Below are 144,179 nucleotides of genomic sequence, written 5' to 3' on the forward strand. Positions count from 1 at the left end.
CTAGCAGAGCAAGCCTCAGCTGGTATTATTGACAAGCATCACTGGTCACATTTGATTTGTAAGTATTCTTATAACAAGGTATATTTAATTACCATTTTTGATGTCTTGCTCAACAAATATTTTCTTATGCCTTCTTCGTCTAAGACGAAACGTTATGAAGTTGTTAGCGGTATTGAACTTCGGGCCTCAATCATTTGCTATACTTGTATGATATGTGCTTTGTGTTCCTTATTTTTTTGTGTGTGATCATTTACCGTCTCCCTCTGAAATGTAGAATGTACCCTGAAGGCAAAATAAATTGATAAATAAATAAATTAAAAGATAGAAGAACTCGTGTGAGAGCGAAAAAAAGAAGTTAAAAAAAGAGGAAACATGCTTGACGGAAAGGAGAAAAAATGAATAAAATGGAAGGGTAGAACCAGTATATATGAAAAGCCGGGCCAGTTGGTTCGTGTTTAGATGCGACAAATACCAGTCAATACTCTGGACAAGGATGAAGAAGGCGGAAGCCTTAATGTGCTTTCTTTGTCCTTGTCTTGACTTATCACTGCTTGTTCTCGCATCTAAATATATAAATGTAGAAAATGAAAGCAAAAGAAGAGAGAGAGAGATAAAGTGGTAAATAAAAATGAACGAAGAAAAAAAAAGAACATGCTTGACCCCTCTGCCATAGGAATCAGTATGATAGGAAAGTGAAACGGCTCCTTAGAGAAGTGGTCTAATGTTTAATGTACATTGGCGTAAGAGAGTTTATCAACATGTCGGTGCTTGACATCTAAAGCACTGTTAAATGTAAATGCATCGACGTTCACGCTTAGTGGTACATTTCGAATCAGACGCCGAACCACCATGGTTTTCACATTTTTATTTTTAAAAAAGAGGAAATAAAACACAGTGTCAGCAGTTTTATTTAAGAGTTTTTACTTTTGAGTGTTTGGAACCCACGTGGAATTATTTTTAAAGCCAACTGCATGAAGAGAGTGAATATTTGTTGAGTTGCTGATTACATGGACAAACATAAATGGGGAATCGGCAGGCTCATTACATGTGCCACTTACCTGACAGGGAACAAAAAAGTAGCACACATGCCGGAGGTGGTGTCTAATCACAATGATGTATGGTCAGAAAAAAAAACTAGGAGAAAGGAAACGGACAAGTCGAAAAAGCAAGAAGTCTTTGTACAAGCAATAAATAAGGTACCATATAAAGTAAATATTTGTCCCAGTCTCTGTTCAGGGTGCAGTTTCGAGTTTCACGATTTCTCGTGCAAGCACATGACGAGAAGCTCATATTATGTTACGTTGTCAGGGCACTGTAGAAATGGAACCAAGCCTCCAATTGCATAGTCACTCGCACTTTGCGGCACTTTATCTAGATTCTGAAGACTGTGCCTTTCAATTGACGCAAAAAAAATGAACATTTTGCTGTCAGAACCACTTTATCATCCCAGCAGGTTTAAAAACAAGTGCTGTGGAAGTGAAGCAAGCCTAAGCAGTTGCAAAAGGCAAACGATTTCCTGCTCAGTGAACTGGGAGGACCGACGTATTAAAATAAGTTAGAAATGACGACAAGAAGAGTGATGTGTCTCTGTATTATGTGCAGTCTCTTTACATACCACCTGTTAGCAAGTTGTACGATAAGCCAATGTTAGCATGCATTGGAATAGGAAAGTGTACTCTCTTTTCCTATAGCACAGAAATTTCGGTATGTTTTAAACAACGTATAACATATATGTCTCAACAGCCTAGCACTTTGTTAGTCACACGTTTTACTATAATTGTGTTAATAATGTTAGCATAATCCGCATGAATCACACATTACCTGTCAACTTGAGGTGTACTGATGTTTTTTTTTGTTCTTTTGCATTGAGCCAGAACTTGAGGTGTTGCAAAAGGCCCAGGTAATTTCTCAGCAAGGTGTTGCAAACATATTGAAACAAACTGCAAAGAGATTGATACAACCCTACAGCTAGTCTAGCATTCTCTATCACCTGCATTCGGCACACTATCGCAATTCCTTTGCCTTACGTGAGCATGCATTGTCTGTAAAAAGGAATGCCGAGGAGGGTGCATTTTTGAACACTACGCACAACTTAGCTGCAGGTGGTTATTCTCTTTATTCACTGCACATTAGTAAATTAGACGACGTGTAATAAATGCAAGCTAAGACCGCTAACAATTCTGAATTCCAGTTTGGATGTATTCACTGCTGTCTCTCCCACACTAACTATAGTGATTTGTAGCATGACGCTCACGTTGGACACTCGATCGTGAAGATTCGCACATGCCTTCACCGAAATACGCAGCAGTTTTTCAGTGATGCCTTGATAAACGCGTGCGTAGTTCTTTATATTTTATAGCTTTTGAAAAACACTCAAAGCTGTAGGTATGAATTGAATTTTATTTGTTGTTTTTCTTGCATTAATTTCACTAAAGTCTATGTGCACTAAAGGCAATGTGCTCTCGCGGGGTAGCGTAGTAACTGAAGCTGCGCCTGCCCTACGATCGTTTGCGAACTTGACTACACGAACGGCCCCTAAAACAAGCATTTCACGGCTCTGTTCGGAACTGCGAAAAATAACTTGAGACCAGCATCCCAACGTGTTCTTCATCTTCATTGGACACGACTGTCCACTTCTTGGTGTATCTTGCAGTCGTTGAAAATGGACCAACACTGCCGACGGCAGTGAAGTGCAGCGTCGATAAAGGCATGTTTACAGCGTTTTTTGGCACGCTAGAAGTTCCTTCGCTTGCCTCCACATGATAGGAAGGCGTGGCGGGTCGACCGAATTGCGCCTGCTTTGCAGTGAAGCACGCACCACTTTTGTTATTTGCGCACGCAAATTTAGAAGCCAGTGCGGTTCTCGAGAAGCAAAGCGACTGCGCCTTTTCTGCAAGAGATCGTACAATTAATAAACCTCGTGCCATACGCAATACGGTTTACAGTTGCTTTTGCCCCACAGCATTACTGTTGTGATTTTTGAAATATCTCCTTTATATGTTGAAATAAAATTTGAATTTGAATTTCAATTTGAAAGCGCGAGTAGCCACGTATTTTCATGAAAACTTCGGGCCTCGCACGAACGAATCAGGTTTATTGCGTCACGGAGGGTCCAGTATATTCACTGTGCAGAAACATACAAAGTGGTTTGTGTTCAACTGAGGCTAGCACCACCGAAGAAGGAAGAGTAGCGAGTATCTGCATACTGACCATCCTCAAGAGGACGCACCTGAATTCGGCTAGGCGGCGCGAAAGTCTCTGAGCATTGCGAATACGCTACTCATTGCAGAACCATCATTAGTCTGTATATGAGCTATGCGAACGCTCTGAGTAAGTTTGATACCAGGCAGTATCTTGAAGCGCTGAGAAAATTGAACTTCTATTGCTATAAAGCTTCGAAAGGGACAGACACACAGAAACGACGCGTGGAAGGAGCTAATCGTGGATTTCACGGTCATGATGCGTTTTACACTTTGCCAAGAGTAAGTGCTAGATATAAAAGACGTGTTTTGTAAGCCTGCAAAGTATGTGGCCTTGGCGTACGGGATAGCGTGCTCAGCAGCTGCTGTCAGTGACCGAGAGGTCGTGAGTTCGACTCCCGTTGACGGCACTTTGGTCTACTGATCCGTGTTATTTTTTAAACGTAATTGTCGTGATGGAAGTGAGTCACTAAAATCTTGGTGGACCCCAGAACAAAACACTTTCGTGTTAACAGAGCAACAGCGTAACTCAGGACTTTTTTTTGGAAATACAGGAACTAATTTGTTCCTTCAGCAACTGTCCTGAAGGAACAAACTACAAGAACTGTCCCATCTTCTCTGTCTACAATAAGGTGCACGGTGAATGAAACCAAACTTTGTCTTGAGCAACAGTGCAAGGTGTAGATAACAGTAGGAAAAAAAGATAAGAGGAAACAAGCACTGGAGAGTGAAAAATTGACTAATAGGGACACAGAAAGAGAACAGGAATTATGCTGGCGTTAGAAGCAGGCAGTGGAGGGTGGAAGGGGGTGGGGGGCGGTAGGGAGCCATTATCAAAGTGGAGCTGGCCACACATGGAGCAGCAAAATATATTCGCACCCACTTTACCGGTAGATTCCTAACAACGGGGTGCGTATGCACAGGAAGAGTAGTCGTAAAACTAGGGCAGTGTTGTAGCAGGGGGAAATGGGGCGGGGGGGAGAGAGGAAGAGACATTTATGTAAGAAAAAAAAGACTTCCTAGCAAGAAAGCACCAGGGGGGGGGGGGGGGGGAGAGCAGAGCTGCTTTTGTAGGAGAGTGGAAAAAAAGCAACCACAGCAGCGTGTCACAGTGTGTCCCTAAATATGTGTGGCTGTCGAGGCGGTCAAGCTGTCCGGAGAGATTGCGATCATTCCATTGGCAAAAAACATGAAAGACAGGTCGGCAGGTTAAAAAAAACACTATGTAAGATGAGTCTTTTTGTCTTTGTCATCAGTCCTTTTGTCAAAAGAAGGGCATAAATGAGAGACGTGCTGGTCGGCATTTTCCAGGAGCTTGGTGACGTGCAAGCGAAGAGGGTCGTCACTCGTCCCGTCTGGAGGCCTGTGTCTTCACCCATCGTGTGGTCATATGCTGATCTATTGGTTGTCTCGTCGTTGCCGAGAAAAAAAACCTCGTGCAGACTCCTTCGCCTGCAAAAACAGGGTTGCTTGGCTTTTTTTTTTTCATTTCCCATCTTGAGCAGCCATTTTCTGCATAGAAGTAAAGTCAGTCAATCGACGAGTGCTGCACTATGGTGCATTTGGTAAAAGCACAAAGAGAGGGGCAGCCTGTTTGTGTGTGTTGAATGCTTAAACCTGAAAACCACACAACACGAGCGCTGACTGGACTTGAACGCACGTGCCAGCTAATTAGCTTTCTGCGCAGACAAACGCTTGTGCTCTCTGCCTAGTTGACATTGAAAGTTTGCTGTAAGTGTTGACTGATTACCTGCGTAGCGATACCGTCCCACAGCCCTCAGTATGCCTAGTTCCTGTAGTCTCATGGATTGACAGCATAGCCTGGGCAGGGGTCAAACTACTCTCAAACTTTCTACATCTTCCATGTGTGTTTTTTACATATAATCATCCTTGCATACATAGTTTCTCACTGGGCCTCTGAAAGAGTAGCCTGCTTGTACTAACGTTTTGAAGAAATGAAGACAAAGCAATTACAATATGTGACTTTTTAAGCACGTCACTGGCACCAAACGTCACCTTAAAGGACATGTTGAATAAATAGCGATTGATCACAACGTGACAAATATTTTGTTACCTTTGTCGAGTGTCGATAACAGAGCTGCTGGCCGTTTGTTCGGATGCTCAGAATTTAGACATGGCAGTTTATTCAGACACTTTCACGGCACTGCCAATAGTTCAAGTGAAAAAATAAAGCTCACAACTAATTCTGACATCTCTCATTGCAACGTTCGATTTATTGGACTCTGGCTTCTCTTCTGTTCCCTGGGTTGTTCCCTGGTCTTTTCGTTGCCTAGGCATTTTGGCTGTTCATTGGCGCTCTCAGTTATAATTGTGGAGCATTTCTAAGTCGTACGAGGCCGCGGATCCCGCGTTGGCTGCGCTGTTTACACCCCCACTGTGCATGCTTGCGTCTCACGTCACGTTCCACATGCCCGCGTCTCGTGCCAACTGCCGTTCCTCTCCACCTCTCTGGCTTTGCAAGGCCGACGCAGGCAGCGTCTGCTTGCAACAAACCGACTGTTCGCACTGCAGAACTATTCACTGGCCACCCCGTAGGCACCGGAGCGCGCGTTCGCAATTAATCAAGGGCGTTTTGGCTTTCGCTTGTCTTGACGCTTTGGTTGACTCAAGTAGATGCAATGGAAGCAACACTACCTTCAACCATATATCTTCTTATAATTAACAAGAGGGGACTCTGGCGCGGCGATCGTTCAGCAACCATGGGAATGATGGGTCGTATTCAGATTTGCCTAGTCTTCGTACTTGCAGGCGACGAATCGTACTTGCGGCTTCGTTTATCGCTGTGTTTCGGTTTTGTTTACAAGGAAAGAACGAACCCTTGTAAACTTAGTGACTTGATTAAAAATGATCAGCCTAAAAGAATAAGGTGGTGAAGCGCAACCTCTCAACATTTGCCGATTTTTGTTTTGTGAGAAAATGGTTCCAAGCCACACCAACACACACGGAGCCAGAAGAAGGCCAGAAGTACGAAGATTACACAAATCTGTGTACTGCCCATCATTCCCATGCTCGCTGAAGCGCTGTGCAGCGCAGCTTCCACAAACACTAGCACCAGAGTTCCCTCTGGAGTATATTAGGAAGTTTTACGCCTTCAACCCGTAGTGGGGCACAACACAGCATCAGCGTCTCACCACTCCTTGAAGGCTTCTCCTTCATTCAATAATTAGGAATAATAAAGACGAATTAACAATTAAACATTCCCAAACCATACCCAACTACGCAACATTCCCGCGATACCCTCGCTACAGTGCAACGCATTTGTTCGAGTTCTCCTCGTGGGCAGATGCGGGCGTTTTTTTTTTTTTTTTCATTGACCGATCTGCGTAAGTGGCTCCAACGCTGCCAGTTCCGTATTTAACGTCAAGACATTGGTGATGGCAAAAAAAAAAATGTTGCAAGGTGGGCAGTGGCTGACCTGAATCAAAAGTTCCTCAGGAGTTGTCATCGAGTTGGACGTTGATGAGGTCATTTATAGACCCGTTTCAGTATTGTGGACATCACCAAAAGTTTTTCAAGGCGTTATTCACGACAAGCTGCTATTCTTTTTCAATACTTATGGTGTCATCACAACAAGTCAATATGGTTTATAGCAAAATAAGTCTACTGAACAAGCGTCAACAATGAATAAAGATAAAAAAAACTTAAATATAGAAAATGAGAAGTTTACGCTTGGTTTATTTTTGTACCTAAAAAAGTTTTGATTCAGTACATGATCACCCTTAAGCTTTTACAAAACTATTTGCATAACTGGCACCAAGTAGTGCAGAAGAAGACAGCTACATAAGGTCAGCTTCAGTAGACCCAAGGAATTCCGCAGGGTACTATTCCGTATCCTTTGCGCTTTTCGCTTTATGTTAATGATGCATGTATACTCGCCTAACCACAGCTTATTATGAATGCAGACGACACAACCGTGTTTTTTACATCACACCAATTAGAAATACTGAAAAAAGATTACATGAGTGTATGACGTCAATCTTAAGCTGGCTTAAGCAAAACAAGGTACAGTTAAATGCCAAAAACACGACATATGATATATTTCCCCCAACAAATAAACATGTTAAATATGACATAAAGATAAGCTTGTACGGTAATACCATGAAACGAAGAAAGCTAAAAATTCCTTCGGGCATGGTTCATTGAAGTTTTAACGTGGAACGTCCGCGTTTAGTTAGGCAACTTGCGGGAATGGTATGATGCATGTGCAGAATTGGTTTCCTTATTCCTCAATGGCTAAAGAAAAATTGGTACAATGTCCTATTCTATGCGAGGCTTTGTTACGGCCTACTAGTATGGGGTAAGACAACAGCGAAAAATTATTACAACCTATTATGCTACAAAAGAAAATACTGTGCTGTTACTAAAATTACCACGCTAGAGTATGCAACATTTGCGCACTTTAAAGCTCTTTCATAAACATGAAATAATAAAGTCAAACGGTATATAGTACTTTAAAATGCGAGACATTATTATCAACAACATCATCATCATCAGCCTGACTGCGTTCACTGCAGGACTAATGCCTCTCCCATGTCCTGAGAGTCAACTCGGTCCTGTGCTTGCTGCTGCCACTTAATAGCCGCAAACCTCCTAATCTCATCTGTGCACCTAACTTTCTGTTTCCCCCTAGCCCGCTTGCCTTCTCTGGAAATTCAGTCAGTTACCCTCAATGACCAGCGGTTATCCTATCTACGCGCTACATGCTCGGCCCATGTATTTCTTCTTCTTGATTTCACCTTTGATATCCTTAATATCAGTATCTTCCCTGATCCACTGTATCCCTCATTTATGTTAGGTTATTATATGTAGTCCGTTTTTATTACTGTATTCTGTTTTTAGCACGCATGTGGTACAAGACATGTTGGAGTTTCGTTGCTTGTTGTATCTGCAAAAAAATGACAGCACATCCACGGTGTGAATGATGGAAAGTGGAGCGAAGCTGGGTCCGCACGCCGCTGCCGTGCCGCTTCGGCCTCCCGTTCTCGTTCGCCGGGATCTTGTTGGCGCTTCCAGGCAGCTTCACGGCACACTTCTGCCTCACGCGCTGGCACATCGGGGTTCCGTCTTCGAGCGTAAGCCGCAGCCGCCGCCTTTCGCGCACACCATTCTGCAGCCGTGGCTGTCCGCCGGCGTTCTGAACTCTCGGACGCGCGAAAACGGCTTTTATTTTACTACACCGCGCTCCCTAGCGTGCGGCGTTGCCGACGAACATGCGATCACAAACGTCTTCGTATGAAGTCATTCCCATTTTCTCGCGCGCTCGCACATCGGGGTTCCGTCTTCGAGCGCGAGCGTTGCACGTATCATACTTTTTTATCGACAAACCGTGAATCATCCGCTGGCCGCGTCCGTCCATCGTCTGTCTACGTGTTGGATGCTTGTACGTACGGCCGGACGGATGCGCGAACAGACGCATATATGAACGCAGGAATGAACGCATGCACGGATGGACGCATGGATGGACGCACTAGAGGACGGACGGATTCACGAATGGACAGACGCACGGACGGACGCATGTACGTACGCAGGAACGCACGAGAGGACGGACATACGCATGGACGGACGGATGGACCTATGAACGAACGCAGGGACGGACGCACGAATGGGCGAACGCACAGATGATTGCATGGACGGACGGACGCATGGACGAACGTAGGGATGCATCAGAGGACGGACCGACTCATGGTCGGATGCATGAATGGATGGACGCACGGATGAATGAATGGACGAATAGACGGATGGATGAACGCATGAACGAACGCAGGGACGGACGGATGGATAGACAGACGCGTGGATGGACGCACGAGAGGACGGACGGATGAATGAATGCACGGACGGATGAACGGATGGACACACGGATGGACAAAAGCAAGAACGAACGGACGGCCGGAAGCACGGGCGGAATGACGGACGCTTCGCCCCACTTATCTTTCACTCTATGAATATGCTGCGATTTTCCTTATTTATCATACAAGTAATGTCCTCTGGTAACGTACCGTTTGCATTTTTTAACGTACATCCATTTCGTTATATGTACGAGTACCGTCCTCTAAAGCTGGTTTAAAAACTAACGAGAGATGGCTACATACGATTACGACGGGACGTACAGCCCTAAAGAATGTATATCTTACAGACTAGGGGTGCAGAGACTTTATTTAGGCGTACGAAACGCGTTTTGCTTCTGTATCCCTTCCTTGCATTTTATGAAATAAAATAAAATTACTACTACTCCTACCATTACTGCTACTACTACAACAACTACTACTACTGCATAAATGAAAAAGAGTACAACAAAAAGTTTTCTGCCATTTGAAAAAATTTGTCATGTGCTCTATCCACCGCAGTTCACACTACAGCTATCAATTGCTCTACGAATTAAAAACCCAGCTGTTTCCATCTTAAAACGTTACATTACTTAAGGTATGCAACATACTGGGATCACACTGGGTCAACTAACTTATGCGAAAAAGAAAGTAAGCCTGGGGCTGCCAGTTCGAATTAACCAGTGTGGATACCGATGCACGTGATTAATCTGGGGCGTTCCCCTATAAACGCGCTATAGATAAATGTCACGGAATCGGGCTCACCAATAGCCGCTCTTGGCATACGAACATTAAATACGTCCCTAACAATGTCAACAAACCTCTCCGATAGATACGCAGAAATGTTGCCAAAGCTCCATGTAAGTACTACTCTAAAAAACAACATTTACACTCCAGATCCAATAATCTGTGTGCCTCTGGAACGAAGGTATAAAGACGATAATAACTATTAATGAATTAGTTTCTAATTGTTCAGCGTGTTTCAATAATTCAAACTATTCTCCCACCACTAGCATTTCAAGAATAAAAGTTGACATCGGACTAACAGCTTTTAAACTTCGATGAAAAATTTCTCATCTATTTCTTTTAAGAAAGACATATACCAAACTAATTCACTTAAACAGGAACTCATCTGAACACCTTCACACACACGATCGCGTCTTGATCATTAGTATAAAGCTTTCATTTCTTTTTGCCACACTAATGTTTTTATATTACCCACGTCTCTCTGTAACGCTTTTACGCACCCCGAGGGTCAAATAACTAAATATATAGACACAGAGCTGCGCTGAGATCAGTGCATCAAGTTAGCATGAACCGAGTTCAAACGAAGAAGCATTTACTGTATTAATATGGCTAAAGTATTATGCAACAGTCGCGGAAGAGAACAGCGATTTGTGATAGGTTGCGAAGCACTCTATGGTGTAAAGGAGTACAACTTAGGACAGGTAGTAACTGCAATGCCAAAGCGCGATAGGGAAAATAACTAGAAGTACAAGGATGAGGTAGAGCACACTAAGCCATCCCTCTCAACTCCTGAATGGTAGTTCACCCAAAATCATGAATCGGGTACTTACCTTAAAAGCAGAAACTTGAAGTGTTACAAAGTGAGTTACACTTAAATTGAGTTTGATGCTATAAGCAATGAAAATGATCGATATAACCTTACAAGACACAAAGAGACTGGAACCACCAGTGAACAGGACAACACCGTGCACCATTCTTAGAGCAACGCCCCGAAATGCTGTACGCTAGCTTTTCTTTTGTAACCAACAAATCAGTTTTCTTGTGGCCATCACCACGTGCAGACACTCTCTGCAGCTCTTTTTTTTTCAAGAAGTTATGCGATTGCTTTCGCTCGTTCCGAAACTTCAGTGTAGCAGGTCTTGCTAGCACAGCAGAATTATATTTAGCGAATGATGCAAAAACAGCTTACTCACCTGGAATGCTATTGGTCGGCTGGCTTGAGAATCTGCAACAGAGGCAGCACAAGCAGCTGTGAGATTTGCCACGCTTCATCGCGGTACACCCCCCTCACGTTACCTTCTCCCCAGCATGCCTACACTTCTTGCCTGCAAATCTTGGGCGCTGAGAATTCACGCTCCAGGAGCACAATACGATTATGAGGGATGCTGTAGGGCTCCGGAAATTTTACCACTACTGGTGCTTTAACGTGCGAACGGGAATCTGGCATTTTGTCTCCATAAAATGCATCTGCTACAGCCGGGACTCGAACTCGCAACCTTGCCCCGCTACGTTGGTCTAGTGGCTGAGGCACTCGGCTACTGACCCGCAGGTTGCTGGATTGAATCTCAACTACGCGGCTGCATTTTCGACAGAGGCGAAAACGTTCTAGGCCCATGTGCTCAGATTTGGGTGCACGTTAAAGAACACCACGTGGTAGAAATTTCCGGAACCCTCCACTACGGCGCCTCTCATATTCATGTGGTGGTCGTGGGACGTTATACCCAACATATGGATGAATCTATCAATCAATACATTAATCAATCAATCCTGCAACGTTCGGCTCAGCATCACCACGCTGTCAGATTCTTGACATAGGGATCCTGCCCCATGAGCACTATGTTTTCACGCATACACCCATGAGAAGTCAAAATGGCGTAAACCAGGTTCCTTCATCTTGGCGATTATATAAGCCATAATGACATGGGCTCCGAGCTCGCGCACCGGCGGCTTTCCTTGCCCGCCCGGCTGCCGCGAGGGCGCGCTGAGAGGACGCGCTGACTGAGGGCGCGCAAAGGAGACCGCAGCAGAAAGCAGAGCGCACGGCATATACAGGCGTGCACATTCATTCATTTATAGATTGTTTTGTTTTCGTTCCTCATCCATTCAGTGTTCGTTTTAACGCCCGAAGTATCCACCAAATACTGTAAAACTCACAGTGGAAATGGTGGCCATAAATGAATCAAAGGCGATGGTAACCTGTCCACAGTAGTCGTAGCCCCGATGATTTTCAGTTTATAGGAAGGGGAGTTCAGTTTATAGGCAGGGGAGTTCAGTTTATAGGAAGGGGAATATAGGAAGGGTAATATAGGAAGGGGAGTTCTAAAAAACACCCAAATGTTTTTCACAGCAAGAATAAGTGCCAAAGTGCAAATGAATACGCGTAGCTCTTTAACGTCTCGAGGGCAAACTCCATTTATTTGAAGGCGCGTTAGCGAGCGCATCATTAGCGTTGCTTTTTCATTTTCCCTACCTACATTCGACTTGACATTCATTCAAGGAGTGCATATCGGAGAGGAGGGTAGCAATCTGCTCCATACATTTACTTAATAGGACGGGGGGTGCTGCGACGAACTTCCACCCGCTTGATGGGGAACACTTCATACGCCTATGCACCCACTCAACAACTCGAAGTCGTCGACAGCCAGGCTGTTAGTGAGCAACAAACACGCAACGGCGAACGGGACAATCCCTAAAGAACCGAGCAAGCAATTCAGCGTATCTTCCCAAAAATGCATTTGGAATTCTATCTGCACTAACAGATTTTTGTTTTTTAATGTTTAAAGGTAGTGACAGTATACCTTCATAGCTTATTCGTACTTCTAGCATATCTGACACGTGTGAAATGATGTAACTGGAGCATCAATTTTCCATATAAAAACATTTTAAAAGACAGATTGGGAGAACTCAGTATGGTAGGAGGCAATTTTGGAACAGTCCGTTATGGTTGAGTTGTGATAATGATGATGATAATGATGATATGTGGGGTTTAACGTCCCAATATGATTATGAGAGATGCCGTAGTGGAGGGCTCCGGAAAATTCGACCACCTGGGGCTCTTTAACGTGCACCCAAATCTGAGTACACAGGCCTACAACATTTCCGCCTCCATCGGCAATGCAGCCGCACCAGCTGGGATTCGATTCCGCGACCTGCGGGTCAGCAGCCGAGTACCTTGGCCACTAGACGACCGCGGCGGGGCGTTTCGTTGTCAAAAACAATGTTGTATTGAGTTGGAGCGGCTTGTGACAAGTGACGCCAAAACTTTCGTGGGGAAGACAGCAAAAAGTCTGTAAGAGTGTTTATAATATTTCTTTTTACTTGCCCCCACTTTATTCGCAGTTATGTAGATAGGGCAGTTATATTTTCACAATTTTTCGCTTTCCTTTGCCTTCCTACTTTTTGCTTCATATGAATAATTTCTCGAATTATACTAGAATTACGCTTATTTTCTTTTTCTTCATAGTGGTAACACTGAGTTTACACAGTGGAAGATAATAGTTTTGAGTCTTGCGCAGTTTATGGAAAAACTCCTACTGTGATGCGTGAGGTCGTCTAATCAAACACTTTATTTTCTTTTATGTGTATGCCTCTAACCACCAACCACCAACATATTATAATAACGCTAACAACACGTACTCGTCCTTAGATTTTAGCATTGCATTTCCATCGCTTCCCGTGCTACAAGAAAAGTCGTCGTTATTCCATATGAACGTGACAATTTTCCTATAATTCTCAGCAGCTCAGTTGCAAATGAATGGCCTCTGCAGGTTCCCAAGTGGCTCACCCAAAAAGCCGATTGGGAATAGTTTCAAACAGTTACTCTCTTTACCTAGACTGCTATGAGCGCGTTAAGCATAGAGGCCGCTGTAGACTACTTCTCTGTAAAGTCCCTGAAAAAAAGCTAAGGTAGTCCCTTTTGTGTCAATGTGCAGGTTTATCTCCCCTCGCGTGCATAGCAGATAGTAAACGACGCAAGTTAAGGGGCTGTATGGCTCCTGGCCGCAAAGATGGGCGTGTGCTCATCTTTTTAATAAGGCTTATTTGGGCGCTGCGGTTCTAAGCGATGCGTTAAAAGAGTGACTGAGAAAGAAGAAATATTAAAAGTAACGTTGAATACGACCATCCGACGTGTATATAAGGAAGTGACATGTAGTGGCAAAAAACATCACCAAAATCATGCAATATTCAACGTGATGTCCCACCGTTTGCGTGCAGACGCGCTCAGCGGTGATTCTCTCGATAGCAGTGCGACTGCTACCCCGGTAAACTCTGCGGTGCTAAGAATATGCAGCATGACGCACTAGCTTTTGTAAACATATCGCAAACGCCATATTGTTTGTCCACTTTCGCGAGCTCACGCTCCACGAACAGGCGCCACTGGCGTTCCCTTTCACCATAGCCTAGGCACGGCCGCTCGATAAACACCCGGCGCAACAGTGTCCGAGCTGCCCAAGCATCTGGCACATCCAGTGTGCACGCGTGCTTTCGTATTCGTAGTTTCCTTGTGGACACTCTAGAGGCGCTGCTGCGGTCGCTAGGAGAGCTCCGGAATGACAGCTACAGATAAGTGTTTTTGCATGTTTCCAGCTTGCCTCTGTATGTAGCGTTATGAGAACGTAAGGCGCTAGCGTAAAGCTTGATTAGGTCTAGTACGGTGTACGGTTTTTTTTTTTTTTAGTATTCTGTACTGTGTCTTTTTTTTCTCCAGCCACCACGTGGCTGAGGCCTGCGCGTAGACCGACCACGTGCATGCGCAGGTGCTGTGAAGTGTAGCGTATTTATTTATTATTGTGGTTCTTTTTGGCTTAGACCAGTGTATTTTAGTACAGTTTTCTAACACGTGGGCATCGGTAAACTGAGCTAGCCATGGTCAAAAAGACCGTAAAGTGTTCAGAGTGCGGGATAGGGTTGAAGGTGGAAATTAGTGCGGAAGAGAAAGCAGAAGATGACGTCAAGTGTAGACAGTGCGAGATCGAGGAGAAAATGAAAAATATGATGGCGGTCCAGAGTGGGCTCATGGAGAAAATCGCAGAGCTGGAGAATGCATTGGCGAAGGAGCGAGAGAAAACGTCAGCCATGGAGGAAAGGCTCCGGGCAGCCGAGAAGGGCCTATCGAAGGTCGTGAAGGGGAACGAAGACGCAGGTGACGGCGGAAGCATTATGGCGACGACCCACCGTGCGGGAGAGATGAGGGAAACAGGCATGACAAAGGCAGATACATTGGCCACAGGGCCCAGCTACCGGGAAGTAGTTTTGAGGGAGGGAGGGAGCAAACCAGCAGCCGTGACTCACGCTAGTCACCTAGTCAGCAGCCAGGTGCAGGTTTCAGAAGGAATGTCTGAACAGGTCATCATCGCCGGTGACTCAAATTTAGTCCGATGCGCAGCGGCAATCAAAGAAAGGGTGAAAGGCGACAAGAGAGTTGCGATAGGGACGTTCCCAGGACAAACGCTGGGGACAGTAATGAGTCAAGCGGGTGAACAACTCGCAGCTAAAGCTAACAATCGCAACCTCGTTGTAATTGCGGGAGGGTTAAATGACGTCCTAAAAAAAGAATCGTCAGGACTAGCGACGACCTTGGCGAAAGGGGTGGATGACATGCGCACCGTGTCCCCCCAGGTGCAAATTGTAGTATGCACAGTACCGGAAGTACCAGTACGCAACATCAACCTGCAAAGAGCGGTAGTCGACGCAAACAAAGAGATATGGCGAATTAGTCGAGAGAAGGGTTTCGAGGTAGTGGATTTAAACAGGGAAGTGCACAGGTGGGGTGGATTCCAAAGAGACAAGATTCATTTCGATAAGAGGCTTGGACACGAGGTGGGCTGGCGACTGGCAGGACGCGCAGTAGCTTTTTTGGGGGGCTCACGGGCCCTTCGGAGTCCGGGGTAGCTCGTAACAGGGAAAACAAACAGGAGGACGCTTTGACAGGTAGAATTGCGAAAAACCAGAAAAAAGGTAAAAGAAAAAGGAAAAAGGCGCGTGTTGCAATTAGTTACATAAACATGCAGGGTGGCAGAAAGAAGGCAAAATGGTTAGAGATTGAGGAGCAGTTAAACAAAGAACAGATAGGCGTGTATGCGGTTACAGAAACACACCTTAGAGACTTGGAAGAGCCACCACATATTAAAAATTATGTTTGGGAAGGGTGTAACAGGACCATATCGGAAAGGAAAGGTGGGGGTGTAGGAATGCTAATTCACCGCGGAGCCAAATGGGTTAGAGTGAAACAGACGTGTTCAGAGCACCTCTGGGTTCTGGGCACAGTAGGTGGAAAGGAAACGTGGCTAGGGGTAGCCTACTTGTGGACGGGGAATAACTGCAGAGAAAAGAATCAGGAGATAGTGGATTGCATGAGTGCGGATATTAAGGAATTTGGTAATGGGGCCGAAATCATCCTTCTAGGGGACATGAATGCCCACATACATGACCTTGACGGATATTCAGACACCAATGGGAAGTTATTACTAGATCTTTGCGAGCAACATAGTCTGGAGATAGTTAACACAGGGCCTAAATGTGACGGCCAGATCACATGGGAAGTCGGAAACAAGCAATCAAGTATTGATTATTGTCTCATGACTGAAGGAATTTACCACAAACTGACAGAAATGAGGATAGACGAGGAAGGCATTAACAGCTTGGGTAGTGATCATAAACGAATAACATTACAAATGGGATACGAAACTAAAAATACGAGCATGGAATCAAAGTCTGGCAGCTCGTATTTAAATGACAAACAAATAATAAATATAGCCGCAAGAGTCGAGAAAGAAGTAGGCGAAATACCAGGCAAGGACTGGGAGTATAGGGAGCTGTTACATCTAATGACGAAGGAGATAGGGAAAGAGAAGAAAACCGTTTGCTGGAAAGGAAAAAGGAAGCCAAAAAGTTGGTGGAACAAGGAAATCCGGGAGGCGATCGAGAAGCGACGCGAAGCATCACGGGAGCATAGAAAGGCAAAAAAGGAGAAGCGGCCGCAGGACGAAGTCAAAAAAATATGGGAAATATATTTGGAGAAAAAATCCCTTGTACAGAAATTGGTAGAGGCAAAAATTAAAGGTGAAAGTGAACGCTGGATGACAGAGATACACGAAAAAAAGGAGGCCGCGCCTAGGATTTTTTGGAGCCACATAAAGGCGCTAGGTAGGAAGTCTGTCACAACGCAACAACATATTCTAGATGAAGGAGGAAATAAATTGGAAGGGTACGAAGCGCTAGGTTACATCCAAAAGGTAACAGCCGATTCGTTTCAAAAGAGCGTCCAGGGGATCTCCCCAGTGAGTAAAAGTGTGGCGGAGAAAGCAACAGAGGAAGAGCTAGTACTAGATAATTTCAACTGGAAAAAGGCCGAAGGAAAAATTCCAAAGCGCACTGCCGCGGGTTTAGATGGGATTCCCGTTAGCCTCATTAACGAACTAGGACATAACACTAAAGAAGCATTGTTAAAAGCAGTAGAAAAAAGCTTAAAGGACGGACAAATACCGGACAGTTGGCGACAAAGTAGAATGAACTTAATCTATAAAGGCAAGGGAGAAAAGGACAAGATTCGCTCGTATAGACCACTAACCATTACATCGGTACTATACAGGTTGGCGATGCAAGCAGTAAAAATGAAAATAGAAACATGGGCCGAACATAACGATATTTTGGGAGAACTTCAGAACGGATTTCGAGTCGACAGGCGGTTAGACGATAACCTGTTTGTTCTCACTCAGTGTATAGAAATATCTAAAATAGAGAATAGGCCCTTGTACGTGGCTTTTCTAGACATCACTGGGGCATACGACAACGTTAATCAGGAAATTTTGTGGGATATATTGAAAGGAATGGGCATGGGCGACGACTGTATACAGCTTTTGAGGGAGATATACCGAGAAAATACAGTTTGCATAGAGTGGGAAGGAATGCGTAGCAAAGAGAACGTTGAGGTTAGCAGGGGTCTGAGACAGGGATGTCCTTTGTCCCCACTGTTATTCATGCTGTACATGGTGAGTATGGAAAAAGCGCTAGAAGGTAGCAACATTGGTTTTAATCTGTCACACAAACAGGGCGGCATGATGATTGAGCAGAAGCTTCCAGGTTTATTTTATGCGGACGATATCGTCTTATTTGCGGACAGTCGAGATGATATACAGCAGCTGGCGAATATATGCGGAAGGGAAGGTGAAGCTCTTGGACTAGGATTCAGTGTAACGAAGTGTGGTTTGATGGTATTCAATGATCCCTGTGATCAGACGGTGTCCATACAAGGCCAAGAAATACCGAGGGTAAGTGAATACAAGTACCTTGGAGTATGGGTAAATGAGAGTGATAGATACATGGAGGTACAGGAAAAAGCCTCGGCAGCAAAAGGAAAGAGGAATGCGGCAATAATGAAGCACAGAGCGTTGTGGGGATACAATAGGTATGAGGTGCTTCAAGGTCTGTGGAAGGGTGTAATGGTTCCAGGGCTTACTTTTGGGAACTCAGTGGTGTGCATGAGGGCAGAGGTGCAATCGGGAATGGATGTAAATCAAAGGACTGTGGGACGCCTCGCGTTGGGTGCTCACGGGAAGACGACAAACGAGGCTGTAAAGGGCGATATGGGGTGGGCAGGTTTTGAGGCGAGGGAAGCGCAGAGCAAAATAAGGTTCGAAGAAAGGCTAAGAAATATGAAGGAGAGTAGATGGGCAGAGAAGGTGTTCCGTTATTTGTATAGGAAGAGCGTGGACACACAGTGGAGAAAAAGAACTAGAAGACTCACTAGTAAATATACGGCTGGTATTGTGAGCCATATGTCAACAAAGAGCGTTAAGGGAAAAGTCAGGGAGGCGGAGAGGATTTACTGGATGGCAGCTATGGAGAAAAAACCGGCTTTGAGTAACTACCGAAAGGGCAAAAATGAAATAAGGAGGGAGGCATTTTACGATAATTCAAGGGGAAGCGCTTTACTGTTTGAAGCGAGATCGGGTTGCCTTAGAACGCGTAGTTATAAAGCAAGATTCAGTAAAGAAGAAGAACAATGCACATGCTGCGGGAAAGATAAGGAAACGGCGGAACATGTTCTGATTGAATGTGGAGATATCCAACCAGGTGTACGTTTGGGCACGAACCTACAGGAAGCCTTGGGTTTTAGGGACAACAATGGAAAGCTGAACACACCCGCGATTGAAATAAGTAAGAGACGGTTAGAGTATTGGTGGCAGAAAATTAGAGAGAAAGGACAAAAATAAATATTGGAAAAATAAAATATGGACAGTGTGCCGTAAATGGCAGAGAACTTAAGCTGAAAATTTACCTTTTTTCCATTAAGATAGAATTTATCGAAGTAGAGGCATTAGGCCAACATAAAAAAAAAGGAAAAAAGGTTTTTTTTTTTTTTTTTGTCGAGCCTGGTGGCATACTTGTCACCACCCCGTTATAAAGGGGACGCTCATAGCATCCATCCATCCATCGGAGAGGAGGTAGAGGCGGAGGGGTGCAGTTAGCACTACTTTAGTTGTTTTTTTTTTTCACGGACTTTACTTCTCTGCTTCTCTGCAACCAAATTTATTTCACAAATAAGTGGACTGTCAGGCCAACGACGTGGTCCATGGCGGAATAATGGGTTCCGTGACGCGCGAAAAAAAAATCAGGAATGGAAGTTTCTTTGAGACTCGCCGACGTCACAGGATCTTATAAAATTTAAGAACATGAGGCAAGAGCAAGTTGCGAACAATAAACGTTTCGCATGATGATGTGGCGTAACACACACCAAACGAATGCCAATATTAGTCAACTAGGTCAATTTTAAGGCACTCTATATATCTGGGACTATGTTTTTCTGCGTGACTGTGTGGATCTCTTACACCCCATAGCTTTAGTGGTGATGAACCAAAAAATTTTGGGCCTTGTGTCAGCACGCACGCAAGAGGCCAAAATTGGCTTGGGCTCTGTGCATGCCCCCAGGCGCATCACAAGCTTCTTGGGTTTCGAAGCTACTTGTGGCCCCAATTCTCAAACCCTTTAGATGAAACAAGTATAGGGACCTGAGGGAAAGTGGTCTTAATGCAACACCACATGATGGGTAAGGCTGCTTCACTTGGGCATGCGTCCTAGAGCTTTCTCACGGAAATGTGATTGACGTGTTTCCCTCCCCAGTATTAAAAATCTGTCAGCAAATGCGTTCCTTCGTCTTCCTTTTTTGAGGCTCGGCGCAATGCCTCCGCTGAGTCACAGCGCTCGTGATGTCATGGCATTGAAGCAACGCGTCCCCATAAATGGCCCGTATAGCGCCACGAACAAAGACACACTGTCTCAAAACACCGTATCTCTTAAAAAGCCAGGGTGATCGCCAACAATGTGAACACGAGTAAAGCCACTGAATAAACATGAGGAATGCGAGACACCGCCCCACCGATCTGTACAAAACTCAATAAAAATCACAGCTTACCCACGGAGTGAATGATGATGAGTGGGGCGAAGCGTCCGTCCATCCGTCCGTCAGTTCATTCATCTGTGCGACTGAATGGATGAACGGGAGCGTGAACAGACCGATGGAAGGACGTATGGATGGACTCAGACAGGTGGACGAATGGAAGCACGGACGGATGGACGCAAAGATTGACGGAGCACGGACGAAAAAAATGCATGGACGGATGGACGAACGGACAGAAGTACGAACGGACAGAAGAATGAATGAATGCATGCACGGACAGTTGGACGGACGAACGCTCTGCCTCACTCATCATCATTCACTCCGTGATTATGCTGTGAAAGTTAGTTACACGCTCTAGTTATATTATTCCCAAGAACATACACACCCCACGCCATCTGTTGAGCATGTCATAAACTAGAGTAGGCTACATACTACATACGGAGGAGGGAACGACGCTCGGCCTGAGCAGCTTCGTGTCTAAAAATTACTTCATGCGATTGACGCCGTAAGGCACCGCATGAATGGTTCTCCCCCATGGCCGCAAAGCACTCGAGAAAGCTAGGCAATGGGCGAGAGCCAAACAGCACTAGAGGAGGTGGTGGTGAACGGCGGGGGGGTGCATCTGGCTGGTACTGATAAAATCGAGGAGACGCGGACCAAACGTTGCCTCGGAATGCAAGAAGGCATCACTACAAGATGTAATAAACGCCATCATTTTTCATGATGATAATGCCGATTGAAACTTTATTTTGGTCCAGATAGGACGCAGGGAAAGCCCCGTGCCACCCGGTTAATCCCACGTAGGGACCGTCAAGCCGAGCCTGGCGACCCGTTCACGGGCACTCTGGACGGCCAAGGTTTTATTGTTAAGTTCGGGGCTGCGTAAGATCACTCCCGACCTGTACTCGCTAAAGGTGGAGCTGATGGCCTCACATTCCAATGGTTGAATGTCACTAACAGTGCAGTCCACACTAGAATACCGTTCAGGGTACATGACATGAAGTACCGCAGGGTTAGGATACGCAGTGGCTTGCAATAGTGTAGGTGTAACTACCTGAGCCCTGCATAAGGCAGGGTGTGGGAGGAGGAATACCCGTGTTGACAGATAGAAGTGTTTAGTTATTTGATTGAACGTGAATAAGGGTTTCCCGCGAGGCAGAAAGACTGCGGACGCTGCGCGGTCAGTAAGTCCTCACGTGGCCTCATGCGCACCCTTTTGGGTTGGAGGTAGCGCCCTCAATCCACCCCATGTGAGCGGAAAACCAAGTCAGAAAATGGGGCGTGATACTCTTTATGCTCAAAAGACTCCGAAGAGTCTGAGGGGCTACCATCCCAGTTTCGTAGGCCTTCATAGCCACCTTAGAGTCGCTGTATATTGACTAACTACGACTATCTAGCATAGCCAGCGCGATTGCAACCTGTTCGGCTAGCACGGGCTTCTATGTGCGTACCGTGGTGGAGTGAGTGAGCCTGGAATTTGAGTCGGCGATGGAAACAGCAAATGGCTCTTGTAGGACATTCTTTATTGTGAGGAAAAAAAATCCTCGGCCCGCACTACAAAGATATAGCAGGTAACATATGGCACAGCATCCATGAAGCTTGCATGAGTGGGTTTACAACGGACGTGCTCACGCAGAGCTCTACCCCTGGCCTATGTCGACCGCCGTTGTGCGCATGGTGCATATTGCGGAGAATGGGTGCGCTGTGCACTTGACACCTGATGTCTAGAGGAACTGCACGGACTCGGGTATGGTCAACGAAATTGAGGCCCAAATTGTCGAGTATCTTGCGGCTCTGTTCGGTTTTCGAAAACCTGTGCAGCTGTGAGCGCTCTTGCGCCTATATTATCTTTTCGAGTGACACTGCGCCACTAAACTTGACGCCAACATAGGCCGCAAAATTATTCTGTCTTATTGGCAACAGCAAAGACCGGTCAATCTGTGATCTTGACACTTACAAATTTGCGGCGATGCCTTGACGGGTAAATATGAGAAAAGAGCTACGTCTAGGTGACTTACTGTCGACAACCTTATAAAACGCATCCGCTGGCATCTGCTCGACTGAGTGTGGTGTAAACTGCGCCCAATGATTGCCGCGATCACATGATCTCGGTCGCAAGTTAGCCGCTACCGCGTCATTCTAGACCACTTTAAAGGACGTTACTTTGCTGAAACGAAAGCAGCACGTTGTTTAGCAGGTGGGAACCAAGAAACCCAAACACGCCGCGCCTCGTCGAGCTGGATTGCGAGAACATCTCGGAAACGTATACGGTGTGATGTGCTTGAAAGAAAGTTCTCTTCGCCGCGTTTAAAGGAAAGGTTACTCGCCGCACCCGTGCACGGTCTGGAGGGAATTATACACCGAGAACGTGTGATCACGCTGAGTGCGAGTTACAGCGCGTTGTGTGGTCTCACAATGGCGCCAACATTGCAAATCACCACATATATTAAAAAAAGTCGAATTATTCTCGCTCCGCAAGAGGTACTTTCTGAATCAGTCTAACGTTTGTCGGTTTCATTGTTCCGGCTTTGGGCCACTTCTTCCACAGCAACCATGACTCATGTTGAGTGCGATTGTATAAACGATCAAGTGGCCCGGCAGTGATGGCGTCAGCCGAGTAGGCGACGCGCAGCAGTAACCGTAGCGATTACGCGATCACGGCATTACGTGATAGTACCGCCCTTCATGGCACTATGTCAGCTTATTGAAGGTGTTTCAATTCACTCGTGAGCACAAAGCAGGCATCGCTTCATGCCTCGAAAAGCTTTACTTGTAAAAGCTCGGCCACTATGAGGCATTTTAAGTGGGAGGTCATACGCAATGGACTGCTAATATAATGACGACGTTTCGTGACACTTTTGAGTTCAGTCATGAATGCGTTCAACTGTGTGTTGTTTCTTATAAAAAAAAAACATGGAAATCTCAATAAATAGTGTTTGCTTCTTTTCTGCATCGAATGCACTGAATGGGGGTGGTCTGATTTATGATTTTGGGATGTGCATTTGCAGCAACTGTATACAGCCCCTCAGTGCTGTGTTCTTCGTATACTGAAAGTTGATTGCCTTAAGGTTGAAAATGCACTATGCACCACAGGCATGAAGTTCGTAAAGCAATGTCTCTTGTTTGCGAAACGTTAAGTAAAATTCACTCAAGCGAACCTATTCATCGTTAAGTTCATCATCAAGGCTTCACCATAGCTCTCATGGGGTAGCAGCAGGCTTTTTCATTACCGGCACACACTTGAGACTACTTCCGTTGATAATGAGAGTGTGATATAGAGCACCCTTGTCGACAGTACTCTGCCAGTTCATGTAGTGCTTGGCTGCACAGGTCTGAAGACATAATGTGCGATATGTTCGGTCGCAGCATCCAATGACTGCACACTTGACAAATTTGATCACACAGTTGTTCAATGTGTAAAACGTTTAAACATGAATATGACGACTCTGCATGCGATGTTTTTGCACGTGCAATAAGTACAGTAACCGAATAATCTACGCTTCCTTCAGTTCATGGGGACCTCAGCCATGCCACGGTGTTACTTAGTTGGCAGAGAGGTGAACTGCTCAGCCTCACCTGGAACGAGCACATGAGGTTTTCGTCAACGCTCATAATGCCAGCGGCGTTGTCGAACACGCCACAGTAGTTGGGTGCCGAAAAAATTGTCACCAGTTGGCGCTTGGCGAAGAACTCGTAGCCATCTTCCACAACCTGAGCACGAGGAAAAAGGCGAATTCACTTTACCCATTGAATGCTTGCAAATGCGAAGCATTTCTCAGCAAACTTGGGTGACTTTGACTCTATCTATCTATCTATCTATCTATCTATCTATCTATCTATCTATCTATCTATCTATCTATCTATCTATCTATCTATCTATCTATCTATCTATCTATCTATCTATCTATCTATCTATCTGTCTGTCTGTCTGTCTGTCTGTCTGTCTGTCTGTCTGTCTGTCTGTCTGTCTGTCTGTCTGTCTGTCTGTCTGTCTATCTATCTATCTATCTATCTATCTATCTATCTATCTATCTATCTATCTATCTATCTATCTATCTATCTATCTATCTATCTATCTATCTATCTATCTATCTATCTATCTATCTATCTATCTCTCTATCTATCTATCTATCTATCTATCTATCTATCTATCTATCTATCTATCTATCTATCTATCTGTCTGTCTGTCTGTCTGTCTGTCTGTCTGTCTGTCTGTCTGTCTGTCTGTCTGTCTGTCTGTATGTCTGTCTGTCTGTCTGTCTGTCTGTCTGTCTGTCTGTCTGTCTGTCTGTCTGTCTGTCCCAAAACTGGTATAGCAAACATGACTGTATGACGAGCATAAGTGACTTGTCATAACATGAAAATCTTGACAGGTGTGTCCTAAATCTCATGATGTCATGATCTGGCTGCTCTTGCTGTGGTTTTGTTCACATGACATGTTGAAAAGCTGGTATGGTATGGCATGACTGCATGGCAAAGACAAGTGACAGGCCCTAACGTTGAAATAATGACAAGCATGTGGCGTAAGTCTTGACTACACGCCAAGCTCAGGGTGCACTCACGGCTGTTTCGCTAGCTTCACAAATACTAAATTTGGTATTACGTGACGTGAATGAAATTACGAACACAAAGGCCTGGCACAAAAAATAATTCTGAAATGGCAGTAATCTACGGCATAATTTATGTCCACCTCGTAATGTTGTGCTGATTTTCAAGGGACATATCGACGCTCCTCATTCGTGTTTCGCATATCAACGATTCCCACTGTACGTTGGATCTGCCAATTTTTTAGTTGTTCGTTATTGCCATGCGTCACGAAATAAATGCTTAGAAAAGTTTTATCCTTGTAACGCTCTAACAAAACAAAACACACGTGTGCTCTATCAAAATAGTTTTTTAAGACAAGGCAGAAGACAGCAACACAAAAGAGAGAAGGTTGTAGTAGAGCGCCTTGTTCTGTGCTGCTTTATCTCGAGTTGGAGTCTTCCCTGCCTTCAAACATGAAACATAACTGACATGCCGAATGTCACATTCTAATGTAATCAAGCCTTTATACAGCAGACTGCTGTCCTTCATAGACATAGGTGAAGTTGTGTGTAGGAATGGGGCCGATAGACTCAAAGTAAATGGCTACGCGGTAAACGCGAAGCTTGGTTTTTGTTCAGGCCATATTTCACAATAAAAACTAAAAAAAAAACACGGCAAAAGTCCGGCATTACAATGTTTTCCTTCAGCCTAAGAGAAACAGATTCACTGATGCCTATTTGAATTTCAAGTGGCCGCTTTGTGTACGTTCTGGGAGTGGCACACTAGCAATTGTATGGTTTTGGTGATACTCTAATGACGGTAAAGTGCGTCACTGCTTCATACTTCATTAAGGTGTCGGAATAGAAATATGCTGCTACTATAACAAAAAAGAACGATACAATTGTATAAAAATGAAAGGAAAAAACTCACCTGGTGTGCCCTGGCGATGAGATCGAGGTCGAACTTCTTCAGACACTTTGAGACAATATCAGCGCCGAAAGCGTAAGAGACTCCACGGTCGCTCTCTCCCCAACCCTGGATGTCCCTGCTGGGGTCGGACCAGAGCAGGTCGCACAGCAGGCCATCATCGGGCACCTCTGTCGGGCGAGTTATTCGCTTCACCTGGTCAAATGACTGCAGGTCGGGACTTAACCCTGCAAATACATCAACATCATATATTTATGGAGATAGCAATTATATAGACCCACTCGGTTGGTTTTTGCCGCCGAGACGCAAAAAATGAAACTAATCCAGAAAAAAAGGCTACGGTTCGTGGAAACGAACGGCTGGCCTTTCGTTTCGCTTCTCAGCGCACAGCGCTAGCCACTGTGCTATGAAAAAAATCACAGTTTCGCCGCAAGGGCGAAGCAATGTATGCGATAGCAATAAGTTCAATATATCAAAACGTGCAATAAATTACAATAAATAAGCAATAAATAATAAAATATAATAAATAATAATCAATAAATAATAAGCAATAAATAATAAGCAATAAATAAATAAAATAAGCAATAAATCGAAACGTGCAGCGTGCTGCTCACGCACGAATCACGCACAAAAACTACACACAGGACGAGAGCTAACAACGCTTGCAACTTGACGCACGCGCTGTTCAAACAAAAACGATGTCTGAAACGTAATCACAGGTACAGATAAGAGTGCGAACTAACGAGTGTCCTAGTTGTTACTTTGGTTTGTTTTAAAAGCGCTCTCTTTTTGGTAAACGAAGCCTGCCCAACGAGCGCAGTTGACTTTTGTTGCCCGGGCAACTAACACAATCATTCCAGTGAAAAGCCCCGGCACACGATTCTTCCCACCGAAGGACCAGCGCGAGCACAAAAAGACCTAACAACCCCCCTTCCCCCATTAGTGGGGCTAATGACGTGTGGGAGATAAGCGCCTGCTGGCGCGTCGCGACGAGGGGTGTGCCGAGCGCGGCAGCCTTTTAAATACGGAGCATTTCTTAGTCGCACCGTGTCACTAGTCATCGACGTCCACACCCTCACTGTGCATGCTCGGCTTGTCTCCCCTCCCCTCCCTCTCACCCTTTACATTCTATTTCCCTCTCCCTCTTTCGCTTGACTTCGCGCTTTACTTGACTCTAGTAGATGCGACGGAAGCAACAGATGGCAGCAGTACCTGCGAGACGCTCCCTGGATTTCGTGCCGACCGGTTGTGCGCCCGCGCGCTCCGCGCGCTCGCGACCTTCGGCGTCATCGTAGCTCTGGCCGACTGGGCTGGCCCTACGTCACCTCCTGTCGCCGGCTGTCTTCGGTGACAGCGCAGCTCTGACCTACTGGACCTGCTCTACGCCATCTACAGACGCCGACAACATCTCTCGCAAGTGTACCCCGTCCTCGGACTCCAGTGACCGTTCTTCCATCTTTCCTGTCTCTCCTATCCCCTCAGTTTGTTGTTGCTTCTTCTTCCTCTTTCCTATACCTTTACCTCTACCCTTTTATCCCTCCTTACCCCCATCCCTTTGTGAGCTCTGTGGCGGTGTCGCTCACTGAAGCAGACAATAACGGGGCTCACTTTTCTCTTCCTTTCTCTTAAGAACCACTCCGCAACAGTACCTTTAACTATACTGGGGCACAACCCAACATCATCGTCCCACCACTCGTTCAAGGCAACGTTACCCCACCCTCACCATCTACAGCGTCAACAACAGCAAGCAACGCAGAAGACAAGGCTTTGAAAAAACTAGCCTACGACGGAGAACGCAAGCGTTTGAAGCAAGCTGCGGATCCTTCACTTGGGGAAATAGAAGCAGCTGCGAAACGGCATCGCCGAGCTGTGGATTCCGAGCTTCGTGCACGAGAAGCAGCGGCGAAACGTGAGCAGCGAGCTTCAAAACCAGTGGTATGTGAGCGAGAAGCGGCGTGCAAACTTCGTCAACGAGAGGTGGCACGGGAAGCTGTTCGCGAGTGCGACCGCTCTGTGAAAGTGGCTTCTAAGACCACAGCTTACACAGCTGCAAGGTGTGCGACCGACTGCGCTTCGACAACGACCTTACGCTGGACGGGAGCATTAAAAACAAAGTGAAGCAGACGAACGCGCTACGGGTTCTTTGGAGCACGTTTGGCAACGTCAACTTCAAGGGCGGCGGCGTCCACGACAACGTTAACAGCTGCAACAATGATGACGAGAGACTGCTGAAGCCGTTCAAGTCGTACTTGGTGTGCGCATCGCGTAAAGACTCGTTGGTGCGTGGGCACGTACCGTCGATGAGCATGACCTACGGTTACCGGTACCCGCCTCGACCCGCAGACCTACCCGAGAGGAACGCTATCCGGTGAGTCCCAAATCATACCCAATTACGCAACATTCACAAGGTACCCCCTCCCCCACTCTGCGACGCATTTACTCAAGTTTCCCTCCCCCCACTCCCCGTGGGAATATGTGGGCGGATTTTCCTTTCTTGAGTTTTCCTATATATATAGATACGCATACATAGACGGTGCATGGCGGCAGTGGTGGCAATGGAAAAGAACTAGCCGAGATTAGAGAGTTTTAGAATTGGGGCCACAAGGAGCTTGGGGACCCAAGAAGCTTGCGACACTCCAGGGCGCATGCGCAGAGCCCAAGCCAACCTATTTTATTAGCCAAGAAAGCAGTACACAAAAAAACATAGTGCCAAATATGCTAGGTATCTTAAAATTGACCGGGTTGACAAATAGTAGTGTTTGTTTGGTGTCTGTTACGTTGCATCATTATGTGAAACGCTTATTGTCCGCAGTTAGTTCATAGGCATGAAATTATTTTTTATCTTATTGCCGGTAACTGTGTTTGCAAATAAACGTGGTAGAATCTATGCAGAAGCGACCACCCGCTTTGATCTGAACTTGCTCTTGCTACATACCTACTGCGCTGATAGCAACAAATGAATAATGAAATCCACCATCGATTTTACTTTTGCTTTGAGGAGAAAACATTATGTATGTGCGTCGTCATTAGCGAGATATACTGCTTGCTTAGCCGAACGCGCTCAGACTAACGCCCCGAGGCAAGGCTTGGGCTGCGTCGCCAGACCAAGAACGCTGCATCTTCAAACATCGGGCATGCCACATGGCACAGTGTTTTGAGGGCGTCAGATCCTTTTCCGGTGTAAACAAAAAAAGAGAGAGAGAAAAAAGAAGCATTGCATATGGAGAACGCGAAGGAACGCCTCGACGGAGAAGCAGTAACAAGAGAGTCACGAGAAACGTTGGAGAGAAATGGGCACAAAGTGAATTCAGCAATCAGAGCAACAATCAGATCAACAAATAAGCAATCATAGGAACAAATCCACGCTTCAAATTACTGGCGTGACTGTTTGTTTCACAGTTTCACTGTATCTTTAGGTTATTAAACCACCCTTATCTGCAATGAGTGTGTATGGACAATTCGGCGAGCAGATGCGGTAAAGACGGTGTGCAGACGACATGGTATCACTGTATGCATGTGGAGAGGCTAATCGCCCTTCCTGTTGACTTAGGGGCCCTGTAGCTTCCACAGTGCGGAAGGGTGGGGCACCAAGGCGTCTTGGAGCGCCAGCGAGACGAAGCAGACCCAGCGCGAGCCATGGTGCCATATGGGTCGCGCGTCACATAAACTTGAATTTGGCTACTGGTGGCGCTTCGTGCGTTTGACCCAATGCAGCTTGCGCTTGACACACTTCTCACACTCCTCTGATCCTGCAAAGGCAAGAGAAACCTACGCAACGAAGCTTGGGGACCCATTGTCTTGAGCCCCCAGCTCTCAAGCTCTCTACTGTCCATATAATTGCTATCGCAGTACATGCACTTCCTTCAACGTTGGAACGGCAAGCTTTATGAACCACTTAGCTCTGGTAGCGGCTATTTAAAAGAAATTGGTGTGTTTTCAGCATTACCAGCTAGATAGCGCGATGAGCGCGCTTGGAGTAGTGAGCCTGGATGACCACTTCTGTTAGGGTGGAGACATCTCAAAAAGCACCTAAAAAAACTCAGTCAAAGCAGTGGGTAATCGGGCACGCTGTTGCCAGCTTCCACCAATTTAGCATAGTTTTTGTGCGCCGCCATTTCGTGACCATTCATCAGTCAGTCAGTTCATCCGTGCGTCTGTCCCACCATCCATTCGTCCATCTGTTCGTCTGTTAATGCGTCCATCCGTTCGTCCGTCCGCTTCGCCCAACTCGTCACCATTCACCTTGAGGATATGCTGTGATTCTGTGCTACCTGGGGCTTTGATAATATTAACATTAGAGGCGAGGCTCCTTAAGCCCTGGGTCGTGCGTACATGATTCATGTAGTAGTAGTAGTAGTAGTAGTAGTAGTAGTAGTAGTAGTAGTAGTAGTAGTAGTAGTAGTAGTAGTAGTAGTAGTAGTAGTAGTAGTAGTGGTAGTAGTAGTAGTGGTAGTAGTAGTAGTAGTAGTAGCAGCAGCAGCAGCAGCAGCAGCAGCCGCAGCAGCAGCAGCAACAGCAGCAGCAGCAGCAGCAGCAGCAGCAGCAGCAGCAGCACCGGCGGCGGCGGCGGCGGCGGCGGCGGCGGAGGCGGTGGTGGCGGTTGCGGTGGCAATGGCGGTGGTGGTGGTGGTGGTGGTGGTGGTGGTGGTGGTGGTCGTAGTGGTAATTAGCCATATCTCGTATACTTCTTAGAATGTCCGCTAGATCGCGGTACTTAAATATGATGAAAAGATGTGAGATGGCTGTGCTTGGAGTGTACACTACATGAACGGATGAACAGACGTACGAACGGACAGAAAAACAAGCAGACCAACGAACGTACGGACAGAGAGATGCACGAACGGAGAGACGCATGGACGGATGAACAGACGCACAGAGGAACGCAAGGACGGACTGATGGACGATTTTCCCCATTCATTATCATTCACTCTATGAATATGCTGTGATTTATTATTATTATCTAAGCCTTCGTGTTTACGCCGACGTTGGACGACACCGAAGTTTACATTTCACGCTTGACGCATCCACTTCTTCGTGTTGACGCCGACTCATGACGACAACGACGGTTACATTTTGTGCTTGACGCATTTACTGTTTCGTGTCGACGCCGATGCTGGACGCCACCGACGGACACATTTCACGCTTGATGCACCTAACGCTTCGTGTTCACGCCGGCGTTGGACGCCATCGATAAACATATATCACGCTTGATGCACCTAAAGCTTCTTGTTAACGCCGACACTGAATGACACCGACGATAACCTTTCGCGCTTGATGCATATACTGCTTCGTGTTGACACCGACGCTGGACGCCTCGGACGGACGCATTTCACACTTGATACTTCTACTTTTTCGTGTTGATGCCGACACTGGGCCATATCCTCGAGGATGAAATGAAGCCAAACGTGCACGCTGTGTGGGCCACATTATGGCACGATAGCGCAGCATTTTCGTCTGGCAACGTTGTGTTTTGGCGGGCGGAGGAGTATTGGCGGCATCTAGTGGGTCAAAGGCTGGCACCACCTTAAAACATGCGGTCATGTAGGCTCCCTAGCTCGGAGCCCAGCTCGTCGTGATGCGCAAATGCACGCTCATCTCTCATGCGTTCTTTGTGACGTGGAGGGTAAGGAGGCTTATTCGTGCAAATCGCACGCTTTCGGCTTTCACCGGTACGGTTGCGTTAAGTTGCTGGCGCACAAAGTTCACTTCGCTCGGTGGACAGGCCCAGTTTGCGAATAGAACAAGCTTGTCAAACACAGCGAAGTAATAACTGGGGCACTTGTTAGTTTGCATTCATATTTTTTTCGTGTGATTACGTTTCGTACGTCGTTTTTGAACAGCGCGTTATCTCTCCAGCTGTACACATTGTTAGTTTGCTGTCATCCTGTGTGTGCTTTTTTTCTGTCATTTGTGCGTGAGAAGCGTGCTGCACGCTTGCCGTTCTCTGCATTGCATTTCAAGTTGTTGCTATCGCATTCATTGCTTCGACTTTGTGGCGAAGCTGCGACTTTTTTCCTGCGTAATGATTGAGCCCTGAACTTACCGTGACGTTGTGCCCTCGCAGAGACAAAGCTACATTTTAAAGCCACTGAAGCCGTAGTGCAAGTGTCTTAAATACGTGACCCATGGCCTCACAAGTATTAAAATGTAGGTTTGGTAAATGGTGTGTGCATTATATACCTCAGAACGCAGAGAGTCTAGTGCGTGCCACCATCTAATCATGACAAATGATGAATGGCGGTTAAGCCCTTTGACGTGGGTAAGCAGCTCAAGTGTCTTGACCAGAAAAAGAAATACGTGTAGCACAAAATAAACAGATGTATAAGTAAATAATTAAAGTATGTAAATGCAAAAACGAAAACGAAGAGAGAAAAATTACGGAGGTGTAGGCACACCCACCCAAAGAAACGAATTAAAACATTAGCAACGGCTGGCTATAGACTCATCGGAGTCTGGCTATATTTGTCTGTAGTTGTCTGTGCATCAACATTCTCTGCGCGTCCTGCGCCACCCCTGAACCAATCTGTTTGTGGCATGCACAGCTCTGTCCACTGCTTTGCTCTCCTCATTCTCTTCGGAATTCCAGTGTGACTGGGAAGGAGGTGCCCTTATTCTCACCTGGTAGAAAGCCAGAGCAGTGGAGGATGAGGTGCTCTGTGGTCTTCTCCTCAATGGCGCACATTCGGCATATGGCCCAGGCCACGTCCACAGATGAGTCAAACCTCCGATGGCGTTCTACCTTATGCAGATATCCCACATGAGCCTCAAAGGGCAGTGCACTGCCAGGCTGTTATCATAAAAGGGCTCCATGCTGGTGTCTCCCTGGTGATTTCGATACGGCAACAGTATGAAGTTTTCTTGCATTGCACGCCACCGTTGCTCTGTCGTCGCCTCCACACACACTTGTGCTTTGATGGCATGGGCCCACTTGCACATCTTGTCATAAGCCACAGGATTCGCAGAACATCGAAGCTTTATTTTCATGTTGCCCAGGAGCCTGCATCTCCGCATTTGTCTGCTGGTTAAGGTGCATTCAGAGGATAGAATGAATCCGGATTTGTCATAGACCCGGACGGCTAATGCGCAGATGGTCCACTGGTAGGTGTATCCACACGATGGTCGATGTCCTGGGAGAGATCAGCCGAATTACTCTCTACATAAAGTCACGGCGCTCACCTGCTACCGCTGCCAGCAGACCAGTGTGAGAGAACACAAAGCTCGCTGAGCTTTGCCGAGCTTTGGCGAGCTTTGTAAAAGACTACAATTTGTTTAGGATAAAACGGGGTTTTAGTTGGAACGGATGGATGAGAAGAAAAAAACTGCGCATATTGTGCTCCCTTTTTTTTCTTGGTTTGCATACTTACCTTGAAATCAGTGTTCATATATGGACCATGTGCCGAGACTAATGCTATTAGCGATACTGCCACTGCAGCGGCCACAGAATTATGTGTACAAAATATTTGAATTTACAACTTACCGCCTCTCTGCAACTTGCCAATCAATGTGCATTACATGCGTTCGATATTTCGAAAGGTGACTGTCTTAGAATATGACCACTAAAATAAACTGAACTAAGTGTTAGCGGAGCTTAAATCAACTTTGATGACAGTGGTGCGTCTTGAGCAGACGAAAATGCACTGGTTGGCAGCATTTCTGCCCACTAAAGCTGCGATGTTCTGCTGCCAGAATCCCGATGTGAAAAATAGATTGGGCTTGGAGTGTCAAATTCACCCCCATTCATAAATATTATCATTTATGATGATCATCTTCCCCAATCAACGATTTCTGAACGCGAATTTTCTCCGACCACAACGCTGCGTGCGATTGACCAGCCAACGCTGGCGTGCGATTGACCAGCCAACGTGCGATTGACCAACGCTGCGATTGACCAGCCAGCAGCGACCAGCCTCGATTGATATGTGGGGTTTAACGCCCCAAAACCACCATATGATTATGAGAGACACCAGCGACCAGCCTCGTCCTCGCAGTCTCCTGCAGCAGAAATTCAAGCCCTACGCCATCGGCAGTTGAACTTTCGAGACGCTACAACTATGACCGACGCCCTTGAGGATAATGTGCCTGGTCCACCTATGGTGCAGGAGACCGTACGTGCCACACCTGCCATTGAGGCAGCCATCAAACATGCCGACGCGCGCGTGAGCCCTAGTGTACGCACTACTGAAGGAGCTTGTGCGAGTCTAGGTGTGCCGACTGACTTAAACCCTTAGTCAAATCCTGCCTCGACTACACGCTCGCAGGCAGGAAATCGAGTCAAAATATCGCTGCTTGTAGGCGGCTCCGTCGCCGTTACCCAGAAAAACCGGCCCGATTTGAAGTGGCTTTCAGAATAGTTGAGACAAAGATTATCCGGCATTTTAGGTCAAATGTTTCCTCGCAAGATGCTGCCTGTGGGTAGCATCTTGCGTGACTTTCCATAGGCGGCCTGGCCCTGATGCGGTGGCGCAAAAAAAACACTATTTTACGCTTTTGAGAGCGGTTTCTCGCCGAGAATGCAGCGGGTATTACGATTACAGGTAATTAGAAAACCATTACTATGACAATCACCTATTCTTGCAAAATTAACATGGAAAGCACAGCCCTGGAATCGAACTCGGGACCGCATGCACGTGAAGCGGATGTCTTACGTGTTGTACCACAGTGCCACCGCATGGCGACGTGTCTTTTTTCGGGTATACATCTACCAAGTGGGTTTTTGCAAACCGTCTTCGGAACCTTGAACTGTTTTTGTGCCACGTGCATGCATTTCATCAGCGAATAGTTTGTAGGGCTTCATGAACTCGAGACAACCACGGAAAGCGCTTTCGGCACCGACTTCGGTTCATGGTGCACCGTTCCGCAAGAACGAATAACGTGTGTTTGTGCGTCGTTTTAGTGCTTCCCAGTAAACTGCGGGTGTTACGCTCACCGAAATTTGCGGACGAGGCTGTGTTCAGCTGTCGAAACCTGCGTATGTTTCTCGCACGTACGTATGCTGCAAGAAATTTCACTGATTTGTGTCGAGAGATGCACGCGTGTCAGTGACAGCAGCCTATTCTCAGGTGTTTGAAGACAATGCGCCTTCGCACGTAAACGTTGCGTGGGTATTTTAGAGTGCCTACTGTAACATTTGCATTTCATATGCGCGAACTGCCACGAGCTGCACGCTGGGGCAGCAGGACCTTTTTAGCCTTTACACGATTACTGATTTCTGCAATTAGAATTTATGTGCATTATTTCGCTATGTAGAGTAGTTTTTACTCATTTTCAGTCTTTAACTGGTATTTTTTGTGGATAGTAGCTACTGTTACCTTCATTCAACATCACGCCCCTGTTAAAGTGAACGCCAAAACGCACGACAAGGTCAAGTATGACATACACAAATTAGTGACGGACAGGTTGGTCTCCCTCCAAATAAATAATGCCTCTGCTCATCTCTTTCGCGAACTTAGGCGTGCAGTTGGGGTGAAGAAGTGGTGCAGAACGAACACCAAAGAGTTATTGCTACTGCAAGCAGTTGCTCTTTAGAAAATGGGAATTTTTATGATGGTACATTATCTCCACAGCAGTACACTGGTTTTCTTGGTCGTGGTTCACTGTTACATATCCATGCTTGAATATGAGAACTGTACTTAATAGTCAAAAGAGTGAGCAGATGTCCGTAACATACGCTCTTCTGTTGACTTCTGCACTTTTTTATACGCTCTATCTGCACTTTTTATACGCTCTCCTGCTGACTTCGATTGACTGAGTGATATGTGGGGTTTAACATCCCAAAACCACCATATGATTAATATAGACGCCGCAGTGGAGGGCTCCGGAAAGGTCGACCACCTGGTGTTCTTTACCGTGCACTCGAATCTGGGCACACGGAGCTACAACATTTTCGCCTCTATCGGAATGCAGCCGCAGCCGGGATTCGAACTCACGACCTGCGGGTCAGCAGCCGAGTACCTTAGCCACTAGACCACCTCGTTGGGACTCTCCTGCCGACTTCTGCACCTGACTTCTGACTTCTGCACTTGATGTTCATCATCAAATTATGCAACAACTAGTCAAAGATAGACAAATGGATTCTCAATTTTGATCTTTTTCTATCTCGCGGCCTTCGGTTTGTTTCTTTTTGCCGTGCTTTTCTAAAATCATCAGTTCAACTTGTTTGGTAGAACATGAACATCAACATACATAGGTCAGTGTTTCATAAAGCTGTCACGCATGCACTAGTATTCTTTTATTTAGTGCATGACACAGTGTCATAGCTCGACAACTGATGAATGGAAAGTTCTTTGTACTCTTTTATTGAAGTAAAAGAGTAACAATGGGACTGCACATCCCAGTGTATGCCCAAACGCAGAAAGATGTATGATATCTAGAATATAGTGTGTCATATAGCACTGGAAAATGTTTCCGTCCCAGACCATCTTGTAGAAAAACGGCCATCACAAGACAGCGGGACGAAATGGCGACGCACAATTGCCACGACATGCAGGCGACGGTGAACATGACGCCAGGCGCCGGGCGCCCAGCTGGCATGGCGACGTCAGGAAGGGGGAGAAGTTTCTTTTTTTCCCGCGCTTATGCTTGTGGCTGACCAGTTCTGCGTATGTTGATGCGGGCTCCTGGCACCAGGCTGGCGCGACAGAGACAGCGGATGTCACGGGTAAAAAATACCCGTGACATTTGCGCCACGCGAATGTCACGGGTATTTTTTACTGTTGGGCTCCCTATAGACAGGATTTTAGTCAGTACGGAGGAGCGCGCCGCCTATGTGCCGTTCGTTTATCCGGCACCTGACTTAGGGTGTACCTCCTAATGTACACGCTTGCTGTGTTCCACGAGATACGTCCTGCTGAAATCCTGGCGATGAAGAGGCATGCATGTAACAGGAATGAAGGCATACTCTTTAACAAGCGGAAAGCGCCTTCACTTCTACCCATCGCGTTGGCCACCCTCTTGCCATGCACGTCGCTAAGCTCCGTGCACGCGGCGCAGTTTTTTGAGACCAACGTTCCTTCTAGTGCGGAGTAAGGTCCATCAATGAACCTTAAGACACCTGCAGACCAGCACCTCGTTATGCCTTGCAATTCTGCAGCCATTTGACCCAAAAGTCGATGGAAGGTGCCCTTACTGTTTGTTGGGAACTATTCGGTAACCCGCTAGTGTGGGCATGCCTAATGAATCCTTCCCTTTACCCTAACCCTGCTAAATAAGCGTGAAAGGCAGTCTTACCCAATTACTCGGGGCTGGAGGCTTAAAGACCTCTAGTCCCATGGGCCGCGGATAGCGGCCTTGTACAGCAGTGTCCCGAAATAAGGACTCACCCGCATAAAGATTCAGGGTCCCTTACGGGACTGCAATCTCTCCACGAATAGAAGTATTTCACACATGCACACCACCTTGGCCAGCACGCTGAAAACAACGAAACGCTAAAGTCGGTGTTACGCCAACACCAACGTCTATTTCTTCGTCAACTGCACCACTCCCAGCGCCGCCCGCCAGATCACCATGGGCTCCCGATGGTGCGTGCCCAGTGCCAACATGGACTGCCGTGTTATGGACACTTGTACATATGCAGCCCTAGTTTTCGATTCGGGCTCATTCCCCACCCTCAGGGGAGGAATAATCTGCAGCTTTATCTTCATCACCATTCATCATCATCATCATCATCATCATCATCAATTCTTGCTGCCACGCCGCCTCTGGCGCAGCTCATGGGTGCGACTACACACCCGTGCAATCCAAGGGCCCATAGCTCACCTCTCGTTGGCCCTGCTCCAGCTGTCTGGTTGTCCTGGTGAGGTACAGGACATTTAGTCGTTTAGTCAAATGTGAACTAGACCAGGTGTAGAAATTTCGTGCTAGGTGCATTGTCGTCGTCCTCTTCAGGTCGGATTCTTCTGGCTCGCACTAACATGCTACAGCACTTACCAATGTAAGTCTGGCACGCGAACAGCTTTCCACAAGTCTCGGATGAGAATAATCAGATTCCAGCCCCATAGGCTTTACTGGCGAATCAAGTTTGCTGCTCTCTGCGAAGTCCTGCACAGATTTCATTCATGCAGTCCCAACAAGTGATTTAAGGTAACGATATTCAGGGGGCAATGTATCTGACCTTCTCCGGACGGGGATATATGAGCCTGACAGTTATAACAAAGCGGACGACTGTGAATTGAAGGTCAGGTCCACTTAGTGCATATTGCCACAGAAACTGCCTACAATAAGCTCTCGATACCATGAAAGTGACCTAGCCGCTGGCTTAGCGTCAAGTCTCGCACCTGTTCACTCTTGTGGCAGCCCAACTCATGCCTCTCGTGTACGAGAACAGGACAGTGATTTTGATCTGCGAGGCAAGACAAGTAGAAAACGTGCGTTGGTGGAGAAATAGTTTGTTTCTGGGACACTTCAGCGGACTCCATTTTGCATTTAGTTTTCAGGACGCAAGGTCGCCCATAATAAACTTGTGGTTGGGTTTCCTGTTTTTGTACCTGTTTCAGTCTGGTGGAGTTGCAGAATGGGTAAGTCCTCTGGGTGCAAAAGAGTGGGGCCATGACTCCCAGCCTTTGGAACTTGGGGACTTGACTTAGTACACTATCGCGCAAGTTTCTGCCTCCGAAGAGACCCACCTGAATGCCGAGTGCTTGCCACTGCCCTGGCAAAACAGGAAGTGTCCACCGCCAACAACAAAATGGTGGCTAGCCCGCTGCCACCATTCGAACCTATCTAGTCTTCACCATGCATGCCTAAGCTCTTCCATGGTGAAAAGTTTGAAGTTGTAGATCTGGAACAATTCAAGAGGGTGGCGAACATAAATAGCTGCAATGGGACAACGAAACTGAGCTGCGTGTACTTCACAATGAAGGATGCAGAGTTGATCTTCTAAGAAAACCACGAAGCGGCGATACTACCATGGGAGCAGTTTCGGCGACATTTATTCACTATGTATGCCAGCATCAACCATTAGGAAAAGGCAGAGAATACTCTGCAATCAAGATACCAGCGCACGAACGAAACTGTAGGCAAGTCTACACCGCCTTTTGACACGCAACGACCCGAACATAACCAAAGAGATGAATCTTGGGGCACTTGATGCAAGGAGTCAAGCATGACCTTTTTGCAGCGTTGGTTTTTAACCCACATCTTACTGTTGCTGAGAGCTGCACCAAAGCTACAACCATAGAGTGCACATTGCAGCAGCACGTTCATCACTACAACTTTGATGTCAGCGATGTACCTACAGATGTCCTTTCAGCAATCCGAGCAGCAACACCGAAGAGCTGAAGTAATTGGCACAATTCATTGTAAACGACGAGCTTCAAAAGCCTCTACACTCAGAAGTCTAATCGACAGCTTCATCTCTTGCCACTCTTATTCGATATGAAGTTTGTCACGTGATGCTAAAGCTGAACGCTAAGTGCAGCCTCATTGACTCGAACTACCACTCTAACCAGTCTACTCGAACCAGTCCTGCAAAATGTTTAGTTTGCATTTCCCGGCACCCACTCACCGGCTTCGCGTAGCTCATCTTTTCTACATGTGTGGCGCACACTCGACACGATGCCGCTATGTTTCACTGGAGTGTTGCCGGATACCTTGAAAAAAGGGTTTCATATCGAAAAGCCAGTCTCCGTGGGCTTTTTGTAAATCTCCAATGATCCCGAAGTGGCAAAAGACCAGTTAAAGTAGAGGATTACTTCTCAAGGAATCTATTCCCAACTGCTAGTTTCCAGCATCAGCCAAGATCACCGGCGCCTGTTAAGATCCTTTGTGATCAAGCTCACCACCTTCAACCTAAACAAGCTAACCTTCAGAATACCCGCCAGTAAAACTGAAACCACTACCCATGGGAGGCAAAGCTACTGATGTTCCACAAAGAAAAAAGTGTCCGTGAAGGACCAAACTCTGCAGCGACGATCTAGATACGGCTGAAACAAGTAAAGAAAAACTTTCGGACTTGCTCGTTGCTATAGATGGGTGTGAATTGAACATCCTAGCCAACGCAGGTACCGATTATTCACTCGCAACCTAGGTATCCCAAGGGAATTAGGGATTGTTTTGACATCCTGGAGCGTACCACAAACTCGTACTTCTGGGGGCAATGTTATTTCAGCTTTGGGAATAATGCCACGCATGCTAATTTCATTCTGTGTTTTCTGATGCCGGCACATTGAACATGTGGACAGTGCAATTCACAAATTGTGTCGAATATTCGAGTTTATTTTGACATAATTTCGAAGGCTTCAGCTCACAAACGCGAGCAGCTGAGCTGATTATAGAACAAACGCGACCACTAGTTATAATGCTCGAATGATCAATGTCACAAGTATAAATGCCGACGTGCCTTTCCGCGGATCAGTTGATCCACGGCTCTTATAGCAGCGAACAATGCTCTGTTCGCTGCTATAAGTGCAGTGTGTATCGCTGCAATATGACCTTCGTTTACCGACCACAAGTTGATCCAAATAAAGTTTGTTGTTGGACGTACAATCCCTCCCTTCTGCTCCCTTCGTTCACGTGATGGCCCCGTGACATCTTGTGCAGGTGCTTTTGGCCCACGTACCGAACGCTTACGACTGCGTCTACAATGACAGCCCCTGCGTCTATGACTGCGGCAGTTTTGCTGCAATGACCCCGAGAGCAGCTAATCTTCCGAGGATCGTTTTTGCCAAATTCAGAAAGTTGGCTTGAAGTATACCCTCTCGTGGCCGTTATGAACACCTCGATCAGTGAAGACAAACTACGGCATGTTTACTTAGCCCTAAAAAGCGCAGCTACGACATGGTTCGAAATGCAAGAGCAAGCCGTATCAATGTGGGGCATTTTCGCACCAAGTTCCTGGCAAAATTCTATAACGTCGTCCGAGAGGAGATGGCCGAGCTATGCTGAAAACCCGCACACGCCTGCCATAAGAAAACGTGGCACTGTTCATGGAGGAAATGTCAAGACTATTCCGCCTTGCAGATGCAACCATGCCCGAAGACAACAAATTACGCTTCCTAATGAACGGATGGTAGCAAGAGCTTTTTCCGGGATTGATGCGGAACACGCCCTCGGCAGTACAAGAATTTGTCACAGAAGCGGCGACGATAAAGAGGACGGTGGATATGTGCACCCGACGATACAACCACCGATTTATCCAAGGCAGCCCAGCTCTTCACGCCCTTGGTGCTGAAGTCTTTCTTGAAACCATCCAAGCAATAGTTCGGGGGGAGTCGCGCAGCCTACCTTTAGCACAGAATCAAGTATATGATTGATTGATTGATTGATATATGGGGTTTAACGTCCCAAAACCACCATATGATTATGAGAGATGCCGTAGTGGAGGGCTCCGGAAATTTAGACCACCTGGGGTTCTTTAACGTGCACCGAAGTCTGAGCACAAGGGCCTACAACATTTCCGCCTCCATCGGAAATGCAGCCGCCGCAACCGGGATGCGAGCCCGCGACCGGCGGGTCAGCAGCCGAGTACCTTAGCCACTAGACCACCGCGGTGGGGCACTCAAGTATATTCGATCACTGGCATTATCCGAGAGGAAGTTTGACAATTACTGTCAGTTCCCAAAGCATCATAGCCTGAGCTGGAAGCTATGAGCTACTCTGCTGCAGTCCGCCACAACTCTTCTCTGAGGCCATGCCAGGATGATGCGCCACCATAGTTCTACCGCCAGACTCCACCGCCACCGCCAAAGACGCCATACCACCCACATGCCGGCCAATCCTACGCTCCGAGAAAGACCAATCTTAGGCGCACCTCTGATTACCACCCACTGTGTTACCACTGGACGTAGTCAGGCTGATGGTTATGATGATGATGATGATGTTACCACTGCGGTGATGCCCGGAGCACCTACAGGCGCTGCCAATACTACCGCATGGGACTATATGGCTTGACTATCGCGGCGCCGGCTCCCCAGCGTGGTGAAAGACCAGACCTCATCACCGACTATCTCGCCGGAGCGCAACGGACACCCTGATGATCGTCTGGTCGACCATCATGCGGCCGCTACATATCGCCTCACCACAGGCAGTACACCGGCCCTTCTTAAGGGCATTTTCCGAGCCCTTATAAGAAAAATTGCACCATCTCCCGCTAAAGGGAACTAACAGTAGATGCAAAGCAGTAAAGCTAACGCTTGCACTGGCTGTGGTGTTGACGTTGGGGCTCATAACGACGTTACGACAGAGAGAAACACGGGAAGGCGCAAATTATGCAGTGGTAGGCCTGCTATAACATGCCAGTTGCAATGAGCAATGAGAGACGGAAGACTCCAATGGACCCAGAGACCCGCAGTCCATTTTTGGTTAACGCGCACGCTGCGAATTTTCATCGTTGAACAACGCAGAGGAGAAATGTTTCGCCGGCACTGCCTTGCAGGTCAAGATACAGTGGCTATATATACGGGTGGAGGGGCAGTGAACTGTTGTGCAACACGAGCAGTCAGTTCTAACACGAAAGTGTTGTATACCGGGGTCCATTACTGCTCCGCCGACATCTTTTCGTCACGAATATGACTTTGTAAAATGTACATTACCAATTGCAATGAAAAAAACGAGAAGCAATGTTCTGTCCCGGGGCGTCGAACCAGCAACCTCTCAATTCACAGCACGCGGCCCTAAGCACTAAGCCAGGAAGCATACGTTGTCGAGGGTGTCAATGGCAAACCTTATACACTATATGCCATACGGCGGTCCTCAAGGCTTTGACACTTCAGGGCGTTTTGTCATCACTAGATGGCGCCAAGGGTGCCCGTTGAGCCTGCTCCAAACGTCGTCGCCTTTCGCGCTTCGAAGAGCACCGCCTCCACTGAGCATGGTCTGTCCTACGCGCGCGCTTATCAGGCTCGTGATGCGGGAACGCACGAAGGTCACTTCACTTGCTGCGCGGTCGTGTTGCAAAAGGAACACGCTGCCTACACACGATATCTAGAGACTGTGACAGCCGTCGAGCTTGTCCTTTGTATACTTGTGCGTTCATTTTGTGCGTCTTTTGTTCCACTTGAAATGGGTGCTTTACGGGTCAAGGTGTGACAGATGTTGGTCCGCTCTGGTTTTGTGTATATTTATTTCTTGATTACTTTCTGTTTAGGTGCGCATTTTATGTTTCCATATGCTCACCATTCTTTGCGTGATTTGGGAATTTGTTGATGTAGCATCCATTCATTCGCTTTTTTGGCGAAACAGTGCAAAACAAAAGCTTAACGACCTCTTTGAAGAAACGTCTCATTTTCGTGTTATGCCGATTTAAAAAATGACGTATCAGCCGCGCCCTTTTTTTCAATGAAGAAACTCGCTATCAGACACTGCCTACGTCGGCGTTGCGAGAAGAGAGTGGGAGGGACGCGCATGCGCAGTGGTGGTGTAAACGTAGCGAGTAAGGATGCCTAAAGAAGAAAGAAAGGGGAGTGAGCGTAGGCTTGCAGGCGCGGACTGCGTTGGCACTGTGAGGCTTGAGAGGGGGAGTCCAGGAATAGGTAGTGAGTGAGAGAGTAGGCGCATGTGCAGTAGAGTGTGGATTCCTGAAGGTCAAGCTCGCTCATCAGATAATTCCCATCTAAAAACCAAGCGCAGCAACCGATCTACGTGCGGTTACTGTACGAAAAACTGCCGATGATCCTCCACCAACTCGCCACCGCGACGAAATCTGAAGAGCACGCGGCGAGCTGGGCGAAGAGCTGAATTTGAAACTTCGCTGCCAGAAGAAGATCTGACGACGCAACATGCAAAGAAGGCAGCAAAACACCGTAGCCGTGATCCGATGCCGCGAAATAACCACAATGCAAGGCGACGAACTAGCAACCTCAAGTTCTCATTGATGGCCACAACGTAACCACTCTCATCATTACTGGAGCCGACACTTCCTTCATCAATGAGTCATTCGCTGCGAAGTTGAGAAAAGTTACCCCCGAATGCATATATGTTACTTGACTCGTACTTGACTCGTTCTTGACTCAAGACAGTCTTGCCGGTGTTATGAATTTTCTCTGTCGCGATGGTAGCGGTGGCGAAGAGCGGCGCACCGTCGAGCGGACTTCGATGAAGCCTTAGCCCGAAGGTGAAACAGGGAGGCAATCCGTTTGGAAAACAGCAACAAAAGTAGCGTTTACTGTAGCAGGTTGTCGTTTTACAGAGCCGGCCAGCACGACAACGTCGGCTGGGGCAAAAATCTTCTAACATGGGGCCGGCTCGGCCTTAAATAGCGTCCTTGGTCCATTCTCTCGGACCAGTTCTCGGGCTCGGAGGGGGAGATGTAGCCATACCCGGAACTGCAAAGTGGCCCGGCGGAGGAAACGACGTTATCCCCAGACTGCACGGTTCTCCTGCACAGAAGGCGGCGCGGGGGGGGGGGGGGGGGGAGACAGTTCGTCGAAACAGGGCTCGATCTCGTGAGACGTGCTGCCGAACGAGGAACATGTCGGTGGCACAACAGCACCCCCGCCGCCAGACAATGCATCCGGAGTTTCGAGCCGTCAGCGCGGCTCGGAAGGAGGGATGCTGGTTGACCATCGGTAGCCGTTCCGCTCTCTCCGCCCGTTGAGACTTCCATAGGCCTGCAGAGATTCACTGGAACGACGGAGTCGAACACAAAGGCGAACCACTCCGGCCAAAGCAAGCACCCTCCAAATGCTGATCAAATCGCCAGACCAGCAGGAACCAAATGTTTCCTCGAGATTACGCTGGGCTAACAATTAGCATCACGAGCAACGAATCTCGGGAGGAATACACAGTGCTGACACTCCTTTAGCCAAGTGTCAGTGCATGACACCGCTAAACCAAACAGAATTTTCTTTTCAAGCGATTCTCAATTGTGACTGAGGCAGAGTCTGGACGATCGAAGCTGCTGAGTTTAACTCAATTTGGCCCCGTAACTACAATTTAGAATACCAAGCAATTATGAATCACGCACATTGCCGTCACTTGCAAGCGTCAGACTGTTAAACATAACAAAGTTCGTCATCCTACAAGCAATCATTCAATGCGTGCCGCCAACGATCATCACGAAGAGAGTAAGCACGCTTGAAAAAACTAAGAAAATAAGACTGAAAATCAAACTTGCGTGAGTTATACCAAACAAAGTGAAAAGTTGACCTACATTTACGTGCATACTTAAACGTAATGCAAAACCCAGAAGGTACTTTAAACAAGAGTTTTTACACAGCCTTCTCTGTTAAAATAAAACACATTAACTGTTACCTTTGAAATATTATGCAAACAAAATAATCAAACAAACATATCAATGCCTGCTTCTCCAATTGAAAGGAAAGGAAAACTTACAAAAATTTAGATGCACTCATAGCTCATAGGAGGGCGACCAAATTAGATAAGTTTAGTCTCAAAATTTAAATACAAAAAATACACTCTTCGTTTTAGCAAGGCGGCACTCTCTCAGGCGAACTCTGGGGAGTCGCGCACTCGACAGCTTTCGAGGATTGCGGTCTGGACAAAAGGATGACGAACCAACTTGTTCGCCGAACTTAGTAGCATCGACTTTTGTACAGCCACTTAACTCGAAGAAAAGGGCATCTGCAGTGCGTCGTTTACCACTCCGGTTTGACCAGTGACCCTTTCGCCACGGTGGGGAATGACAGCCTTTGCTACCACTCAGGCGTACGCGATGCTTCTCCACGTGATTGCCTCTACGCGGCAGCGAAAAAGATGAGACCAGGCGATGATCTCGGCGTCCGAATTTCGCTGAAACTCGGTTTTTCTTGACGGACTTCCCGCCTGATCTCAATCTCAGTGATGGTCTGAGATGCAAACATTTCGCTGAGGACCCTTTCGCGATTTTACGCCCAGCCTTAAGCCTGGCGTCTCGACTGATAACGCCACGGCACTTAACAGCGGCTTTAGCGTGCTTGGCGTCAGTCGTCTTTACCGCGCTATGCTTAAGCCGGCGCCTCTTTCTGTCGGAACTTCTCCCAATACTGGTAGTCTCGGCACACTTACCCACAAGTGTGCTGCCTTCTTTGTGTGGAGTTGAAGCTCCCGATTTGTTAGCTAGCGTTCCCTCGGGCCCGTTGCTAGCTGTCTCTGCCTGTGACAGAACGGGAGTCCCGATGACTTTGAAGCTAACCAACACGCTTACAGAGCTATCTATCGGTGGGGGTCTATCGCTGTCGGGGATAGCCCTTTTTCTCTGGCCTTCGAAGTCGGCCTTTTCCGCTCTTTCACGAGCTTTGTTCTGTAGCGCTTTATGTCGCGCATCCTGAGGTTTCCGATGGTCCTCAGTGTCCGGCTCTCTCTGACGCCCTTCAGCGGCTTGCACTTCGCGACGGGCCTCAGTTTCTATAGCTTTTCGGCATGCCTTTTTTTTACGCGCTTCTCGACGCGCTTCTAGTTCTAGCGCTCTTCGGCGAGCCTCGTTTTCACGCTCCTCCACCTCCATCGCCTTACGCCGCGCCTCATCTCGCTCTCTCTGACGCACGTTGGCGTCCTGCGCTTTGCGATGGGTCTCAATTTCTAGCGCTTTGCTGCACGCTTCAGCGCTGTACTTGTATGCTCGACTTTCACAGTCGGCAGTACTCATAGCAGCAAAGTGGCGGAACAAAGCGTATTTAATCCTATCAAAGTCATGCGCTTCCTCGGCGGAAAAGCGCTCCAAAACGCTTGCGACTTTGCACGGAAGCAACGTGGCAAGCTTTTCCGACCATAAGTCTCACCCAAAACCAATATCGTCGCAGACCCTTTCAAAACTATCGAGAAAAGACACGATGTTCTCGTCCATTCTGAAGGGTCTGAGTCGGTATTGTGCTCGCTGCCACTTAATCGCTTCAATTTTATGATCAAGCTCTTCCATTCTGAGAGCATGCTCTCTCCTTTTTCTGCTCTCCTCGGCCTTCCATTGTTCGCGCCTTTGAGCTTCTTCGGCCTTCCGCCGTTCCTCACAGATGAGCTCCCAAAACTCGTCAGCTTCCTCAGCCGTCACATTCTCTGCCCGCATCACCTCGAGAATCGCTTCCCTTGTTTTAGCGGACCCGGTGGAAATCCCCATGGCTCGACAAATTTCGAGGAGGTCCTGCACCAGGTACTGCTCCATCGCGATCTCGTTTCTCGTGATGCTCTGCTATTGATATTCACCGTACTCTAAAGCTAATCTCATGGTTTAGAGCACGTGAATATTAAATTATAACCAACAAAACAAAACAAAACATTCTCCTAACATCTGCCTGTGCTAGAGAGGTCTGGCGAAATGAACAGTAAACGTTGGGCACTCACCCAACCAAAGTAGCCGACGATGATCCAACTCGTGGCTGCCGTCGAACAGTGTCAGGCCTTCAGGGATCCGGTCCAACTTGCCAATGTTGATATCCGGGGTTGCTTGTCCCAGCTTGCCGAACGATGTGAACAGGGTAGCGTATCGCAGCGTAGCCAAACGCTATCACGGCGGTCGTCCTCGTGCTCGGAGATCCGATCCAACTTTTCAGCCGTTGAGATCGGGGTAGCGGGTCCCAGAGCAGCAAAACGTTGAGGACAGGGGTCTGATCCGGCGTGCCAAACGTAGGATATCGTATCCCGAAGCTGCCAACCACTGTTATGAATTTTCTCTGTCGCGATGGTAGCGGTGGCGAAGAGCGGCGCACCGTCGAGCGGACTTCGATGAAGCCTTAGCCCGAAGGTGAAACAGGGAGGCAATCCGTTTGGAAAACAGCAACAAAAGTAGCGTTTACTGTAGCAGGTTGTCGTTTTACAGAGCCGGCCAGCACGACAACGTCGGCTGGGGCAAAAATCTTCTAACATGGGGCCAGCTCGGCCTTAAATAGCGTCCTTGGTCCATTCTCTCGGACCAGTTCTCGGGCTCGGAGGGGGAGATGTAGCCATACCCGGAACTGCAAAGTGGCCCGGCGGAGGAAACGACGTTATCCCCGGACTGCACGGTTCTCCTGCACAGAAGGCGGCGCTGGGAGGGGGGGGGAGACAGTTCGTCGAAACAGGGCTCGATCTCGTGAGACGTGCTGCCGAACGAGGAACATGTCGGTGGCACAACACCGGTCACCATAAATCGTTCTCGAACTTGCGGACGATTTGAAGGCGACTTGGCTTGGTCGAAGTCAGGACAAGTTTGAAGCCAGCTGCAAAGCTAGCTTGAAAGCGACCTCATGCGTTATTCCAACATGACCACCTCTCGAATGGACGTCGTGCGGAGGTTGGCCGCTTTTGAGTTCACATGCCACACCATGGATGCCGTGTTTTCGGAGGCACATTACCTACCGAATACTCCACGACCCGCCCTTCGTGACCGAGGAAATCCTATGGAGCTGTACGACGAGGAACATGTCCACGCTCGCTACCGGTTCACGAAGCACGCAGTGCGGCAGCTTCTATCTATGCTGCTGCTCCAAGCAAACTGGGGCAATCGAGGTCAGCCTGTGCCTCCTATGCTGCAGCTGTTGATGGCATTGAGATTTTACGGCGCTGGGACATTTCAAACAGTGACCGGGGACCTCGTTCACATTCCGCAGTCTACAGTGTGCCGTGCAGTTGGAAAAGTGACCACGCTGATCGCAAAGCACTTACACTCTATAATAGTGCGCTTTCCGCAGCTGCCGGAATTTCAACAAGTTATGCGGCACTTCTATGAAGTGGCCGAATAGACCGATCCCACAGGCCAGTTTCGCGACGCCACCGCTGCCGCGGCAGCCGCGGTGCATGCCGGTACTTGTAGTCGTCCGGGCGCACCAGCCAGCCGAAGTGCCTGAGCGTTCCCTTTTTGATAGATTTTTCGGTCGTGTGGAGCCGTCTTACGATGGGAGGATTTACGTGCTGTGTTCCTGGATGCTACAACAACAGCACAAGGGATAAAGGCTTGGGTTTCTACGTGTTTCCTAAAGAGCAAAAGCTTCGGGAGACGTGGATTCAGCGTATCAACAGGGCTGGACGGGGCGGCAGGTAAGACATCTTATTAAATGTATAGTGCCGCTTTGAAACTAAATAAGCGTATTGCGGTGGTTTTTTTTATGTGAATGTTTAATCATGAAGCTTAGCATACCAAAGAATATGATCTTTGCTCACTCTGCCTGCGTATACTCTTACCGGATAGCTCAGCCGCGGTTCGCGGTTGTGCATGCCGGTCATTTTTTAGCGCATCTTCCTTATTCTAGCGTTTTTTGTTACCGCTGCGTACTAATATTATTATTATTACGAGTTGTAGTGCTGAGGTCTTTTAGTTTTCCATGTTGCGCAAGTGCAGCACCGCGTACGCGGCTTGCGTTTTTTTTTTACAACGCAAGTGGCAAGCATGCAGGCATAAGGGGAAGGCAAGCTCATTGACGAGGCTCTCCTAATAGCTCTACCGTACATCGAGACCTTACTTTTTAGAAACGACGTAACGTACTTCACGGCACGCTTGCAACAACTTACCCAGAACTCAAATTAAGAATTTCAAATATTATTACTACCAAATGCTGTATGTTGAACACGACACTCGTGCACGTAAGTGCCGTAAGACACGAAAGGTTCGGCGCCGCATATAAAGCCTGTCCCCAACAGCACGTCACTGTGCAAACAAACGTTGCAATCCCCGAGATGCACATGCGAAAAAAACAGTCGCGCAGAACAACCGCTTACATACATCACTCAAATGAAAACGGTACTCAACAGGCAATGAACGGGTGGCTGTCCTAAGTCCCGCCGAAACGAAGGAGTAGCAGGCACTTATGACCGAAATTCGCGCCGCCTGCTCCCATTAACAGACAATGTAGGTATTGAAAATACTCACATGACGACTTTTTCTTGCTGGTGAAATCGGAGAGACGTCCGCGAAGCTCCGGCGCAGTACTGAAAAAGCGGCGGCCACTGCGTAGTCGCTGTAGTCTGGTTGACCGATTGACTACAACTAAGATGGCGGCGGGGCAACTCCGGAAAACCGGCGCATGCGCTGATCGGCTGGTGGGATCGGTCTATTCCCTGGCGTGACGGGATGCATAGACTGCACGCACGTGCGGATTAAAAGTCCCGGCGGTGAAAATGCCGAAGTGTTCCGCAACCGCAAAGGCTATTTTTCCTTCAATGTGCAGGTCAGCAGTGAAGTTTGAAAGTCTCTGAACAATTTAGCTCGTTCGTATTTTTTCCACGAATGCTCGGGTCGTAACTTCTTTCCATACAGTAATCAACGTGCTTCTGTTCAGCCATAGTTGTCATGCACTAGTGAAATAAATAAAGCGAAATAATAATGCAGCAATCATTCGAGGGGCCCGGCACTCGCGCCTTCGTGACGTGTTTTGCTGGACTCGAGGTTTTGCTCCGGAAGATATGTTTCGTGAAGGTTTTCGAAAGAACACTACTGTCTCTATTTTTTTCATCAAAATACACTCTGGTGGACCGTGACTCAGTGCAACAACATGCATTGTTGGTGCGCCTGTAGTTTATACCAAACCGCAAAGAGATAGGCGCTATACAATGCCCTGTTTATGATTATTGGTATGCTGCTGCTTTGCTGCAGGCGGTGGCTGGACCACAACTCTAGTTCTACGACATTGTTGCCGGCTGGCCCGGCTCTGTTCATGACAGCAGGATTTTTGACAACTCGCGCTTGTGGGTGCTGTACGAAGAAAACCGGGTTCCCGGAGTGCTGTTGGGCGACGCTGGATACGCATGCCAGCCATATTTATTCACACCGTTTTCAGAACCAGGCCCCGATGACACACCCAAGGGAAGGTTAGTTCACGTGTCAGTGCATGGTCACAGAAAGTCGGAGCATAGTTTTGTGTTGTGACATTGAATCAAGTTACTTGTGGAGTGATGCACAATATTGCTTCATTCGCCCAGGTACCAAAGAGCCCAAATAAACACTCGGAACGTCGTTGAGAGGGCGTTCGGCGTGTGGAAGAGGCGTTTCCCTTGCCTTGACGTGGGAATGCAGCACAAGGCCAAAAACATCGTGCATATAATCACAGTTTGTGCTGCACTCAACAACTTGGCCTGCTTATTAAGGGAACCAGAGCCACCCGCTCAAAGGGTTCCACAGCCTTCCCCCATCAGTACAGTGGCAACGAGAACAGTGCACCTGCCACCTGTTGATCACCTCGCCGACAGCCATTCAGGAAATCAAGCGCGGGACCTGCTCATACGCAAGAGCTTCACATAGGCCGAAATTGCATATATCGCGAACTCGGCCATACTGCTCTTTTTAGGGCTGCTGTACACGCCCCTCTGCTTATCATTCATGCATAAAAATATACACTCACATGATTTCTTAATTTTATGAGAGATCCTATCATTTATTTGCAAATGAGGCACATTACATTGCAGCCTGTGGAGCTGTTCCTTTTTTATTTCTTTTTCAATCTGTAGTATTTCAATCTCATTTTTTTGCTTTTCAAGCTCGTTTTTGTGCCACGAAAGCTCGAGCTCTCACACTTTGTTTTCATGCTTTCTTTTTTCGACCCGTTCCAGCATCATATAATCGTGGTCCTCCTGCAAAAGCCGGACATGGACCGTGTGCTCTTCTTTAAAGAGTTCCGCACGAGTTGCGTTTTCCGCGGCCAGTGTCTTTTCCAGAACAGCCACCCGGCCGCTAGGTGTCCTACATACTTAGGCAGCAACAGTTGCTGCAGAAGTGCTACTTTCAGCAGCTCCGGCGGCCTGGTGGCTGTTTGCACAACCTTCGGCAGCAGTATTCGCTTCGCAATCAAAAGTAGGTCTGCTGTCTTCGTCAGCATCTGTGCCTGTTGGCAGCTGTGATGGCTCTACAGGGGCGGCACTTTGCCATAGATCGTCTGCAATAAAGAAAAAAATAGCATAATGGTACTAGCGGAGTATTGTCAATGACGCAAACACCTGTACACCACTGCATGCCGAAAAGAGCCAGATCAAAAGTGAGCCAGTCATGCATAACATGTTCAGCTTACCAGTTTGTTACAAACTGCCACTCAAGCGTCGCCAGCGCGAAGTCGGCGACGGGAATGACAGCAGGTTGGTTCGTTCCGCACGCAAGCAGAGACAGTGAAGAGATCAGAGACGTGAGAAAACAAAACAAACTTTACTCTAGTGATATTGCAGCACACGGGATATAATACAACACTTCAATACAACTAACAAAGCACGTCAACACTTGATGCAACAAAAAATATATACAAAACAATAAATCAGCTTACGCGAGAGAACTATCACAAACTACACAAACTAACAACAATAGAACTACGGAGTAGAAAGTTCGAAGATATAAACAGGTGAAGGCATACGTGTGATGACCGGCAGCGTTGCGTCCCCGACGATCGGAAGCGAGAAGTCGAAGAGAGTTCTGGCACGACTGCGATGCCGGCGGTGTTGCAACGCTGGTGGCTCCGGGAGGCTAGTGCTTGCAGGTGACTTCGAGCAGGTGAGCTAACTCGAGGCGAAGTCCCGATGTCTACGTTGCAGACGTTAATATCGCGTCGCAACTAGACGAACGGCTAAGTTTAGGTGGCCAGCCGATACAGAGCCACACTAAAACTTCTAGAAGAGATGCTTGTTGATCTGTTTCTACACCATCTTGGTCAGCGACTAGTCTGCCTAGCAGGGCAAAATCCTGCGCTTAAATCCCCCTCGTGTCTCCTCGCTCTCTTCCTTGGGGACAAGAGACCTCTACCTGGGTCCAATCATGCGCGTTTAATTGATGGGAAACTCCACCCCAAAAATATTTTGACCCCACCCCTTTTTAATAGGGAGAGGGCCCGCAACTAGCGAGAGTGACAACCTGTCGGGTTGTTGTCATACGGCTTGGCCACCAGAGCGTTTCCCACGCTTTTCTCCGTGGGAACGGTCAACCACTTAGCTCTCAGTCGGCGCGTCTTGTAGTCTAATCCTTGTTCGGGGTATACCGCGGCCTTCTACGACCTTGCAGACGTCGCCACGGTTAGAAAAGGATTAACTGTCGGTGGCGACGTTCTAAGGAGAGCACCCCAATTTTGCACTTATCGGTTCCCTTTCATGTGCCGCCGTTTCTCACGGTCAGTCGGGGAGTATGGCGCCCGTTAATTGCCGTGACGCGGTGTCGCCGAAAATAGCCGTCCGTAACATTGCCCCCCACTTTCAGAATGTTATTCATAACATTTGCTCGCACGGAGGGGAATTTTTCCGACAACAAGGAACAAAACACCACCAACAAGGGAGGCATGAGGACTGTCCCTCTCATACACAACATAAATAGGCAGAGTGCATCAAAGTAACAACAAAAGAAAAACAAACAAACAAATTGTTAGAGTACCAGCTTCAGTTACACGCAACAATATCAAGGCGCAATACAAACAAGAAGAGGAAATAGCCGTGTACGGCAGCCATCAATACAGAATACACTGCACGAATGTATACTACGAAATAAAACGGAACAGGTGCGCTCCTCAACTGTAGTGCAATCCTTCAATGCGCATTACAGCAAGTAAAAACAACCAATGCACCAAGCAAAAAGAAAATAACTCAAAATACACTTCTTATACAATGAAATACGCACATACAAACGGAAAACAACCGACGGAAGGAGAAAAAAAAACAACATGCTCATAGCCTTCAATTCTCAATGCGCGCAACGACAACTGTACTGGGTCACGCCAATCTTAATCAATTTACGAAATCATTCGGTTTATGCTAACATCTTCCTCCTTAAATGCCAATTCACGCCATATCCACATGACAGTGAAGGCATGCGACATAACACTAAACCTATGAACACTAGAAAAATAACACATTTTCTTGGTTTTTACCTTTATGCAAATTTTCGCACAATGATTAATTACTTCGATGCTATTTTTCAGCCTTTGGTTCGGCGATTTCCCTTTTAAAAAAATTACACCGCATCACGTAACTTCCAAAATTTAAAAGACTTGAATACACATCTTGGCGTACAACTGAGTAACAATATTTAACATGCCTGTGCAAAAGTTACTAGAACTGACCGTTCCTCCTTTCTCAACTAGATTCTTTTGAATCGCACATGATGAGGTCGCGGTCCCGGCGGTTTTCCATCAGGCCTGAGGCTACTAAACACACGAACGTTAGGCTGTGTTTTGCCGTCACGCCTCATTCTGCACTTCGGCCGGCTTTCTTCGGTAATGTGAAAGGGGTACGAGAAGCAGGGGGGAAGCCTGTGCCATTTTTCTTTTGTGTTCTCCCCTATGCGGTATTTAGCCACTCTGCCCTTTCGACTCTGACCCTTCAGCAAAGGCCGCTTTCCCAAATTTGTCGAACTGAACCGCAGGCTGCTTTGGGGTGGCGTACCTCGTTTCCTCCCTCTACACCTGGCTCGCCGCTTGTGCTTTCCTGAACGCCACCATTGACGTTCCTTGAGACGGACTAATGGCCTACCCTCTCGTCTTTCTTCCGACTGAGTGGGGCCTGACCTAGGCTTGCGCAGCGCAGTGCGCTTCCGCTTCTTTCGTTTCCGGCGATGTTTGCTTGCCCCCTTTCTCTCGATGCCATCATCAAGTCGCGTCGGGAACTGAGGGGTAGGGAAGCTCGTTGGAGCTTGTGCTACATTTTGCTTCACGCTCAAACATTTTGAACTCGGTGTCACGACGGACTGCCGGGCCAAATTATCTTTGTTAATGCTGATGAAACCATTAACTGGGCCCTCTCCGAGGGCATCGCTGCACTCCCGAAGCGTCGCGTTCTCGCTCTGTTTAGCCACTGTGCTAACCCTATCTGCATGTGACGATCTCGAGACGTCCTCTCGAGGCATGAGGATGGTTTCCAGCTTCTTACTGGGTCCATTAGGGCTGCTGGCACACACCTCATCCTCGCTAGGACCGTTTTTTGATACTGTCTCTACCTCGAGACCGGCCAAGGCCTCGTTCTCTACATCATTTATATGGATGCATTCGAGAATATGCGGGCCCTTTTCTTGCGCGATTTCTGGTTCTGGCGTTTCATGACGCGCTTCAATGTCCAACGCTTTCCGACGCGCCTTGCTTTCAGACTGCTGTCTTTCTGTTTCGCGCTTTCTCTCAGACTCTTGTCTGAGCTGCTCTTCTTTTGTCGAGACCGAAGTTCCGAACGTCCGGAACATCTCTGCCTTAACTACCTCGTTGTTCGCGTTCTGCTGACTGCGTCGCGCAACAGCTTCATTTGCCTCGCAAGGCAGAACTGTGAGTAGCCCTTGACACCATGTGTCTCGCTCAAATGACAGTTTCTCGCCGGCATCGCCGTGCTCACTGCTGGATCGGCTCACCCTGCTACCCTCAATGAGGCGAATCTTTAATTGCAGTAACTGCACTTCCCGTTCTCCGGCTTCCCTTGCCGCTTCTCGTTCTTTCGCCCTTTCTTCCCGGGCCCATGCTCGCTCTTCTCTGGCTAACGCCTGCGCCTGTTCCTGCTGCTCCTTAACACATTGTCTCAGTTCGGCGCCCTCGAGGCCTAACTGTTTACCGTACGCGAGCCACTTATCAAAATCCACCCACTCCATACTGCAACTGTAACTATAATACCACTATGAAAACAACGCAATCATTGCAGGATGCAACCGCTTCAACTGTGCGGCTCTATCACCACGCTGTCCACACGGTTCTTGTTCACCCCTCACTGTCTTACTCTTGTACGGAACGTCCTGTCTCGCGGACGCCAGTTTTGTTACAAACTGCCACTCAAGCGTCGCCAGCGCGAAGTCGGCGACGGGAATGACAGCAGGTTGGTTCGTTCCGCACGCAAGCAGAGACAGTGAAGAGATCAGAGACGTGAGAAAACAAAACAAACTTTACTCTAGTGATATTGCAGCACACGGGATATAATACAACACTTCAATACAACTAACAAAGCATGTCAACACTTGATGCAACAAAAAATATATAAAAAACAATAAATCAGCTTATGTGAGAGAACTATGACAAACTACACAAACTAACAACAATAGAACTGCGGAGTAGAAAGTTCGAAGATATAAACAGGTGAAGGCATACGTGTGATGACCGGCAGCGTTGCATCCCCGACGATCGGAAGCGAGAAGTCGAAGAGAGTTCTGGCACGACGGCGATGTCGGCGGTGTTGCAACGCTGGTGGCTCCGGGAGGCTAGTGCTTGCAGGTGACTTCGAGCAGGTTGAGCTAACTCGAGGCGAAGTCCCGATGTCTACGTTGCAGACGTTAATATCGCGTCGCAACTAGGCGAACGGCTAAGTTTAGGTGGCCAGCCGATACAGAGCCACACTAAAACTTCTAGAAGAGATGCTTGTTGATCTGTTTCTACACCATCTTGGTCAGCGACTAGTCTGCCTAGCAGGGCAAAATCCTGCGCTTAAATCCCCCTCGTGTCTCCTCGCTCTCTTCCTTGGGGACAAGAGACCTCTACCTGGGTCCAATCATGCGCGTTTAATTGATGGGAAACTCCACCCCAAAAATATTTTGACCCCACCCCTTTTTAATAGGGAGAGGGCCCGCAACTAGCGAGAGTGACAACCTGTCGGGTTGTTGTCATACGGCTTGGCCACCAGAGCGTTTCCCACGCTTTTCTCCGTGGGAACGGTCAACCACTTAGCTCTCAGTCGGCGCGTCTTGTAGTCTAATCCTTGTTCGGGGTATACCGCGGCCTTCTACGACCTTGCAGACGTCGCCACGGTTAGAAAAGGATTAACTGTCGGTGGCGACGTTCTAAGGAGAGCACCCCAATTTTGCACTTATCGGTTCCCTTTCATGTGCCGCCGTTTCTCACGGTCAGTCGGGGAGTACGGCGCCCGTTAATTGCCGTGACGCGGTGTCGCCGAAAATAGCCGTCCGTGACACAGTTTTATGGCACTCTCTTTTCTCTGGCAGTTCTCTCTTTCCATTTTCGCTTGAGGTTATTCCAGCACTTCTTGAGCTGCAGGTGGTCGCGCCGAGTGATTCCATGATTGGAATTGTAGGGCTTGGCAATTTCTTTCCATGTTTCATTTTTTCTTCGCTGTCGACGCTACATCAGTTTTCTTGCACTCGATGATGTGCTTGAACTTTCTCACGAGAGAGACAAACACCGTCTTTTCGTCTTCGGTGAAGCGTGGTGCCACCCTGCGTTGAGGTGTCTTTTGGGACGACAGCATACTTTGCTGCGACATCTCGGGGCGAATATTCCTTCCTCTTTGGCTCGACGATATTGCTCAAAAAAGTGGCGCACTGCAGCGGTGGGCCTTGCTTCCTCCAAAAGTCATTTCCTAGCAGACATTTCAGGAATGTTTGTCTTGTTTGGTGAAGCCGTGTGGGCTTGAAAAAAAATGCCAGACATCCATCTGCCGCACAAAGCTACAAAAAATTATCAAAAAAAGCTGCTCCTACTAAGGGTTTCTCTACTGACTATAGAACGAGTTTTTCTGCTAGACACACGAAGTGTTTTTTTTTGGGTTTCTTCGTAGCTACGCAATACACAACGGCGAATGAACCCTTTATTCACCTCGCAGGCCTGTGCCCTTTTCATTGTTCTTGATAAAGCTTCCAGCAGACATCCTGAGGCTGACCGCGATTGTGCCCCCCCCTGCCCCTCACTAACACGCAAAACAAATTTATATTCCCCCCCCCCCCCCCTATCCACCCCAGTGGTCGCATTTTGGTGAAGACAAAATGATCACGGCCTTATATTGTCCCGTATTTATGCACGATAAAGAACACCAGGTGGTCGAAATTTCCGAGGCCCTCCCATATGGCATTTCTCATGATACCAAACCCTGGATTTATAACATATATGCTCTCGGCTGTAAATCCTACTAGTGACAATGCAGACACCAAATAAAAAGTAGATAAATATTAGTATTACGAACCCTCCCCTCTAGAAAAAAAAGTGCCGCAGAAGCCCGCGATCCTCATCCGCACTTTTTCTCTTCCACATAAATGTAGACAAGCCGTTAGCATCTCCGATTTTATTTAGCTTTTTGTCATGTTAGGGCACCCACATGGGTGTGCACAGGGACTTTGTACACTGCGTTTCTAGTATTGTTGCTTTTTTTTATTCAGGTATAACTACAACGTAGCCCGCCACAGGCATGTCCACAGGCGAATAGAAATGCGAGTATGACGAGAAATCACTATGCTTTGTTAACAGTCGCGACCCAGAGATGAGCATACACACCCCGCTGCGTTTGACAGCAAAATAAGATCAATGATGAAAAGCTGGAGAAACGCGCTCCCTTTGGGCGACCACTGAAACCAGATGAAAAAGGACACTTTCCGCAAGCAACGCTGCGCGTCGCGGCGGGCATCACGTGGGCGTCATGTAGCGTTTGGTAGCAGTAAAACAAAAAAAAAATGTGCTTTTAGAACTTTGAGCAGAGAAGTACTTTGAAATATACGAACTTTTTCGCTTTGAAACGTACCTTACGCACACAACTTCATTATTAACCTCAATAACAGGTGAGCAACGTGCTTCTGCATTGAAGGTCGTTCTTGACTTGACCAAGCAAGACAGCCTGAGCATCTATGAAACGCGAAGGTCGACTTGGCCGTTTTCAAGTCCGCTGCTTGCTTCGCACCGACTTACTCAAGTCGAAGACGCGGCCAAGTAACATCTCTGCATTCTGGGGTTCGTACTGCTTGGAAAAGCCCCAAAATCCGGACAGCTGAAGGTCACCGAGTGGCGTCGGCAGGAATCTACATAGCCAGAGTAAACATTACCAGCCAGATTTATCCCGAAAGCTTCGTAGTCATACATCCTTGCTCGAGAGACGTCAGCCTTGGTATACTCTTATGCCTTCATTCACAAAAAAACCCTACTGTCGCGCCCGCCGCCAATAAACACGCCTGAAAGACCCCCTCACAAGCCCGCGTCCATAGACAAGAGGGCAGTTTTCCCCTCTCTTCCGCAGACGTTGCATCCTCTTCGCTCGTTAGTTATTAGAAGCACATGAACCATGTCAGCACTAAACGCCACAGCCTATCAGGACTTCGCGCTTCTTGGCTACACGCTGTCAACGCTGCTTGCGCAGTTGTAAACACACAAAGTGAAGTGTGAGTGGTGTATCGTGCACGATAATAATGCGATTCAAGGAACATCGGATTAGTAGCTGCATGGCAAAGCAGTGCAGTAGACAAATCACGTTTGATGCCTCGCGTATATGGACCACTCGAGAGCATGTACCCTCATAGACGTCACACGAACTACTGCATGTGTCACAGAAGTGCGCAAAAAGCACAAGAAGTAACAGGTGAGAGTATTTCGCTCGATTTTTTTGTTTTGAGAGCCTGGTGAATGGCCCTTTAAATGTGCTGGCAAAACAAGTCACCATTATGACTTGCTCCAGCGTCATCATTTCCATCGGCACGACAAAAATAACAGACCTGGAAAACATCGTTAAACTAATCAGAAACTATGGGTCAACCACAATATTTGCGTCGCAAGAGAAATCCCCGTTTTGCGGGAAGGCATCGCAGCAGTTTTCTTACGAATTTCAGCAACCAGCGCATAAAAATCAGACTCTGGCCACACAGCGCTGCGAAAAACGCCGCCACCAGCGCCCTCATCACCGCGCTGGCCGTAACTGGGTAGTGCAAAGAGAGCCATTCGCAAGCGAACGTGCATAGGCTTTTCTCGTTTGTTAATGTTGAGGCGCGTTTTGCTGAAAATCGAGGACCTGGCAAGCTTCTAACAAAGTTTGCATCGCGTAGTATTGTCACTCGTAGGTAGGTTAGCTAGTTCCCATTTATCAAGTATGGGGGGCGTGTATGCGGACTTGGCCACTACTTTCTTCAAAAAAAAAAATGGCAGCATATCCACGGAGTGAATGATGAATAGTGGGGCGAAGCATCCATCCGTCCATTCGTTCTTGCTTCCGTCCATCCATGCATGCGTCTGTGTGGCCACCCGTGCGTCCATCCGCACGTTCGTCTGCGCGTCCGTCCCTGCTTTTGTCCATGCATCCGCTCCTGTGTCCGTCCATGCGTCCATCTGTCCGTGCAGCCATCCGTGCGGCCGTTCTTGCATCTGTCTGTGTGTCCGTTCGTCCACCTCTTCAGCACTCCAAGTACCACCATCTCGCACCTTTTCATCAAATATTCCTCATATAGAAGCACCGCCATCTAGCGGACATTCCAAGGACTGAACGAGAGCAGACACACGCACATTTTCTTGAGCGCTTGCGCTTTGTCTCTACTTCCCCCTTTAACCACCTCGAGTTCATGGTATATACTTGTTCACTGTATTCATGGCACTGCGGCCTCAATGCTCGCTAAACCTTTCTAAAACCTAGGAGGTTACGCCCAGCGAGTATAGAGTAGCAACCCTTTTTTGTCTTCTGTGCGTTATTGAACAATGAAAAATTTGCAGCGTGCGCGTTAACTAAATGCCACTCTCTCCTGTCTCTCATTCCCCCTTAGCAGCCATTGGCATGCACATCGAGCACTATCTTTTATTGTTCAACAACGCACAGAAGAAATCTCTCACCGGCACCTCCTTGGAGGTCAAAATGTAAGAGTTGTTCTACACACTACGACTACTACTACGGGGGACAAACGCGTGCCGCTTTAAGAAGCTTCACCCGGTTTGCAAGTGCTAAGGACGTCCCTGATCGTTCTACGTCAGGGGCGTCCGTCAGTACGAGTCATGGTGCTCGTCGCGTCTTGGACGCCTTCGAAGGCGCTTGTCTTCGACGTTATTGTCCTTACGGGGACTAGTGCCGAGACCGTCGTTGATGCGATGGCCTCAATAGTCGGCCTCTCAGAGGTATACTGTGTGCAGCATCAAGGAGCTCGAAACTTCCAAGTCACCGTAAAGAGCATGGCCTCCATGTCTCTAATCGTCAATGCTGGCTGCCTGGTGAATAGCGGCGAGCATGTTCAAGTCGTTCCAGTTGGCCCACAAGTTATCAACGTCGCCTGCCCGTTCCTGCCATCGTTCGTCTCAAACGAAGCTCTCGTCCAAGTGTTATCCCCATATGGTAAGGTGCTCACTGTCACCAGTGGTTTGATGAGCGGGCGACGCGGCGTACTCACTGGAACGCGGTATGTTCGAATGGAGATGAACGCCGCTAATCATGTGCCGAACTACCTGCGCATCTCCGGTCCCCGTGCTACGTTTGACTACCGTGGTCTCCAGCGTGTATGTCGAAGATGCGGCTCAGGGGACCATCTACGAGCCAAGTGCACAACACCGTATTGTGGTCGCTGCGGTGTGCACGGTCACGTTAGTGAAGGATGTGACCACCCGTGTCGACGCTGCGGAGACGGCCACCCAACTGTAGTTTGCCCTGTCCGCCGCTCTTACTCTGACGCCGCCGCTGGTGCCTTTCCACCACTGACACCGGTAACGGAACGAACTACCGTCTCGGGGGACGCAGAGGAGGTCACCGACGCTGTGCTGGCCTCACCCCTACAAGTTCCTTCAAACGAAGCGCACAACGAAAGCGCGATTGTTGATGCGACGCTTGGCGCGTCGGCCTCCCCACTGGTGCAGGAACCGCGCGCTTCGAAAGACGCAACGCACTGCCCTGAAAACGGCGTCGGCGTCCCTTCTCTGACGCCACCTGATGTTCAGTGCGCAAATGACCCTAGTTCTCAGGCTGCTGCTGTTGGAGTTGACCCTACGAGCCCTGTTATTTCGGAAAACAGTGGCGAAAATACCACAGACTCTTCTGTTGCGGCCGCTCCCACCATTTCGACATCGCGTCGTACACGTAAAAAATCGCCCACAGAAAGGGTGCCTACACCGGCCTGCCGAGACGTGGACAGTGCTTCCAGCATCAAAGATGTGGATCCAAGCTTGCCGGCGGCTAAGTCCGTACCTCCTCAGGAGACGTCTTCAGAAGACGGCTTCAGCCTGCGACTGGATAGTAGCATCGGACTGTCTAGCCTTGCCGATTTTGACGTCGAAATGGGAGCTCCACGTGAAACAAAGCGAGGACACACTTCCAGCTCTTGTTCCGATGAACGCAGTGATGGCCGTGGGAAATCCCAACGGTCCAAAAAACCTCGACCCTCTTCTGGAGGGTCGAACAGTGCGTTGTAATTTGGTTGAGCAAGTGTCCCCTGGACACTTTTCAGGACACCGTCTAGAACTATGCGTCCAGGTTAGTCTTTACTTTTTATTATGGCTACTACACTGCATATTATTTCATTGAACGTTCAGGGTTTTCGCAGTCCGGCAAAGCAGGCTGAAGTGATTAGTGTCGCCCGCGCTGCAAATTGTGATGTTTTGTGCCTCCAAAATACCAATTTCTTCTCGCTATCCGACGTGCTTGCTTTTAAACGAAAGTTCAACCTAGATTGTTATATCTCTTTCGGTACATCTCGTTTTACGGGAGTAGGTATTATTATTTTTAATCGAGCTCTATTACGGTATCATCATGCTTTTTACGATGGCGTGGGCAGGGTTTTGGCTTTAGACTGTAGCTACTTTTCTTTCAGATTAAGGATACTGTGTGTGTGTGGGCCAGTGCAAGCTGGACAGTCTAATGACTTTTTTAGAGACCTGCATTTGTTTTTGTTTTTTTTTGACGGTCGTGATGTCATTCTGATTGGCGACTTCAACTGCGTTCTAAATACGCGAACCGATGTACAAGGTGTCCTGGCTGGGGCCGGTCTGCTTGGAATTCATGCGAGCTGCGTCGCCTTGTCCACCACTTTTCATTACTAGACGCGCACAATGTAGTGCACAGATATACCTTTGTTTGGACATGGCGACGTGGACGATTCTCCAGCAGGCTCGACCGGGCTTATATCCAACGAGCGTTAGAGGCGTTTGTCTCCGATTCATGCGTTCCGTCCTTCCCACCTCCTCCTGTGTACGTATCTGATCATCAGCCTATAGTCTTGAGGCTCGAAGTTCCATTTTCTTTTTCGGAAAAGCCTTGAGATATTGATGTTCGCGTCCTGCAGGACGCGCGCTCAAGATCAGATTTGTCACGCGCAATGCGTGTGTCGCTGACGGCGTCTGGTCCTAAAGATTGGGATGCGCTTAAAACACAGTGGCGCCTGCGATGCGCAGTAGAGGGGCGTTCGCTTCGTCGACGCATTTCCGAAGAGCTTGCTGATACTGCGATGAAGTTACGCATTGCTTTGCGCGCCGAGACGCCTTCTCCGCTGATGCGAGCGCAGCAGCGTGAACTGCGTGAACGCTTTCAACGCTTGACTGCTGCTTCGTCCCTGGCGGCAGCAGCATGGCGCTGTAGACACAACCCCTGTGCACATCTCGAGGTGCTGTGCTACGCGAGACATTCGTTTTTTGGGCAATCAGAGCCATCTGTCTCTATGACAGCACAAATACCACTTGCGCAGCGGCTTCCTACGCGTGATCGATCTGTTTTCTTGGCGCATTTTGAAGCAATGTCATGTTCGGCCATGCGGACTAACTGTGATGAAACACCGCCAATGCTTAGAAATTTGCCCCGTATTCCTCAAGGAGCTGCGGATTGCCTGCACATCCCTCCGTCGGCTGAAGAGGTAAAGGCGGCACTGAAATCTATGAAATGTGGAAGGGCCCTAGGGCCAGACGGTTTTCCTGTTGAGTTTTACTTGATGATTTTGGGATGAGACTGGTGCTACCTTTATCGTGGTAATCCGGCGATGCTACGAGGACGGTGTATTTCCATCAAGTTTTCGAGATGGACGCATTGTGCTTATTCCAAAGGGTGATGCTTCTTCTGTTAATCCTGAAGATTGGAGACCTATCACGCTCCTCAACATTGACTATAAGATATTCGCGGCGGTAGCCATTCCACGTTTGAGGGGTCTGTTGAACACCCTGGTAGGTCATCACGAGACTTCATCAGTGCTTGGACGAGAAATACACAGCTTGTCATACACCACACGGGATATCATAGCCTACACTCTGTCGTGATCTGCGTGTGGTATCCTTGTGTCTTTGGACCAGGAAAAAGCGTTTGACCGACTAGAGCACGCATATATCCTCAATGTGCTCACAGCCTCCGGTTTTTCTCATTCGTTTGTGGAAATGATTAAAAATACGTACACTGGTCTTAAAAGCAAACTAGTTCTGGATGGCTGGGAAAGTGCCGCTTTTTCCATAACACGTGGGGTCCGTCAGGGATGTCGATTGTCTCCTGTGCTATTTGTCCTCAGCCTTGAGCCATACTTGCGTGCTCTTGACGCGGATTCCCGTTTTCGGGGTCTTGCGCTTCCTGGTAGCGGTGTCGTGAAAGTCACAGCTTTCGCTGATGATATAACCTTGTACCTTTCAGATGAAGATAGCCTTTCACGCAGCCTGCGTGTATTTTCCCAGTATGGCGACATTTCAGGTACAGCGTTGAACATCTCTAAATCCCGGTATTTCTTCATTGGCTCTCCAAACTCCAGGCTTAGCGCCGGTTTTCCCATTAAGCCGGCCGTGTCGCTTTGTATTTTAGGTATTTTATACAACCACTATGGCATTTGCAAATCTGTTTGGTTAAACGCTCTCGAAGAAGTAAGACTGAAAATTCAGGATGCACGGGATTTTGACTTCCTGCTTCTTGAGCGGAGGTACCTAGCGCAGACTGTATTTTGCGGTCGCATTTGGTACATTTCTTGCGTCGTGCAACCATCTTTACGTATCGTGCGATCAATGCAGTCTGCTTTGTGTTCCTTTTTTTTTTGGTCAGGCGGCACTGAGTTGGTCTCTCGCGCGGCACTGGGACAGCAGCGTTCTCAGGGAGGCTTTGCTTTCCCTTCAGTGTCCATACGCTGTCGGCTGCTGGCACTGCGCTTCCTTTTGCACCTAGTGCAAGGGGAGGAATCTTTCGCACGAACGCTTGCATATTACTTTCTGGGTACTCACCTTCGGCATTTGATGCCTAATGTGCAACTTAACAGGGGGCCGTCGACCCGCCGCGGTGGTCTAGTGGCTAAGGTACTCGGCTGCTGACCCGCAGGGCGCGGGTGCAAATCCCGGCTGCGGCGGCTGCATTTCCGATGGAGGCGGAAATGTTGTAGGCCCGTGTGCTCAGATTTGGGTGCACGTTAAAGAACCCCAGGTGGTCTAAATTTCCGGAGCCCTCCACTACGGCGTCTCTCATAATCATATAGTGGTTTTGGGACGTTAAACCCCACATATCAATCAATCAATTAACAGGGGGCCGCCGTCAATAACACTTCCTGCGTTTTATGCAACAAGTGTTGCATTTTTTTCGCCTTGTCAAGTCGAGCTGTCCTGGCATAGATGTTTTGAACAACTTTATAGTTGAGGCAACTGCTGCTTTGTTGCTTCCGTTGGTCCCGCCAGCCCGCCGTGCTCGCTCTAGACGGGTGTCTTGGAGCACCTTAACGGCTTCTTTTCTGCCAGGACACCTCCGGGACTTCATGTGGCGCCTGGGATGGGGTGTGCTTCCCACTCTCGACCGCCTTGAAAGGTGGAGAATAGTCCAGTCAGCAACATGTCCGAACTGCTCCCTTCGGGAAAGAAATCAGCATTTTCTGAGGTATTGTGTCATTGCTCGCGTTTTTTGGAGAGCCGTACATGCCGGATTGCACTGCCTCAGAGTAAATCGCTTCATTTCTTCTGGGCGTTGTTCGCGAGGCCGATTCGCTTGTCTTCTCATTGTTGCTGGCTGTTTCTGCCTCTGGCGCAACCGCTGCGAGGCGGTTGCAGCGGGCCGCCGCCGCCGCGCGCTCTACCCGATCCTAGAACGATTGTACTCGGAGCTGCTGTCTGTTTTGTCGGAGGAGCTCTTCTTCATCGGTGAAGAGGAAATTCTTCGGCACTGGTCTTGCCCTTTTGTGTCGGTCTATGACGGACGAGTGAAACTTGTCTTTGGGCCGGCCTGGTATTGGTAGGCTGATCTGTCGATGCGCTGGCAGAAATGGCATGCCAACATGTAAATATGCAAAATATGCATATTTATGTTTTATTTGTGTCTCTTGTTTACTTCGAAGTATTTTTTGTGGTTGTGTTTGTGTGAACCATCGAATGTACATGTTCTTTCAACGTCATCTCATATCCATGTTCATGTAAATGACGTCTGTTTTGTCATCATCGTAAGAGTATGTCTAAGAAGGAAATGTTCTGTTGAGTGTTATTGACGTTTGTGGGAATAAATTTTTTCTAAACAAAATTCTGGTTGTCGCGTAAACCCGCTTTTGTAATTGAGCCTACATGCTGGTGTACCTATACACTGTCTATTTTTGTTGTTTGATTTCAATTTAGTGGTAATGTAATGCATCAGTGTTCTTCTAGGAGAGCCTGCTGTCCAAATATTAAAATAGGGATTCTGGTATTCTAAGAGTGGCGTGGAACAGCAGTGTAAGGAATTGTACACTTGGTCAAACCCTGCTTGTTGAGCGGCGAGCGCATGAACACCTGTTTCCCCCGTCTATGCCAGTATGCTCTCGTGTCGAGAAAATTTTAATATTTTTTCTTTGTCGCTCAACTTACAGCTCAACTTACACAAGCTTAAAGGCCAACTCCAGTTATTTCTTCAGGCCAGTGGATCTCAGTGAAGTTTTCTGGGTAAATTCCATCGAACATCAGCGTAATTTATGCCAAACTACAGGCCTGAAAGATGCTTTGATTGTTTGCAAATGAATTTTAATGATTGCCACGAAACGGCTCACCTGACTTGCCAGAATAATTGGCAACACTGCCTGTGTGTCGTCACGTTTAGCATGCCAACGAAAGTGACGTAGCTGGTGGCATTGCTAACTTGGGCCGCTGCAGCGTTTTGCCCACAAGCCGCAGCGGCGGTGTTTTTCCTTCCTTCGTGGTGTTTGGCTGGTGTTTCGCTAATTTGGCGCGAAATTTCTTGTTCCCTGTAGAGCAGTGTGTGATGAGTGGCAGTTGGCGTTGATTTGTAAGCTGCACAAACCACTCACACAAGACGCAGAGTGTTTGTTATCGCGGCTTTCCACATGATAGTGCCCTCCGTGAGAAGTGGATCAGTGTGATCTGGCGGGACAACTGGTTACCCAGCAAAACGGCCCGTGTGTGTGTTTCAATCATTTCTCGCTGGAGTCCCATTAGGAGAGTGTTTAAGCAGCGTTCATTCGGTGACTGTCTGTCTGTCCGTCCATCCGTGAGTTTGTCAGTCAGTCTGTCTATCCGTGTGTTCGTCTGTCTGTGTCTGTCCCCGTCCACGCGTCTATCTGTCGGTGCGTCTGTCCACCTACTGAACACTCCAAGTACCGCCATTTCGTATCTTCACATTAAATATTCATCATATACAAGTACCGCTATCCAGCGGACATTCCAAGGGCTAAACTAGAGGTGGCTCCTCCTCCTCCTCCTCCTCCTCCTCCTCCTACTACTACTACTACTACTACTTCTATTTCTACTACTACTACTACTACTACTACTACTACTACTATTACTATTACTACATACAATGTGGACGCAAGACCGATGGCATAAGGAGCTCTTCGCCCCATAAAACAGAGAGGTAACAGCATCATTCGCATCAGAGTAGCAGCTGTCGGAGAGCTCTGATACGCTTTCAGTCTCTGACATATTAGTTGACGCTCAACGCGTTCCCCTCTGGCCCCAGTTAAACTTTGAGCGTCTATTCTGCCCGGCATTGACAGTTTTCATACATCGCGCCGACAGAACTAGCATTATTCGAACAATTATTCTAAAACTTGCTGAGGATTTCAGCTGTTGGGCGCATGACAAGAGTGTCTCAGGAACACAGAACCACTGCGACCATGACATGGTCAAAAAATCGCCGGAGTTGGCCTTTAAAGAAGCAGAAACCTGTTTGCTCCATGAGACCAAAAAGAAAAAGGCTACATTTCCTGCGCAAGAGGTGTGGTGTACAGAATTCGTTTTTCATGTGGTAGGCATTACATGTAGGCCAGACCAGAAGATGCCTGAATGTTCGCTTGCAGGAGCATAACAATTACCAGTATCGGGAACCCTGTTATTGCGCACACCTTGCCGGCTATTGCAATAAGTGTGACGCGAGGACACAGTGCGTTCTATTTTTCAATCAGACAGTTATGCATTGCCTCCGGGAAAAAAAAACGACTACAGGAATCGTAGAGGCGGCAAATATAGCGAGGCCAGTTATCAGATATATCAGTGTGCCACCTATCCTGTTGTCTGATAAGATCATGAATTATTGGCACAGGCACGTGTTCCTTTTATTATCATTTTTAGGGGCAAAGCTCCTTAAAGCGGGACCCATTTGTCTCTCGTAGTCGTAGTCGTAGTGTGTAACCAGTCTTAAATTTTGACCTCCAAGGTGGTGCCTGTGGGAGATTTCTCATGTGCGGTGCTGAACAATAAAAGATAGGGCTCAATGTACATGCCAATGGCTGCTAAGGGGGCATGAGAGACAGGGGAATTTGGCTTTTAGTCAACGCGCACGCTGCGAATTTTTTATTGTTCAACAATGCCCAGAAGACGAGAAAAAGTTGCTACGTTATACTTATTGGGCGTAACCTCCTAGGCTTTAGAAAGGTTTAGCGAGCATTGAGGCCGCAGTGCCATGAATACAGTGAACAAGTATATACCATGAACTCGAGGTGGTTAAAGGGGAAAGTTGACACGAAGCGCAAGCCTTAAGAAAGTGTGCGTGTGCCTCCTCTCGTTCAGTCCTTGAAATGTCCGCTGGATGGCGGTGCTTCTATATGAGAAAGATTTGATGAAAAGATGCGAGATGGTGGTACTTGGAGTGCTGAATAGGTGGACGAACGGGCCCCACCGCGGTGGTCTAGTGGCTAAGGTACTCGGCTGCTGACCCGCAGGTCGCGGGCTCAAATCCCGGCTGCGGCGGCTGCATTTCCGATGGAGGCGGAAATGTTGTAGGCCCATGTGCTCAAATTTCGGTGCACGTTAAAGAACCCCAGGTGGTCTAAACTTCCAGAGCCCTCCACTACGGTGTCTCTCATAATCATATGGTGGTTTTGGGACGTTAAACCCCACATATCAATCAGGTGGACGAACGGACACACAGACAGATGCTTGGACGGACGCATGGATGGCTGCACGGACGGATGGACGGACGCAGGAGCGGATGCATGGACAAAAGCAGGGACAGACGCGCAGATGAACGTGCGGATGGACGCACGGGCGGCCGCACAGACGCACGCATGAATGGACGGAAGCAAGAACGAATGGACGGACGGATGCTTCGCCCCACTATCCATCATTCACTTCGTTGATATGCTGCCATTTCTTTCTTTCTCTTTTCGTTCCTTCTCTTCTCTTTTCTTTATTGAAGCTTCAATGGGTGCCTATATATGCTCTTATTCTGCAAGGAAACCAGTTCATAGCGAAAGGTTTTCTTGGTCTCTTTCTATCCCGTGATTTTATGGCGCTCTGTTTTTTGAAGAACAATGGACAACCAACACTTCCAAACGTTCTCACTTTTGAATGGTACTTCTTGTAAGCGGCAGCGTCATGAATAAGTGCTTTTTTTTTCACGTTTCATCAAAGTCTTAGGGCTGCCGCGTGCCATGTTAACTTGGCGCAATAATGTCTTGGCAGCTCAGAACGAAATTGTGTCTATGTACGATAGTGTTCTACCGGAAGCCTGGGCAACGGGGTGCGAGATAAGTGTGGTCTTGTCAAAACCAGCCTGTTGCTATTAACAACGTTTTTCTCGGCTTAGCTACATAGACGAGAGTCGTCGAAAGTCTTTTTTGATTAGGACCCCATGCGGTCACTATGTGCTGAAACATGACCATGGAACAAAATTTTTATATTTCTGAATTCGTGTGCAGGGTTGAGTCAATTTAGTGGTCCCTATCGATACGTTCTGGAATGTTTGTGCGAAATGTTCTTCGTAAATTATCCATATAATAGATATTAGATGTGTGCTCTTTTGGGCGACATTTAGTCCGCACTTTCTTCGCGCTTCAATCTTTCCCAATGTTCTAACCTTTGCGATTCTGAATTTTGCGAGTGCGGCCCACAAGGTTGGGTGAGTTTGAGTCGCTTGCCGTCATGCGTCATCCTATGCCTGCAGGTTAGCAAGTACAACTCCTAATATTTTGCTACACAAAAGTTAACAGAGTCTATCTAGTTGCCGATGTCAAACTGTGGCACAAAAGGCTTTGTTTTTTCGGTAACTGGCGCGACCAGTTGATCAGCGACAAGGTTTTCACGTGATTGCGAAAATACTTTTATGGGAGTGGTGCGTGATTATTCTAAATTCGGAATACCAATTTTTATTTGAACCCCGTTTTAATCTGCTATATAATGTGGTAGCAGAAGTCTCGGGCACATACCTCCATGCATGCAGAAAATCTTGTCAGATACAAGGGCAGCCACTGGTAAGCAGTTGAAGACGTCTTCGAAGGTCTTAAACATCTTGATGTTGAACCTCCTCTTGCCTGATATAAAAATAATAAAGCCAGTTGCAGGAACGTCAATGAGCCTTCTGGCAAGGGCACAGTGAACAATACAAGCTCCTTTCAGTACCTAAGCGAATACCACCCCATATACTGCTGCTGTTTCCTTTTGCATACGTATACCAGTGGCGAGTGTAAGTGTTGGTTCTCACCAAGTACTGGCGCAAGTGATCTATGCGCACAAAAAAAGAGAAAACAGAAGACAAGAAGAGCACAGAAAAAGTCCTGATTTTTGCATGGCACGTAGCAGGTGAAACCTGTCGCACGTATTCCTGATATGATTGGCGTAGCCATCCCGTACTCTCCTCCTCTCCCGAAGTTATTTCTGACATGACATACAAAGCACTGCCCGGTCTTTACTTCAAAACAAGAAGGTGTGCAGCCAATCACATGAAAAAAATTCTTGTCTATGCCCTTCATGAACTTTGGTGCCGAAAGATGCAAAATGAAAAAAAAACAGCAATACTAGACGAATGAGTAGAATTCCTTGTCGGTTCATGCTCGAAATTAAGTACTGAGGCAAAAAGAAAAAAAGTGATGGCAACATACATTTACGTAGTGAGAGGCCAAAATTAAAACATTTTGTTCAGATAATTACAGAAGAAACTTTATCACGATTTCGTAGTCAAATAGAACATACTTCTTCTTGGGAGGAAGCGTTGAAGTGTTGTGACGCAAATAGGGCGTACGAAATCTTTCTTCGTATTCTTAAACCTATATATGAAACTAGTTTTCCGGCCATTTGCATGAAGCTAAGGTGGAAAATTCGAAAGCAATGTATAAGCACCCAACCTTATTTCTAGAATCGAGGAGAAGAATAAATTATACCACAGATTCATTCAATTTAGAGACTGTGAGCTATTTCACAAATGAAAATCATGTCATAATCACTTGGATAAGGATATGAAGAAAGCTAGGCGTAACTACTTTGTAAACTATTTCACCACCACTGCTGAATGCTCTGAGCTTATGTGGAAAAGGCTAAACACTGTCTTAAAAGTAAACACCACTCCTGAAAAGATTACGAATTTAGAGGTAAATGGTGAAGAGCTCTCCGGTACACTGCTTGCAAACGCTTTCAATAAGCATTTTGTTAGCGTTGCAAACATTCCCATTGGGCAATACAATGTAAATAGCCTTCCTTACAATACAAACACAATTTTTGAACCATGTAAATAAGCCTGAAGTAATATATATAACTCATCACTTAAATACCAGTAAAGCAAAAGGCATAGATGACTTCGTGATTAAACCCATAAAGCATGTAATTGTTCTATTAGCACCTCCTCTTTCTTACATTTTCAACCTGTGTCTAAACCAGGCTGTCTTTCCATGCAGAATGCAAGCTGCACGTGTGACGGTTTCATTTAAAAAGGGTAATAAAAATGACATGTGTAACTATCGCCCTATATCTATTCTTCCAGTATTATCAAAAGTACTTGAAAAAATAATTTTAAATCGGTTTACTGAATTTGAAGAAAAACATAACTTTATAACACCGTTACAATTTGCTTTCCGCTAAGGTCTTAGCACTGAACTGGCGTTATTGGCTCAAAAAGACTTAATATTAACAGCACTTAACGAAAAAAATTAGTCCTAAAATTTTTTTGACTTAACTAAAGCATTCGATTTTATAAATCCTAACCTTCTATTAGAGAAACTGTTACGCTATGGCTACCGCGGCAAGGCGGCAGAACTCATACAATCCTATCTACAACATTGTATTCAGTGAGTCGACATAAACCAGGATATCTCTAGTCCCCTTGCCTTGTCTTCAGGTGTGCCACAAGGCCGTATATTAGGCCCATTCTTTTTTAATCTCTATAATAATGATATTATTGCCATGAATCTTCAGGCAAAATTTATAATTTACGATGATGATACTAGCATCTTTTTAATAGGGAATTCGGCTGATGAATTAATAGATGAAGCCAACTTAACCTTACAAAAGTTAGACGAATGGGCATCTCAAAAGAGTTTCAAGTTAAATACAAATAAAACAAAAGCTATGGTATTTCGCAGTAAAAATAAAAAATAATAGTTAATAAAATTCTAACAGTAAAATCTTCACTTATCGCCCTCGTATGCAGTTTTAAAACATTAGGCGTCGTCTTTCAGGAAACATTATGCTGGGATGGACATGTCGATTGCTTATAGTAACAAAGCTCTCTCAAGTGACTAGTATTGTTTACCGCAATCGTCATATACTGTCACAGAACATTATGATGCTAATTTTCAACACTTTGTTTCAATCCAGACTGAACTATTGTCATTTAGTTTGGGGCACTACTACACAAGGAAATCTACACAGAATACACATCCTACAAGAAAAGTTCTTACGCACAATTGAAAATGTCCCAAGACATATCCACACACGTGAGTATTTCTTAAAATGTAGGATACTTCCAGCCACAACACTATATGATTACCGTTTGTGTAAGGCATATAAACAAGAGTTAAAAACCAGATGAGATTTTCTTAAGCGCCTTTACAGGTTTCAAGAAAACACCCCTGTATATGCAACACGTAAAAGGGAGTACTGGAAAATACCGACAGTGCGAACAATATATGGAAAACAAACACTCGGAAACAACTTACCAAGATTAGTAAACAGATTAATTTGCGAAGGGCTATAATTAGAGAACATGTCTTTTAAAGCCATACACAGTTATTTTAAACTCAAGACAAATAATTCTTGAAAAGCATTCTTCTGATGCTTGTCATTTTTAAATTTCGCGCGCACGAATAATTAAGGTCACGTAGGAAGTACGTTATTGTAATGTGGTATTTTTCTTCATTTTTTTCTTTGTCTCTGCAAAAGATTGCAATTTTGCATACTTAGACATTATTGTTTTTTTTATATATCTATTGCATTATATAATGCTGATTTATGTTGGTTTCTTGTTGTTGCATCACTGCTCTTCGGCGCCAATGAGGGGGCCAGTGGCCTCGTCAAGCTGTCCAAACGACAGCTTTTTCCACCCGCCCGTCATATCAATCATTGTATTGATGCGAAAATAAAGTCATTGTCATTGCCAAGTAAAAAACAGCAAGGACTGCAAAAACGCCAACACTCTTCTGGGTGTTTTTTGCAATAATATTTCATGCATAACACAGCACAACATGACGTTCTAATGACTGTTTACAATTAGTCATGCAATAAAATCGCTCTTCTTTTGCGTCATGACTAGAGGCGTGATTTAGAGGCACTAAAGAACCAGGTTAGGGGCTCCTGAAATAGGCGGAGAAACCACTGTTTTAGGCCTTCAAAAATGTAAATATAGGCGCAATAAATTTTAACAAAGTTCAAATATTTGAAGAACTACGTGTGGTATCTGTGTCTACGACAGGAAATGTTTAAGTTTATGATGGTACAAAGGCACCAACGTTTCAGCGTAGCCATGCAATTTTGTTTCAGCGGAGTTTGCGGAATATGGTCTCTCCTATTTTAGTGCAGCAGGTGACGTAGGTGTTCATCGTCGAATAAACACGCTCCAGGGTCTCTCTTTTCGGCATGGCTGAGAAGGTCACCGCAAGAGCAAATAGCCAGAGCGCTAATAGATCAGAAGGGTTTTTTGCCTCGTATTAACTTAGTCTGACCACACAGGGTCGATGTCTCTTGTGTCTGTCAACACATATTAAGGGACCCTTCATCAAGGTTAAGAATTTCAAGTTCGCAAGAGAAACCTATGCGCTGGGCACTCACTATGTCATCTGCCACGATTTGCAATGCTGCCCCACTGTGGTGGTCTAGTGGCTAAGGTACTCAGCTGCTGACCCGCTGGTCGCGGGATTGAATCCCGGCTGTGGCGCCTGCATTTGCGATTGAGGCGAAATTGCTGTAGGCCCGTGTGCTCAGATTTCTATGCACGTTAAAGAACCCCAGGTGGTCAAAATTTCCAGAGCCATCCACTACGGCGTCTCTCATAATCATATATGGTGGTTTTGGGACGTTAAACCCCATATATCAATCAACGATCAATAATTGCAATGCTACGCGCCATGGAAAGAGGTGCGAAAAATTAAGGGACCCTAAGCTTCGCCTTCAGGAGTTGAACGCGACAGCAAAATCGGGCCCCTAGTGCACCTTTCAGCCGCTAAGTTCCAACGTATTCATATGTTTTGGTACATACCCACGCACGCACACAATCACGCACACAAACACGCACACAGTAGTTTGGACCAGTGCACGCTATTATCTCCGAATGGGCTTGTTTTCTTCGTGACACCTGTCGAACAAAATGCGTTAAAGGGGCGCTGAAACGCTTTTTCAAGTAAACATGGAATGAATTCACTAGAGGAGCTTATTACCTCGCGAATTCAACGCTGCAAAGATTTTAAGAATTCATCCAGTGCGAGTGGAGTTACAAAGATTTGTCGCATGCTGCAATTGCATTATCTCTTCTCTCGTTCCGACGACAGCGCTGGAAGTTAAGCAGAGAAGGGTGGCAGGGCGAGAAAACGACCGCGCCTCATGACGTTGAGCACTTTTCTTTTCAAATGTGCGGCTTTTTCAGTGTGATCGCGCGTGCACGCGTGGACAGGTAGTAGCCTCCCGCGGCTATCTCGTTACCTTGATTTTTCGGTCAGAGACGTACAGACGATTTTTCGCTCACAACCAATGGGGCCCACACCAGCGGCGGGTTTTGTGCGACAGGACCTCTTAAACGCTATTGCATAATTATCAAAGTGAATGCTGCCTGTGGGGGCGTGCGCCCGTAACATGGTGGAGGTGATGTATACAACAAGGAATGGTCCTGCGTACGTCGAATATTACCACGCACAAACAGAATTATCGCGCATTGTTTTTGTAACTTCAAATCGAGCGAGATGCGAGACCAAGCTGCCTTCATTTCGTTTGCGTTGGTGTTCTCGCTGTCCTCGCCTTATGTCGGTGCCTTCATTCGCAACGCTTGGCGTATTTTTGGTGCATCGTCTCTTAGAGCACTTCCAGTGGTGCGACACTATATATGTATTGTGGTAAGGATACAATATTCGTGCCAGCTTCTCTTCCAAATGTGTGCGCAAGGAGGGATTCATGCCACAGAAACAGGCAGTACAATGCAGACAGCGTCGAAACGACACAACACCGCTAGAGTGCACCACCTGGCATGGGAATTTCATGCGAATATAACCTTGCGTTCGCATGACGTATTCATGCGTGTGCGCCGTGCGATCATCCGGCTCCGAGTTGCTCCGATACTGTAGGAGGGGAGAATCCAGCATATCATAAAATTTCTCATGGGATCTAGTCTAGCGCTGTTTAAGAAGTAAATGACAAACAAAACAAAACCAATAGAGACATCTTTTTTTATACACTCAACATTCACTTGATGATACTTCCCGGTTTCGCATTTGTTCTTCATCGTCCTGAGGATGCACATGAGCGCCTCCTGTTCCCTACACATGTGAGCAGACGCTGGGAAGGTGTCGTGGAGACGACGCGATGCGCATGAATACATGTGCGGTGGCTAATCGGCCTTCCTATTGGCTAAGAGGCCTTGTATTCTTAACAGTGGTGAAAGGAACTTATGAGATGGAGCATAGGGTGCGCCACATAGCTAGCTAGAGTTTTGAAAGCTCAAAATTGCCCGGTTTCCAACTGTACTCGAGAGCACAGTTTGAGGTTAGCATTCATATAGGCACTGATTTTGACAATAGACATTTATAGGTACTTAATGTAATTTGGCACAAAGGCAGCATATTAGCATTTATAGGCACTATAAAAACAATATAAAAGCTCTTCGTGACCTCTAATTCATGCTCATATATCAAACTGGCACGATAGGAACGCAAGAATTAAAATAGGCATTTTCCTGTGTTTAGTAGTGGCTGTGTTTGGAAATGGTTTCACATTACAAGAAGACATTTGATTCAGTCTAGATATCAGCAGTCATGCGAGCGCTACAGATTAATAAATGCATCGCCGAAGCGTGTATATACCGACTCTAAAATATCCACAGCGTATCTACAGCCACCATAGTCCACCATGAAGAAAGTGATAGAATCGCGATAAAGATGGGCGTAAGGCAGGGTTATACGATTTCTCCAAGCTATCCGCCCGGAGCTTACAACAGGTTTTCAGGGCGCTAGGTTCAAAAGGGTTAGAAATAAGAGTTAAAGGAGAGTACACTAGTATCCTGAGATTTGCTGATGACATTGCATTGATCAGTATCTCAGGGAACGAATTAGAGCTCGTGATTACAGGAAAGGGCAGGGCAGGTCTGAAAATCATCATCATCATCATCATCACCAGCTTGACTACGTCCACTGCAGGACAAAGGCCTCTCCCATGTTCCGCCAGTTAACCTGGTCCTGTGCTTGCTGCTGCCAATTTATACCCCCAAACTTCTTAATCTCATCTGCCCACCTAACCTTCTGTCTCCCCCTAACCCGCTTGCCTTCTCTGGGAATCCATTCAGTTACCCTTAACGACCAGCGATTATCCTGTCTACGCGCTACATGCCCGGCCCATGTCCATTTATACCTGTGTCACACGGGCACGCAAAAAGTCTTTTAAGTAAGCGGTCTTTTACGAAGTTGAAAGACTTTTAACAAAGAGGTGTTTGCGGCGCAGACACACGACAGCAACGATCTCCTTTTAGTGTTTTCGTCCGAAGACGCTAGCGAAAGCGTGGCGCTAGCAGTTAAAAGAGGAGCAATTAAAATTAAACGATGTATCACGATGTACAAATTAAAGACTTGTTGCACTGCTCGTTTCTTCAAATAAATTTAAGAATAAGAGATGATGAAACACCAATGTGAATGTTTTTTGCACTAGATAAGGAAGCATTCCGATAACTAGCGACGTGCACAAGTCCGTCTGGCACCACTGTGCTTTTATTTACCGTATTTGTTTTCCGCTGCCCTCGACTGCTCTCGACACGTTATGGGCGACCGTACGGGAGAAAAGGCGAGGATCGCAAGCCTCACGGCCTGCCTTCTCGCTCTGGAAAGCGAGGCAGACGCTGCAAAAGCCGCCAAGGAGAGGATAAAGCAGCGCAAGACCGAGGGTCACCACGTGATATTGCCGACGCGTTGTAGCTGCTTACGAGAGTAGAAAAGGAAATAACCATTAAAAGCGTTCATTACACCTTCTGGAGGATATGAAATTTGTTTTTACAAGAGTTTTGGTGACAGAAAAATAAGCATTCGCTCTTTTTTTCCCACCACTCGAAAATTGCTGGCGCCCACTGGTTTCGAGGCTACTCATTCGGAGCCGTAAATGAGATCGACGAACGCCGTTTACGAAAAAGACCGCTTCTGAAAAGGAGTTCGCTCTGTGCCGTGTGTCTGCTGTCAGGAACTCCTTTTCGGAAAAAGACCGCTTACTTAAAAGACTTTTAAGTGCCCGTGTGACAGGGGTATAATACTCTCCTTGATTTCAGCTATGATATCCGTAACCCCCGTTTGTTCCCTAATCCACTCTGCTCTCTTCTTGTCTGTTAAGGTTACACCTACCATTTTTCTTTGCATTGCTCGCTGCGTCGTCCTCAACTTAAGCTGAACCCTCTTTGTAAGTCTCCGGGTTTCTACTTCGTAGCTAAGTACCGGCAAGATACAGCTGTTATATACTTTCCTCTTGAGGAATAGCGGCAATCTACCTGTCATGATTTGAGAGTGCTTGGCAAATGTGCTCCACCCCATTCTTTTTCGTCTAGTTATTTCAATCTCGTGGTTTGGCTCCGCGGTTATTACCTGCCCAAAGTAGACATACATAGTCTTTTACAACTTGAAGTGCACTATTACCTATCTCGAAGCTCTGCTGTCTTCCGAGGTTGTTGTACATTACTTTTGTTTTCTGCAGATTAATTTTAAGACCCGCCTTTCTGCTCTCGTTATCTAACTCCGTAATCATGAGTTGCAATTCGTCCCCTGAGTTACTCAGCAATGCAATGTCATCGGCAAAGCGCAGGTTACTAAGGTACTCTCGATTAACTCTTATCCCTAACTGTTCCCATTCTAGGCTTCTGAAAACCTTCTGTAAGCACGCGGTAAATAGCATTGGGGAGATTGTGTCCCCCTGCCTTACATCCTTCTTGATTGGTATTCTGTTGCTTTCTTTATGAAGCACTGTGGTAGCAGTTGATCCCCTGTAGATTTCTTCCAGGATGTTTATATATACTTCATCGACGCCCTGATTCCGCAGTGTCTGCATGACGGCTGATATTTCTACTGAATCAAACGCCTTCTCGTAATTTATGAAGGCTATGTATAGTGGTTATATTCTGGGCATTTCTCTATTACCTGATTGATAGTATGAATGTGGTCGATTGTTGAGTAGCCTGCTTGAAATCCTGCTTGTTCCTTTGATTGATTGAATTCTAATGTTTTTTTACTGCGTTAGCAATTAAATTTGTAAATAGTTTGCATACTACAAAGAGCAAGCTGATCGGCCTATAATTCTTCAAGTCCTTGTCATCTCCTTTCTTATGTATTAAAATGATGTTAGCGTTCTTCCAAGACTCTGGTACTCTTCCCGTCAGGAGACATCTCGTAAACAGGGTGGCTAGTTTTTCTAACACTATCTGTTCTCCATCTTTCAGCAGATCTGATGTTACCTGATCCTCACTCTATCATTACTGGTATGGTGTCATCTGTGTTACTGCTAGTTCTTATAGTATTAAAGTCGTGGTTATCCCGGCTACTGTACAGATCTCTGTAAAACTCCTCCGCTATTTTAACTATCCTGTCCATATTGGTAGTTATTTTGCCTTCTTTCTCTCTTAGTGCATACACCCGAATTTCGCCTATCCCAAGTTTCCTTTTCACTGCTTTGACGCTTCCTCCGTTTTTCAGAGCTTGTTCAATTCTCTCCATGTTATACCTTCTCACATCGCATACCTTACGCTTATTAATCAACTTCGAAAGCTGTGCCAGTTCAATTTTGTCTACTTTACTTGACATTTTCATGATTTGACGCTTCTTAATGAGATTCTTTATTTATTGGGAAAGCTTGCCAGTGTCTTGTCTAACTACCCTGCCGCCAACTTCCACTGCACACGCCGTAATAATACTCGTCAGATTATCATTCATTGTATCTACGCTAAGGTTGGTTTCCTCACTAACAGCCGAGTACCTGTTCTGAAGCGAGACTGAATTCCTGTACTTTCCCTCTCAGTGCTAGCTCAATGATTGGCTTCTTGCGTATCAGTTTCTGTCTTTCCTTCTTCAAGTCCAGGCGAATTCAAGAGTGTACCATTCTATGGTCACTGCCTCGTGCCTTGCCAACCACTTCCACATTCTGCACGATGCCTGGGTGTGCACTCATTATAATGTCTATTTCGCTTTTACTTTCGCCAATAGGGCTCCTCCATGTCCACTTGCGCTTTCCTTGTTTTCGGCAGAAAGTATTCAAAATCCGTAAATTATTGCGTTCTGCGAATTCTAGTAGTTGCTCTCCTCTGCCGTTTCTAGTACCGATGCCATAATCTCCTACTGTCTGGTCTCCAGCCTGCTTTTTCCCTACCGTTGCATTAAAGTCGCCCTTCAGTATAGTATACTGTGTTTTTACCTTATTCATTGCCGATTCCGCGTCTTCAAAGAAGCTTTCAACTGAAGCGCCATCATGATTGGATGTAGGCGCGCAAGCCTGTACCACTTTCGCCTTATATCTTTTATTCAGTTTAATTACGATTCATACCTCCCTTTCATTAATGCTATAGTATTCCTCGATGTTGCCAGCTATGTTTCTGAGAATTAGGAACCCCGCTCGCAGTTCTCTTCTGTCAGCCAAGCCACTATAGCAAAAGACGTGCCCATTCCGTAGCACCGTATAAGCCTCATCTGTCCTCCTAACCTCACTGAGCCCTATTATATCCCATTCACTATCATCTAGCTCCTCGAATAATACAGCTAGACTTCCCTCACGAGATAAGGTTCTAGCGTTAAACGTTGCCAAGTTCAGGTTCTAATGGCGGCCTGTCCAGATCTAGAGATTCTTAGCACCCTCTGCTGCGTTGCGGATCTGACCGCCGCCGTGGTCAGTTGCTTCGCAGCGGCTGTGGACTGAGGGCCGTGAGTTCTTTGACGTATGCATGTGGGAGGTAGTGGCCAGATACTGCACCAGGGTGGCCAATTCTTCTCTGGTGAAGGAGTTCATTCCCGGCGGTGATTACCGGTTAGGCCGCACCCCAGGCCTCTTAATGCAGTTCCATCACCACGCGAATTTTTTTTGATACATTTCAAAAATTTTGAATAATTTTTTGAATGAAAAAAACACACAAGCGGCTAAGATGAGGATGTCCACAAGTGAGACGTTGACCATCAGCAAAAGCTGGCAGTTGTTCTGAGCCTATAGGAGTGCGACAGAAAAAAACGTACATTCATCGTAGAAACCGTAGACACGGTTGATCGAGGCGCTCTCATGGTTTCCGCGCAGCAGGAAGAAGTTTTCCGGGTACTTGACCTTGTAGCAGAAAAGGAGGCAGACGTTCTCCAGTGAATGTCGGCCCCGGTCTACGTAGTCGCCGAGGAAGAGATAGTTGCTCTCGGGAGGGAAGCCCCCGTACTCGAACAGCCGGAGAGTGTCGTAGAACTGTCCGTGGGTGTCGCCTAGGATCTGTATGGGGGCTTCCAGTTCCAGCAGCATGGGCTGTGACAGAAGCACCTCGCGCACCTTCCGGCACAGGGCTTTCAAGTCGCTCTCAATGAGGTCCACATTCTTGCCTGGCTTACCGCCACGCACTGCACAAAAAAGAGTAGGAAGAAGCATTGAACCTCCTTACACTGCTGCAAGCGGCTGCATGCCCTTTGCTGGTAGCTATGTACACATCGGTACTCCGGTTTGAGCCAGTGCAAATTAGACACGTAGGTGCCGCCAGTGTGGGGCTGTTAAACGAATGTTTCTATCTTTATAATTCACGACGTGAATCGACAAGATAAAATAACATCAAATACACCTTACCCTATCGGTATACGTATACAACTCAACCGTTGGGCTGCTCATTTTTGTGTTCGAAAATTTCAAATGAGAACGTTAGAAGCTTAAAATGGCGGCAATGAAAACCGTCTTTAAAATAGTGTATATCAAGAATAGAGAGGCTGTACCCACTTACGAGAAACGTTTAGGTGGCAGAAACTACTGCAGCGGGTGAAAATTATGAAAACCATGCAGTGTAAGTTGCGGCTGGTTCTCCCTGAATACTTTCTACTAATGTTGGTTCACCATAAACTTGTCAGCTGCTTCAATCAGGTTGGCCGTACACTGACATCTGGAAACTGTAGATCAAGATTGCATGTTCTTTCTCTTGGCCAGAGTTCCAGGAATAACAGAATCTGTTCTATGTATTCACTGCTAGCTGTACCTCTTGAATCGTAAAATACAATGCGCAGCACCGCGGCTGTCGAATTGTTGGTTCCACACTACATTTCCACACAATAGTGGAGGCAGAATGTTGTGAGAGTTGAGAAACAATGTACGCTTCCACCTCAAGCAAAATGCCAATAGCCAGCTACCATCACCCACATTCCTTTGGCTGAAAGCACAACGGGCGTGAAAGACCAATGCTGGCTCAAGTTAAATCTTAGTACAGCAGCTGGGACGTGGTGTGACAACCAAGCAACCTGTAAAGGCGCCCTGCAACCTTTTTGACATGAAAGTGTTTTAGACTGGGTTCCATTAAGACTTCAATGACGTATTTACATCACGGAAAACACGGCGAAAAATTGTACATGATTATAGGTGAAAGAAAAAAGTTCTGTTAATGAGCCTAGAATAGGGACCTCTTTACCCGCTGCAAAAGATGCCGAGCAGACTATTCCCTGCGGCGCGACCACCGACTCTAATGGGTTCACAAACGCGCCTTTTATATCTCACGCTTTCACAATGCCCTTGGTCATTGAGGTGGTGAATCTTCCTGGTGATGTAATGCGTCATTACAGAAAAAAACTGGGATACACTCGTCACATTTTTCCACGAAGACGACCAATTCAATCTGCCCAGAAGGCTCATGACATGGCCGTCCAGTTTCAACTTCTGGTCCCGGCGTGGGCGTGGCCTGCAAACGAAGGCTATTAGGGGGTCATCGCCTCCTCGGGACCAAATAAAGTTATTTAGACACTCAGTAGCCTCCCTGATTAGCACGCGCAACACTTGTTGCTAGTCGTTTGTCCCCATTTGGCGCGTATTCAATAGAATTGCCATTTCTTCAACGCCATAGCGCATCGCGAAGTGGCGACCTTAGCCCAAGTGTCGTAAACGATGGCCCCAGTCAATCGAAACAAAGATATCTCTTCGCCGTGCGCCAACTTTTATCCATACGTTGACCTTGAGCTAATTGTGGCCAGGCTAGAGGGGCGATACGACGCGCTTTGCAGTTGCCAAGGTTATGCATGTTATAGTTCAGCACATCCAATCACATTTTTACATGGCTGTAGGACAGAGACGTTAGACCAAGTTATGTGTTCAACATGCGACGGCCTTCTGGCTATCACGCCTCTTTCTCGGGTCCCGCTTTCGGCTTTAGCTAGTACAGTCACCGCAATAATTTGTTCATTCATTTTCACGAATGTTTGTCGTCGGTATGGAAACGCACTACCAAGCGTCAACGCCAGTTCGTGCATCCAGGTTGAACGGTGCTACATGTGCTAAACAGCAATATTGTCACGGGGTCGTAGCGTGGCTGAAGGGACCGGACAAGATGTTCAGATAAAACTGTTTATTTGGCTGAACTTGTGGGCAGTAAATGAAAAGTCAGATTACAGTAGCACACTGACACTCATAGCGCTCAACGGAGCGTCAGACATCAATCAACACACAAGCGGCGAAGCGCATCGGTATTTATACATGTGCCATCAAACACTCCAGCTTTATCAGTGGTCTTCACGCAAGCTGTCGAATAATCTTGAGTGTTTGCATCTTGAATGCAACTTCAACAGAACGATTTACAATAATACCGAAGCTTGATTGTTTGATTGATTGTGGGGTTTAACGTCCCAAAACCACCATATGATTATGAGAGACGCCGTAGTGGAGGGCTCCAGAAATTTCGACCGCCCGGGGTTCTTTAACGTGCACCCAAAACTGAGTACACGGGCCTACAACATTTCCGCCTCCATCGGAAATGCAGCCGCCACAGCCGAGATTTGATCCCGCGACCTGCGGGTCAGCAGCCGAGTACCTTAGCCACTAGACCACCGTGGCGGGGCAATAATGCCGAAGCTTCTAGAGCAATGAGGTGCAGTTCGCGCTCAAAATTCTGGACAGGCTTTGTGGGCGAAAACACAATGAAGTATAAGTGTAAATAGGACATTAGCCTAGCTATATTGTAACATCCAAATGAAGGTACACTTTAATGAAATATTGTAGTTGGAACGAACTTAGACATAAGAAACAAACAACTCAAAGAAAGTCTGTGTCGCCGCTTCAGAAGACAGTTTCTTCTAAATCATTCACCTATACTGTTTCTTTGTGATGTGTCTCACGTGTGGGGCGTAGCTGTAGTTGCATGGCTCGTGCTGGCACGTGGTACATGCCGCATTGGCGATCTGTTTTCCAAGCGCGCTATTAACAATAGGGAGGGCGTTAGGACCGGACAGTGCCTACACTTTGCGGGTGGCTTGTGCCATTGCCCCCTTCCGAATTTGCATCGTGTCCCGATGCTTCATGCCAGCCCATTTGCAGATTCATTCATCCTACCTCTTTGTGAAAGCTGTTTCGTGAAGAGGAGGGGTCCTGTCGATACTTCATTGTCTGTCATGACAAAGTTTCATTCTTACGCCGTGCACAATTTATGTGTGCTGATGACATCGTGATGAAGTTTCTTGTCCCTCCGGAACAAATTCGTAGTTCATTGCACCAGTCTGTCGAACAACTTTGTAGGCACCGAAACAGCGGCGAAGCAGCTTCTCAGGCCCGCCACGTACTCGTACGGGAGTCCACACCCAGACTGTGTCACTAGGTGCATATCGGACATCTCTTCATCGCAGATTGTATTTGTGCCTGTCAACGTTTTGTTTCTTATGAATACGATGGCGTCCAAGCTGTCTCGCTTCTTCTGCCCCTTGTGTAAAGTCACTGATACCATAGTCATGCCTCTACACACACAATTTTACGGACATTTCCTCTACAGGTAGCATTGCATATAAAGTTTTGGTGACTGTCCGCCGAAAAACAAGTTCGAAGGGCGTCGTACGGTCGTCTCTTGCAGTGCGGTATTGTAAGCTTACGTTGCAAACGGCAATATTTGGTCCGCTGCTCGTTGCATCATAATAACACGTTGACAACATATCAGCCAACGCTCGGTTATTCCATTTGTTTGTGTATGGCACGTTGTTGTTTTTATAAGATTGGTGTGCGTCAATTTTATTGTGGACTTCGTCAAATCAGCCGTAAACGCGATTCGTAGATCCGCTATCAGCACTGTATGGGCTCCACGACGTAATAACATTTTGGTCACGAAGAATTTGCTGACTTCAACAGCTGTTCTGCTAACTAGAGAAATAGTCTCAGTGTACCGAGTCAGATAGTTGCCACCATGATCCACGCTTTTTACACTTTAAAATGAAAAATGGGCCGAGTATGTCCATTCCCACTTGATCGAGTGCTCCTGGTGGCATACGTTGAAGGAGCCCAGCAGGTTTAAACGGTGGCGTCTTACATCTTTGGCAGTCCCGAAAAGTTCTTACATTGCGTTGCACAAAACTCAGCAACTTCGGCCAGTAATACTTAGTACGAATGCACGTTACCATTCTGATTACTCCCAAGTGTCATAATAATGGGTCATTGTGGCAAGTCTCCAAGATCTCAGGACGGGACGACAAGCAGGAATGTTGTTGTATAGAGCTCAAAGTTCCTTTTAGACAGGACGTTATTCCGTAAGATAACATCTCCAAACCACGCCGAAAGGTTTGTGAAACGTCGGCAGAGTGCCCTTTTAAGTAATTGTTCAGTAGAAGTAAGTCGGGGTCCCATTGCTGATGATGCGCCATTTGTGACGTTACTGCTCTAAGAAGAGAAAAATCTTGCCCATCTTCTACTGAATTAGAGACAGTGAGTTCAATTGGTGCTTGCGACAAGCAATCAGCATCGCTGTTGTTGCCACGGCATTTATATACAACCATTACACCGTATTCCCGTAGCTGCAGGCTTCACCTTGCAAGCCGTCTAGAAAGGTCCTTAGGGTTAGCGAGTCAGCGAAATCAATGATGGTCAATAATGCATCGAGAAGGTTTACCGTATAAATAAAGCCGCAACTTGCTGATGGCACATATGACTGCTAGGCATCTTTTTTCTGTCGCTGGATAGTTCACTTAAGCTTTCGAGAGAGTGCGACTAGCGCACGTAATCACTCGCTCTTGTACATTTTGCCACTGAATGAGTACGGTTCCGAGCCTTCAATTGCTCGCATCGCTGTGGAGATTCGTTCTCGCTTCCTGGTCGTATTGAGCAAGAACTGAATGACTCTGAAGACGCTTGCATAGTTCATTGAACGCCTCTTCGTGTTTGCTAAGTCAAATTAAAGGTGTGTCTTTCTTCGTGAGCCTCGTTAGTGGTTCAGTAATCAGTGAAGCCTTTTCGATGAATCGTTTGTAATAAACACATTGTGAGTTAGTGAAAAAGACTTTATTTGATTATCTGGCGGAGGACACTCAAAGCCTCGTGAGGAGAGGGTTATCGTGGTGTGGTCACACATCAACAAGGCGTGAAGTTTTCTACTCGGCGAGCAGTCTTCGCTACTCCCACCTTCTGGCACCCGCGCCTGCCTCTGTGCTAGGGTGGCTGCGAGCACTTGGCGCTTTCGCTCGGACGCTGCTTTTCAAGGGCAGTCGAAAATCCACTGAACGGCCCGTGGCTGCTTTTCCCGCTGGTCGCTTCCCTCGACAGCCGCAAGCCACGTCGGAATCGTCGTCACTGTTCTTGCCTCTCTCGGATTCTGTTCCCAATCCCACAAAATGTAGGCCGTAGTAGCTCTTTCAGTTCCACACACGCGACACAAGCCACTTGCGTATACGTCAGAACAAACGGGCTTCATGAGAAACAGCGTGGGTAGCGACCCCGTCTGCAGTGTCCGGAACGCTACCGCCACACTTCGGGTCAGGCGCGGGTGAGGAGGGGGCATAGCCCTGTGCCCTAGTCTGTACCATTTTAATACTTCACTGTATCCTGTCATCCTGTCTTTGTCTTCGCACCACCACTCCTCCATTGTGTCGGCCAACGAGGCGGCGCCGCCTCGTTGGCCGTCTCATTGTGGTTCGCGCTGCCGCAAGGTGACCCCTCCTTACCCATGTGGGCCGAGAACCACTTAATTGTCAACGTTTCTTCCGCTAGGTTCACCATACGCGGCACCCGCATTGCTGCTACACATACTCCGCCTCTAGTCTAGTTCCGCATCGCGGCACTGGAATCGCTCAGGACGATCGTGCATACGGTGTCGGCGAGAACCAGGGCGATGGCTTCTTCCTCGGCCCGATGCACCGCTCGCGCCCACATGCTCGCCACCACATTTCTCTCACCGGCGACCACGCTGACCACTGCCGCGACGAAATCTCCCTCTCCTGCCCTCTATGCTTATACTATGCCAAGTCCACGTATATAGCACCGTTGTCTCTGGCCTGCAGGTCGATCAAGGCCCTGGCTGTTGCTACCCTCCACTCCCTGTTGTACTTAAGATTTACGTTCTTGGGTATCGGGTGCATTTGCACGTGTCTGCGCACACACTCTGGCACCTCCGCTTCTTTCGCAGTCTCACCGTCCACTCTCCTCAGCTTCATTCCTAGGTTGCGAAGCACCTGCCGGCCGGTTTTAGTGCCCGAGAGCCACTCTAACTGGGCGGTCCTTTGTGCTTCTGCAATTTCTCCGAGGGTGTTGTGCACCCCCAGAAACAAGAGCTTCTCTGTGCTTCTACAGTCAAAAAGCCCGAATGCTGTCTTGTAGGTCCTTCGTATGAGCGCATCGATCATGTTGCGCTCGTGTACCTTCCAATTGTGGAAGGCTGCCATATAGGCAATATGGCTCACAGCAAAGGACTGGACTAGCCACGTGAGGCTGGCCTCTTTCATGCCTCTGGCCCTTCTACTTGATACTCTCTTGATGAGGCGTATGGCCATGTTGATTTTAGCCGTTAGGCGGTTGATGGTTTCGTTTTGTTTCGCTCTACTTCGCTCTAGGAGCATGCCCAGCACCCGGATCTTTTTGACGGGCGGTATCAGTTGGCCGCCACTCGTTCGTATCGTGATTTTGTCGCGGTTACTTCTTGGGTCATGCTTCTTATTTCTCACTCCCTTCAGTGGCACCATGAGCAGCTCCAACTAGCTCAGTGAACACCCCCCCCCCCCAAGCCATCCAGTTGCTTCTCAATGGCATCCACCGCTGCCTGCAGTGTGTTTTCAATTTGGGCGTCGCTACCTCCCTTGATCCAGAGTGTGATATCGTCGGCGTATATGGTGTGCCGGACCCCGCTGATGCGAGAAAGCCATTCAGCCACTCCCATCATTACTAGGTTGAACAGCATCGGCGAGATGGCCGACCCTCACGGGGTCCCCACGCTGCCCAGCTTCTTTTGCTGTAAATGAAGGTCGCCCGCGTGTATTTCAACCGTGCGACCCAACAGAAAATGCTCGGTGTATCTGTATGACCGCTCGCCCTTATTCAGCCTCGACACCTGCGCCAGAATCGCTGAGTGTGTCATCTTGTCAAAGGCACTTTGCAGGTCCAGGCCGAGCACGGCACGGTTATTCTTTGACCTAGTTTTCTCCTCTGAAATCTCGCTCTCGAGCTAGATCATAGCATGTTGGGTGCCCAGCTTGCTCCTGAAGCTGATGACCGTGTTTGGGTAGAGCCCCGGCTCCTCTAGGTACCACTGCCCCTGTTCATCAGGACATGCTGCAGCACCCTGCTCACGCAGGACGCGAATAAGATGGGCCAGAGGCTCCCAATGTCCGGCGGCTTCCCCGGCTTGTGGATTAGTATGGCCTTGGTCGCCTTCCCCTGTGTAGGAGAGTCCCAGCCCGCCAGTACCGGTAGTAGTAATCCGTCAGGCTTTTGATCGCCTACTCGACGAGTTTTTTCCGCACCTTGTTCGTCACTCGATCTGGGCCGGCCGCCGATCTGGCGTTGATGTCATGCAAAGCCTCCCTGACCTCCCATACCTCAATGTCTCTGTCTAGGCTCGAGTTGACCACCCCTTGGTAGTCCGGGTGGTGCATCTCCGGGGTAGCCGCCAGGTACTTGGCGTCCGTGCGCCTTCGCACCTCGTCCTCTCCGCATTCTGTGACCACAGCGTGCATGATCTTGGTTTACCGGTCTCGCTGGTGCGACTTGGTCTTGGTTTCGTCCAGGAGTTTCCGCAGTAGGGTCCACGTCCTGCCGCAGTGCATCTGCTCGTCCGCCGCGCTACAGATTGTCGTGTTCCAGGGCTTCCGGGTATGAAGACGCCGCCAGTACTCAAACATGCTTTATTCGCATGCCAGCAACATAGCGATAACCAAGAGTGCCGAAGGAAAGTGCCCCCAGCCCACCGCGCGCCAAGCGCTTTTATTCACATCGTGGACCAGGGTGTTGCGATATGGGCCGCGTGACAGTGTATCGCACAAGCGCGCGTGTACAGATATGCGACATCCCCCCACACTTATTTGGATCCCCAAGCATTGTCCAAGAAGTTTACGGCACAAAGCGATCAGGTGGGCGACGCTGTCTCTGCGGGTAGCGACGTTCGTTAGGAGCGTTTGCAGTGTCCGCCGGTTCACTTTGTGCGGTGAGCGAGCTGTCGACGTCATGTGATGAGTCGCAGGTCAGGACCTGTGAGGCAACTTCTTGCTGCCTTTTACTGAAGGGTAGTTCGAACTCCGTGGCGATGCCGGTGTTATCGTTGCGGATGTGATTTTGGTGACGAATCCACTGGAACACATCACGAGGAGTCACTACACTTAACCGATGTGACAATGGTCCCGTACGGGCAAGAACTGTTGCACACAGCCACTTTGGTCCCGATCGGACATTGCGCACACGAACGGCATCACCAACAGCGATGACGTTGTTGCGACATGGGTGACGCCTTGTCTGGTCGAACTGGCGCTGGCGCGCTCTGTTCTCGACCGCTGGTCGTAACAGGTCTTGTCTGGTCCGCAGGCGTCTCCCCAGGAGCAAAGTGGAAGGGGCCTCCCCTGTCGTAGCATGAGGCGTATTACGATACGCCAGAAGGAAGTCGGCTAACTCCTCACTGGCGCTCCTCGGACTGGTCTTGCGGAGCGCTGACTTCAAAGTCTGAACAAAACGTTCAGCCAGTCCGTTGCTACTTGGGTGATACGGTGCGGTTCTTACGTGCCACATGCCCCTGTGCTTGAGGTAGGCTTGGAACTCTGCAGAAACGAACTGGCTTCCGTTGTCAGACACGAGTGTTTCTGGAAATTCAAATCTGCAGAAAAGTTCATGAATGCAAGCAATGGTTGCCTCTGAAGTAGTGGCGGTCATGGAACATACTTCTGGCCACTTGGAATGGGCGTCAACTACTACTAAGTCTGATATACCTTTTATTGGACCTGCAAAGTCCATGTGTAGGCGTTGCCAAGGACGCGTCGGCCAGGACCATGGATGGAGCGGCGCTTTCACTGGCAAACTGCGCGTCTCTGCGCACGCGTGACAAGAGCCGACCCATATCTCTATGTCATGATCGATATTTGGCCACCACACATAGCTTCTTGCAAGCTCTTTTGTGTGCACCACTCCCGGATGCCCCTCATGTAATTCATCTAGGACAAATTTACGGAATTTTTCTGGTACCACCACACGCATTCCCAGCATGACACAACCTTGATAAAAAGAAAGCTCTAGTTTCTTGCAGAAAAAAGGTTTCAGGTTCACAGATACGTTAGCAGGCCAGCCTGACAAGATGTACTGCACTACTTGACGGAACACTGGATCCCGTGCAGTTTCCTCTGCGATCTGTTTACTGCAGACGGGCATGCTGTCCAAACGCAAAACCAGAAAATTTTCTTTTGCCCCGTCTGTTCCCGGTTGCTGCATTGGAAGGCGCGATAAGCTATCAGCGTCCACGTTCTGTGCTGAAGGGCGCCGTTGCTGGCGCCGTTGCTGAATTTTGTGACGGTACCTCTGTTGCTGAGCGGGGTGGTGATCCCCACGATGTAGTGGTCGCTTACCAGCTCATACCCCGTGTTCCACCAGGCAAAGTTTTCCGTAATCGCATGGTCGCTGCCGCCACTTCGAACTAACGCGAGGTCCAGCGTCTTGTCTCGGGTGACCAAGTTGCCGATCTGCATAGGCTCTGCCGGGCCGGTGGTCAGGGTCAGCCCTAGGTCAGTCGTGTCCTGCAGGAGGCCTAGGCTCTTGAACAGTGTCCTGCCATAGCCTCAGGTCTGGTACGGCGCGTTAAAGTCTCCGCACAAGACCAGCTTTTTGCTCGGGCTGGCGATGCGGTTGGCTTTGTGTGACAGATCTTTGAACTTCTGTTTCTCATGTGCCAGGATGCTATAGACGCTTAGTATAAATGCGGTCTTCTTCCTACTTTTCTTCCCGGTTATCACCTCGATGAAAGTCTGCTCAATCAAGCTGTTCTCGTCGAGTACCTAGTGCTCAAGGAAAGTGACGCCTTTATTCACCAGAGTGCAGGCGCATTAAACCGTGCTGCCGGTCTTATCGCAAGGGCTCGCAGTGTAGCCCGGGCACTTGACCTCTTCGGTGAGGGTTTCCTGCAGTTCGATGACGTCGGGCCTCACGGTTGTCTGTTCGAGTTGTTGCTGCAGGACGGCCTTCTTTCTGGCAAAGCCGTTACAATTCCACTTCCAGACCAGGAGGCATCGCGTGATCCCTACTGCTGTAGCTGATCTTGTTGCTGCTCTATCCTTACTTGCGGTGGGCGGTGTTGTTGGCTTGATACCTGTCCTCCTGACGCCAGCAGCGCCGTCATGATTTGTTGTAGTGCGCTTTAAATGTTAGCAAAACGCTCTCTGAATGCATTGATTGCCGCTCTGTGCTTCATCTCTATTCTTTTGAGCCTCTCGTTGATTCTCCGCTCTTTGAGACTTTTGGTGACCCTCCTCTTTGGCACCGGTCCCACTTCCACCGCCGTCGTCTCGTTTGCCACAGTCTCCTCCCTCATAGCCTGCAAGGCTGCCGGGGCCGAGGTCTGTGCCCACTGCACCTGTTGGTACTGCAGATGCTGTTGTCGCTGCTCGCATTGCCGCTCCTCCGCCAACTGCTGCGTTGGTGCGGGTAATCTCACCAGATCCATCTTGAGCGTCAATACTTCTTTGTTTGACATGTCTAGCGCAGCTATAAGCTCCACGATTTTTCGCTTGAGTACCTCGTTTGCTCTGGTAAGCATGACTATGTTATCTTTGAGTGGCTCAATCTCCTCATCTCTCTAGTCGGCTTTCTTGTCCCAGCTGTTAGCTCCACCGCTCGGCACTAGGCTCTGCTGCCGCGACGGTTCCCTCTTCCCGATTCCTGCTTTCATGGCGTCCGTGCAGCCAACGTGCTCTCTTGACTTGGATCTGCCGCGCTGGGGACTCGCACTCCTTCTTTTACTTGAACGTGACGTGCTCCGCTCGGTCACAGCTGCTGCTGCTCTCTTTGCTGTCATCCCCAGTTTCGAGAAATCGTTCGGGATCGCCAGCTGCCGTCTTGCACACTGCTCCTACATCTGCCTTTCCCACTGCCACCTGGTAACCACATAAGGTACCTTGTACTGATGCTTGCAGTCGTGGTCTCCTGTTGGGTGTGACCCCCCACAGATCCTGCACTTGGCTTTGCAGTCGTGCCCCTCAGCCGGGTTGCTGGCGCCACAGTCGAAACACACTTTAGCACTGGGGTTGGTGCATACGTCCCTCCTATGTCCCACCTCATCACACTGCCTGCACACGTCCACGTGCTTGTGGTATAGGCAGCACCGGAGGAGTACCGTTTCGTAGCACACGTAATTGGGCACCTTCAGCCTTTCAAAGGCCACGATCACCGTTGTCGCATTGCCAATACGTTGCACTCCGCTTGCCAGCGGGTTGCGCGAGTGGACAATGTTACGGTGGATTTCTGCCGGCGTATCCTTCACTGGAACTCCTCGTATTATTCCCTTCACCACGCCGTCTGGCGTAGTTTGATATGCTCCTACCTCATGCACTTGATCTCCAACACGGATGGGCTGATGTCTGGCGAAAGCCCGGGCTTGTCCCTCGTCCGGGGTGCTCACCACCGCGATTTTTCGGTGTATATTTCGGCAGAACATGTTTATCATGCCGTTTTCTCTTGATGTCCCCGCTGCCTCTCGATTGCCCGTCGCCACGGTCACCTGCAGCTTGGCAATGTTTAGGCCTCCCCGAGGCCTGACGACGATTTTGATGTCTTTGCGTGGTAGTACATTCGGCATTTTAGACAGCCTTGTTATAGAGGCAATGACTTTCTTAGCGTATTTGTCAATTTATCGAGGCCAAGATTGCCGCTCGAGTGTCGAAACACACACATACACAGCTACACAAAGCGTGACAAGCTTCGGTTCCGTAAGCCCATGTGATGCTGTTGCATGTCACTAACTGCCTTCAAAACTGCACAGAGCCTGTGCAAACGGCTCGCATCAATTTAAACAACCACATATTTGCAACTCCAACGTTATGATTCAAATGAATGGGCTGCAGTCAGGCCTAAACAATATGTACAGCCGTCAGACCTTTAAGTCCAACGCTCCAGCACGTGGCCGCGACTCGCTTGAACCAAGGTCAGCTGCCAAACGTAGAAAGTGATATGCTTGCTGCAGTTAACGATAGATGGAGCGCACGTTGGTTTTATTAGTAAAATTCTGTTTCCAGTTTGCCTGACCAGCACGTCGAATGCGCTCAATTGACATCCCGCTTTCGCCACGTTTCACTAGTGGCTACGTTATCACACGCGCTCATGGCGTTCGTTATCGTATACTTATCTCGGCAATGAACCATTGCATGCCACAGCTTACAAACCTTTCGAGGTGGAATTTGCAGCTGCTGTTCAAAAGAAATCACATGTATAAAAACAGAGCAAGTGCACGTTCATGGCGTTTGTAAAAGCTTTACAATAAATAAATTTTATTAGCAGTGGCGTTTTTCATGCAAAGAGTCAATAATTTTCAGACAGCGCGAATTAAATCGTTCTCGAAATTACTCACAAATAAGTACTCAAGTACTAAAAAATTCAAATGCGACCACAAGTTCTTCATTATACGAACGGGTATGAGAGATCGCTCGAGATAACTATGTCATATGATGAGTCTGGTCTGTAACGGCAATCTTAGCTCTGACTTACCAGTATGAATAAAATTTCCACCGATATTTCCATACTAAATATGGTCGCAATGACATACTCTGCTGTACTTAGTCCTAAGTTGTCCCGTTTTAACCACAAGCACTGTACATCGAATGCACTAAAAAAAACTCTGGGGTTCATTTCTGTCACAAAACAATTGCCTTCAGTCTCTGCTTGTCTCTGCTTGTCTCTGCTTCTACGTCTAATTGTCTCTGCTTCTACGTCAGCCTAGTATTTTCACACGATAAACAAGTGTGCACACATTAGGCATCCTGCAGAGTTCGAGATTGGAATTGTGGGTTTGTGTTTTTATTAAAGAAAACTGAAGCAAGTCCGATGACGAACAAATGAGTGAAAAAACGGCATCTAGAAGATGCGCAAGCTTCTTTTTTTAGCGCAAAAGTGTTTTATGCCGGAGTTCTCACGGCTCTGCTGACGTATTTGCATCACGGAAATGATGCGGAAAACATTTGCTAACAGACGGACAAAAACAAGAAAGAAAAAAATTTACAGCCGGGCGTCAAACTTATACCTACGCCTTTTCACTCAACAGTGCGGCGCAAAACCACTGAATCATGAAGCGTACGTTGTCCAGCTTGCTAACAGTGAGCCATTGTCCAGTGAACCATTGAACAGTGTACCATTGTAAGAGTCAACCATTGTCACAATGCAGACACATCAGAATTCGAATATAGAAGCACTCACTTTAATTACTTGCAAGGCGCTCATAAAGAGGACCGGGAAAGAACTTCGTCTTTCTTGCTGCGTGAGCTCTTCTCTGCAGGTTAAATGCGGCATTTGCCTCCATCCAGAAAGAGCATCATCGCGATGCTCTGCTACAACGTACGCGGTGTATGTAGTTGACGTAAGATGCAACTGGCCCACTGCAATATGGCTTCATCCGCACAACGTGTACGAATTCTGATTTCTGCTAGCGAGTTCGCGAGGAACTGTCAGTGATGACCTCATAGTTCACGTCAGTTAGGCGCCATACAACATTCTAGGGACCAAAGTACTTCTTCAGTAATTTTTCAGAAAGGTCGCGTCGGCGAATAGGACTCCAGACCCACACTTTCTCGCCTGGTTGATAAGTTACGTATCGGTGTCGCAGGTTATAACGTTCAGCGTCGTAACTGTGCTGCCGGGCAATTCGCACGCATGCTAGCTGCGTGGGAATCAAATCAGCGACGCTTCAGCTCATTTGGTAAATGCCTGAGCATCCGTGTCTGTATTGTCGCAGTCGTGCAGCAACATGACATCATGCAATAATTGTCGTCACTTCACGGCCATGAAAAAGACTAAATAGCGTGCTTCGGGTAATTTCCTGCTGCGCCGTATTATAGGCAAACGTCACGTATGGTAGAATGTCGTCCAAATTTTTATGATCTACGTCGATGTCAATGGCAATGACGACTGAGCTCAGGCACTGACGTAAGGAGCATGGTTGTGAAAGCAGTACCTCTGTCCATTATTATAATCCTAGAAGCACCACGCCTCAGAACGATATCTTCAACGAGAAATCATGCCACTTCTACTGCGGTTCCGCTTGATAAAGCCTTTGTTTCTGGGTAGCGAGCAAGATTGTAGTGACAATTACCCACTTGTTTCCAGTATGCGAAGTCGGAATTGGTCCAAAGAGGTTCATTCTGATTTGTGCAAAAAGCGCGGTGGGCACTTGAACTGGTGTAAACATCCGGCTGGTTTTAAAGGTGGCAATTTTCGTCGTTGAAAATCGAGGCACGTGCGGACGTAATGCTTTACAGTGCCTAGAAGGTTTGGCGAGTAGTACTGGTGTTGGATTCTGGCCAATGTGCGCGCCTATCCGAGGTGGTCGGAGGTTGGCTCATCATGGCAAACGCTTAAGATCTCATCGCAAATGGATGTCGAGACGACAAGTGGGCACTTCCGCTGGAGGAAAAGTTCTTCTTATATAGGACACCACTGCGCACGCAGAATGATGACAGGCTCGTTGCAAATATCTTGGGAACGCTTGTAGACTGCCCATTAAGAAAATTAATAAGAGGAATCAACTCGGTGTCTTATTTCTGCTTAGACAAAATGGTGACCGTGTCGACCACTCCTAAAAGCGCAATATCATCCTCTTCTGGGACATCGTCTTGCTCCATAGGTGACCTAAATAAGCAATCAGCATGAGAGTGCTGCTCTCCCGACTTATAGACGACCGTCATATCGAATTCTTGAAGGCGTAAGCTCCAGCGCGCTAGCCGACCAGATGGGTCCTTCAGGTTGGTCAGCCAGCAAAGTGAGTGGTGGTCGCTGACTACGTGGAGGGAACGGCAATAGAGGTATGGGCGAAACTTCATAACTGCCTGTACTACAGCAAGGCATTGCTTTTCCGCTGTGGAATAATGAGACTCGGTAAAGCGTCCTACTTGCATATGCGATCACTCGCTCGGCTGAGTCTTGCCTCTGGACGAGTAGAGCGCCTAAGCCTACGTTGCTGGCATCGGTGTGGATAACGGTAGGAGCATCCTCGTCAATGTGAGCAAGCACAGGAGGTGTCTGCAGGTGCTGTCGTAGATTGTCAAACGCTGCTTGTTCCTCTTCGCCCTATAAAAATGGAACGCCGTCTCTCGTTATGCGTGTTAAGGGCGACGCTATGCGTGAGAAATTGGCGATAAATATGTGGTAGTAAGCGCAGAGGCCAAGAAAACGTCTCATGGCCTTCTTATTTGTCGGCACCGGAAATTTTCGGACGGCATCGATCTTGTAGGGGTCCGGACGAACACCTTCATGGCTTACCACGTGTGCTAATAGTCCGAGTTCCTTGAAACTGAAATGACATTTCTCCGGTTTCAGCATTAGGCCAGTGGACCGTACTGCTCGAAATACTAATAGCAGCCGTCTTAGATGTTCCTCAAATGTTGCTGAGAAAGCAATGACATCGTCGAGGTACACCAGACACGTCTGCCACTTAAGGCCTGATATGACGGTATCCATCAGTCTCTGAAATGTTGCTAGAGTTGAGCACAATCCGAAAGACAAGACTTCGAACTCGTAAAGCCCGTCAGGCGTAACAAAAGCAGTCTTTTCTCTGTGTTATTGCCTCGATTTCCCAATATCCGCTTTTTAGGTCCATCGACGAGAAGAAGCGTGCATGCCTCAGCCTGTCAAGCGAATAGTCAATACGTGGTAATGGGTATACGTCTTTCTTTGTCACGCGGTTCAGCTTGCGGTAGTCAACACAGAAGCGTAAGCTGCGATCTTTTTTCTTAACTAGCACTACCGGTGATGCCCAAGGGCTTTTTGACGGCTGAATGATGTCATCATCGAGCATTTTCTGGACTTTGTTCTTGGATTGCTTCGCGATCTTTCTGTACCACGCGGTATGGGTTTTGTCGAATCGGTCTTGTCGTCTCTTCCGTTATAATTCAGTGCTTTGACAGTGCCGTTTGATCTACCCTCAAGGTCAATGAAAAACTATCTTCGAACTGGCCAAGCATTTACAAGACCCTGCCTCTGCACTGGCGATAAATCTGTGCTCACGTCGACAGGTGGTGGTACTGAAACGGCTGGCGTCTCTGCCTGTTGCACAGCGAAGCACTCGCGGAATTCTACAATTTCTTCGAAGTTGCAACTGTGGTAGCTTCCGTAATGTGTCGCCGTTCTTTGCCGAAGTTCGTAAACAGTTCCTCTACTTGCCCAGACACTACACTGACGAGACTTCTGGCAATAGCGAATCCTCGAGAGAGTAAAAGCGTCGATACTTGTTCTGCGATACCTTCTCCAGTATGCTGCGTGTTACAAGTGACAGAGACGAGGTGGCATGATAACGGTGGCATGGTCACGTCGTCAATGACGCGCATGGTCTTGTGCTGCAGCGCTGTGCTATGGTCCGCTGAGAAGGTCAGCCAAACATCCGGTTTATTTATGAGGTCACCGCATTCCCGCAAGAAATCCATACCCAAGAAGGTCTGTTTACAACACTCAAAAGAATAACGAAGGTTGCGAGGAAAGATGAATCTCCGATTTTGATTCGTGTGGTGCACTTTCCGGTAGGTGTCAGCAGCTGGCCTCCAGGTCCTCTAATTTGTGGTCCCATCCATTCCATTTTCACTTTCTTGTGTTTGTCGGCCAGATACGCACTCATTATTGAAAAGTCCGCACCAGTTCCATCATGTCGTGACCGTCAATTGAAATTGTAATGTCGGCGTTGACAATCTCATCTTTCGTCGATTCGAAATGCGCGGCGCTTCATGCGGTGGTAATGAAAAATTTTCAACTCTTCGGCTATTCGCAACCTTCCCCTTAAGGTCGCTGCTTTTAGTTTTCCCGGTGTGGACTGAGAGATCTTCCTCTCGCCGTGTCTGTGGTGGTACCTCTATTAGACTGGGGAAAATGACTAAGAGAGGGCGAGCGTGACCAGAGCCCCGGAGAAACGTCCCGCGGGATCGTCGTAATTGTATCAACGTTGCGTCTTCCGCTGAAATAGCGCCGAGGGAGAGTGGACGGAAATCCTTGGTACCTGGCGGCATGATGAGCACAATTACACACAATGTGGCCTGCTTCCCCACAATGGAAGCAGAAGGGCTTGTAGCCAGGGGTACGCCAGATGTCGGTTTTTAGGAGTGGAGGTCGCATCGGTGTCGCATTTTCTGTAGTACCAAGGCACTGTCGGCGGCTGTGTCTGGTAGTACTGCTGTGGTGGCGGCACGTTAGATGGCTGCCGACGGAAAATATCTGCATAGGTTGGCCTAACCGTGTCAGTGTTCAGCTCGTAAAGTGAAAGCACGTGCCTTATCTCTTGTCGCACAACTTCTGTGACCGACGCAATCGCGCAGTTATTCAGTGTGGCGGTGAGCGTCGTCACCTCTTTTTGCACAATTTCGCGTATCAACTCAAGCAAAGAACCCTCGTCAGGTTTCACAGTGGTCACAGCGGTTGCGCTGATTTGTCCGCTGTTGTTTGGGCGGTGTTATTGGCGGTAGCGTAGCTGTAGTGCGCGTTCGATGGCGGTCGCCTCCTTCGAAAATTCGTCGACGTTTGAAGGTAGGTTCCGCACGAGACCAGCAAAGAGCTGCTCTTTAACATTGCGCATGAGGTTTTCTTTCTGCTCTCGGATATATCGGGATCGGCTAGATGGAAGAGACGAGCCATGTCCTCAATAAACATAGCAACACATTCGTTTGGCTTTCGAACCCGCGATTCGAGGAGTCGTTGAGCACGCTCCCGCCTTTCGTCGTTTGCGAAGGTGTCCAGGAACCTTCGCCCGAACTCGTCCCACGTTAACCACTCGCGATTCGTGAACCATGTGCGAGCCCCGTCCTGAAGAGGGAAATACACGTACCCCAACTTCTTTGCGGCGTTCCACCAGTTAACGTTGAGTGTGCTCGAACTCCTCAAGCCAGTTATATGCGTCCTCATATGTGTTGCCGTGGAAGTTCGCAGGAATTTTAGGGGTGAAAACAGTCGCCTGTGCGGCGCTTGCGCTGGTCATGGCGGAGCTACTGCTTCCGGGCGCGGTCATGTTTTCCGGCCAAGGTCCGAACTCTGTGCTCAGGCCAAACAGGCGGCGTTGGCGCGGTGAATGGGTGTTTCGACGAGAGGAAGTCTTTGTGAACTAGATCCTAGGCTGTTGGACGGTGTCCTAGACATGTACTCAGCTCCTCTACCATTGTCACGACGCAGACACAGCAGAAGTCGGATATAGAAGAGCTCAATTTATTTACATGCAAGGTGCTCGTGAAGAGGACTGGGCAAGAACTTCGTGTTTCTTGCTGCGCGAGCTCTTCTTCGCAGGTTGAATGTGACAATGCTACGTTGGCAGTCCTGAGAGCTCAGTAACATCAGCGCACTTTCGGCATCAGTAGCGATATGGCATGAAGAGCGTACGTTGGGCATGCTATGAATGTCGTCGCCCGTGAGTGTGCGCTTATACCGTGATTCGGGTGCTTTGTACCTCTTGTGCTTGCGGCACAAGTTTTATTTGAAGGTACAGTGATTAAAGAGAGCACGAAAGTTATTTTTACTCGCTGCGGCGGCCGCGTTTAAGAAAAGAGCGTGCGGCTCACACACGAACAATTAAAAATTGTGAGTCACGGCTTGCCAAGCTCAAGCTCATACACTTTGGTCATGATATCTACAGATGCGGAAGCTCTAGAAGTTATATGCCAGATGACAAAGAAGAATCTGCAACTGCGTTCATGGTAATTCCCTCTCGCGCTGGAAGCGGCCGCCTGTCCTCGCGGTTGTCTATACGGCTTGAACCGAGAGACATGCACGATTTCTGTCCCACGGCAACGCTGACCGAAATAAGGCCTCTGAGGGAAAACGCGACAATTGGCGGGAGATGGTTGCTCTATGACCGTGTAGAGGCCAATAAAGCAACTCATGAATTTTTCGCATAAACCGGAAGCCCGGACTGGAGCCCAATAAAGAAGTTCGTCTCCGGGAGAAAAGGTGATTGCATGGCGAGCAGATTCATGGCGCAACTTCCGAGCTTCTTGGCAGATGTTGGTGTTGATTTGGGCAGTGTAATGGCAGTGTGTGAGGTGAGGCAGAAATTTTTCGAATAAAAGACCTACTGACGTTGCCACAGCCAAAAGAAACGAGATGGCTAGAGTGACACTTGGTGAGTGGCCATAGACAAAGCAAAAGGGAGAGAAGCCGGTGGTGCGTTGCGTAGCTGTATTACACACGAACGTCACGAATGGCAGAATTACATACCAGTTTGTGTGGTCGGGTTTGATGTAGTACATTGCAATCAAGATAGAGATCATAGAATGAACTTGTCTGTCATGCCGTTTTTATGCGGATAATAAGTACGTTTTTATGCAGAGGGTAAGTAAAAGTTGTCTTGTGAATAGTGCTGGCGCACGCAGAACCTTAGCAACAACAGAAGAAAGGAATACTTTGCCGCAATCGCTGAGCAGAACTCGTGGAGCTCCATGGCGTAAAAATATGTCGCGCAGAAAAAAAAATCATCGAGTTCTGTGGCAGTGCCAGGTTGTAGCCATGCTGCTTCCGCGTACCGGGTTAGGTGATCAAAAGCCGCCACAATCCAACAATGCCTTTAGACGTTACGGAAACAGGGTCATACGTCTATCCCAACGACTTCGAAAGGCAAAGTGGGACAAAGAAGAGGTTTCAGGAGGCCGAAAGAAGCTGTTCTGGGTCGTTTGCGGCTCTGACAAAGGACACATGGTGGCGACGTATTTGACATCGGCTGAAGATAGAGAAGTTAGACCAGGCCAGATGCAGCGACTTCATATTTTGTCGTACGTTTTGTGGTAGCCGCGATGACCAGCGATGGCATCATCGTCAAATGCTTGAAAAACCTCACATTGCAATGATATTGGTATAACTGGGACCCATTTGTTTCCATCGGCGTGAGAAACGTGGTGATCTAAGGCACAACTGTGTACCTTGAATTGGTGAACTTATTGACGAAGTTGGGCGTTCGGAGGAATGGATGTGCCTTTAAAGCGTTTTATAATAGAACTGCAGTAAGAATCGACGGGTTGATGCGACAGAAGGTCTGATAGGCTGCCGGATTTCAGACAACTGACCTCCTATATGGGTAAAGCAGTTCCAGTGAGAAGTGGTGACTGTAAGTTATCATGGCTGGGAAGTGGGCAACGAGAGAGAGCATCAGCATCTTGGTGGTTCTTTCCAGGCCTCTCGGTGATTTCGAAATTGTCCTCCTGCAAAAGAAGCAGCCAGTGACCAAGTGACCTGAAAAGTTTTTAAATGTGAATGCATTTCTTAGTCGGTCTATGTCAGGCATCCGGCGGCAGCTTAGTTGAAAAAAAAAAGCCCCCTCCTCCCCGAATGGAATCGTGTGGAAATGCGACTGGCAAAACGATCCCCGATCCCCGATCCCCGATCCCCGATCCCCGTTCCCCGATCCCCGATCCCCGTGCAGCGGGGGATGTAGCAGAATTTCGGGTGGGTCTCTGGCCACATGGTAGCCTTCTCTCCTGCAAAGCGCGGCAGTGGTGGTCTTTCCAACTTACGCTCCGGAATAGCAGACCCGTCATAGTAGACCCCGTCGAGGTAAAAATGAGCGACGAAGCAACTTTTTTTTCTCTCGTGGAACAATATCCTTGTTTGCGGGAGATCTTGACCAACAATACCAGTGAGATAAGACTAATCTGAGGAATGGTGTGTCGGAGACAATAGCCAAACAGGCGATGAAGCACTACCATCTCTATGAAGTTGTATTTCGTTTTGTTTTAAAGTGGTTATTCTGACAAGAACTGTGACATCACCCACTTTTGTTGTTGTTGCTGCTGCTGCTACTGCTATACTTGTTCAGCCTGATGGACATGTCTTACTTTATGAAGAAATTTTTTAACGGGCCTCTTTATTTAAGATTAGATGCTTAAAATATAGGCAGTCGTAGAATCCAAAATCTGTTTTTTATTTTCAGAAACATGACATACTTCACATTTTACATTATCGGCTGCACTGATACAGCAAAATCTTAGGTTGAGTTCGCATATTGAAGAGAGAAGTGGTCTTCTGTTACTTTGTGTTTCGAAATTATGCTGAAATGCTTGTACAGGTAATTGTCAAATATTAATAGGCTACATCCCTTACGTTCATGGTTATTCTCTTGAGAGAAATGTTATAATTTCTTCGTTTACAGAAAGCCAATCAATATCGAAAGATACTGAAATTCCTATCGACCAACTTAATAGTAGCATTTAACGAGTCAGAGAGGCTGTGAGCCATTTCGTAGTCGAAAAAAAAAGAAAAGCCCTTGTCAATGATGCTACCAGGATTGTCGCTTTGGGCGAGTTTGTTTTTGCAAAAAAGAAAAGTTTGTGGTGGCAAGTCAAACCAAGAGCAACGCCGCGTCTGCATTCCGCACAAAAAAGATATTGTAGCGTAGTGTTCTAATCGCTACTTTGTCGCCGCCGGAGAGATGACACGTACACACAGCAAATCCATAGAGTTGCTCCTAAACCGATTTATTTGGCTTTGTGTTCATAATAGACGTCGTACACACTTGTACGCTGCTTAACTCTAACAATTCGGAGCAGCACCCGCTACAACCTGCTCTCGTGGCGTCTCCGGTGCGACTCTCCCTCGTTTCCCCTGGAGGCCCCCGAAGCGACCCCCGAGACAAACAAAAAGGACCACTCAGAAGTATTCGTTCACCACACCCAATCGGGTGTCGCGAATTCAAACAGGTACACCCAATAGCGGGCGGTCTCCACCGAGTTTGAACTCGATAACCGCCGTCCGCCTAAACACAAATGACCTAAACAAAAGTAAAAACATACAACAAGCTACCGCAACATCCGTTAGGCTTCCACCGTACAGCTCAGCCCGCATACCTTCAGGTGCCGCGGATGCAAAGCCGTCTGTGGTCCCCTAAATGGGAAACAGACCCTCGCAGGAAGGAAGATAACGCGCTCGTACAACAAAGCCGGTGAGCCACTCAAGGACACCACCGCAAACCCTGCTCCTGGGCAGACCCGCGACATTGGAACGAGCCAAAAGTTCAAAGAAAATAGCTACATCTATATCTACGCGACACCTCCCCTATACGAACTAAGAGTATCCCTACTCTGGATGATGCTGCAAGTAAACTAAAAATCCACAACCAAGGACACAATTTGCTTAGCGCCCTCCAAAAAAGAAAGAACATTTCACGTACATTTAAAAGAAAATGACACATAACTGTAACATGCGAAAAAGGTGACCCGCGACCGAATAAATGTACAAAACATTTTACATCTGCAAGACACTAAAACACTAATACATGATGGCGAAACACACATGCTCAAAATAAAACTTGTTTTAAAACAGTGAAACAAAAAAATACAAATTACTAACTACAGTTCTGACGCACACATCTCAGTACGAAAGCACACACGGAGACACACAGAGTTACAAAGGCAGTCCTTTAACTCACTCACTCAACATCACTGGCTGTGTAGTAAATCTCGGTGTCACTGTCATAAGCCCCGAGTCTTTTCGGTGCGGTGTCGGATGACTGGTCCCTATATTGTGTCCGCGGATAAAAGTAGACCTCGGTGTCACTAGTCGAATGTTCACTTTGACCGTGATCACTCGCGGGCGGAACTGCGGCACCACGCTGCGGCACTGTGGTGTCAACACGGACCAAACACTCGCGTTCGCTCTCACTCTCGTCATCCGCGTCGTCGTCGAGACATGAACGGGGGCGACACAGTTTCAAACGCGCTACATTCACAATGTCCCTCTTCCTTCCGCTGTTGTGCACAACCTCCCAGTTGTTCTCCGCTACTTGTCGAAGGAGGCGAAATGGTCCATAATAGCGGTGGAGGAACTTTGTTGTTTTGCCCCTCGCTCGTGAGGGCGTCCACACGTAGACGAATTGCCCCGGTCGAAACACAGCACCCCGTCGTCGGGCATCGTACGCTCTCTTGTTTTTTGTTTGGTGGTCCCTCTCGCGCGGAGCCACGAGCTCCCGAGCTTGGCGAAGCCTGCGCGCCACTGCATATGCATTGAAGGCACCCTCATTGTCACGTTGCAGGCTGAGGCTCGCAAATGGGCAAGGTCGGCTCGCGGCCATGCAACAAGAAAAATGGCGTGCAGCCGGTTGTCTCTTGCTGCGAAGAGTTGTAACCGAAGACGACATAAGGGAGGAATTCGTCCCAATCCCGGTGGTCTGTCAAAACATACATACTGAGCATGTCCGCAAGCGTACGGTTGAACCTCTCGCACAGGCCATTCGTCTGCGGGTGTAGGCGATGGTTGTGACGTGGTTGCTCCCCATTGCTCGGAATACTTCTTCAATGAAGGTACTAATAAAATGCTTTCCCCGGTCAGTGATTATCTTCGCCGGGGCTCCATGTCGTAGAACCACTTGCTCCACAAAAGCTTGGGCTGCCTCAGCGGCCGTTGCAGCGGGGCAGGCGACCGCTTCTACCCACTTTGAGTGATAGTCAGTCATCACAAGCACGTAGCGATGGCCACGTTTACTCTTCACGAAGGGTCTAAGAAAATCCATGCCGATTTGCTCCAATGGCCGCCCCACGGGGGTTATAGGTTGGAGAAAACCGACAGGTTTGCCGGGTGGTGGCTTTCTCGTCTGGCAGTCTGGGCAGGTGAGGACATACTTGCTCACGTATGCGAACATCTTTGGCCAGAAATACCGGCAGCGTACTTTTCCCATGTGCGCTTGACACCAAGGTGGCTTGCTGTGGTGTCGTCATGGCAGTGCTTTAGGATGTCCGGTCTCAGACACCTGGGGACAGCAAGTGCCGCGCGGTCTTTTTGAAACCCTTTTGCCCTCCGATACAGAACACCATCGATTAACCGAAAGCTCCGGGCCGTTCTTTTAGTTTTCCTGACAAAGGGCGCATTCGGCCGCTCGAGGTGCTGGATAATTTTTCCCATCCATGGATCTGCCCGCTGTCGTTCCCCAGCATCCACTTGATCGAGAGCCAGCAACGGTAATTGATTTTCTTCGCTTGCTGGCGCGGGGTCATGAGGAAGGCGAAAAAGCGTATCGCCATTTCTATTCTTCCGGCCTGGGTGGTGTCTCAGCGTTATGTCGAATTCCTGCAGCAACAAAGACCACCGCATGAGACGACCATTCGGATTCCGGACCTTCATAAGCCAAGCAAGGCTAGCTTGGTCGATCACGACTGTGAATTTAGCCCCGGAAACGTACGGCCGAAACTGTGCACAGGCGTACACGACGGCGAGACATTCCTTCGCAGTGGTGCTGTAAATAACCTCAGCTTTATTAAGGTGCCGGCTAGCATATGCGATGACTCTTTCTTGAGCTGCGATTCTCTGAACGAGCACGGCTCCAATGCCGTTATCGCAAGCATCCGTGTGCACCTATATTGGTCGTCCCGGCTCAAACTGACGCAGAACGGGGGCTGTGACAAGTTTCTCTTTGAGGGACTCCATCGCTACCTCGCAGGCTGCGTCCCAGACGAAAGGAGCATCTTTTTTGGTCAGGTTGGTCAGAGGTCGAGAAATACTAGAAAAATCCTTAATGAATCGCCGATAGTAGTTGCAGATACCAAGAAAGCTCTGCACACCTTTCTTGTTTCGTGGCTTGGGGAATTTTTCGATCGCTGCCACTTTGTCGGGATCCGGCCGGATGTTTTCGCCCGTAAGAATGTGTCCGAGATACTTGATCTCCTTTTGGGCGAAACTGCACTTCTCGGCCCTCTGTCGTAGGTTCACTGCTTCCAAATCCGTAAGTACACTCTGGAAGTCTCTCAAATGGGCTGCCATGGTCTTGCAGAAAATCACGATGTCGTCCAAGTAGGCCAAACACACCCTCCAGAGCAGACCACTGAGAACTTTGTTGATCATTCTCTGAAATGTGGTGGATGCGTTACACAGACCGAATGGGACAACGTTGAATTCGTAGAGTCCCCGCCCACATGAAAATGCTGTCTTAGGCTTATCCTCTTCTCGAATTCCAATTTGCCAGTATCCTGATGTCAAATCCAATGTCGTGAAGTAACGGGATCCCTGCAGCACATCAAGAATGTCGTCGATTCTCGGAAAAGGGTGCCGTCTCTACTCGTGACAGCATTGACTCTTCTGAAATCTATGCAGAAGCGCTAGCCGCCGTTCGGCTTCTTTACCAGAACCACAGGGGACGACCATGGGCTGCTGGACTCTCTGATCACTCCGTCATGAAGCATCTCATCAATCTGCTGGCCAATGACTTCCCTTTCGAAGGTGGAATGTCGGTAGGGAGGTTGATAAATGGGAGCCGCGTCACCTGTGTCTATGACATGCTCCGTGACGTCAGTTCTATGATTTGGGTTATGTTCTCCTGTAAACAAATGGCGGAACAAGTGAGAGTAGCTCCGCTCTTTCGGAAGGTTGCAAATGGCCGCCAGTGTCCACTTCGAAGTCACCGCTACCCGCTGGGCAGTGCGGCGCGGTGACGCCGAGCTGTGCATCATAAATAGACGCAGCCCAGCCAAGCTTCGTGCCGCAATGCAAAGTTACTGGCGACATGGTAGGGTTAGCCACACGGACAATGCCGACACCACTCAACACATTCGTTACAGTTCGTGCCACACACAACCCGTTTCTCAAATTAACATTTGGCTCGATAATGTGGACGCCGTCTATGGGAACCTGTACAGGCACAATCGCCTCGGTGCGTGGCTCTATGCGGATCTGCTGCTGGCACCTCACTGGGACATCGCCGTGAGTTACATTCTTCGGCCATACATGAAGATCAAACGCCTCTCCCCCAATGTGCAATTTCTCCGCAGAAAAATTGATGACTAACCGAGCTGCTCGGCAAAATGGGAGCCCACCCAGCAGCTCGTAAGGGCATTCCTTGACAATTAGAAATTTATGACTTATTTTCACGGTGCCGAATTCAAAAAGTATTTCCGCTTCCCCCATGGGCGATAGGATGTTTCCTCAAATGCCTCTAATCACAATTCCAATCTCTCTAAATTCTTGAACTGAAGTGATCTTCTGCGCGAAATCAAGGAAGACAACGTTTAGAGAAGAGCCGGTGTCGACGATTAGTCTGTCACTTCTACCGTTTGCCTTGACAGGTAGATAGATTAATTGGTTTACCACCAATGTGCAGACTGGACGGCCAGGCTGGCCCCCTATGCCTGGGCATTCCCGCTTCCCGAGTCAAAATGCCGCTCACCGTTGCCGCTTTGTTCGTCCCTTCTCTGTCGCTGCTGGTCCTCGTACTGTCTGTGACATTGTAGCGCGATGTAGCCGAGGCGATGGCAGTAGTAGCACCGGGGGCGCCCATCGCCGCCGCGGGATGTTCTAGGAGGCCACTGGGCAGGCGGCCGGCAAACCTCGTCCTCTACAGCTTTCAACCTGTTGGCAAGTGACTTAATCGACTCGGCGAGGGTCTTCAATTCCAAATTGCCCGCAGCGTCGCGTCGGTGATGTTGGGCGTCCGAAATGCATGTCGGCATGGCGTCCTGGTGCTCGCGAACGGGAGCGCTCACCAGAGTGGGCTGTGTCGCGATCGATTCCCCAGGAATGGCCGCTGACCACGGCTGCGTAACATTGGCTGGGAGGTAGCTGTTCAGAGGACTCAAATGGGCACGGGCCATCAACGCGGCATGGTTTATCTGTTGCAGAATTTGTAAAAATTCTCCTGAACTTGTCGGGTTGGCGAGGACCATTTTCTCTAGAGCATCGGCGCGGAGTCCACGCAAACGATGACGTACGCGGTCTTCCTCTTTCATAGCTGGGTCTACGCGGGCGCACAGCTGCAGTACGTCGTAATAATACTGTTCCGGGCTCTCAGACGGCAGTTGAACTTGATTTTCTAGTCTCAGGCGGGTTATCTCTGCTGCGTGGCGGCCAGTGAAACTAGACTTAAGCAACGTGGCCCACTCTTCCCACGTATTAGGAGCGCCGGTCATGACTTTCGTTGTATACCATTTTTTTGCGTCGCCCTCCAAAGCCAAATGAAGAAATTTCGCCTTTGTATCGTCGTCCCATGAGTTGAGTGAAGATACATGTTCGTAGCAGGTCACCCACTCCGATACGGATTCCTCAGGTTTACCTTTGAAGATCGAAGGCCCGATGAAGGGCCTCGAGGTTGCACCAGTTGGAAGGTGGGCTATTCTCGCAACGTCGTCCGCGCCGTTCTGGCTCCTCAGAGTGGGCATCACTGTACGGGGGGGTTTCGCTACCGCGCAGCCTCCACCACTTTGTAGCGTAGTGTTCTGGTCGCTACTTGGTCGCTGCCGGAGAGATGACACGTACACACAGCAGACCCATAGAGGTGCTCCTAAACAGATTTATTTGGCTTTGTGTTCATAATAGACGTCGTACACACTTGTACGCTGCATGACTCTAACAACTCGGAGCAGCACCCGCTACAACCTGCTCTCGTGGCGTCTCCGGTGCGACTCTCCCTCGTTTCCCCTGGAGGCCCCCGAAGCGACCCCCGAGACAAACAAAAAGGACCACTCAGAAGTATTCGTTCACCACACCCAATCGGGTGTCGCGAATTCAAACAGGTACACCCAATAGCGGGCGGTCTCCACCGAGTTTGAACTCGATAACCGCCGTCCGCCTAAACACAAATGACCTAAACAAAAGTAAAAACATACAACAAGCTACCGCGACATCCGTTAGGCTTCCACCGTACAGCTCACCCCGCATACCTTCAGGTGCCGCGGATGCAAAGCCGTCTGTGGTCCCCTAAATGGGAAACAGACCCTCGCAGGAAGGAAGATAACGCGCTCGTACAACAAAGCCGGTGAGCCACTCAAGGACACCACCGCAAACCCTGTTCCTGGGCAGACCCGCGACATTGGAACGAGCCAAAAGTTCAAAGAAAATAGCTACATCTATATCTACGCGACACCTCCCCTATACGAACTAAGAGTGTCCCTACTTTGGATGATGCTGCAAGTAAACTAAAAATCCACAACCAAGGACACAATTTGCTTAGCGCCCTCCAAAAAAGAAAGAATATTTCACGTACATTTAAAAGAAAATGACACATAACTGTAACATGCGAAAAAGGTGACCCGCGACCGAATAAATGTACAAAACATTTTACATCTGCAAGACACTAAAACACTAATACATGATGGCGAAACACACATGCTCAAAATAAAACTTGTTTTAAAACAGTGAAACAAAAAAAATACAAATTACTAACTACAGTTCTGACGCACACATCTCAGTACGAAAGCACACACGGAGACACACAGAGTTACAAAGGCAGTCCTTTAACTCACTCACTCAACATCACTGGCTGTGTAGTAAATCTCGGTGTCACTGTCATAAGCCCCGAGTCTTTTCGGTGCGGTGTCGGATGACTGGTCCCTATATTGTGTCCGCGGATAAAAGTAGACCTCGGTGTCACTAGTCGAATGTTCACTTTGACCGTGATCACTCGCGGGCGGAACTGCGGCACCACGCTGCGGCACTGTGGTGTCAACACGGACCAAACACTCGCGTTCGCTCTCACTCTCGTCATCCGCGTCGTCGTCGAGACATGAACGGGGGCGACACAGTTTCAAACGCGCTACATTCACAATGTCCCTCTTCCTTCCGCTGTTGTGCACGACCTCCCAGTTGTTCTCCGCTACTTGTCGAAGGAGGCGAAATGGTCCATAATAGCGGTGGAGGAGCTTTGTTGTTTTGCCCCTCGCTCGTGAGGGCGTCCACACGTAGACGAATTGCCCCGGTCGAAACACAGCACCCCGTCGTCGGGCATCGTACGCTCTCTTGTTTTTTGTTTGGTGGTCCCTCTCACGCGGAGCCACGAGCTCCCGAGCTTGGCGAAGCCTGCGCGCCACTGCATATGCATTGAAGGCACCCTCATTGTCACGTTGCAGGCTGAGGCTCGCATCAATGGGCAAGGTCGGCTCGCGGCCATGCAACAAGAAAAATGGCGTGCAGCCGGTTGTCTCTTGCTGCGAAGAGTTGTAACCGAAGACGACATAAGGGAGGAATTCGTCCCAATCCCGGTGGTCTGTCAAAACATACATACTGAGCATGTCCGCAAGCGTACGGTTGAACCTCTCGCACAGGCCATTCGTCTGCGGGTGTAGGCGGTGGTTGTGACGTGGTTGCTCCCCATTGCTCGGAATACTTCTTCAATGAAGGTACTAATAAAATGCTTTCCCCGGTCAGTGATTATCTTCGCCGGGGCTCCATGTCGTAGAACCACTTGCTCCACAAAAGCTTGGGCTGCCTCAGCGGCCGTTGCAGCGGGGCAGGCGACCGCTTCTACCCACTTTGAGTGATAGTCAGTCATCACAAGCACGTAGCGATGGCCACGTTTACTCTTCACGAAGGGTCTAAGAAAATCCATGCCGATTTGCTCCAATGGCCGCCCCACGGGGGTTATAGGTTGGAGAAAACCGACAGGTTTGCCGGGTGGTGGCTTTCTCGTCTGGCAGTCTGGGCAGGTGAGGACATACTCGCTCACGTATGCGAACATCTTTGGCCAGAAATACCGGCAGCATACTTTTCCCATGTGCGCTTGACACCAAGGTGGCTTGCTGTGGTGTCGTCATGGCAGTGCTTTAGGATGTCCGGTCTCAGACACCTGGGGACAACAAGTGCCGCGCGGTCTTTTTGAAACCCTTTTGCCCTCCGATACAGAACACCATCGATTAACCGAAAGCTCCGGGCCGTTCTTTTAGTTTTCCTGACAAAGGGCGCATTCGGCCGCTCGAGGTGCTGGATAATTTTTCCCATCCATGGATCTGCCCGCTGTCGTTCCCCAGCATCCACTTGATCGAGAGCCAACAACGGTAATTGATTTTCTTCGCTTGCTGGCGCGGGGTCATGAGGAAGGCGAAAAAGCGTATCGCCATTTCCATTCTTCCGGCGTGGGCGGTGTCTCAGCGTTATGTCGAATTCCTGCAGCAACAAAGACCACCGCATGAGACGACCATTCGGATTCCGGACCTTCATAAGCCAAGCAAGGCTAGCTTGGTCGATCACGACTGTGAATTTAGCCCCGGAAACGTACGGCCGAAACTGTGCACAGGCGTACACGACGGCGAGACATTCCTTCGCAGTGGTGCTGTAATTAACCTCAGCTTTATTAAGGTGCCGGCTAGCATATGCGATGACTCTTTCTTGAGCTGCGATTCTCTGAACGAGCACGGCTCCAATGCCGTTATCGCAAGCATCCGTGTGCACCTATATTGGTCGTCCCGGCTCAAACTGACGCAGAACGGGGGCTGTGACAAGTTTCTCTTTGAGAAACTCCATCGCTACCTCGCAGGCTGCATCCCAGACGAAAGGAGCATCTTTTTTGGTCAGGTTGGTCAGAGGTCGAGAAATACTAGAAAAATCCTTAATGAATCGCCGATAGTAGTTGCAGATACCAAGAAAGCTCTGCACACCTTTCTTGTTTCGTGGCTTGGGGAATTTTTCGATCGCTGCCACTTTGTCGGGATCCGGCTGGATGTTTTCGCCCGTAAGAATGTGTCCGAGATACTTGATCTCCTTTTGGGCGAAACTGCACTTCTCGGGCCTCTGTCGTAGGTTCACTGCTTCCAAATCCGTAAGTACACTCTGGAAGTCTCTCAAACGGGCTGCCATGGTCTTGGAGAAAATCACGATGTCGTCCAAGTAGGCCAAACACACCCTCCAGAGCAGACCACTGAGAACTTTGTTGATCATTCTCTGAAATGTGGTGGATGCGTTACACAGACCGAATGGGACAACGTTGAATTCGTAGAGTCCCCGCCCACATGAAAATGCTGTCTTAGGCTTATCCTCTTCTCGAATTCCAATTTGCCAGTATCCTGATGTCAAATCCAATGTCGTGAAGTAACGGGATCCCTGCAGCACATCAAGAATGTCGTCGATTCTCGGAAAAGGGTGCACGTCTCTACTCGTGACAGCATTGACTCTTCTGAAATCTACGCGGAAGCGCTAGCCGCCGTTCGGCTTCTTTACCAGAACCACAGGGGACGACCATGGGCTGCTGGACTCTCTGATCACTCCGTCATGAAGCATCTCATCAATCTGCTGGCCAATGACTTCCCTTTCGAAGGTGGAATGTCGGTAGGGAGGTTGATAAATGGGAGCCGCGTCACCTGTGTCTATGACATGCTCCGTGACGTCAGTTCTATGATTTGGGTTATGTTCTCCCGTAAACAAATGGCGGAACAAGTGAGAGTAGCTCCGCTCTTTCGGAAGGTTGCAAATGGCCCCCAGTGTCCACTTCGAAGTCACCGCTACCCGCTGGGCAGTGCGGCGCGGTGACGCCGAGCTGTGCATCATAAATAGACGCAGCCCAGCCAAGCTTCGTGCCGCAATGCAAAGTTACTGGCGACATGGTAGGGTTAGCCACACGGACAATGCCGACACCACTCAACACATTCGTTACAGTTCGTGCCACACACAACCCGTTTCTCAAATTAACATTTGGCTCGATAATGTGGACGCCGTCTATGGGAACCTGTACAGGCACAATCGCCTCGGTGCGTGGCTCTATGCGGATCTGCTGCTGGCACCTCACTGGGACATCGCCGTGAGTTACATTCTTCGGCCCTACTTGAAGATCAAACGCCTCTCCCCCAATGTGCAATTTCTCCGCAGAAAAATTGATGACTAACCGAGCTGCTCGGCAAAATGGGAGCCCACCCAGCAGCTCGTAAGGGCATTCCTTGACAATTAGAAATTTATGACTTATTTTCACGGTGCCGAATCCAAAAGTATTTCCGCTTCCACCATGGGCGATAGGATGTTTCCTCAAATGCCTCTAATCAAAATTCCAATCTCTCTAAATTCTTGAACTGAAGTGATCTTCTGCGCGAAATCAAAAAAGACAACGTTTAGAGAAGAGCCGGTGTCGACGATTAGTCTGTCACTTCTACCGTTTGCCTTGACAGGTAGATAGATTAATTGGTTTACCACCAATGTGCAGACTGGACGGCCAGGCTGGCCCCCTATGCCTGGGCATTCCCGCTTCCCGAGTCAAAATGCCGCTCACCGTTGCCGCTTTGTTCGTCCCTTCTCTGTCGCTGCTGGTCCTCGTACTGTCTGTGACATTGTAGCGCGATGTAGCCGAGGCGATGGCAGTAGTAGCACCGGGGGCGCCCATCGCCGCCGCGGGATGTTCTAGGAGGCCACTGGGCAGGCGGCCGGCAAACCTCGTCCTCTACAGCTTTCAACCTGTTGGCAAGTGACTTAATCGACTCGGCGAGGGTCTTCAATTCCAAATTGCCCGCAGCGTCGCGTCGGTGATGTTGGGCGTCCGAAATGCATGTCGGCATGGCGTCCTGGTGCTCGCGAACGGGAGCGCTCACCAGAGTGGGCTGTGTCGCGATCGATTCCCCAGGAATGGCCGCTGACCACGGCTGCGTAACATTGGCTGGGAGGTAGCTGTTCAGAGGACTCAAATGGGCACGGGCCATCAACGCGGCATGGTTTATCTGTTGCAGAATTTGTAAAAATTCTCCTGAACTTGTCGGGTTGGCGAGGACCATTTTCTCTAGAGCATCGGCGCGGAGTCCACGCAAACGATGACGTACGCGGTCTTCCTCTTTCATAGCTGGGTCTACGCGGGCGCACAGCTGCAGTACGTCGTAATAATACTGTTCCGGGCTCTCAGACGGCAGTTGAACTTGATTTTCTAGTCTCAGGCGGGTTATCTCTGCTGCGTGGCGGCCAGTGAAACTAGACTTAAGCAACGTGGCCCACTCTTCCCACGTATTAGGAGCGCCGGTCATGACTTTCGTTGTATACCATTTTTTTGCGTCGCCCTCCAAAGCCAAATGAAGAAATTTCGCCTTTGTATCGTCGTCCCATGAGTTGAGTGAAGATACATGTTCGTAGCAGGTCACCCACTCCGATACGGATTCCTCAGGTTTACCTTTGAAGATCGAAGGCCCGATGAAGGGCCTCGAGGTTGCACCAGTTGGAAGGTGGGCTATTCTCGCAACGTCGTCCGCGCCGTTCTGGCTCCTCAGAGTGGGCATCACTGTACGGGGGGGTTTCGCTACCGCGCAGCCTCCACCACTTTGTAGCGTAGTGTTCTGGTCGCTACTTGGTCGCTGCCGGAGAGATGACACGTACACACAGCAGACCCATAGAGGTGCTCCTAAACAGATTTATTTGGCTTTGTGTTCATAATAGACGTCGTACACACTTGTACGCTGCATGACTCTAACAACTCGGAGCAGCACCCGCTACAACCTGCTCTCGTGGCGTTTCCTGTGCGACTCTCCCTCGGCTCCCCTGGAGGCCCCCGAAGCGACCCCCGAGACAAACAAAAAGTACCACCCAGAAGTATCCGTTCACCACACCCAATCGGGTGTCACGAATTCAAACAGGTACACGCAATAGCGGGTGGTCTCCACCGAGTTTGAACTCGATGACCGCCGTCCACCTAAACACAAATGACCTAAACTAAAGTAAAATTATACAACAGGCTACCGCGACATTCGTTAGGCTTTCACCGTACAGCTCACCCCGCATACCTTCAGGCGCCGCGGATGCAAAGCCATCTGCGGTCCCCTAAATGTGAAACAGACCCTCGAAATGACCTAAACTAAAGTATAAACATACAACAAGCTACCGCGACATCCGTTAGGCTTCCACCGTACAGCTCACCCCGCATACCTTCAGGTGCCGCGGATGCAAAGCCGTCTGTGGTCCCCTAAATGGGAAACAGACCCTCGCAGGAAGGAAGATAACGCGCTCGTACAACAAAGCCGGTGAGCCACTCAAGGACACCACCGCAAACCCTGTTCCTGGGCAGACCCGCGACATTGGAACGAGCCAAAAGTTGAAAGAAAATAGCTACATCTATATCTACGCGACAATATAAAAACAAGAACGTTTCTAAAAGCAGCAAAGCGGCAGTGGAGGTGCAAAACGGGCCCTTCTTCAAACCACACCAGCACTTTCCTCACCCAAGTAACACCAGGGCTTTCCTCCTTCTCCAGTCAAGGAAACAAGGCTTTGAACCCCCACCCCCCTCCGAGACGATGCTTCCCGATATCTATGGCTTGGGGTCAAGGAATTCTTCAGTACTCCCGCTTCATTATATGGTGGAGGCTCTGGCCACACTGATCTCCCCCACCGTTCGCCTCGTCCGTGAGAGTGAAGAACGTTTAGGAGACTTATCCTCGCCTATCGACGTCACTAGGCTTTCTCCGTCACGTGAATCCCGCTTAAGGTGCGAGTGGACGGAAGAGTGGGCGCAGGCAGGAGAGAGAGTGAATAATTAGAGAAGGAGTGGTGAAGCACTGCACCTAATTTCTCCTACACTCTGTCGCACCACGTGCTCCGGCTGCTAGCGGCGTGAATAAGCGTGCGCGCCCGCAGCTGTTGCACTGTAAGGGAGTGAGAGTGGGGAGGTAATGCCTGCCCGCGCACGGACGCCGTGGGTGGTACCGGATGTCTGACATAGCTCGACTAATATATGCATTCGCATTTAAAAACCGACTGATCACGCTGCACAGCCTTTCAATGCCCACCCCTATGTATAGGCACTAGATCGTGACCTCCAAGGTAGTGCCGGTGAGAGTTTTCGCCTGTGCGTTGTTTAACAATGGGGCTCTGATTTTCAGGCCTTCGGCAGCTATCTGGCTGCCATAGCTAGCCAGAGGTAGCCAGAGGATCAGCCAACTTGTTCTCTTCTGGACAAAAAACAGCATCATGGTCACGTGTGTGGGGAACCCGAGACAAGCCGAAGCCGCCCCAGGATCGCAAAATCGAACACTGGGACAGCCAGCGTAAACGTAAACAAACTCTACCATTATGGCAGCAAACGAAACAATGCGCCGCGTGTATGTTGTTTTTTTCTTCTGCATTGTCGGCTCGGAAATACGTATCATTTGTCTAAGGGCACCGTCAGTGGACCTTTTAGAACAGGAAAGGGCGTTTCTGCTATTCTAGTAGATAGACTGGTAGCGCCACTGTGCAAGGATATACACGTTGGCGTTTTCTAAAAATAAAAAAATGGTTGAAGTTAGTGCACTGTGTTGTGCTCTCTCTGATGTCCCTGTCTCTTAGCTCTCAATATGTCGTCAAGTTCCTCGAAGCGCTCCATGGGGTGGTGCGGAGCATCACGGGAGTTTCCAACACAACGTTCGCGCAATGCATGGTAATGAACCAAGTTAACAACGCAATAACACGCCAGGTTCACCGCAAAAGTAACACCGCACACCGGTCGTTGAAACACTGTTAAAACTCCTCACAATGGTTCCCTTTGGATTCAATGGTTTCCAAAGAGAACCCATGGTTTCCTTTGGGAAGATGTTGTCATTTTTTGTGCATGTGTTCACTTTCTGTTTTGATTTTGTGGGGCGTGATGGACGCCAATCAGGTCGGCCCTAAGGGAATTCACGCCTGAAAGCTGGCATCGGCAGCATTGACGCAACAACGCATATAATAAACACCCTGGTTCCAGAAGGCATTGGATCCGAGCATTCTGCGTAACAATGAAGTATTTTACCACAGAGTCATGCCAGACCTCGAAACTGCTTTTCAAGTAGACCGTGATGTTCGCGAAACGTCAATAGCGCTCCAGTGCTGGCTATCCTATCTTATATACAGTACATACGTACTCCTATCATACCGCCGCCACGTTCGGTTAACAACAGTTGTAAGCGCCATCCACTGAAGTTCGTTTATGTATACAGTGTGCAGGGCCGCCATCATCGCTGGCGCAAGCGCTACTATCACCTTATACCTCTTCTGGTGTTGTTAATAGACGTGTTGCTGTTGGCATCGTTACTAACAGTTAACATGCGACTGTTTAACATATTTTTACTGCATACGTGATTTTGGTGTTAGCCTCTAGATGGTGGGGAACAGAGATCAGAGAAGAGGACGTTCGGCTACCGCGAAAGGCCTCCTGTGCGCGACACCTTCGAGTCTACCGGTACGTCACATTGGAATAAACCGGTCATGCGTAGAACATTTGTTCTATCTACATCAAGTGAAATAACAGCGGCTAGCCTTCGCGATGGTACAGTGCGCATCGTCCAGTTATCATCGTCGACAGGCGTGCGCGTCCTATTCGGCAGCTCTGCGGATATGTGCGCGAAAGTCCATAGATGGTGATAAGTGGACTGCGTGCACTATACCATCTAAAAGGCTCACCGGTGTTTGCGTTTAATTTGACGCCGGTAGTACATATCTTTAATGTCACATCTTAACGTTTCCCTCAACAAAAAAGCTACAACACATTCACCTTCCCCGCATGCATCGAATAACATCGATTCCCAAGGTATTTCCCTAATTTTTTTCTCGAAGGCTTCTTTAGCGTTAAACTCGTTACGTAAACGCCGCCAAGGACGCATACCCATAGCAGTGCGGCCGCCTACGGGTGCGCTCTGGCTAGCCGACGTGCGACAACGGCACGTGATGCCCAATCACAAGTCCGCTGTTATATCGAGATGCCAATGCCGCAGTCTCTGTTTCCAGACTCCATTATACATGCATCCAAGCAGAAGCGACGGCCGAGTCTTGCTTTCGAGTGTCGCATCATCATATCGATCGGCGGTGGAGAGAGAGGAAACGAAGGGCGCTCGCTCGACGAGAGGTCGTCACTGGCGGGCACGAAACTCTTTCAGGGCGTCGAATTTAGGACGGCAAAGCAAAGCGCCCGCTAAACACGGACCTGGGCATTCACCTTTTCGGGAGAAGCTTGATCCTTTTTCATTGTTCGCGTTTCCGTTAAATAGGTATCTGTGAACGAAGAAAAGGCCAAGAGACTGGCAATCGGAGTCGGCGCCGTCATTGGGAAAGAGACGGAAGAAGAGGGTGGCGAGCTGTCAACCCCTTCTTCGGCCACGGACGTCTATGCAAAACAACGGGCTGCGCTTCGCTAGGAGTACCGCTTCGTGACGCTTGGTTTTGTCGCCACACTTACTTGCGAGCAGCTTCCATAGGAAATCGTCAATGTCGAGTTCGGTCATCGTAGAGGGTCACCTTGCGTTTCGAGAACAGTCGGGTGCCTCGCCGCGGCCGCCGGACTGCCGACGGCGAAGCTCACAGGTCCCTGAAGTCGACCTGCCCCGCGAATGCGCACCATGAAACCAGTGCGCGCTCTGATGACATCAACAGCACGGGCACAATGACGCTTGCTTGCTTGTGCCCTAATTCTTGGCTCCAACCCACTACTGAGGATGGGTCAAGAAACAAGTAGGTAATAGAAAAAGAATTTTGTTTTTAAATGTAAAAAATAATGGGGGAGATTTGGAACACCACAGAGACAAACAAAATTGACTTGCCTATACAGAATAATAGAAAAACATGAAAAACAATGAACTGATAATAGGAATTATGAAGTGAGCTGCCATCCCCTGGCGTCGCGTAAACAAAACTATGAAACTCTCAAATAGAGCGTGCTGATTTAGAAAAAAAATCACTGTAAATTAAGTATGTGAGATTATTGTTTAACAAACGGCCTGACTAATAATGGTTTTCGTTTTTTGTCACCATTAAAATGTGTGCTGACAAAAAAAAATAATATTCTTGGAGATTTGGTCTGAATGAGAGCTGGGTGGAGATAATTGATCGATGTGTGGAGTTGGAAGTCCCAAAACCACCATATGATTAAGAGAGACGCTGTAGTGGAGGACTCCGAAAATTTCAGCCCCCTGGAGTTCTTTAACGTGCACAGAAATCTGAGGACACGGGCCTACCGCATTTTTGCCTCCATCGAAAATTCAGCCGCCATAGCCGGTATTCAAGCCCATGACCTACGGGTCGGCAGCCGAGTGCCTTAGCCACTAGACCAACGCGGCAGGGTGGCTGGGCAGAGATACTCGAAAGGACATTCTGGATGTAGATATGTAAATACGTGTTAACAAGCCTAAATTACAGATACTGAGATACAGTTGTCTTTAGCGTAGCGGGATATTTTGTAATACTTGTGCAAAAAGGTGAAAAAGTATACCATAATACAGTATCGCAATACAAATACTGAAGTAGATATTTTTCTCATTTCGGGGATGTTTACACTCCACAAAAGCATCTATTACGTGCAATCTACTATTTTAAATGATTTGCAACGTGTTTATTTATCACAGAACTGCATTTCCGGGGCAGCTTATGGTCACTCTTCATATTCTGATGAACAGTTTGGATGTACCATCTGGGAATAAATCAAACATACAGACCATAAGCAAAATTTCTGCCATCTGCCGAAGGTTTGACGAAGCTACCTATTCGAAGCCATGTTGGAGGCTTGTTCTGCTGTTGTATTGCCGCCGCTGCTATTTCTTGTTGTATCTGATTTCATTGCAGATAATTGGGGCATAAAAAATGTCATAAGATTCTCTAAGGACTTGTGAATGGTACCGGCATGTGCTAGTAGATATACTTCGACAGTTATTACGTCTAAAAAAGTGCCTCACAACAAGAAGGCACAAGTGTCTCAGCAAGTCAAATGCAAGCCTGAGGTAATAAATGCGAAGCATTTGTTTGCGCACTGCAAGAACTTTTGGCGTCCGTCGATGTATCCATCTATCTAGCCGCTTACGTCTGGGTGCCCTCGTGATCAGCTCCTTAACTTGGCATGAACAAAAATCAGTATCGCAGGGTAAGATGATTTCACGAATATGGTGTGCTTGTCAACACATAAATAATTTTACAATCCTGTCGCGTACATTGTCAAACACTGCGCGCCAGACAGTGGCACATACCCGTCCTCGGGTATGAGCCGCTCTCTGCGGCAATAACACACATGAGTAATTTTAACACCAGAGAGTTAAGAAAAAGGTGACTTCAGCAGTGTTGGCTAAAGAATGCATAATATAAGCGCGAGGATCTCAAAAGGATTCAAACCCAAGCATTCTGCGTGGCATCAAGCATTCTACTACTTTTCAAATAGACCATAATGTTCGTTAAACGTCAACTGTGGTTGCAGTTCTGGCTATCCAGCTTTAAGAACACATATACATAGTCCTTTGATAGAGCCATAATAAGTTAACGTCAGTAGTAGTTAGGTGTCATGTGCTGATGTTGATTTATGTAGCAGTATCCAAGGCTACCATCCTCGCAAACTCCAGCGCTTCATATCAACGTGTTGCTTCTGGTGTTGCTACTGCTTATGTTCCTGTTGACACTGTTGGGCAAGTGCTAACAACTGGTTATATAAACATCTGCAACTTCTAAACATATGTCTGTGCGTCTAACATTTGTACATATACTTAGGGTCACTTCATAACGCGTCCCTCAATAAACAAAACGTGAAACCTGAGTGGAAGGCGCAGCACAGTCACAGCGAAATCTGAAAAAGCAGCCTTTCAGAGCCTTTTCTAAACACTCATTGAGTAACTGCTGCAAGCACGCTTGCGTGATGGCTACTACGGAGTTAATAATGAGAAAAATTTGGGTAGTAGGCCGGCATTCGCTATGCTGTTTTTCGTCATTCTTCAGAAGAGTGTTGTATCCGCTAAATTATATTGCGAGAAGTTTTGTGCCAATTGTTCATGCAGTGGCTGATGACGATGGCGAATTATGCCTGAAGTGGGTATGTGCCACAGTTATAAGGTGAACGAGAAGAAGCTTTTGTAATGCGTTCGAGCGCCGAACGGAAGCAGCAAGCCATTCGGAACCGCGACGGCCAGAGGAAGAGCGCTGTGAAAAAGCTGCCCGGGCTCAGGATCGGGCGGCAGTATCTTTATTGTTCTTTAAGAGTTCGTTATTTTCCGGTAACTGTATTGGTCTTTCTCAGCTGAAGCGAGTCATTCAGTTTTGATGTCATTTTCTTCCCCCGGCCAAGGGCACTCCCCTTGGTTAGCTTCCACTCCCGCCAAGGATTGGCCGATGGACTATTTGTTACGCAGTGGAGCGAGAAGTGTCCCTGTGGCGCTGGTACCTACAGATGGGGGCAGTATTCCGATGCAGAACCCTAAGGCGATTCAAGTGGAGCTTCGAAAAGCCACTTCGCATCTCCAGGAGATCACTGAGGTCCGCCAGTTTGGTCGCGGAGGCATCCTGTGCTGTTCCGCAGATCAGAAATGCATTCGTGAGCTCCTGCAATGTTCCGAATTCGCATCTGGTAAGCCCATTTATTCCGGCACACCTCACATGCTTGAAAGGATTAGTCCGCGGTGTAGACACAAGCCTGACACCTGCAGAAGTGCTCGATTTGTTTTCGGTGGCGGGTGCGATTTCAGTGTACAGGTGCACCCGTACAATTGACAACATAAAATCCCCAACGGAATCGGTGACAGTGACCTTTTTAGGAACAGTCCGACCTTCCGAAATTAAGGCATGGTCACTGATCTATAACGTAGAGCCACTTTCCCCCAAACCCCTGCAGTGTTTGAAATGTTGGCGATATGGACACGGCGTCAAAGGGTGCCGATCAGTTCTTAGATGCCGTCAGTGTGGTGAAAATCATGACAGCCGCAAGTGCAGCTCTGAAAAAGAGAGGTGCTGCTTATGTAATGGGGCGCACCCTGACCACTCCGCAGACTGTGCAGCAAAAGAAAGGGAGCTTGCCATATTGGATATTGTAGAACGCAAGAGGTGCTCTCGGAGAGAGGCTGTTGCAGAAATGCAGGAGAGATCCAAAGGATATGCAGGTGTTGCAGCACGTAATACCACCGCCATAGATGCATCTCTCGCAACATCTATCGCAGAGGCCGTAGAGAAGGCTATGGAAAAGGCAATGGAACGCCGCGCAAACAACCTTTTTGAAGGCTTGGCACAATTGGTTTCCAATCAACTATCTCAAATTCTAGGTGTAGCATCTACGAACGATTGGGCTCCTCAGACATCATTGGTATCGCAGCGTACGGAAATAGAAAGTGCGACAACACATCAGCGAGCGGTTTCTCCTGAGGCAGGGACTTCCAAAACAACGGAAGACGGTGATCTTACGGATGATTCGGAAGCATGTGCAGATATGGATATGGACTTTCATAAAGCTCTGAAGCGAACCCGATCTCCCCAATTAAAAAACTCTTCGCATAATTCGAAATCTAAAAAGTATCAATTCAAAAAAGAGTTCTTTGAGAACATGTCTAAGAAAGACTTTTTGCGAAAGGACATTTTGGACCAAGCAGTTTCTGCGACAGCTCTGTCGTCAAAACAGGTTCACTAACCATATTACAGAGGAATTTCAGATCTATATTTTATGCAACCACAGACCTATCATACCTTTCTTCACAACTTTCCCCGGATATTATATCACTGCAAGAAACCTGGCTTTCAACCAGCCAGAAGTTTTAGCTAAAAAATTATCAGCTATTTCGTTTGGACCGACCTAGCAGAGGTGGTGGGCTTCCTGTCTTGATAGCAACTAAGTTTAGTCACAAAGCTACGATCTCTTATTGTTGTGTGACTCCAGATTGTGAAATTTTGATAGTAGACATAATATTACCAGACGCTTCTCCCTTGAAATTTGTAAATGCGTATTTCTCAGCCGGGGTGCAAGACACGCGAAGTTTAGACGATATGTTCTCTGCCTGCAGAAAGAATATATTAATCACTGGAGAATTCAATTCACATCATGTGGCCTGGGGTTTTAAAACAGATTTAAGCGGAAAACGCTCGTGGGAATGGGCTATTGACAAGAATTTATCTTGTTTGAATTCGCAATCTGCTACTTTTGTCTGAGGTCTCTCTAAATCTGTAATTGACTTGACATTTTGAAGCTCGTCTCTAAGTATATGTTCGTGGCAAACTTTAGACTGTGCTACTAACAGTGACCACTTGCCTATTAGTTTTGTACTGAACTTTCCAAGAATACATGTCGCCGAAAAGGCCCGCTCATTCCTCGACTATAGAAAATTAGAAAAAGACTTGAGGGCTACTTTTGATCACCGCAAGGACATACAAGGCGACATTAGGGCTATGAGTCTGTGTGCAGTGTTAAAAAGATCAGTAAAAGACGCAACGTTTAAGTTAAACTCGGCCACAAGAGGTTCTTTTAGTCCATGGTGGACTGAAGAGTGCATGAGGAGCTATAGAAAATGGAAAGCTGCATGTAAACAACTGCTGGTCAACCAATATCCAAAAAATTGGTGTGATTATAAATTCGCAGCAGCAGCCTTCAAACGCACAGTAAGTACAGCAAAAGATGGTTATAATATGAAACGACATGAGTATCTTTCTAGGGCTAAAAACAAAAAAGCGCTCTTCAGATTTTTAAGATCTCAAAAGATGTTACCACCCGCTGAAAATATTGACTCTTCTGTTCTTTCCCCCCGTGAGCTCTCTGATTTAGTAGAAAATATTGCGAAAGGGCTCCAAGATAGATTTATGTCAACTATACCACTGCACATTGTGAACCCAATGGCAGGCGAGGGTTTCGAGGAGGTCACTTTAGTTGAGCTGGCAGAGATAATAAGGCACTTATCTCCTTCGGCACCTGGACCAGGCGGGGTAACAAATGCAATGATAAAAGTAATATTCGAGATTTGTCCAACTGAAGTACTTAATCTGGTGAATTTTTCTTTGACAAAAGCTTGGATACCTGCGGAATGGAAGCTGTCTAAAGTGATTCCACTTCTTAAAAAGCAGGAAAAAGGATTCGCCTTGGACAATGTAAGGCCGATATCACTCACGTCAAATCTGGTTAAGCTAATTGAAAGAGTTTTGAATGCCTGGGTAATGAAATATATAATTATTAACGCAATATTAAACCCCAGTCGAATTGGTTTTAGATCCGGTTGCTAATTATGGTGTGCGCATGTTGATTTAGAGAGCCGAATACAACTGGCTCGGCGTCGGCGCCAATACTGTGCTTTAGTTACTTTAGATTTGGCTAAAGCGTACGATAGGGTTGAGCATTCAATTTTATTAAAACAGATGGAATATCACCACTTTCCCAACTACATCACTGCGTGGGTGTCGGAGTTTTTAAGAGGGAGAGAATAATACTGCTTTAAAGATGGGTACTCATCGAATAGATATAAGCAGACACGTGGTGTACCACAGGGGGCTGTCCTGTCACCAGTTTTATTTAACATTTTCTTAAGCTCCATTTCATCAACTAAGGATATTCAGTTATATGTGTACGCGGACGATATTGCTTTCTTTGCAAGTAATACCAACCTTCAATCATTATACCAGAGTCTACAAAATTATCTCAACATGATAGAAAGATGGCTTAAAAATATTTATATGACCCTGAACGTAAACAAAAGTGTGCTTCTTGCATTCTCTTTTCTGCAGCCTATCAACATCTCGTTAATGTACAGTAATGAGCTCATTCCGCAGGCGAATTCCCTGAAATATTTGGGCATCATATATAATGACACATTAAATAGGAGAAGTCACATTGATGATGTGTACTCCAAGGCAACACGGGCCATGGGGTGGCTACGGAAGCTTGCAAACCATAAAGCGGGTTTAAGAAGAGATGTGCTAATAATGATAAATAAACTTTATGTGCAGCCCATCATGGAATTCGGATGTGTATTATTTTCTGGCCGCGCAGCTTATAAAATGAGACCCCTAATACTGCTGGAAAGAGATGCGTTGCGTTTGTGTCTGGGTCTACCAAAGTTTGTTGCAAATAACGTGTTGTATATGGAAGCTCGCCTACCTTCTCTGCTAAATAGGTTTAAAATTCTTACTGTGCAAGCATTCTTAAAGATATACAGTGCACACCAAAGACTCTCATTTTACACTTTCATTCAAAAACCGACTTTATTTTTCGAAACCCATTGGTCGCGACTACACACCCCGCAAATAGTATTTGCACAAGCGCTACTAAAGCAACTGAATGTAAAAATTAGACATATTGGTCCAATACACAACCTAAAGTCAATGCTTAGCATACAATTCGATGATATATTTCCTCATAACGCGAAACAATTGGCATATAGGTATTTAAATGATCAGTTAGCAGATTATCTAGCTCACCTGGAGATAAGCAATATCATAGCGACTGATGCATCTGTGTCAAAAGAAAAGGCTGGGGTTGGCATCTTCTCTCCTTTGGACTGGTCCTTTTCGATTCGACTCCCAGATTATACCCCGGTATTCATTGCAGAATTATTGGCCATTGTTCTTGCCCTACGCAAATTACCCTCAAGCGAATCATTAGCAGTTATCATTACAGATTCGTTATCAGTTTGTAATGCACTTTCTGCGGCAGTAAATTCAGAGCTGATGAATACGTTTCGACATTTAGTACCGAAAAACGTAAAAAAACTGCACTTGCTATGGGTACCAGGCCACTGCGGAATATATTTGAACGAAATGGCGGACTCTTTAGCAGCAGTATCCCTGGGTGGGCCCACCATCCCAGTTTTGCCAGATACGGCTTACGTAACCGCGCTAAGGTTCCGAAATGCTTGCCTGCAATGTCGAAAAGGTAATTTGGATAAATTCAAAGATTTCGAGCATTTGAGCTATTGCTGGAATAAACAGTGGTGTGTATCTCGCCAGTTTTGAGGTCACTTATACCAGACTGCGCTGTGCAGTTCCAGAACTAAATTATTACCTTAATAAAGCTCGGCTCAAGGCGTCACCGCTATGCATTTGTTGCAACGAAATTGAAACAATTGAACATTTCTTTTTATTCTGTCATCGTTATTCTTATCAGAGAAAAAGATTTTTAGTAGCCCCATTACAAAAGCTAGGAATACAAGTAAATCTACCAGTAATTTTATCACTTGGCGGAACTTCATTTGGTTACTGCCACAGGGATGTATGCTCCGCTGTGTTTGATTACATCAACGCAACCTTAAGATTACCATGCTAGTGAACCCCTACCTTTTCAAATCTTTAGTTTATAATTCGTAGTTATGTCTTTCAAAAACAAAAGATGGTTTGACCGCTTGCTCAGCAAACATTTTTGCTTTTTGGTAGTATTATTTTAAGCTACTTTTTCAGATTGGCTTCATCTTCAACTTAGTTTCATTTAAGTATCCTGCCGCCCGGTTCTTGGCCGATCCCCCTTTGTGGGTAAGTGCCACCCATCAGAGGTCATCAGCATCAGCATCATTGGACGACCCACTCGTTATGCAATTCGTGTTGTGCGACGACTGCTTGTTCTTTCGCTATTTTAAAACGCTTCATAAGTCGTATTAACGAGATTTTTTTCCCGAAATCAAGCCTGCCTAAGGCAAGTTTGCCAATAGCACCAAAGCGATGGCGTAGCTCAGTGGTGGAATACTGGGCGGGCAACCAGCGAACCAGGATTCGAGCCCCACTGTGGCATTGGTACTAGATTTTTTTCTTAATTCGTGCGATGTGGTTACGGACATCGGCAGCGGCGGCGGACAACTACGGCGCTGCGCGACATCCGAGTTGTGATGTCATACCAGCTTTCGCTGTAAAAATTACATGGTCACCTTCCCTGCGCATGCTTCACATAACGTTGATTTCAGTGGTACGTGGAATCAGCTGAATTTTTCAAGAGTGAAGCTCTGTCCTAAGTTATAAGTTTTTTCAATCAAAGCTACAAATATCATGCCTGTGAACATTATCATGTAAACGTAAAACATTATCATGTGAACATGATAATGTTTGAAGCACATGATAATGTTTGGAGCTCGTTAACGATGGTGTCCTTCATGAGCTCGACTCCCGATAGTGGGCAGGTTGGTGGATGGCCAAGCTGCAGCTTCGATATGGTGTAGTCCGCGAATGCCATGTGTGGTAGAGACTCTCCTGGCAGGCATGTGGTCGTTGGAGACGAAAAGTGGGCGGAGCAGGCTAGTCAGCTTAGCACACCGCTCGGACCACTATGGCTCCCTGACGCCTTCGTAGGCATGCCAAGCCTTGGCGGTATCTCGAACGTGGTCGATCGCCACCAGCCATTTGTGATTTTCCGCCCAGGCATGGAGGGTGCCGAGCGAGTTATTTGTTGAAACCCACTCGAAGACTGTTGTGTCGGTGGGTGGCATCTGAACGACGGCAAGGGGCCCGACTACTGGACGCGGAACTCGGCGCGCGCCGGCAATTGGCTCACCAACACGAGCGAGTCAAACGAACTCCACGGAAGCCCAACAACAACTGGACTGACTAGCAGCAGTTTATTCAAACCACACCACGGAGCGACGCGTACACACGTAATTGGCTACTGACCATCACGTGTGGTGGTCTGCAACAACATCTATATAAAAAGCACACAACCACACGACGCACAGTGCGCATTCTTCTCAAGTATGATGCCACAACACCACATCACCCCCCCCCCCCGTCGATGGAAACAGTCATCACAGTCCCGTTAGTGTCCACACATCCACAACTAAATTCACACCAATGGCGAGATGAATGATCTACCGACGTAACCGGTAGACAACATTGCCGCAGCATAATTTCGATACGTTTTCTGTGTAAGGAAAAACGTCGGCAGCTCAACAAGAAGTGTTCGATAGTTTTGAGTTCGTTGCAATATGAGCAATAAGGGGGGACCACCAAACCAGCTCTGTGCACGTAAAAATTTAAATTTGGAACTCTACAACGCATTCTGGTTATTGCAACTTCAGCTCATTTTGCTGCCCACCATTTCCTGCTCGAAGAGAACTGTAAGTGCAGAAAGTCCGGTGATGAATTGAGACTTGGAGTAAACACAGATAATGCAAACACTCTGAACCTTGCCGCAGCAACAAACGCCGTAACAGGAAGGAGAGAGAGAACTGAACCTGACAGAGAAACTTTCGTCAGAGAGTCCGCAATTTAACTGAGTGCAATTCGTTTGTGTCCTGGTACCCAAATTAATCGCAGCTTTTGCAAATGATAAGGAACAAGTAATCGCAATAATCTTAGAATATCCGAACCGGTTGAAGCAGTTAGTGCCAAACACAGTGACAATGAAACTGTAACTATAGCCACAGAAGTAATGGTTAAAGAAATTTTACGTAGAAATATTATAACAGATAAAAACTCGACCAAAAAATATATGGGTGTAATCAGGAAGCCTAACAGAAAACGACCAGTCTAGTTGTGTAGTAAAAACTTCCACCCCGACCTTTTCTTCACACTGCGAAGCATCAGTTGCTATCACAACTGTAGAACCAATTTGATTTGTGTGCTCTTGAAAAATTCCTTTCAGAAGATTACTAGGCAGTAATTTCGCATTGTTAGGAAATATATCGTTATAAGATATGGCCAATTCACTGAAAATGCCACTCATATGCACTATATCATTAGGTCTTATCTACAATGGGTCCAACAGCTTCTGAGTAACGATTACCTTAGGGGTATGAAAGCGAGGCCATGTTGTATAAAAAAACAGAGCTAGATCACTGATAAATATATATTCTTCTCGTCTTATCGGTGAGTCATAGACTTTTAAGAATGTTTGAATTGTTAATTATTTGAATCTAACAGGTAAAGAAGGAATTCGTGATTCCTTATATAGAACAGAGTTTGCTACAAATATGGGTAACCACAGGCACCAGCGAAGCTTGGCGCTCAATTATAACTAACGAACGTATCTGTCACGCTGGTTGGTTGGTTGCGAAACTTTATTGAAGTCCTGGAAGGCGCGCGTCAGCGCGCATCGGGCGACTCCCACGTCGGGACCGTTAGGCCAAGCCTATCGGCCCCTCCGCGGGCCTGCTGGACGGCCCAAAGTTGGTCGGCCAGGAGGGAGCTGCGTAGGGCCGCCTCCCACCTGACCGATGTAGTGTTGGGGTTAGTGTACATTGCCTTGCACTCCCAGAGCATGTGCGATAGCGTGGATACATCCCCACATGCGGGGCAAGCGTCATTGGGAAACACGTCAGGATAAATAGCGTGAAGGGATCTCAGGTTAGGGTACGTGTCGGTCTGCAGTAGTCTGAGCGTAAGGGCCTGTGACCTATTAAGATTTGGATGAGTGAGTGGATATAGTCTCCGCGCGAGGTAGAAATATTTTGTTATTTCGTTGTACGTGGCAGGCGCGTCCCTGTTTTCCGCAACCCCGTTGGCCCCGAATCGTTGCCCGGAACCCGCGCGGTCGGTTAGTGCGCGCGCGGCCTCGTGGGCAGACTCGTTGAGGTTGGGGGAAGCGCCTTGGACCAGTCCAACATGTGCAGGAAACCAAATCAGTACGTGGTGCTTGATGCCGTCGCGGCCACCACTTTGGAGCACGCGCAGGGCTTTCTTGGAGATTACACCGCGCTCGAAAGCGCGAATAGCTGACCTATAGTCACTATAAATGACCTTTCTATCACCTTCCAGGATGGCCAGGGCGATGGCCACTTGCTCGGCAACCGTCGGATCGTCAGTGTGAACCGATGCACAGTTGGTGATTTGTTGTTTGGAGTCGACGACGACTGCGGAGAAGGCGTGGCTCCCACGGTACGCGGCCGCGTCGACAAAGCTGACGCCGTGCTCCTCACTGTGAATCTGCTTCAGAAAAGTGGCAGCTCTAGCTCGTCGCCTACCACGATTGTGCTCGGGATGGACATTCCTCGGTATCGGTGCCACGGTGATGAGGTCACGAATCTCACGGGGCACCTGTCTCATCTTCTCGTCCACTTCAGCCGGAGAGTGACCGAGCTCTCGGAGTATATGTCTGCCGGTCTGGGAGCTCGAAAGGCGCGCGAGCTGGGCCCGCTCCTGCGCTTCGGCAATTTCCTCCAACGTATTGTGTACTCCGAGCTGGAGCAGGCGCTCGGTGCGCGTCCTGATCGGAATACCGAGGGCCCGCTTGGTAATCTTTCTGAGCAAGACGTTGATCTTGTCACGCTCGGCACGCTGCCAATTGTGCATGGCCGCGACATATGAAAAGTGGCAGAGCACAAAGGCATTGACCAGGCGGATTAAGTTGTCTTCCTTGAGGCCTTGGTAGCGGTTGGCCACCCACCGAACCAGCCGAACCGCGTTATCCGTCTTGGCGGCGAGCTTGAGTATAGTCTTGCCGTTGGAACGATTGGACTCGATGGTCATGCCGAGGACCCGAATGGAGTCAACTCTGGGTATTGCACTGCCATCTCCGGTGTAGAGCTTGATATCACTCTTCGAGATCGGCTGCCAGTTTTTGGGCTTGGGCCCTCGCCTAGTGGGTTGGTAAAGGAGAAGCTCGGACTTGCTTGGGGAACACCTCAGGCCTGTGGGACGGAGGTAATCTTCCGTGGTGTCTATGGCCTCCTGCAGGGAGCACTCGACTTGCCCGTCGCTGCCACCTGTGCACCAAATGGTAATATCGTCCGCGTAAATTGTGTGGTTAATGCCTTCGATACATGAGAGCCTCTTGGACAACCCGACCAAGACAAGATTGAACAGGGTGGGCGATATCACTGACCCTTGTGGCGTGCCGCGCGATCCCAGCTCGATCTCCTCGGAGACAAGGTCTCCCACACTGAGGGTGGCTCTCCTACGGGTCAAGAACGATTTGACATATTTGTAGAATCTGACTCCAAGGCCGAGCTCAGCAATCGACCGCAACACGAAAGAGTGAGCAACATTGTCGAAGGCTTTCTCTAAGTCGAGGCCGAGAATGGCCCGCATGTCTCGAGTGTTGCAGTCAATGACTTGGTGCTTGAGCAGCTTCATAGCGTCTTGCGTCGAAAGCTTGGCCCGAAAACCAATCATGGTGTACGGGTAGAGCCCATTGTCTTCCAGGTACCGAGTCAACCTATTGAGGACCACATGCTCGGCTACCTTTCCCACGCAGGATGTGAGCGAAATGGGGCGCATGTTGTCCAAGTTGGGTGACCTCCCCGGCTTAGGAATGAGCACGGTGCGTGCGACCTTCCACGGGTCGAGGACCTCGCCGCTCTTCCATGCCTCGTTGATGACCTCGGTGAGGTAGTCGATTGACCAGTCGTCCAGGTTGCGCAGGGTCTTATTAGTTATGCCGTCGGGGCACGCGGCAGACCTCCCATTGAGCCCGTAAAGCGCCTGCCAAACCTCTTCGTGGCATATCTCGGCGTCCAGTTCAGTGTTGGCCGGTCCTGAGTACTCGGGGTACGTTGTTGCGGGGTTCGAGTCGACAGGGAGGTACTTTTGCACCAGCTGCTTCAAAACCTCCTCTTCTGAAGAGGACTGCTTGGCTTCGTGCATGGCTCGCGCTAGTACGTTCCGCTGGTTAGTTTTAGTGTTAGTCTCGCTGAGCAGGTGCTTGAGCAGGTTTCATGTCTTGCCATTACGCATCTGGCCATCTACCGAGTTGCACACCTCGTCCCACTGCTGCTTGGAGAGGACGCGACAGTGCTCCTCGATGGTCTTGTTTAGGTCGGAGATTTTCTTGCGCAACCTGCGATTGAGGCGCTGGCCTTTCCAGCGGGCGAGAAGTGACTGCTTGGCCTCGAGCAGGTGGGCAAGGCGGCTATCCATTTTTTAAACCGGAAAGTCAGTACTAATATTCTTGGTGGTACTTATGACGTCCTCTCTGAGCTGGCTAATCCACTCATGTAGGCTTGGCCTGGTTGCAGGTAGGGGTCGGTCGTTGCGGACTTTGCGAAACTGGTCCCAGTTTGTCCAAGAAAACTCCCGTGCCCTCTTTCGGACCATTAAGAACTGCGTCACCAGGACGTAATGGTCGCTACCTAAGTCAATGTTTGAATTGGCCCACAGTACATCGGGGAGATTCTTGACGAAGGTCAAGTCGGGAGTGGAGTCTCTGCAGGATGAGGTGCCCAACCGAGTTGGAAAGGCCTTGTTGGTGATTAGAGTCAGGTCCATGTCCGTCGCGTTCTGCCACATTTCCGCGCCCTTGCTGGTATTTTACGGGTAGCCCCAAGTGTGGTGCGGAGCATTAAAATCGCCCGCCACAATCAGGGGGTTGGGACATGCCAAGTTGATGGCCTTCTTTATGAGGGCCCTGAAGCGCTGCCGTCGGTCCTTAGGGCTACTGTACACGTTGAGAAAAAGGATGCTGCTTCGGTCCGAGCTGCGCGGCAGAATCTCGGTCATGACATATTCGGCGCTGCTGGTGGCCATTTTGAGGTCGTGAGAGATGTGTGTGAGCTTGTTACTGACCAAGGTGCAGACGCCCCGGCCATCGGAATAACGCGAGATGGGCTTGTAGCCAGTCAGTGTGACGTTTGGAGTTAATGTTTCCTGAAGCATAATGACGAGGGGTTTTTCGCTAGAGCATGGAATGTACTGCTGCAAGGACGCCTTTTTACTAGGGAAGCCCCTGCAGTTCCATTGCCAAATAAGAAACGTCTCACTTGGCTTGGCCATCTTGGTGCTTTTGTGGGCTGGTGCTGCCCTCAGATTGGCTAAGAATAGCGTGGACGATGGGGCCCGTAGCGCCGGGCTGGGGTTGTACGACGGTGGTTGAGGTCAGAGCTGGTTTCACTACGCTTTCGAGAAACGACTCTACCTTGGATACTCGGTCGTTCTGCGCGGCCACGGTGATCTGCAGTTGGGCGAAATTCTCCCCGAGCTTATTGATGCTATCACTGAGCGCGGATAGCGTGTCTCGAAGCTCAGACCTGACTCGAATCGCTACACTTCCCTGTTCGTAGGCGACGGCCCTTTTCTTGGGAGCACTTTGACCCTCACTGCTGCTGTCGCCGGCTTTAGTGCTGTGCACCTCCATGGATAAGGGCATTGTATCGGCGACGCATGCGACGGCGGGTTGCGGTGGTGGGTTTCTCGCGTTCTTAATCTCAGCAATTTCGGACAAAAGCCTCTTTATGGTTTCCTTCATCACTGCGTTCTCGCGTTTCAGCTGGGAAATCTCGCGCGCGCTCTCCGCATGCGCTGGGAGTGACCCCGACAGTACCTCAGCTGGCCCTCCTCGGACCGTGTCGGCCCAGGTTATAGAGCCCGACTTCTTGCTTCTCGCTGACACCCCGTTTGGCTGCTGTTGACGCCCGGTAGACCTGGATCTAGACCTGGAGCGGCTCCTAGGCTTGTAGCGCCGGGCTCCTCCTCGGGACCGGGAGCGGCTCCTGGACCGGGAACGGCCCCTGGAACGGGACCGAGAACGTCGCCTGGAACGGCCCCCGGAACCACGTGACTGCTGGAAGTCCTGCCCATCCGTGGAGGGTGATGGTGGTGCCGTGGCTTGGCCTTGATCGGTGGCGCGAGACTTTTCCCAGCGTCTTCGTCGCACGACATACGGGATCTGGAATCTTTGCCTACAGTCCTTGTCAGCCGTGAGGTGTTGCCCACCACACAGCCTGCGCTTGGGGGTACACTTGTGTTGTGCGTCAGGATTTGAAGCCCCACGGCCCCGACATACGACGTCGCCTGGGCTGGGACACACATCAGCACGGTGACCGAGCCGACCACAAGCGTAACAATTAAATGTCTATTTTCTTGCGATAAAGCGAACATTGCACAAGGGTGGGGCCGTAGCGTACAAAGTTTGGGACTCTATGACCGTCGAAGGCGACGATTACCGTACCGGTGCTGCCTATGCGCTTGGCTGCCAGGGCGAGCGGATTTCTTTCATTTACGATCTTGTTGTCAATATCATTCGGGCCATCTACGAGTGGAATACCTCGGATCACGCCCTTGCACGTGGAATGAGGGGCGGCCTCGTAGGCACTGACCTCGTATGTTCGGCCCATGACGACGATCTGCCGAACTTTGACGTAGTGGTTGTCATTTTCCCTTCTAGGTGTGCTGACAACCATAATATTCTGCTGCACGTTGGGGCATAGCGTGTCGCCCCGCAAATCTTCGGCGCAGATGCTTGTGGCTGCCAGGATTGCATCAGCCACCACGGTGCAGCCGGTCTTGACAATATTGAGGCCTCCACGGGGCCGAATCACGATCTTCGTACCCTCCCTGGGGAGATGGGGCATCCGGCCAGCGCGGATGATTCTAGCCTTGATGTTATTGCCACTGTTGCGGCCTCGCGGGGCCTCGGCCGTTGTCGACTTCGTCTCGTTGAGAGTACCACCATTAGGATTAGCGCCTGCCGAGCACGCGCCAGCTCTTCTGGCGCCTGCAGACTGCCAACCTCGGTCTTCTGTCACCTCTTCGGGGGTTATGTCCTCCCCCACCACCTGATATTTCATTTTTTTCTGAAAATAAGCCCTGAGAAGAGCGAAAAGGGCACCCGGGAACGGCGACGCGGCTGGCGTCGCGCCGGCGTGGGCTTACCTCGTTAGGCTTAGCCCAGGCGGTGGCCGGCTCCGGAGAAAAAACGTTCCAAAACGTGAAAATAGTCCACTCACGCAGCAGGTTTTGCCATCAAAATAGTCCTGGCACTTTCACTGATGCGACACAAACAAAGCCGAACGCGCACTCGAAAAATTCACTTGAATATCATTGTAGGAAGCAGGAGCCGCTCGAAGGTCGTATGAACAACACAGACGCCCACGCTGGTACGCCATAAAAAAAAATTCGCATTCAAATTCCAGCATATTCCAGTATAAGGCATATGTACATCCTGTAAATCATTATTAAGGCGTCTGTCCACGTGCCCCATGGACTGTTACTAATACTTCTGAGCAGGCCTACCGCACGTGACGCTGTGGCCATTGTAACTTCAATCTTCTCTTCTTTTCACTAGCCGAGCCCGCACCAGTGCAGCAGCGCTTATCTTGCTTCCTGGCAGCATGTTGAAGTGATACGCGCACAGAACACGCTACAAAATTCTACCTTCTTAAACTCCACGACCGAAAACCTACGAAAATAACACGCTTCAGCGCAATCGGTTTGTTCGCTGATAACTCAGACTAAACAGACGAGTTGCCTGTTCAACAAAAAACTGTTATCACCGTGTAGCAATAGGCGACCGGTAATTTATTTATTTATTTATTTATTTATTTATTTATTTATTTATTTATTTATTTATTTACTTACTCACAACATACTGCAGGCCCACATGGGCCCAGGCAGGAGGGATAAATTGCGAAACAAAAACATAGCATTTCAAAAGGCGAAAAACAAACAAAATAAACGCTTACAGTTCAATTTCAATGTTAGGTTATGAGAAATCGATCAGGTCAATTGACTCAACTGAGTCAATCAATGATAATGGCAGTGAGTTCCATTCGTTAATAGTGCGAGGAAAAAAAGAAATTTTGAAGGTGTTAGTTCTTGTATGATATTAAGTTAAAGATTGAGGATGATGATGTCTGGTTAGTTTAGTTGATAACGGGCGTAGATATGGTCCAGGATGAAAAGAGAGTTTGTTATTCTTCAGAAGAAAAAGAAATTTGAGCCTGAGTATTTTACGTCTTAATTTCAATGTTTGTATTCCAAGAGTTTGCATGAGCGTTGTTGGCAAATCGGTGGAACGGAATTTAGAAAAAATAAATCTAACAACTTTCCGCTGAACCCTTTCAAGTAATATTGGCAATCGCAGAGAACTGTGTAATACGACGGCTTCTAGTTCGACGCACCACGCGGGCTAGCAGCGCTACACGCTCATTTTTGTACCACTCCGTTGAAAAAAGCACCTCTCCGTGGAATGTCAGTGCTTTAGAAGTTGGTTTTTTTTTTGTTTCTGCTAACCGTGACTGTGACGATGTCAAGCTACGAAAGCCATGAACGGTAAGAAAACTTTATTATCGCACCAAAATGATCTGCAATGCTTTTATGCTGCTCGGGGTACTGTCAATTTGGCTAGCATATCAGTCAATACAGAAGACAGTTTTCATTGTATTATGCGCTACTGCAGATATAAAATCACAATTTCAAAGATGTCAGGGGATCGGGATGGCTACAGCAGTGCGCTGAAGGCTCATTTCGGGATTGGTGCTTCGCCAGACATCGTCGGTTGTTTGGCATCAAGCCCGGCACTTATTGAGCGCGTTGAGATATTTTTTCAGCCTTCAGTGCGCTATAAGATGCATTTCTTAGTCGCAGCCAGATGCTTATTTGAACGCTGATCTTGGTCAAGCTGCGCGACATAGTGGCACATAAACAACACAGCCACACATGGACGGCGCCAAAGAATCGAGTCCCTGCGCTTGTTTAACGCACTTCTTCCTTCGTATGTCGTTATGGCGCACAGTTTGACGAAGATAAACGCAAACTGACTAGTGCAGTGCTTTGTGTATTCTGTCCCTTATAATGATCCTACAAATACCAGCCCGGAAGTCATTCTTCCGCGCAATACCTTACAAAGCTGCGCAACAATTCATCAAAAAGCTATTTTTGTCAGCACTTCATAAGCTTTTAAGGATCAGAAAAAGTGTAATCTCAAGAATGCACCTGTACACAGTAAAATGCCCAATATATTTAGGCCACTTAGGGCATAGACACAGCATGTGGTAGGAAACACTAGTTTTCCACGCAGCTCCAAGCTTTCATTACAGATGGCTTCAACCAGTTACATTTGTGATTGAAATTCTGACAAGTGGCGTCAGCACATTGCACTACAGATGGAATTTCTGGTAGGTTTATCCCTGCCCTATAAAATATTTCTTCAGAGTCATCCTTGTTACATCAGTGGCCACCATGGCCATCTGATCTTTGGTGTGAGATCTCAGAAGTAAAAATTAGTTGCAGATGATGGGTGATATGCAAGAGTACATTTCATTCCATTTTATTTCAGTAATTCATACTCTCAGACCTTTTTAGAGGGCTATTACAAGAGTGGAAAGAAACCATATTTTGACAGAATTGTGTGTAACACAAACACAAAGAACATTTTTGTTTGTGGAACACGTATCATTTCACAGCACGTATCGAAATACGTATAAAGAACTATTACATTTGCAGCTCACAACTGAAACAAGAAAACAAAGCATTAATTCAGAAACACATAATATAGAACCTATGAAACACGTAATAAAATGATAGTTTACTTAAGTTTAGCCACGTAATTTACAAGCGACATCAAAACGTTAATTCACGCTCAATCTGATAGTCTGAAATGTGGTTTGTTTCTCGAATGCACCCTGTGTTTCTAAATCACATCATATCCATGTAGGGACTGATGATGTGTGGGCGAAGTGCTGGAGGTTCATTGGTACAGCCATGAATCTTCCCTGAATTATGCCCAGTACGTCATCAAAGAGGGCTGTCTATCCGTCCATCCGTCTGTGTGTCTGTATCTCTCGTACGCATCGGAGTGAAGCGAGCGCCATCACCATCCCGTGAACACTCCAAGTGCTATGGGATGACTAAGACGGCGCACAAGCCTATGCTTAAGGAGCTTCGCTCCTAAACTATACTTGGAAGTATGTAGGACTTCGTCATCATTCTCCTTGCTTCTTCGCGGTGCAAAGGAAGAAGAGAGATATACTGACCAAAAATACTGCTAATAAATTTATACATAGCTACAGCTGCCTGACATAGTTATGCAATAGCATACTAGGTCACACACTCCTATTTTATTTCTTTGCCACTGTTTTTTTCTTTTATGTGAGAAACTTGTTGTATCACAATTTTTTTCGAAGTGAACATGGGTGATAGAATAGTACATTGGGATACTACGTGATGCAGTATTTACAAGCTTTCATGCTGCATATCGAGCATGTAGAGGGGAGAACGCACAAGTTAGAGCTTGTGTTGTGTCTTATCTATACTAGTTCAATTTGCGCTGTGCAAACTTGACTTTATGTTTACTTTTTCAGTAGCAGGACATGCGTTCACGATACTCGGGATATTTTTTTTTCTTTTCTATGCTTTTAAAAAAGCACAAGTGGGTCAACTTCTTGGAATGTAACGCAGCTGGAAATGCATCTCGACTTGCCTCAAATGCTCCAGGAATAGCCATACAAAATTGCTTTCAGAATGGCTGAGAAATTTTGAACAGCTTGTAGACAGACTGCATAACTGATCCTCTTTGTACTACATAACGAAGAGGAAAAACACAAGTCTTGGTTCTCAGAGGCACGTGTTCGGTGTTTCTCGGCGTTCGACGCCAGTCAGTTCTTGCAGGTGGTCATTCAGTTCAGAGAACCCATAGAGTTTTCGGTATATACACTAGTGAAGATGTTTATTAGTGGTTAAGGGCGTTATCACTGTTAGAACCGTCCAGAGACCACCACAGCAGGGAACCGAGCACGAACCGAGCATGCCGGGCGCTGGCGATGCTACTCGTTGTAGGCGCATCTTCTTCACACGCTAGAGAAACTCTGGCGCCAGTGTCTGTGGGAGCTGCAACGCATAGCGTTTCAGCGAGCATGGTAATTATGGGTATGACATGGATTTGCCTAGTCTTCGTACTTTACGTTCGTCCTGGCTTCGCGTGATTTGAAGCTGCTTTGTCACGAAACAACAATGGGTGAAGGTTCGGCAGTCACGCTTCAGCAACTTGACCTTTTAGGCTTACCACTTCAAATCAGGTCACGAAGTGAAAAATGGTTTGTTCTTTCTTTCAAAACAAAACCGAAACACAGCAATAAACAAAGTCGCTACAAGTGCGCTTACCGCACTCAAGCACGAAGACTAGGCAAATCCATGCCATAAGCATAATTCTCGTGGTCGCTGAACAATCGCAGTGCCAGTGTCCCCTCTAATTTTTTAGGAAACTGTGAGAGAACCAGATAACGTCGACAAGGCACTGATCAACACTGGAGGTGTGTGCTTTTGCTTTTGCTGGGCAAATGGTCCAAGGACCAGGCAAGGTAGTCAATCATACCTCGGGACTACGGATCGGGTGAGGTGGCTGCTGTTCCATCTGCTGTTCTGATGGGCTGCTGTTTAGAGCTTTCTTTGTACTTGGAGCTATACTTTACAACTACTGAAGTCACGGCCAGAAACAAAAGTTTGGATTTTTGAGACCTTTCATGTAACTTTCGTTCGAAACGAACCACTCTCTTGGGGGATATGTACGTCCTTTATGAAATCACCAATCAACCCTTAGCCCTCATTTCCCAGCGGCTGCACCTGTCCGAGGTTGTGGTCAGACCTGCGACGCAGCGGAGGGCGCAAAGAATATCTGGGTCCGGACAGGCCACTGTTGGAATTTGGACTTGGCCACGTGCAGTGATAGAATGCTATCAACTGAGGCTAGTCTGCGTAGACTAGAACATTAGGAGGGTAGACAGTGCTCTGCGAGGCTGGCACCTACCCCACGCAGGATCCTGTGAATAAAGTATTTTCTCTCTCTCTAGCTGCGCCATCCGAGGAATTGGACGGTGCTAAACGGAATGTAATAGGGCTCAGTGAAGATACGAGGACAAATGAAGCTTATACTGTGTTTAACAAAGACCGCGTCCTGTGCTACCATTGATTAGTGGGCAAGAAAGAACTAGGGGTGCAGTTTTTTATACACAAGAATATCGCTGAAAACATAGAGGAAAACTGTAGCATCAGTGAGAGGGTGGCAAAAATAATAATTAAGTTTACGAAAAGGCACAAAATGAAGGTGGTACAGGTCTACGTGCCTAAAATGAGTCATAATGATCATTTCGTTGAACGCTTCTATGAATAAGCAGACTCAGTCATTAATAAAGCAACAACACAGCCTGCCATTCGGATGGGCGACTTCAATGTCAAACTTGGCAAGAAACAAGCTGGAGACTATGCAGTGGGGTAATACGGCATCAACTTTAGAACTTCCTGAGAGGAGTTATTATTTGAGTTCGCAGAGCGTAATAATTTACGTATCTTGAATACCTTTTTTAGAAAACAGGCTAACCGTGAGTGGGCGTGACGAAGTCTTAATTCCGAAACTAAAAACGAAATAGACTTCATTTTGTGTGCACACCCAGGCATTTCACAGGATTTAAAAGAAGTAGGCAAGATCTAATGCAGTCACCATATTGACACGAGCATGTAGTGTGTTTGTGGCTGTTGCGTGGCTAGTATCATCATTACTTGTGCGTTTTTAAGGATTTAGTCGGCAGAAAGACGACGACAAACTCGCGCTGCTCAATCGAAGCTGTTCCGCTGTTTGCTACATTGTTACTTGCACTGACTTTATTACCGTGACAAACTGGTGAAGCTGCTGGGTACAATCCCAATTCGCTAGTTTTAACTCAAGCCGCTTCAAGCGGCTGCCACCATTTCAACAATTCCGGAGAAAAACCTGGCACTTCGACTCAGCCGCCGCTTGCTAGGACTACCTCTTGAGTTTGGTCCCTTGAGCTCGGCAAGAATGACCACCAAAACGGCAAGTCAGACGCAAGAGAGCAACGTACACCAACTCACATACAACCCAAGCTTCGTCTACGCAGCACGCACACCGAAGCCATTTCATGGCGATGTGTTTGAGAACGTAGATGACTGGCTAGACCACTTCGGTTGTGTTGAAGCCGCCAACGACTGGAATTACACCAAGAAGCTTCGCTACGTCTGTTTCGCACTTGAAGACTATGCTCGCATCTGGTATGAGAGTCATGAGCTGTCTATCCCCAACCGGCATGAATTTCAGCGACAGCTATGCCAGGCATTCAGAAATCCCGAAAGAAAAGAAAAAGCCGAGAAGTTTCTGCAGAGCCGGATTCAGAAGCCAAATGGGTATGAGCCAAGATCTCCTAGGAGACAAGACAAGACAAGAAGCCAAATGAAAACGCGGCTATGTTTGGCGAAGACATGTCAAGCTTGTTTAAGCGCGCTGACCCAGGGATGGATGAAACAAAAAAAGTTCGACTGCGAGGTGTCAAGGAGCAACTTTTTGCTGGACTCATACGCAAGCCCACAACCACTGTCGATGAGTTCGTCGCGGAAGCTACTACCATGGAAAGAGCACTTCAGCAATGCTCTCTACAGTACGACCACCAAGCTTCTGTTGCCGCGGTGTCACCTTTCACCTGTGGACAGGACTTATCAGCACTCCGTGAGCTTGTGCAGAGCATGGTCCGCGAGGAGCTCTAAAAAGTTCGTCCCACTTCTACTCACCCAAGAGCGATGATTCTGGAGACATTATTTGTGATGAACTCAGGAATGTGACCCCATCATTCCTCCCAATACGTGCGAAAGCTCCTGCTCTCTCTTACGCCGAAGCATTGAAGAGTCCTCAACTTTCTACCGGACGCCGGACGCTCTCTACTTTCTCGCCAATGCCCCGCCAATTCGCACCTGCAAATAACTGCGAGAGCACTTCCCAGTATGACGTTCCGCGAGAAGTCACCCGTAAGTCTGACAAATGGCGCACCTCTGACAAGCGCCGCCATGGTGGTCTAGTGGCTAAGGTACTCGGCTGCTGACCCGCACGTCGCGGGATCAAATTCCGGCTGTGGCGGCTGCATTTCCGATGGAGGCGGAAATGTTGTGGGCCCATGTACTCAGATTTGGGTTCACGTTAAAGAACCCCAGGTGGTCAAAAAATTTGGAGCCCTCCACTACAGCGTCTCTCATAATCAAATTGGGGTTTTGAAACGTTAAACTCCACAAATCAATCAATCATTCACCTCTGACAACACGCCCCTTTGCTACCACTGTGGCGAAGTGAGCCATCTGTACCGCCAGTGTGCGTATCGCAGGATGGGCCTTCAGGGGCTTCACCCTAACGCGCGTCGACCTAGCAACAGGGAGCATCCTCGCGAGATTCAGCAATACCTATAGCAGTGCAGCAGCCGTTTCCTCCTGCACAAAGCCACCAGCCACGATCACCTTCTCCTCGGTGCCTCGGCTCGCCTAGTCGTTACGCCACGTTCTCTGGTGTAAAAAACAGGTCCCCAAGTCCTGGCCTATGCCAGGAAAACTGGGGCGAACGGCCTCTGGGAGTAGGGCCGCAGGTGACCGAACTGACAAACATCCTTCATCATGACACGTTGGCGACGCCGATATCTCTGTCACGAAATTTTTTGAATGCGACGCAGCAATTCGCGCCAATATTTACATAACCGTCGACAATCACTCGGCCACAGCACTCGTGGATACTGGCGCCGATTACTCCGTTATGAGTGGTGACTTCGTGCCTGCTCTCCAAAAAGTGCTGGCGCCATGAAACGGTCCGCAGCTCCGTACCGCGGGTAGTAATCTACTGACGCCGGTTGAGAGGTGTACTGCCCGAGTACATACTGGCGCTTCGATCTTCATCAGGACTTTCGTCGTACTTCGGGAATCCTTCAGGCGCGTCATCTTGGGATTAGACTTACTTCGAGAAAATGGAGCTATTATAAAGCTCCGAGAATCGCTGGTGACGTTTGCACGTAACGAACATTCTCAGGATTGTGAATCGCGTATGATGGCGTTGCGTGTGTCCGACGATTCAGTGACAGAACCGCCCTGTTCCAGTGTTCGGGTTAACGTGCAGAGTGACATCAACGGAACGGCTCTCGGAACTGTGGAAGGCAATGGGTCCATGCTCTTGTCTCGTCAAGTATGCGTCGCCCGTGGTCTCATAGAACTGACATAAGAGCTTGCGAAAACTCTACCAGCAAATTTCAGTCATAAATACCAGCACTTCATGACGCAGTGTTTCATGGCTTACTTCGAAGAAATCGGAGACTCAAAAGCGAACTTATCACTCGCGCAACTCTCTTCCGGTCCTTACGACAACAACAGTCTCCAGTCAAGCTTGATGTGAACTTCGCACTGTCGACTTCAGAGCAAGAGAATCTTCGCTCCCTCCGGTTTTCTTTCAGTGATTGCTTTTCCGCGGAGTCCAAAATCAAACAGACACCCGTCACGAAACACAGAGTTATAACAGAGCCTGACGAAAGGCCTATTCGACAACATGGTTACCCAGTTTCTCGCAAAGAACAAGACGCCATTCCCAGCCAAGAGCAACAAATGTTTGCTGACGACATCATTCAGCCATCTACAAGCCCATGGGCATCACTGGTTGTGTTGGTGAAAAATAAAGAAGGTACATTGCGTTTCTGTGTTGATTATCACAAACTGAACACCGTGACAAAGAAAGACGTTTACCCGCTTCCTCGCATCGACGACTCACTCGACCTTCTTAGAAAAACCCCATATTTTTCATATAGATCTACGCTTTGGTTATTGGCAAATTTGAGGTCGATGAGCGTGACCGGGAAAAGACCGCCGTCATTACTCCTCACGGGATCTTCAAATTCAAGGTGCTTTCTTTTGGACTGTGCTCTGCTCCCGCGACTTTTCTACGAATGATGGACACATTTTTGTCCGGTCTCAAGTGGAAATCGTGTCTTGTTTATTTAGATGACGTCGTAGTTTTTTCATCGACTTTCGAGCAGCACCTTCAATGTCTTTGTGCCGTACTTGAGGCGCTACGAACGGCTGGCATGTCGCTCAAGCCCGAGAAATGCCACTTCAGCTACGAGGGGCTCAAGTTTCTCGGCCATGTCGTCAACAATGACGGAATTCACCCAGACCCCAATAAAACAGTGGCGGTCGCTGCCTTCCCGACTCCGACGAACAAACACGACGTATGCTGTTTTCTGGGCCTTTGTGCGTGCTATCGTCGCTTCGCTCCGAACTTTTCAAAAATAGCAGAACCCTTAAACCAACTCACGAGAGACAACGTTGCTTTTGTGTGGGCCCCAGAACAACACGAAGCTTTTTGCGAGCTACGACGACGCCTCGAGACTTCTTCAATCTTGGGTCATTTCGACAAAAATTCCGACACTGAAGTGCATACCGATGCAAGTAATGTCGGCTTCGGAGCCAAGTTCCGACCGTATTTGTACGGGCGACCGTTCAAAGTAGTCACTGACCACCATTCTTTGTGCTGGCTTGCAGGCCTCGAAGAGCCCTCAGGCCACCTAGCTCGATGGAGTCTCCGCTTACCAGATTTTGACGTTTATGTGGTTCACAAGTCAAGGCACAAGCACGCCGATGGTGACTGCCTATCATGTGCCCCAGTCGAGTCGATTCCTCCTGACCAAACTGACGACTAAAATTTTCTCATGGCCGTCACAGCCTCCGACTTGCCTCAGAAACAACGTAATGACACTTACCTTCGCCCGATCATCGACTATCTCGGGGACAAGCTTGAATAGCCCCCACGAAGATTCAGGCGCATGTTTTTATCATTTTTTCTCCGTGACAACGTCCTGTACAAGTGGATCTTTGATCCCCACGCTCGAACCGTCCTACTGGTTATACCATTTCTGATGCGAGACGACATCCTTAAGGCGTACCATGACGAAACATCTTCCGGGCATTTAGGGTTCACGCGTACTCTGGCTCGTATCCACCACACGTACTACTAGCCCAAACTGTCCCGTACCGTCAAGCACTACGACAGACCTGCCGAGACTGCCAACGTCGCAAGACTCCGCCCATGAAACCTGCTGGTCTTTTACACCCTGTGGAGCTACCCCGAGAACCATTTCAACAAGTTCGCATGGACCTGCTATGTCCATTTCCGAAATAATCAGCGGTGAATTGCTGGATAATAAGTGCCACTGATTATTCAACCCGTTACTGTGAAACACGAGCACTTCAACGTGGTACGGCAAGCGATGTCGCGGATTTCTTCATTCATGCTGTCATCCTGTGCACCGGCCGTGGCTCTAACCGACAGAAGCACGGCCTTCACTGCCCAACTGCTGGAAGACGTGATGACATTCAGCGGCACCCCACATCGCCGAACGATAGCTTACCATCCACAAGCTAACGGTATAATGGAACGACTGAATACGACCATCACATACATGATTCCCATGTATGTCGACGTGAACCATAGAAACTGGGACAGCGTCCTCCCTTTTGTAACTTTCGCATATAACACCGCCGTGCAAGAAACTACAGGATTTACACCTTTCCGCCTGCTTCACGGCCGCGAAGTTACTACGATGTTAGACGCCATGCTTTTACCTGACGCCTTTATGACCACCACCGAAAATGCTGACCAGTATGCGCCGCGCAACGAAGAAGCTTGACAACTAGCCCGCTTGCGCATTCGCTCTCAGCAACAACACGATGCTCATAGGTACAACTTTTGCCACAAAGAAGTCACCTACCACCCCGGAGATAAAGTATAGCTCTGGAGTCCCGAACACCAACGCGGCCGCTCTGAGGAACTCTTGCGTCGTTATTTCGGTCCTTAACGGGTTCTTCATCGCCTAAGCAATGTAAACTACGAAGTTATCGCAAAGCCCAGCTTCTGGTTTTCCGTCGTGGTGCCCAGCCGGACATTGTCCACGCGGCTAGGATGAAGCCGTATTACTCA

At 48.0% G+C, this 144,179-nt stretch overlaps 1 protein-coding gene and 1 pseudogene across 2 annotated transcripts; both read right to left on the minus strand.

Moving 5' to 3' along the window:
• Positions 1-2,888: 2,888 nt before the first annotated feature.
• LOC119185038 (serine/threonine-protein phosphatase PP1-beta) lies at positions 2,889-117,472 on the minus strand. Of its 2 annotated transcripts, none has more exons than XM_075890828.1 (7): positions 117,291-117,472; positions 80,092-80,454; positions 69,646-69,750; positions 25,647-25,870; positions 23,766-23,900; positions 10,984-11,015; positions 2,889-4,652 (listed from the first exon to the last, which is right to left on the minus strand). In XM_075890828.1, exons 1-6 carry the CDS (start codon positions 117,334-117,336, stop codon positions 10,992-10,994), a joined length of 897 nt encoding a protein of 298 aa, XP_075746943.1. In that variant the 5' UTR covers positions 117,337-117,472; the 3' UTR covers positions 2,889-4,652; positions 10,984-10,991. The 2 variants fall into 2 exon arrangements, with proteins under 2 accessions (XP_075746943.1, XP_075746944.1); XM_075890829.1 differs by having other exon boundaries at positions 2,889-4,712.
• LOC142802670 (uncharacterized) lies at positions 85,527-87,996 on the minus strand (annotated as a pseudogene).
• Positions 117,473-144,179: the final 26,707 nt, after the last annotated feature.

Source organism: Rhipicephalus microplus, chromosome 3, assembly GCF_043290135.1.
Source record: "Rhipicephalus microplus isolate Deutch F79 chromosome 3, USDA_Rmic, whole genome shotgun sequence".
Lineage (NCBI taxonomy): Eukaryota > Metazoa > Arthropoda > Arachnida > Ixodida > Ixodidae > Rhipicephalus > Rhipicephalus microplus.

Bases quoted from the DNA above. Each gene is read 5' to 3' on its own strand.
- LOC119185038 (XM_075890828.1), bottom strand. From the start codon at position 117,336: ATGACCGAACTCGACATTGACGATTTCCTATGGAAGCTGCTCGCAA. The intron at 23,901-25,646 runs GTGAGTTTTTTC...CCTCGTGCTCAG, and splicing joins TCATCGCCAGGGCACACCAG to GTTGTGGAAGATGGCTACGA. The intron at 11,016-23,765 runs GTGAGGCTGAGC...CCTCTGTTGCAG, and splicing joins ACCTCATGTGCTCGTTCCAG to ATTCTCAAGCCAGCCGACCA.